The sequence below is a fragment of the Copidosoma floridanum genome, unplaced genomic scaffold (assembly GCF_036245765.1).
Source record: "Copidosoma floridanum isolate Cflo_tuat_1 unplaced genomic scaffold, Cflo_Japanese_pri ptg000029l, whole genome shotgun sequence".
Classification (NCBI taxonomy): Eukaryota; Metazoa; Arthropoda; class Insecta; order Hymenoptera; family Encyrtidae; genus Copidosoma; species Copidosoma floridanum.
The window spans coordinates 6,718,609-6,862,787 of record NW_028321906.1 but is presented as its reverse complement, the minus strand read 5'-3'; the positions used below and the strand labels follow the sequence as shown (position 1 = coordinate 6,862,787).

The 144,179-nt window shown below is 41.3% G+C and overlaps 1 protein-coding gene across 2 annotated transcripts; it reads right to left on the bottom strand.

Annotated features, from left to right (window-relative positions):
- Positions 1-43,638: 43,638 nt before the first annotated feature.
- On the bottom strand, positions 43,639-79,987 carry LOC106645380 (uncharacterized). 2 transcript variants are annotated; one of them, XM_089595976.1, is made up of 6 exons: positions 79,549-79,987; positions 52,530-52,699; positions 47,162-47,365; positions 45,054-45,314; positions 44,830-44,963; positions 43,639-44,763 (listed from the first exon to the last, which is right to left on the bottom strand). In XM_089595976.1, the coding sequence occupies exons 1-6, from the start codon at positions 79,985-79,987 to the stop codon at positions 44,490-44,492; spliced, it is 1,482 nt and encodes a 493-aa protein (XP_089452102.1). In that variant the 3' UTR covers positions 43,639-44,489. The 2 variants fall into 2 exon arrangements, with proteins under 2 accessions (XP_089452102.1, XP_089452101.1); XM_089595975.1 differs by adding an exon at positions 53,876-53,887 and having other exon boundaries at positions 43,639-45,314.
- Positions 79,988-144,179: the final 64,192 nt, after the last annotated feature.

Here is a 144,179-nt window from a genome sequence, read left to right as displayed (position 1 = left end):
GTCGCTCGGACTTATTCCCTCCTAACTCACAGCCCCCATCTATCCCTCTGGAATTCCACGGCCGCGGCATTGTTTGATACCACGCGCGTGTGATGCGCATAATGCCTCTCGGACGGAACGACTCTCTCGCTCGCTCTTATCTCCTTGCGGCTGGAATTAGCCGGCCGGTATTAAATTACACTCGCGGTATCAGCTCCCGCCTCTCCGAGAGAGGAGAATTAACCCGCGAGGATAATTTCATTTGGCAGCGGTGGTGGGCTTTTTTTCGCGCCCGTATCTTTCAGTGAACCTGGTTTCTTTTTTTTTTTTTTTAGGGGAGGGGGCTTCTGTTTCCACGCGGCCGAGGGTTTGTCGTTCGCAGAGTGCCCCAGGCTTCCCAATCATAGGTGGAAGCGGGTGTGTCTCTATTTCCTGTTGTTTTTTTTTCGCTGGAAAATACTTTTAACTAAAAACAGTAATCAATTTTCCAACCGATTTTTTTTCACCGCAGCTATCCGTCCGAGCCATCGAGCCGTAAAACGATGGGCCATAAAAATCACATCCGAATCGTGTACTCGCGTACAATCCCGTAAATTTCGTTCCCCGTTGTTCTTATCAATTTCGACTCGGACAGCCGACAAATTAATGAGCACTTAAATTTTTAATCTCGCCCATAAAGACGACGTTTGCTACGAATTTTCGAGCTCTGCAATAATGGAGCCACACAGGCGCTTTTGGTACGAAAAATACGAAAGGAGAAGAAAAGGCCGTCTGTTTTGAAAATTCCACCGGCAACCACTTCCCTTTCTTCTTTTTTTCCGTCCACGAGAGACCTTATCGCGATAATAGAGCGTGGCGTAACTGCTGCCACTACCACCCCACCGCCACTCATTATTTGGTAAACTCTTCGTTTCATTTTGTACGTCTTTTTTTTACTACCACGATAGCCCACTCGGGAGAATGGCATTTTTTTTTTTTTTTTCAACCTAACTTACGATAAGCTGTCCGTTTCTTGTACTCTTTTATCTACAGTATACAGGCTTGTTTCATAGTAGCCACACTCATCGTTACTTTAATAAGCATATTGATTTTTCACTACGGTTTTTTACTGTCATATTTTAAAACAGATGAGGTTACCATCACTATCATCATAATCATCGACACACTTCTTATTTCCAACAATATCTGACATGCCACCATCAAAGAAAAGTACAAAAAGATACAATCTTCTTTTTTTAAAAAAAAATAGAGGTAAGATAAAAGGTTCCTCTCCAAATTAATCGTTAAATGCGCACACGTACAAGCGAGCGATCGGCGCATTAACCTTAATGAACCCATAAATAACGGACAGGTGTCGAGATTTCGAGACAGTAGAGACGTAGAGAAAAGCTCTCTCGTGTCGAAAGCCAAAAAGGTCAAAGAAGAGGGAGACAGCTATGCCCGAGGCCAAGATCCGAGTAATTCGATTTGACCGCAGAGCTCTTTTTCTCTCCCTTCCGGCTGTCCACGTGAGATTTCTTGCCCTGGAAATCCCCGAGAATTGGTTGACAAATTCGTCCTGCCCTCGTCCCTCTTTGTGATAAAGCTCGGCGTAAAAGCGTCGCTGATGGGCGGAGATCGAAGAACCGGACTTTCAGGGATAGGGGAAGAAGGCCCTCGATGGATAGACCCCACTTCGCGAGGGTGAGATTCTTTTTTTTCACCCTCGAACGTCTCCCCTACGCAGGACAAAGAGACCCTCTTTTTTCTCGGACGCGCGTCCTTTCTCTTTCTCCCGTCCACTTCCGAGTGACTTCATCTTGGAGCTCACGCCTCCCGTGTACGCGCATATTTCACCTTAGAGCCTCCCTCCGGCTGATCACTTTCCGTGTCCCTTCCACTTCTTCCTCGCAATATTATCTCCTTCGGCTTGCTCCTGTGATGCCTTTGTTTTGCCGATGCGAATTATCGGGGCCGTTGTTTCCGCGGGCGCTTTTTAGTGCGATCTATTATTATCACCATCGCCATCATCTTCATGAAGATGCTAAGTGAGAAGGAGAGAGTGCCACGCATCAGAGAGAAATATTTAGATGGATGAGCTTTCGGATATTTTTTTTTTTTTTTTATTCACGATGATTATCTGCGCGGGGGTATGCTCGAGAGGTCGTTCGTATTAATATCGAGCGGGTAATTGCCGAGAGCGTGAAAATGATACTGATCGGAGCTGCGCTTTTGAAATATGGCGCTTGACGCGCGTCGTTCTCACTCCGTCTTTCGATTTTTTTTTTTTTTTTTTTCTTCCTTTTTACTTTATTTTTCTCGCCACTGCGCAGCTCGTAAATTCGGAATAAAGTGCGAACAAAGTGTGTACGTGTACGTGGGAATCATAAGTTACGCCGTAACTGAAATGTCATTTTCCAGCCACGCGCGGAGCCCATGAGTTTATTTTATTCGATAAACGCGTTAAAGTTGATAAATTATTTCTTATCAGTAACGAATGCCGGGGGTGCAAAATATTTTTGCCCTCGTGTTTCGTGCGATAAATCTCGCGGTGCGTTTAATGAGAAATGTTTTTGATGCCACGATTGCGTATGTACGTAATAATGAAGAAAATAATTTTTTCAAGCTGGGCAACAACAAAACAAAAAAAAAAAGAAAACTTTGTTTATGAAAATATAAATATTAGACCTCGAATCAGTCCTTATAGTTGTACAGACGCAGGTAAATTTAACAAAAACCGTCACAAAGATAAATCAACCCCTAAATGAAAAGCTCCTTCAAGTTCTTCCTCAGTTCTCCAAAATAAGAAAAAAAAGAAGGAACAATGATGGTAAAAAAAAAATGAAAAAAAGATCAGAACACGTCTCATCACACATCCTCCACACGTGGCCGACCTGAAACAAAAAGAATCATGGGCCGCGCAGTTTCCATAGCGACACCAAGTGGAAACAAGAAGGGACACGCAGTAACTGTACGACGAAATCCCAGGCACAGCCGAGGGATGAAGCGTATATATATACACACACGCTTGATCGCGCACATCGGCCTATCCAGTAAGTGTGCCGTGCGTAGGTGGTGTGTACACACGTAACGTAGGGAAAAAAGGGGGAGTGAGTAGGGAGAAAGGTACAGAGGGTGTAGGGAAAAAAGAGCAGAGCGAAAAGCCGAGGGAATAAGAGAGATTTGCGGGCGACGCGCCGGTTGGTCGGTTCATTGTTTCGGCGTGGCCCCGATATCGCTCGCCTACACCTCTGTGGCTCCACTCTTTTTTGCTCCCTCTCTCTCTCTCTCTCCCACTTTTGACACGTCTTGATCTCTTGCGCCATTTTCGGGGTTTTCGCTTCCTACACGCGCGTGCGTGCGGAAAATAGGGATTTGGAAGAGGATCCTCGCTTGCAAATACCTTCAGAGTCGTGGTAGTTCTGGTTTTTTTTTTTTTTCCATACATAAAATCGCAGCGCTGAGTTGAATAAGCTGTAAGTTATTGCGGTTGTAGAAGTCAGTTTGGCCCAGCGTATACGGGACATGGTACGATTATCTATTATTTCTTTAAAGAAAGGGCTGAAGCTTATAGATTTTTATTCATGTTTTTGGGGAATAAAGAACTCACAAGTAAACTAGAACTACTTTGCATATTTTGATTACATATTTTCAATTTCAAAAACATACCTATGATGAGCAAACTTAAAGGGTTGAATAGCAAATGTAATAGCACTGATTTACTACTTTGTGAAGATATGAGCAAAACTTTTAACAATAACAACTTCAAGAGTTAATGATTACAAAAGTAACTCTTTGTTCTTGACTTTTGGACCAAAACCTTTTAAGTTGACACCAAAATTCTTGAAATCTTGCCATCATAATCATCCAGTTACTTTGAACTGATAAGGTTATTCTAAACAATGATCATATCAAAAACGCAAGCTATTTTATAGATGAGATGTATATTTACTTTACAAAAATTCTTCCTTTAATAACCAAACCGAATTAAATTTAATTACCTTTTCGACCACTGCCGGAAAACAGAAATACTATTTACTTTCAACTCTTTTTTTTTAATCCAAGCTACTATAGCATTCGGTAAAATAGATCGTACCTTATACCCTGGCAGCAAACTATTTGACTACTGAAAAAACCATACGCACTGGAGCTTGCGTGAACCTTGTCACTAAAAAAAAGCATTACGATCCATCGAATAAGTTGAACACGGCACTTTTTCTTTTTAAAATTTATTAGGGCGTTACCTTTTGCGCTGACAATGATGACGATGAAAACAGAGAAGGAGGGAGAAGGTGTAAGGGAGTTGATGGTGCCAAGTTTTCACATTCGAGCGTATAATATAATAAAAGTTAATTAACGCTCTTTATAATAAAACGGCGATTAATCAGAGCGCCCCTGGACAGCGATTTCCCGAGAAATGTCCCAAACGGGGCATGTAGCGGTTTTCGTTAAATGTTCGGAATACCTTACAGCATTATGAGACCCTAACGATGAATTATTGAGTGCGTGTATACATTAAATATAGTGCGTAGCCGCGGTGGGGATGGCTCGTCCACCCTGTCTCTCGCGCTCTGGTCACCTGAAACGCTGATTTATGAGATGGCTCTCTCGATTTTATTTAATGTCCTGCACCGGCGTTGCCCACTTTTCCTCGTCCGAGAAGTTTCAAAAAAGAAAAAAAAAATGTATGAAAACCGGGAGAGGAAAAAGGGAGAAGCGTCAAAAGATGTTTTTTGACCGTACTTTAATTAAAATGTGATTTATGGGCTCTAATGGGATTCGAAAAAGTTTTTTCCCAATCTTGTAATTTCTCTCAATTCGAGCTGAATCACTTAGGTCATTGTGTTTTCAGAGTAACGTCGGGGTACTCAATCCAAAAGGTCTCTATCGTATTTCAAAGGGATACAAATATGAGAATTTCTTGTGTCCATATGATCTCCATCAAACGATCCTTTACACAACGATTCGTCACCGTAATTCAATGCAGTGGTTTGTTTGTCTCATTTGGCACAACGAAACCTTCTCGATCCATTGTAAGTTAGCTAAAAACCATTGTCTTCTCCACTGATGGTACAATAATTTTTGTGTACAATAAAAGTCTTTCAAAAAGCAAATTACTCCTACTCAGGTTTATTAATAAATAAACTTTAGTTTGCCAACGAATCACCTTCAGCGCAATATTCAATATGAAATCGAATAAGACGGACCAGAAGAAAATGGAAAACAATAAATAAAAGAACAACAAAGCAGCCGATTAAAAAAAAAAAAAAAAAAAAAAAGTTACGAGGGAGCCTAGTACACGCTTGCGTCAGTGACGAAGAAGCAGGTAGATTGTACAGGCCGCGTTCGGGGCAGCGGAAACCTGTAAATCCCCGTTTATTGTGACAATAATTTAATTTAGTCCAAGGGCCCATAAATTCGCCGATTATCGTCAGCGCTTATTAAAATCCCCGCAGCTCACTCGCTCGGTCTCCGTGTCTTTTCCAATCACTCGTAGTATATATATACCCGCTCTCCTGCAGCAAATTCTCCGTCGAGCCTCGGGCGGATTCCTCTTCCGCGCCTGGTGCTCGCATTATATACCTTTTCTCCTCATCTCTCGCTCGCTCCAAAGTACGTGCTTTCTCGTCATCGTTTCTGCATCGTAAAGCATAATTGGTCGTACACGCGGTGCAATGGAGCCTCTGCAGAAACGGCGACAAAAAAACTCACGCCTTAATGTGTTATTACGATGGCAATTATTATTTATTGTCGTTTCGAGGTACCGACTTTTTTTTTATGCTACACGAGCTTGTAAAGTAAAACATATTTTAACGCTGTTCAAAATTCAAATCACAGTCATCGGAGGACTCCCGAAAATTACGGTAGAGCTATTGTTTCGGGGGTGTTCAGATTTAACGATCAAAGTATCATCCAAGATGTTACTGTGGTGCGATAAAATCCGAGAACACTAGAATGTTTGGAAAATAAAAGATACATAACTCGGCGTCGACACGCGCGCACATCTGATAAATCGTTACGTCAGCAGCAAGGATTTCCTTCCAGCTGTCGACAATGAGTAAAATATCCGCGTGAAAAATCAATGATTTTTCTCCCTCTGCCGTCAGCAGTAAATCATTAACAACGCATTTCCTACCAGCACCGATTTATTCCTTTTTCCGCGGCGCTATAACACATACATGTACTCCTAAACACCATAATATGCATCAGCCGCAAAAACGTTTGCGCGCACTGCACTCGTAGGTACTCCCCTCTCCGATGCTAATTTCACGGGGCTCGCAGTCGTATCGCAAGTCAGCGCCGAGGAAAGAGAGACGTCGAGCCGCACCGAAAGGAGAAGAAGAAGGAGAAGAGCGTATACAAGGGAGAAAGAAGGTCCGAGGCGGCTTCACCGACGATGACGAGATGATCGCTTAATTTGGCCAACAGCTGCCGCGTCCCTGCCTCCTCGCTTTGTATCCTTCGGCTCTGCTGTTCTCCCTCCTCTTTCTTCGCTGCCGCTTCAACCTTCCGAGGATTTCGTTTTTATCGTTCCCTTTTTTGCACGAGCAGGTCCGCCACTTTTTTACCCTCGGAAACTTGGTCTGCGTATACGCGCTTTTTGCACACACGCACGCTCACGTACATGGGAAAACCGGCGAGATCTCGTAATGTAATTTCATCTGTTAACTGCGGCATTAATAAGTCATCGCCGCGACGAGAGGAGGGAAGGTTTTTTTTTTGTTCCCCTCGCGGTTTTTGCTCTTTGGATTTGTTGGTAGGTTACGGTGTGAGCCCGCAAATTCCACCTTATTAATGTGTAATGTAGTGGATGGGCGATAAATCAGGGCTTGAAAAATAATGACTATTGATTTGCTACGATGAATCAGGAGCATAAAAAGTATGCACTGACTGATATAATTATCAGTCAGAATATTGTTTCGATCTTTAGAAATAAAAAGTAAGATGAAGGAGCTGTGGTATGATTAGGTGAAAGTGAAGCATGTAATTTTGCTTTTTTCCAAATTTTAAATTTTACTCTAAAGTTTGAATTTTTTGTTTCTTGTTCTTGTGTCCCACCTAAATTAGTACTCTCATATCTACGTAACTTCTCATTGAGCTGTCCTTAAAACTTGTTATTTTTTTTTTTTAAGACTTTCCTTTTTTGATTGTTTTGGCAAATATCTTAACTACTTGCAGTATGATTAGAAATTTTTTCCAATTTCTTTGTATTACTGATTAGCCAACATCTTTCCATTTTTTTTCTGTTTCATTTATATTTATATAACATCTCACCTAATATTTCTTTAGTTTCTATATTTAAGAACTGTAAGTTTTTTTATTCTATATTTTTCTGATTTATTCCATAGGAATATTATTGTCAATTAGCACGCATATACTACTAACTTACATTCCTCTTTCAGTTGATTTATTTCCAACTTTTTTTATATCTTACCCATCTTTTACATTACCTAATCTAAACAATCTGGTTTTAATAGTAACTAACCTATTCCTAAAGCTTTCGTCTCTAGTCATCTGGTTTTCTGTAATTTTGTCTCCTAAACTAAATTTGATTCACACTGTTATTTTATCGTGAAGTTTTTAAGTTCTTAATTCTTAGTAAACTATTTTTTTTTTCCTTCTTCCTGAGTACTCTTACAACCGTATTTTTTACTTCATCCAAATCACTCCACAATATTCATCTTTCCACATCTACAATGTATTTTTTTAACAGCTTTTTCTACCTGTAAACTAAAATCCAAGAGGAACTTTTTCATGTAAGTAACTTTATGTTTCCTACTCACATTGTCTTGTCTTTTTTCTATTTTCCTTTATTATTTTTTTTTTTTTCTTTACCATTCCTGTAATTTTTTTCAACGTTATTGAATACTTTGCCTGCAAAATTTTACTTTATTTTCCATTTCTTCATTATGAATCTAACGTCAACTTTTATACTTTCGTATTTTCCCGAACGAACTTTCATAATACTGATTTATACTTTACTTACACGACAAAGCTCACCAATCACACATCACCTACACCTTTCGAATTAATTATACTGTCTTTTGCTGCTTCTGATATTCACATATTATTCTGTGATCTTACAGTGATCGAAGCACTGAGTATAGCTACATAAATATTAAAACTACCACAAGTTAAACAGATGCCATGGAGAGAAAGGGACTTTTTCTCGCGTATAAGGTAAATTTTATTTTCAATTTTGGAAGCTCTGTCAGTCCCACACAGTAAATAATACCGTTACGCTAATAATATACACGCCAACAACTCGAATATCATTACGAGCTACTAATAAAATTATAATATAATAATAAAAAGCAAAGTAGCTGCTTCCTCCGCGAATTCCGGACTTGAGTCTTTCACAGTACTTTTTGACTAATTGTAAAAACTAGTCGTCTCTATAATTGAGATTCCGCCGAAGATAATATATTATTTTTAATCGAGAGTATCGCCGAGGCTCCGTCTAATTTATTATTCAATTTGTAATCAATAAAAAAAGAGAACAAATCGCGCGCGCGCGCGTGTGAAATAAAATCAACGATTTTAATCGAGAAACCTCTTACATTTGCATATTACTGCGCAACGTGTGATTTAAAAAGTCATTAATCACTTACGGAAGCTCTCTCTTTCCCCCGTAAGCAATGAAGGAAGGAAGAAAAAAAATGAAGAAAACTCGGATAGCGTTAGAAACAGGTGGGGTATTTATAAAAATTCTTAGCACCTGTTTGGAAACTCATAATTTCTCGGCTGTATTTTTTAATGTCTCAATTCGTGAAAAAAAAAAAAAAAAAATTTCTTCCTTCTCCCAAAGTCATACGTATTCAATGCCCCTCCAACAATACACAACCAGTCCCCAAAGAGACAGAGAGCATGAAGCGAAGACTTGACGTAAAAAATAATTTTCGAAAAAAAAACCTGTGCTCGAGCGATCCTCATTGATCCCTAATCACGTCTAATCCTCCCAAAGCGAAACCCCATAAATCCCCGAAATTTACGACTACAAGCGATGCTAGTGGTCTGGGGGGAGCCTCTCGAGGAATTCTATTCTGTTCTCGTTCAAGCTCCACTCGGCGTGGTGTAAGAGGTAAAAAAAAAAAAAAAGGTAAAAAAAATTTAAATGACCGTTTTCTATTAGGTGCCAGAGGCCGTGTAAGCTTCCCGCCATCTCCAAATAAAAAACGAGGACGCGCACGCCTGCAAAACGGATGAAAGGAAAACCGCAAGGGGTCTTACTTTTTTTCTCAAAAAAAAAAAAAAAAAAAAAAAAAAATGACTGACGAGGCGTGAACTGTAAACTGGTCGGATTTATTTGTGACGTGGCTTGATAGGCAGTAATGATAATTCCCCAAATTTAATCATGCCCGCGGATTAGCTGAGTTTTAGCGCTTGGGACATCCCGAGCGAACATCACGCATACACGTATACTTTGGAGCGATACATATACGCCTCCTATAAATAGATCTTAAGGAAGGACATTGCAACAATATTTTAATATACAAGTAGATGTTAATCTGTATGGATTTCATTAGTCCTGTCAAGTTTTATTATCTCGCACGGGGAGAACCTATCATATGCATTCTCTCTTTGGCCGCGTAATCAGTGCCCTCGAAGTTTTAGCGAGTAATGCAAACTTCACTTATTTTCGTGGGAACTTTAAAAGCCTCGTATTCTGGTATACATTCACCAAGATTCCATATAATAATAGAACAAGAGAAACTTTTTATTGATTTGCATTTTGCAAACAGCTTCCTATTACCATTGAAAAGTACTTGAAGGTATATGGTTCATGCCATTTTTCATAAAAACCTCTGAAAATGACCACGGGCAAAGTGCGCGTTAGCATGACGATCATAAACAATAATGCACCGAGGGCGTGAATTAAATTTAGCAAATTTATTGTACAGCTAGTATATGTACGCGAGTAAAACAAAAACATTTTTCAATAAGCTCGATGAAAAAAGCGAACGAAACGAGCGAGCGCGACGTTATGCGCGTTTCGAATCGAGCGACAGGTCGCAAAGAGGAGCAACAAAATCAGCAACCGTGTGCGGAGCGCGAAAAAGACGCCGCGCGCGTATTCGTGTCCCGAAGGCACGGCGCAACTTCAGAATAAAAAAAAAAAAAAATTAAAAAAGAAAAAAAAAAGTAGCATGCGTATACACAGAAAGGGAGCTTTTCCCTCTCGCGTGCACGTGTGCACACCGACGCGCACACCGGCCCACAAACGGAGGGACGAGCCGCGCAGTGGGACGGAGAAATGAGAAAGAGTGTAATAAATTGGTGGCGAGATTATTCCCGACGTGCATTAAGACGTCAAGCAGCGGCCCCGTATGGCGGCGCGGGCGCGCTGCACACGCCTCTGAAAAGTATTGCCCCGACACCTCTTCTTCTGCCGTCTTTCTCTCTCTCTCTCTCTTGCTCCCTGCCGACGACTATACGTATATATACACTCCCTTGGCCTCGCGAGCACTTCACACCTACGTACTCCGTGCCATTTTCACGTGCAAGCCCATTCGCCTACAGACAAATGCACATTTGCCCAGACCAACAGAGCGAAACAGAGCTGTCTCCTGTATACGTGTTTGCTCGTTCGCTCGAAATCCATCTTTCCCCTATTCCCCGTCCCGGTCTTTTGGTCCTTTTTTTTTTTCATTTCGCTCTCGCGTTCCGTACGTCTTCTTCTTCTTCTTTAGCTTCGTACGAGGGGCCACATGCCCGTAACTCAGCCCGAGAAGGGCCAATATCACGTATCGCGTATACCCTCGAAGCTGCAGAAAGAAGGGAGGGGAGCCTCTTTACTGGGGCTCATTTCGCGGGCTCCACAGAGACATGCCAAAGAGAGTGGATATATACGTATGTATGGGTGCGCACGAGGGAAAGAGACTTATGGCCGGCTTAATCAGCCGAGGTGCGAACGCGAGCTAATTTGAATTCGTTAACCACAGGCGAGTCACGGGCCATTTTTTTTTTCCTTTATTTGGACCGAGCAAAACGATGGCGGGGGGAAAAAAGAGGCGAGGATCATCGGCGATTAAGCTGTGTTCTTGACTCTTATTTCCCTGAGACGTCTGTGTATTACCGCCTTGTGATATACATTCTTGTTCTTTATATGTTGTACCCTATACGAGTGCGCATCGCGTTAATTCGTATTGACGAATGAGACGAGGCCAGCCCGTGACGATAATGATGATGACTATTTCACGCGAGGAAAGAGAGAGAAAAAGGTGTATTTTTCTGAACAACGGAGTGAAATAAAAAATAACGCCCGCACAATCACCGCCGACCGTAACAATGCGCCGTACAGCTGAATTGTATGCGCCGCGCGCCGGGAGATGGATTGTGGTGCTCCGAATCGGAGTTTTCTTTTACAGACCCCCTGCAGGTGGCAGCGGCTTTTTTCGTAGGTGTTAAGTAATATATTATACGTTCCGTGAGCCGCAGCTGCGGCTTCGGGGCTCTGCAATGGGACGCTCGTGTTTGCGTGTTCCTAATGTACGTGCACGCAATTCGTTGGACTTTTTATTTTTGAAAAACGGGGGCGTAAACTGGCGAATGGTTCCATCGTGATTTTTTTTAATTTTAGAAATATTACGTGGCGCACGAAATTAAAAAATTGTTCCTTCGGGCAAGTAATAATGGCCATTTTTCTAAATGCTTGTGTTCTTCTGCCTAGGCAGGACGAAAAATGACTCAAAGTGGAAGAAGTGAGTCTTGGAATATCCTTCATTGGCAACTTATTTGTCTGCAAGCTGGCAGTTGCAAGAGTAAAGTTTTTTTAAACTATGATTTATTTTTCCAATGCTTTACAAAGACAAGTACACTTGACCCTATACAGAATCAAACGAGCACACAAAAATGGCAAACGAACGAAAAGAGCACAAAGTGAGCTTTTAGGTGCGACGTTTACAAGGTGTTATTGTACTGTACTCAAACACGCGACCTGCTATTGCTATTCGATGTTTCGATGTTCTAAGGATTTTCAAGGATTTTTTCGTGATGCTTTGCAGTTGCATTGCTTCATTTTACATGACAAGCGACAACATTCTTCGCAATGTTGTGTCAAAGCGAACAGCTCTACTTTTTTGGTGGTTTAACATGTGTTTAATCTTATAAAATTTTCTCTCTCTTTGGACGAATATTTTTTCCGGGTCATATACTTCTCGAACCATGAGAAAGAATTATGTTGAATGGACGTTTTAATTGATGAGTCTTAATAGAGTGTAGAAGAAAAAAAAGTTACATTAAAAAAACAGGTGCGATGAAAAGGAAGACATCAAGAGGAGCATTGGGAAATAAAGATTTAGTGGATAATTTTGTATTCCTCGGTATGATCTTTCCATTTTTTCTTCTTCATTGTAATAATGATGATGGCGATGGCGGGAGAGCGTTACTTTTGATGGGGTATAATCCATCATAGCGGCAATACTGTGATTCCTCACACAATAAAGTAAACATTTTTACGACCACTTCTCACAGCAATATTTCCACTTGTCTGCAGAGTACAAGAGTACTCAATTTTTTAACTTATTATGCTAATGAGAAATTTTCAATACACGTTACGATGCTCAGTAACAGCTGAAATATTTGTGCAAGACCAATCGTATGTTTCACTAATGTACTCTCTAACAAGTTGAGCATAGTTACGGCATTTGTCGTATCATTGTGTAATCGCAAGAAAAGCATTGAGCTAGAGAAGAATGATGAGAAAGGCAGCGCAAACGAAATCGTTCTCGCGTTATTGTGTACAGGCCGTGGCGATCGATTTATCGAAGGATTCCGCGCGACGGGCTGTAAGTGTCCCCCCGTGGAGCTGGTCAATAAAGACGTCTTCGGGAAATAATTTAATACCGTCTCTCGTGCCCCCACCCCCCTTTGTGTAATAAAATCCAATTTCATTTATAACGTGGGTCGGGTGAATGTGAATGTATGCTTTTCCATTAATAATTCGGTTAATTGTGTGTCCTCGGATACTTCAAGCCAAGTACATCGGTACGTGTGATATGTTGTCATGTGGTGAATAATTTTTTGTTACTGCCTTTCGTGGGGTCTTGGCTCTTTGGTCCATAGATAAATAATAAGAAAAAAACATTTCACTAAGAAATATATATAATTGTATACTCATAACTTCGTAATTATAACTTAATGAAAAAGGGTACGAATTTTCTTACTATCATACTAAAAACCATACTGAAATTTGAGAACAGTTAAAAAATGATTGGGCATTGGGTGCAATAAATTTTGTACTTCAGAGAAAATTATACGCAAAAAAAATTATTTCATTGATTAAACAATTTTCTCAATTTTTTATGCATACTACTACGTTATCAACTTAAAGATTCAGTGAGTATTTGAGGCAGTTATTAATCCATGATTATTTATTTCTTATCATCTTTATGAAATTACGTAAATTTGTAATAAAAAATTAAAATTTAGAGGCATTGCTTATAGAACTTGAAAGAGTAATTACAAGTAAAAAAACAACATCACTGAACAAGTAAAAATTGTAAAGAAAAAACTTCATCAATTATCGCAGGCTTCGAACAACAAAGTATCGAGGGTCATAGCTGTAACTCATCGCAATCCGATCATCTTTATGAGTAACAATCGGCACGGAAAACCAAACTCGAAATAAAAACCATTGTCGCGACAACAAAAGCTCGCAATCGCTTCCCAGCGGGTTTCGAGCCTAGACTCCGTGGTAATAAGATGTTTGCTCTTAAACGCGCGAGAACACCTCGCTCGATTTGTATTACGAAAGCTCGTTCGCGAGCACGAGTGTATACACGTATGTGTGTGCACACATGTGCACGAAAGGATCCGTAAAAGTCACCCTGCGGGGCAGCCGATGAAGACGTCTCTGGCTGGCTCGCTCGCGCGAGCACCAACGCTATCTCTGTCAGTTCTCACACCTCGTGAAGGAGGGGAAGCAGAAGAAGAAGCGGCGGCGAGCAGTCAAAGGCCCGCGGGGGGTAAGGCCCCTGGGATCGTGAGGCTAATTGATACGTAAGATTACGTTCTTCTACCTCCCTCTCTCTTTTCTCCTCTATTCGTTCGTTCGCTCGTTCATTCGACATCTCGATCCTTTTCTTGTGTACCACCAGCCTTCTTTTTCTTTTCTCCTTATTCTTCTTTTTATTTAGGAATCTTCATTAACCTGCAGCTTTTGACATACTTTTTTCGCTTTTAAAGTGTCCTGTATTGAAAATATTTGTACGAGGATCATTGGTTTCGCCTCAAAGTGTCCTGGCGTTAACTAGTGTATTTCAAACGTCATAGTAGATTTTTGTGAGTATCAGGTGATACACTTTAATTTGACTCATTTGTGTACGTATACATTTCTCCAACACTTGGCAGTAAATTTTACCAAATCATGAATTCAAAATTAATTTTTGAAATAATCCATTTTATTCTGATAATTCCAAACGATAAATTTATCAAGATGTAGGCATTAGGATTAGGAAAAAAAAGGTGACCACAAGAGACCTTGTTGTATGAAAATGAGTTTCGTCCACCCAACATGGAACAAACATCAAAGAAAGTGTACATTTTAAGAATAAAGCTTTGTAATAATAGGCAAGTGATGAATTAATGTATAAAACTATGGTAAGTTACTTGTATTTTTAAACTCTTTATTTCCTTGAATTTTATTTCATTCAGTTTTTTACGGACTTGCTGCCATTTTACATATTTTACAATTATTTTTTAAATAGGACTACTAATGTGCACATCACATGTATAGTCTTCTACATACCTTACAATACTTACTGTAGTATCAATTTTTAATTATTAATGATAGATTTTATCACATCAGTTAGTTTTCAATTATTTTCACTTATTTGAAAAAAGTATTGATCAGATCATCACCTACCGATGTATCGACAACATGACGTTGTCAAAACTTATGAAATGCTTTTTATCAGAAAAATGTTTTAGTAAAATTAAAATAATGTTATGTAAACTTAAAAATATATTATAAGACGTATGTTTTATTCATGTAAAAGTCAATTAGTTTAATTAGTCAAAACAATTTTATTTAAATACTAATCTTTTGCAACAACTATACGTAAAAATCGTATGAAGTTTTGTATATAACTAGAATAAATTTTTAAGAATGGAAATCAATATATTTTTGAGGTCTATCAAAATGATACAAAAATGATACAAAAAAAAATGAATTATAAAAAAAATTAAACAATTTTTTTTTTAATGAAAATCAATTTTTAAGCTTTAGTGAAAAAAACACGCCATTTTTTATACAGGATACGTATATTTTGAAAAATTTATTAGAGAATGAATTTCAACACATACTTAGCTCAATTCTAGCATAAACATTATCCGAAAAAAGATAAAATCTTTTACTTTAGCGACATTTGAAATATGTTAATATAAGCATTTGGAGAAAAATGTTTAAAAAATAGTGACAATCAAAGTATTTAGAAAGGTTAGGACTTTAAATCGATTAAAAGCTATTTTTGTCCATTTTGACGTGAAAATACTATTTTTATGTAACAGACGAATAGCCTAAATAGATTTAAAGTTCTGTGACACGTTGAAATAAAGATAAAATGAAATGTTGACTTCATATGGGTCAATAATTTGTCATTTTAAAGATCAATATTTTAATTGATGGCAAAATAATATTTTTGCAAACTATCAAAACTTTATGTAAGCTTATCCTACTTGATAAACATATTCATAAAAAATGTAAGAGTTTAGCATCGATATCAAAGCTGATTTAATACAATAATGGGGAATACCAAATTTATATTAAACCATGATGCTGTGGGTTTATCCCAGTTAGTTCTGTTTCTTAGGTGGGAGTCCTTTCAAGCTAATTCAATATTTTCACTTATTGGTTTTCCCAATTAAAATACCGTACTTAACGTTTTATGCAGTTGTCTAAATAGTGCTCGAGGTACTATTCATTGTTTCAATCGATAAAATGTAGACTCTGTCTACAATAAAAAAAAAACGAAATGTAGTCATCTCTTACGTACATCGATAGAATTTACGTCAATCGAGTGTCTAATCATTTTGGCAAACCTATAAAACCAACTTTTTTTTATTAAAAAGGCTCAGTCAAAGAGTCTTACCAAAAAGGTCTAAAATGTTGCAGAATAGTCTATATGCCATCTTGGCACCATCTCTCGTTCTATTTATCAGTATTGGTATGTTTATTTGTCTGTTATATACAATTACAGACAACATATTTAAGATTCAAACAACAAACACTTGGTTACATTCATATACATTCATGACATAACTTATTTTTCACAAATTTCTTGATTCCCTTGTATTGTTATTTGATATTTATACAACTTTTCAACTCCTTTTTTTCTTTACTTACACAGCATAAACGTAGCTTATTGAAATAAAAATCTGATGATGTTATTGGGAAAACACTAATTTTGTTATTGATTTTCAACATTAATCTAATTTTAAAATAATCAATCTCTTTTTATAAGACAAAGTTATAACAAGACTTATTATTTTGAGGTGTAATACTTGCACTGTCTCAACTTTAGTGGTGAATATTAGCTTACTATATTTCAATTGACAAAATCCTTCTAATTAAACTATTTTCGAGTGTTGTCTATTACGTAAACTACTACGATGATTTTATAGACAAATTGATTTGTAATTTTTCAAGTAATTGGTAGGATTTGTTTTTTTGAGATTTTTTTTTTTTGGACGTAGACTTCAAGTCTAAGATGCAAAAAGAATAGTGCAAAAACAAATTTCTGGGGGTATGTTGAACAAGTGTGAACTGTGCACTATTTTTTTTCAAGTGTAAACATTTTGAAACAATTCATTATACCTGTTTTGTATACACATACGTACATACATAAGAAAAATAAAAAAATAAAACTTTTTTTATTATAGTGGCCGGCTTGGAATCAGAAAATATTATTGGCGGTCGGTTAGCAGATATAAGAGACAGCAAATATGTCGTTTCCTTACAAGATATATCATCACACCTTTGTGGTGGCACGCTCATTGCTTCTGATGTAATTTTGACTGCAGCCCATTGCTTTTATGATAAAAAAGGCAAAGTTTACCAAGACAAACCATATTATGTTATCGCAGGGACGACAAACATAAAAGACCACACTTACAGAGAACGAGTGACCAAAATTTATCTTCACAAGCAATTTGGAGTAAAATGGTTCTCTAATAAGGTCTTGAATGACATTGCTGTTGCAAAAGTGAATAAAAAATTATTTATATTAGTTATGCGCAACTTTCCAAGAAAAATAATTAGGGACTATATCATTTCTTGTTTTCAGCTCGAAAAAGGATTTAAAGTGCATAATCATCCATATATTGGTATAGCATCCTTGCCAGAAAAATACGACGAATTCGTAGGCCAAAGTGCAAGAGTGACAGGTTTTGGTTTTGAGGGTTTTTTACTTGGCACAAAAAAAACAGCTATCTGGTCTGGAAATTTAAAAAAAGAATCTGTAAATATAGTCTCTGCAAAAAATTGTGGCACAGAAAAATACCCAAGTTTATTGTGTGGGCAAATGAAACAATCCTCAGAGACATATCAAGGCCTTTGCGATGTACGTATTATAAAAACTGATCATCTAACAGTACATATTAAAATCTCTAAAAAATTTAGATTGAAAGGTGACAACTTTCGAAAACAAAAATTATTTGCTTGGTTAATCATCCAATCGCAAAAAAGATATGCTAATTAATTTTTTCGAATAAATCAGGTCTCTAACTAATGCTTATTTCAAGTGCTTTTGATTGATATTCAAATAGAAATCATAACTTTATCTTGAGCTCAGTTATAATCAACAAATACAACGACGATTTCCACTGAGTTTCGCACTGATTAGCCTATAGCAATCTGAATGTTTAAGAAAACTTTATTGCACGTTTTTTAACTTGTTAACTTAAAAAATATTAATAATATACCGTTTTACAGGGTGATAGTGGTAGTCCTCTTACAATAATGGATAAAGTTATTGGAATTGCAAGTGCCATATTTACGAAAGACTGCAATGAATCACAAGTACCTGCAACATATACCAAGGTGTCCATGTTTTTGGACTTTATTGGAAACGCTATGCACAACATACAAGGCCAGGATATATTAGTAAAATCTACAACTAATGCGGATTTTCATTCGCCTGGGCATCAATTAGCTTTAGGTGATATTCAAAAATATTTTCCAAAATTCGAAGATGCAAAGAAGAAACGTGATCAATTGAAAAAATTGGTAGAGGAATTAGAAAAAGAGCTTAGAAACTTAAAGAAAATGGCTCAGAAAAGCAAAGCTCATAGTGAAATGTACCGAGCTAAATTTGAACAGTACAAAGACAAACATAACGAATATAATGCTCAGTTAAGGAAGGTGGATGAGTACAAAGCCTTATTGGATAAAGCAAAGGCAGACTCTAAGGCATGGGAAAAAAAAGAGAAAGATTACGGAAAAAAGGTATCTATAATTCTGCGACATAACAAATAATGTATTTGTATAGATTTAAAGGTTAAAGTAAAGGACGAATCTGTAACTGAATTGACGTCGTCATTTATGGTGTTAGGATATTTATAAAATATTAAGTAGGCACAATAAATTTTTTGTAATTTTCTTATATAAATGATAAATGGTACAAACACGAGTGTCTTATTTTTTTTTTTAATTATTGAAAGCTAATGAACAACTTGTTATTAGGAATGGATTTTGTATTTCAGTTAATACAGAAAACTCATGTGCTTACTAATATGGAAAAATGAAAACTTTTTCTCACAATACTCTTACGAAAAATACAGCCTTAAAACAATGAATAACTATTATGTCTACTACTCAAGAGATATTTTCTGCTGAGTACCATAACTAGCACCTTTAATGTCTTGTTACTTTATTCTAACTCCAGCTTGTATATCTAACAAAGCTTCAACGCCAGCCTTCACTCAGCAAACATATTTTCTGAGAATCGCTTGTAGAAGTCTTTTTAACTTGTTATGTCCGTCTTCAAGACATCTTTGAAAATAATATTTTTCAAAAGATGTTTTTTACGATGAACGTTAGAAGTCTACAAGACATATGCAGTAAACCTTAAGAAAATGTGTTTGATGAGTAATTTTATACAAATGCAACGATTGCTCCCATATACTAGCTTTCAAATAGTTTTCAGAAAATTGAGAGATGTCGTCATACAATAACTAATAATAGGTGTATTTAAAATTATTTGAAACTGATTATTTCAAGTAAGTCAAAATTCATACGTCCTGTTATTTATGTTTTTCCTCGAACAGGGAAAAAGTTGCCGTAGCTCAACGATAAAAAGTATCGCTAAGAGAAATTAATTATCCTGTGACAAAAAATTACTATATTAATAATTAAGGTTTATTATAGTTAAGATTTGTTGGTCATAAATTTTATTGTTCCTGTCACTTTTTCTCCGTATAGAAGACAAAAACTTTTCAGAAATCAAGGAACAGCGTGGGTCTACAAATAAGTCAAAAAAATAGACACACATACAAAAAAAGAGAAGGAAGAAAAAAAAGTTTAAAAAAATAACAAAACGTATACCCACATACATGTGCGTATGTGAGAGCAAGGCAGAAAGAAAAAAGTGAGAGAGATAGAAGTCGATGGGGGGCTTCTGTGAGGCGTGGCTGGGGGGGAGCGAGTGATTTAGCGTTCAGAGAAAGAGGTACGTATCTCTATTGCCACGAACGCTAAACAACAAACGACTGACTCCTGCTTCGTCTCTTGGCCTGTGGAGCAGCGCGCGATCCAGGGCGGCAGTTTTACAGCCGTTTAGTACTTTACGGCCGTTTTATGAGTGCCGCTCGCCTTCCACAACCGTAGGTTGTACCTATATCAACCAGCAGAGGAAGAGAGAACATCGTGAGGAAGGAATCGTGAGAGCTGACCTCCTCTTTTTAGGCATAGGGTACATAACTCGAGATATTGCTCTCTGAGTGTACGTAAAGGTTCGCGAATTTTCGAGTACTCTGGTGCTAAAATTTTTTTTTAGAATTTGCGGTTTTCCTGAGCTATTGCGTTTTTTTTTTTTTTTTTTTTTTGCAGTTTCCTGAAACAGTGAGAAGTTGCACGATATTGCGTGGATTTGACTTTTTTTTCAACCACTTACCAGGATAATGGTTCACTGGAGTGGGCATTGTATGTTAATAGATATCCTGAATCAAGGGACAATAAGTACACCTCATGCAGTATACGCAGGTAGTTTAATGGCTTGTAGTGAAGTACCATGAATGATTAAATTAAGTTTAAAGCAAAAAATGTTGTATACTTTAAATCAATGAATGTTTAACTGTATTTTTAATAATCATTTCCCATACAAATAATTATATTGAATAAAGTAATATCGAGGTATAACTTTCAAGGAATTTTTAAGGTTAATTTTTATATTTTATAATAATTTTCTAATTGTTATAGTTTCAAAATTTATATCACGGTACTATGAAAATAAAACTCAAAAAAGTTATAAAATTAATACGCTACTTCACATTTTATGTATTTGCGTTATTCGTTATGATTACACAAATATTTCAGTGCTATATTTTGCTTATGGATTTAGTATAGAAAAAAATTCATCAATAATCACCACAATAATTAATTAACACTCTATTATATTAAACTACTTACTGCTGCCTTGATACCTTGAGGCTTGTAAGAAAATTTTCGTGGATAAGGAGGTGGTAATAAATACGTGACATGAACTGTTTTATCTTAAGATATGTTTTATCAATGTAAATGGAAGCCTTATAGAGCTACAATTAATTTCCACAAATAATCAGCAAAAAAATAATGTACAAGAAATGAGCCTGACAGAAAAATTACATGGATAAATTTCAAAGTAATATGTTATGTGGTTAACTGATGCCATTAATTAGTAATTTCATACTAAATATGTATTATATTTATTTATTTAATCCATTCCTTGATGAGGCAATTTTGCGTCGAGATTTTTTATTTAATCATTGACAAGGGAGAATAAGTTTGTTCAACTGGTCTAAAACAGTTTGTACTTAATTCAAAAAACTTACAATCATCTGATCAAAAAAAGGAACTCCTTACGTCAATCAATGTGTCCACAAGCCAGTTAGGTGACATCTCTTATACATGATTCAAAAATCAGAAACAAAATCTTTGGAAAGTCCCACAAGTTCATTAGTAATACAGAAAGAAGAAACACTCGTTTACTTATCACACCTGTCTCTTTAATAGACAGTTTGAATACGAAAGTTGCATGCGTTGAATATAAATTATTTTCAACATGTGTCTTGCAGCTGCGCTAAAAGTGGGTAAATCTACTTTCAATTGAGAAACTCCTCTGCCTTGTACGTTATTTAATTTTCGGATGTGTGCAAGAAGTACATCAGCAGTGAGACCTATTGTTTCTAGGAATTTTGATTATTAGTCCGAATTCTTTTTTAGTGACTCCATGTCTTTTGAACAACAAGCGACTAATTCACAATTTACTACTACTGTTTTTGAGATACTTTGTGAGATAACTGCCAATTGATTACGAAAAACAGGACGCTATGGGAAAATGTCCCATGATTTTTTCCAAAAAAATTCTGAAAACCCATGTTAAATTACTAAATTAATCAAGTTTACGGCTGCCGTTGCTATACTTCAAAATGCTGTTTCGGGACTTTCCAGTTACGAAATTCTTTTCACTAGACTAAACAATAAACATACTTCTAACCGAATTTTGGTTGGGCTAACTAAATTTTTCTCCGTAGTCCAGTAATAATCATTATTGATTACCTTTAGTTACACTTAGTTGGTTTTGTCAATCCGTTCATCTACGTCAATTTTGGGTTGCGTAAATAGCACATTATTTTTAAATATTTTTAGATTAAGTTTCAGAGTGTTGGGAAAAAAAAAGTTTTTTTAACAGTTTTAATTAAAATACAAACGTTGTACAGCAGTAAAAAAATTTTTAAAGTTTCATAACTTGTTGAACTAACTGAAGAACTCAGTTAAATTAGAACATAATTTTTCTTTTGAGTGTAAGTACTGTGTAGTAATTACATCAAAAATAATAATTAAACATTAAACTATTTGTGGAACTATCAAAACTAAATGCTTGTTGTAAAATCAAATTTTCTCTCAAGTTCTGATGTTTTTACTAGAGTTTTACATCATGTCAGTCTCCTACGAAGTTTTATTAAAAAGTTTAGAAAAAACTACTATGAACTGTGTTTAAGCACGTAACAAAAGGTTTGAGTTTAATGTGAAATAAAAGTTACAGCAACCACATATTACGTGATTGGCATTTTAGTTCATAATTATTAGATAATAATTTGATATCTATTAAACTTAGGACATCTATATTTTTTTCAGTGCTGCGAAGAAGCTTACAACACATTTATTTGCACCTCTATCAAGTGTTTGTTTCCACCTAAATTCCAAAAGCATTATTATCTATTCCACGTCGACGCACACTTTTAGAGGAAAAAAAGCAATCGACGCTAAACTGCGCACCACGTACGTAATCGTGGAACTTTTTCAGAATGATGTATGAGCGTGGAATGTACATTCACACAAAGGATATTAATTCAAATTTTAAGAATTTCAATATTAGTTGGCCGTGGAAAAAAAATAAGATAGTAATTATCACCACTTTGGCCATTGTCTACAGACCTCCACAGCACATCTAGCTAGAAAGAAGCCCACGTGTCTGCCAGCTAATCAGGTAGATTATTGCAGCTAACACGTAGTTGTTTTAAGAAAGATCCTGAGTTCATTGTAGCCGAGAGTGCCAAAGAATTTGCTGCTAACTTATACAAGGTAAACTCAAATTGATTTATTCTTAGATAAATGTATAATAAAGCATAAGCTGCGCATATTTTCGTTATTTACGGTTACTTTAACATTTAATGGGCATTACAGGGCACAGCTAGTGAGAGCCCAGGAAATCTTGTAAGCTCGGGCTTGAGCGCACACATGGTTCTGCCGATGGTCGCATATGGTGCTAAAGGATCTACCGCTAAAAGTATGTGCAAATCTCTTTATCTACCTACTGATGATTCCGACGCCCATCGGGGATTCCGGGGTTTCATTGATATGTTGAATGTAAGATGCCAATTACAGCCACTGTAATTTATATATATATATTGTGTTTATGCTTACATTAAGCCTGTGGCTATTGTCGGTTTTAAGAATCTCTGGAGAGCATCGATGTATATGATGCTTGCTTAAAAAATAAGTACATTATGGTACATAAAATAAATTATCCTGGAGATTACTCACGACCCATTCAAAGTTCTCAACTAATCGCTTTTGTTCTATAAAGCTATCAAATACGACTTTCAAATTATGTACAGTTTTTGAGTTTTTGATTAATTTCATGATATTTATTTAAAAGTTTTTCTATCTACCTTTGATTTTTCAGTTTTGTGTGTTTTCTGGTAGTACATTTGATTGAAAATTCTTGTTACTTTTATATGAATTATTTTTCAACCAATAAAATAATTTTGTTCAAAATAAAGTATTCCTAGCTGTACTAAGAACAGTATGATTACAATTCTACAATAATATAAATACTTTATACCTGCCGAAGTTACGAATAATCTAGGAATAATAACATACTGTTTTATATAGGTTGTACCAGGAGTCACTCTAACGGTTGCAAACAAAATTTACACATCCAAAAACCTTGTCATTAAAAAAACATTTAAGGAAATAATCAGCTTCTTTTTTCAATCAGAAATTGAGAATGTAGATTTCGGAAAATGTAATGAAACTTCTGAAGTAATCAACGATTGGTGCTCTGCAAAAACTAATGGAAAAATCTCAGAAATAATAAGATCAGGTTTGTGAGTTTAAAACATGTTTTCTAAATGTTTTAGCCTGATATTTTTTTTAATCTGACTTTTAAAACTCCTTAGATGAACTCAATCACAATTCAAAAACAAGACCATTAGATGTTATGTATTTCCAAGAGGATTTGAAGTACAAACTTGATCCAAAACTAATGAATCACAAGTTATTTTATGTTAACAAAACAGTTACGGTTCAAGTTCCAATGATCCGTACAAGAAATACATTTATGCTCAGTCGACTACACGAAGTTGATGTTACAGTAATATCAGTTCCATGCAAGGTAAAAATACTTATTACTTTCAATATTTAATTTTCTGAACTGAAAAATAGGAGAAATAAAAATTTTTTCATTTTAGAATAAAGACTTGCAAATGGTAGTCATAATGCCTAACGAGATCAATGACCTGGCAAAGAGTAATATAAACAATTTCCAACACCACTTTGAGAATTATTTTTGTTTCAATCGTAAAATTGACCTTTTTTTGCCTAAGTTCAGAGTCAAGTCAAAGCACTTTTTGAAGTATCACTCGATAAAGGTAACGATATTTGATGTCATTAAGTAATAATATTCAATTTAACCGAGGTATACCCACAATACTTATGTTATTACATCACAGTTAGGAATGAGTGATCTGTTTGCGATGAATGCCAATTTTAAGAATATGTGTGATGAAAATCTTTGCATTTCCAACTTTATAGAAATCCATGAAAAATACACCGAAGCAGCAACAGTTCCTGGTAAAATAACTATTATTATAATCAATTTATTTCCCAGCGATCTCAAAAATGCATTATTTTTAAAAATTCATCAGTTTCTTTGTCTAAAATTCTCCCGATAAGTACTCATTTATTATTCATCACTTTTAAATTTTACACGCTTTGCAAAAGTGGGGCCAAAGTTTACCAAAAACTTTTATTAAGTACACTTCGGATTTCTCAGTGTCAAAGGTTGGAAAGTATTTAAAGAAAGCTTTCTGAAATTTGTGTAATTTCTATATCATTCGTAAGTAAAATTCTTATTTCACGATATTGACATTGGAGCATACTTAAATTAAAGTTAAGCAAAAATGAACTTTCTCTTCCAAAAATAAATTTTAGTTAATCTAGATTAAATCATAAAAAACACTCGTGTCTATCACCACTTGGATGGGAACTCATACATTCCACGTGTTACATAAATAATTATTTATTAACAATGACTAACTGCTATTTGCTTATGCAATTATAAAAACTTGTTTTTACATTATTAAAAATCTCCAAAATTTTTAGAATATTATCATTTTTTAGATATTGGTTGGCTCAACGGTTAATAAAAATAAGATTTTTGTTTGTTTCAGAAATTATGTACCTCGACTTAGATTTAAACGCAGCACCTGAATTTATCGTTGACAGACCATTCCTTTTTAAAATAATGTTTAAAAATATAATACTTTTTTCGGGTCATATTTTAAATCCTCTCGATAATATTTCTGAGGTGTAACAAGAACGCAACCGTAACGGAAAACAATATTATCATTTGCTATATAGCATACTAAAAAAATGTTTATTATAATATCAAGAGATTTTTATGGTACTGGTTGGATACTCTAATTTAGAATAAATGTTGTCTAAATACAAGATAAAAAAGGTTTTTTTGTGGCACTTACACAAAATGAGTTTAAAAAATACCCATAAAAATAAACATTGACTAAAGAGTTATTTTTTTAAGTTCTTAATTTTTTCCCCAAAGAATGATTTCAATGAATCAATAATGTAGAATCATCTGTATTAGATACTGAAAAATTATAATAAATAAAGTAAACAATAAAACCAACACTTAATTATTTCAAGAAAAATCCCTACACGATCAACATCATTGAAGATAATACTGAATCCTTAGAGTAACGAATTACATACACACAAGATATGACAGACGTACATCTAAAATATCAATATTTATTGTAAACAACACATTTTGATCTTTTGCATTATAAAATGTGTTCCTAAAACACGTTTTCAGAAAAATTTTATTTTCTTCTTACCGAAACAAACTCTTCTTTGTAGAGACGTAAGTAAAATTTAAGTCAGTGTAGACCTCTTTATCATGTCTAACCATTAAGGTAAGTATTTAGATTACTTTGTATCTGATTAATATTCAATTAATTTAACACGAGTAACTCTTATATGAGTTAAAGATACATCGGATGATTAAGAAGGTGATCTTAAGTGTAATTAATACTATAGCAAAGTTTAATTAATTAATTATTTAATTGTAACTTTTTTTACTGTTTGAAAAAACCTTAATCGTATCAGGATTCCCTCTTCGGAGTGCAATACCAATATTCATAGCATAGAAAGTGGCTTGTACATACTTTAATAACAGTAAGACTTTTAGTAGAATTAATCTCATCCAAATTTGCATTAAATTCATCTAGTTAACTCAACAGATTGTATCAGAAAAAAATATCAATCGTATCCTGGTGTACTTAAGTAATACACTAAACAAAGATCTTTTATCAGATGTACAAGTTATTTCAGGTAATGATTGCATTTGGAAATTTGCTAGATAATAATATTGCATAGAGCCATTGTAACTCAGTGACAAATTTGCAGTGCTTGTAAGATGTAGAGTGACAAACATTATGTGTCGGAAGAAACTTTTGTAGAAAAAACATTACAGCCATCGGAGGCAAGTGAAACATCAAAACAATGTTACGGATGTTCATTCGCTCCACAAAAAAAAGAGGGACAAGACGCGCACCAATGCAATCACATAGTGGATATCTGTTTGGCATCGTTAAAACTTTGCTGATCAAGGAACGAAAAAGCCAACCGACACAAATATGTGCAAGAAGATATTATAAGCACAAGTACAAAATAATGAGCGCGTGTGTACGTGTAGGCTTATGTCTTTTTTTTTTTTTTGCTGCCAGAGTCAAGTTATTATCTCGTTCCATTCGGTATCCGTTTTCAACGTATGTACTCACGTGCATGCACGCATCGTAAGGTGTATTACGTATATATAGGCATGCATGCACGAGTGAGAAACGAAAAAGAAAAAAAAAAAATCCCCAAGCTCACTGCGGAGAGTATCCTCCACGCCTACCCATAACGATATTTTAATTAAAGCCACGCTCGCAGAAGCAAGCAATAGTGCTACAAGGGGCCCGGGTGGGTACTGCTGCTCCCGCTGCTGGGCAGTGGTGATCTGCTCAAGAAATTCAATCTCGCGATAATAAATGATCCTCGGGTCCAACACCTTCTTCTCTCCCCCCCCCCTCTATCTCTTTCTGGCTGACGAGAGCGAGAGGGAGACGGTTTTAAAAGCAGCTTCACACCTCGCGAGGGGAACACGTGTTTCTCGCGTAGCGCTATAAAGATCGCAGCGTGCCCCCACCGAAGGATGAGCTGCCGATGACGCGAGATCTTCTCCTTGCACACTAGCCAATTATTATTGTAGAGCAGTGTCTAGGCTTGTATATCTTTTCGGAGTAGCTTGTTGGCATCGTTTTTTTTTTTTTTTTTCGCGTCCCTTGCTCGGACTTTACTTTTTCTTCTTTTCTTTCTCTTCTTCCCTCACTCTCGTTTTTTTTTTTTTTTTTTTTTTTTTTTTTTTTTTTTTTTTTTCGTTCAGAGGAGAGCAGCCGTCCTTTGATCGTTATGAGCCGGCTACTCCCCTTTGATGAGTATACTGATTTTCCGGCCACGATTTACCTTCGGCTTTCGTGCTCGCTATATAACTGCCTGCCTGCGTGCTTTTTTTTCTTTTATTTAGCTTTTGTGCAGCTCGACAATTATATACGTGTTTTATATTAAACTGAACTTTTTTTTTTTTCTTCAGAGTAAGAGAATTATATTTGCTGAATTGTTAAGGCGTACACGAGTATTACGTTTTTCATCGAAGCTTGTTGTCTACCGTGGGACTGGCGTGCTGTTGGTCCACTTTTATTTTCATCATAATTACATTGTCTTTAAAAGATCCTCAAGGTTTTAAGCATCACTTTCAACTAGAGCTTGTCTTTTGGGGAGTACAATTATTATTTAGGACTGATTGTTTCACGGTATCCTCAGCGACTCAATGTGATTTATAAGACATTCCTTCCAAAATCGAAACCACGAGAAGTTCCAAGGCAGCTGAATAATAACGCTCCAACAATATTTTCGCAGTAGCAGAAATATCAAGCAGCAAAGATGAAATTCAATTTTTCAGCTGACTAAGCTGCTCTGAGTATCCTTATTCTTCTTTCAGTCCTCGCATACCTTCATTCTCTGACAACTCAATTCGTCGTCACTTCATCTTCTTCTCCTTTATTCTCTCTCTTTTAAATTTTCGGGCCTAGCAGAGAAAGGCGGGTGTGTTGAGGATGCGAGGTACCCCGTGTCCCAAGCAGCCACGGAAAATTGAATTAGTGACGAGGTCGCAGTAGACTCGTTGGAGCCGCTTGCATCGTAATTGCTTTTTTCGCTCGTTATTGATGCACTGGAAGGAAGGGAGGGATAAAGGGGTGCTTTTAGGATGGCACGTGAGTCATCGATATAAGAACTCTTTTACCTTGTGGACGAGACGAGAGCCACCGCTTGCCTGCCTGTATTCGTTTTTAAAACGCGAAATTACCTCTCGGGAAGAAAAGATTTCCATCATCAGGTGTGAAAAGGGCTCGAAGCTCAAAGGTACCTAACTTTCGTCTTTTTTTTTTTCAATTTTATTTTTCCACCCGGACCATTAACTTTTTTCGGGTATGTTTACCGGGTTAGTGATCCCCCCGTACGTATTCATGCGTGAATACGAGTGATTCTGGTCTTGAGAATGATTTGGATTTTCTCAGACACTCATCCACAGATTCAGAAAATTAGTTGACTTCTCTTTTGAAAAAGTTTGTACTCTGCAAGAGGAAAAGAGTATTTATTGCTACAGTTGAAATTGGAAATGAAAAATGATTCATTACGCGCGAAAACCACAAGTATATTTATTCGGTGTCACTCGAATTAATAAAGCTAATAGTGCTATAGAAACAATGGAATTTATAATTTGTAAATCACCAGAAATAAATAAGAGATTGGCGTCTTCAGGAATGAAGATTTTTGCTGAGATTTTTACTAGTAAGTGTTATTATTGTATGATAAAATTTTTGACTTATGTAATCGAGGTAATGAGACACATTTATTGTGGTAGTAAATCAATGTTCTGAAGTATATAGACCATTGTCAATCTAGTATTTCGTGACTAGCAATAATGAAAAATGGGGCATCTTAAACTTTCAAACAACAGTTTATCCGTAATAATCAAAATCCAATTCGTTGACGCCTCAATTTATAGCTCTGAAAGGGCCTGAGTGTAAGCTGCGTGTGTGTAAAAAAGAGCTAATCTGCTACCCAATCGTCCATTACCAATGAAACTCGGGCTAATTGTCTAGCAGCGGTAGAGCCGATGACTGACTGAAATCGACGTGAAGGAGAGAGGTCCGAGACCGCTTGGTGCCAGCCAATTACTCCAGCTGAGAATGAGAAGGGGCAAAGCACCGGCAACAAACAACGCAGTCATGACTTGGCACTTATTCTCTATTTATAAATACAGGATTTTTTTTTTTAGGTATATAGTGATCAAGGAAAACTAGCATAAACTCCTTTTTAATGCAGAGAAAGTAATACTCTAGTCTTTGAATTTAAAGTCTACGTTGTTAAAAGTGAATGTTAATGGTTTTTAAATTTTCTAATAACTTTATATGCACTATTTGAATCAGTTACAACTTCTTTAATCATATGAATAATACGAGCCTTTGCCAGAGTTTCTAAATCTTAATTCTGCCTTTAATAATATCTCCTTAATACATTGTGATATTAAGGGTGGCTAGACCATCACCAAAGGTAAAATTTTCTATAGCTGCGCTATAATAATCCGCGTTTCTCTAATTATTTCATATTATATTAATTAGTTTTAAAGATGCCAGTCAATCCAACGAGCCTATACCGACAGAGGTGAGCAAGAGATGGTGGACCATTAAAAAAAAGACAGAAACTGGTTTGGTCAGATTATACACAATGAGACAAATTTCAATTCTTTCTTGGCCTCGACTGAAACTCGAATACCACGTTGAGATAAGTGATAACAAAGAGCTAGATCATTCTACCAGTCTGCATGCGAAAATCCCAGTAATTTTTTCTTAAAAGTTTATCAAGTAGACGATGGCTTCTAACAATGATTCAACATTTCAGCATTCATTGAATGAACCGTACATAAGAAAACCAAGTAAAATTTGTTCGGCTAGACAAGAAAGTCTTTACTTGAAAAATATATATTTAAATAAAACTCCATACATGTGAGAATGACTAACGATTTACAAGTAAGACGATGCAGCAAAGAAAAGAGGATAAACTGAGTATAAGGAAGATGCGTTTATTATTTTCTCGAAGGGGTTGATTAATAAAAAAGAGGCAATGTAAGAAGGGGGGAAGGTAGGCGTGGAGATGGAGGCCTGCGTATATGCACATATGCACGCACATTGTATGGATATTGGCTGATGGCTCTATTACGGAATTAATAACTATAAATCTCCACCAGAGAGAGAGAGCGAGATGCGGTAGCGCGTGGCGCGAGGGCCATCTTTCACGGACCCGTTAATTATAACATGCGTTTACCGCTGCCGGTTATCATACGTGTATGGTCATACTGGTTGTGTGAGAGTCGAGTCGATCGCTCTCGCTCGTCGGACGAGCCGAAATATGCGCACGTCTCTCTGTCGAAAAACTTTTATTCTCGAACGAAAAATAATTAACGCAGAACCCAGAATGAGTAACAGAAAAATCAGAAATTTACTCCAAATAAAAACACTCAGAGAAATAGTGTGTACCCAATCCAGACACTTTTTTCAAAATCAATTTAAAAAGGCAGATGCCCTCGCAGATTTTAGCTTTTATAATAAAGAAAATGCACCTTTTACAATCAAGCACAAACTACCCTATCATATTTTGCATGGTGACCAGGAACAGCAATACGTTAGTCAGTAAGACATCTTGTTACCTAGTTTTTAAGATCCACCTAGTATTAAGTTCTAGAAAGTAAGGCCAAACAAAATCAATGTGTTTTTTACCCAATTTTTCACAAAACCTATATCCATAATAATAATACTGGACCAATACATAATTTATAAAAGACTAAAACCAATTATTAATTTAGAGTAAAAGCGTGAATAGCTGAACCTAAAACTATCACAATAATATATTACAGCATACTAGACTATACTAGTCGAACAATGTATATTCACTGTAAAATGTAAAGAACTAAGTAAAGAGAATTTTAAAAACAAAAACAAAAATACAATGTAGTTGGGTCTTGATAAAGATTTTGACGCTCAAGCGCATTTAATCTTAATCGACCAATTCGGGACCACTACTGGTTCCGGATTTCACCCTATGATGTCTGGACCTAGAGGGGCCTACATCTGGGCCAGCTCATAAGGTGAAATCGCAAATTAAATCAAAATTAATCCCCCCAATTTTTTCACCCCTATTCAACAGGCTTGCTAAAACACAGCCGATTTTCAATGAATAGGTGTAAAAAACCGAAAATATTGTAACTCGAGTACAGTAACTTAGTTTTACTGGCATACACTTTCTTGGTCACTTACAAGCTGTAATCACAACATATCCAAAGTTTCAATCGAATAACTCGTTGCAGTTGTGAACATCAATTCATCAAACAAATAAAAATATTTCAATATGGGTGAGAAACAGAAAAGATAAGTAGTTCCACAGCTCGTTTGCTCGAAAGTAACTCACCGTAACCACACCACAAACCACTTAAGGAAGCCAATAGCCGTAGTTCTATTTCGACACTCCATGCACATAATGCGTGGACAGCCTTTCCCGATTCGTGCAAAGTAAGGCAACGAGGTACCTTTAAATGTAACAACAAAAGGAGCATCGGTGGCAAAAGGAAGAGAGCCAGCGAAAAGCCTCCGCCAACTGCGCTACTGCCGCCCATGTCGATAGAGAATGGCCATTAGAGGCGGGGTAGGTGGTAGCTTTTGCCTCTAGGAAGAGAAAGAGAGACTACTGACTCGCGTGTCCCGAGGACGTTAGCCCAGCTCTTCCTTTTCCCTGTTGGCGTGGAGTTGGGATTTCGAACCACGTATAGTGGATAATTCCATCGACACGCGGTCTGAACTCTCTCTCTCTCTCTCTTTGGCCATGCACCCACTCTGTAATTGGCCTCTCATTAGCCTCAGTGATACTCACTAATATGCTGCGCTCCACCCCCTGCCCTTTCTCCCTCTCTATCTCTTTCTTTCTGTGATCAAAGTATTTATGTTACACGTACACGTGAACGCGTTTGCTTGCACATGCATGCGTTCCGATTATTATTGGCCGGTTATTATCTGCCACGGGACCATTCGATTTAATGGCCGATTGTTTTTGAACGCCAATATCGGCCAAAGCTCCGTCGCTATTAATAGAAATTTATATTACAAAGTGTAGGCAGTAGTCGTAGCAGCAGCTACAAACGATTAAACGCCAAAACTGAAGCGCATACGTGCAGTTAGTCCTCGCCTGCAAGCGTGAATAAGTGACAGTCCATCGGAATCGCTGCAGGCCTCGGATTGTGGGTTGAAAAAACCACTGCAAGTAGCTGAGGATCTATTATTTCATTAGATGAAAATCGGAAAGCGACGATGGAAATTTCCTGATTTAGAGTTCAATTAGTGATGTATTAAATCAAAAGGTAAAACTACGTTTGTGGCGATAGGCAGAGTTTTTCTATATTCAATTGCGGGGTTATTATGATCCACACAATCGTAAAGGAGCTATTGTTAAAAGCAATCGATTCCGCTTACAATTTTCATCGATGGAGAATCTGGGGTGAATATACCTACCATATACTATCGAGACAGGTATTAATTTCCAATAAATAAACAGGCTCAGACCTGTACCATCCCGAGATCACAGTGGTTACGAAAACCGATACAGCTGCTGTTCCCTAGATTTTAAAGATATTCTATACAGTGACACAGTAATTGTATCTCTACCAGCGGTAGTTGGATCATAGTTGTAAATAAGAGCTGAAAGACGCTGTAAAAGCTAACAACTCCATCGTCCGACAGATTTATATGCTCTTTTTTCCACTATTGTTTACAAAATTCTTGCAGGAATAAAACGTGTGCTTTTATCCTCTTCCTTCTTTTCTCTTTACAGCCGATCGGTAGCTATATGACGCTGCACGTTCATAGACCTTTTAGGACTGGTGTCCGGGTAGTGTTTGGCTACTCTAAAAATACACGTAATTGGTCGAATTTCGGAAGACCGGTTTCTTCTTCTTCTCTTAGCTTCTTGGGAAAACGAGTTTCAAAATTTTACAATATGTGTCTCGTTTGGCTCTGCAAACAAGGAATCTAATAATTGATTTACAAATCGTTTTCCCAGCTCGTTTAGCAAGATGTTACGTGCTCTCTAATTAAATGCATGGTAACAACCTCAAAAACAATGTAACCACAGCTGGGTAAACACACTGGCCAAATATTAAATAAAATTCAATCACGAATGACGAAAAAAAAAAAAAAACACCTCCATAATCAAGGACCTCCTTTGCCTCTCAGCATCTTCCCACGCGATAGATCAACCCGACCCGGCTCATCCTTAATAACCGGACTGCTCCGAGTATCCATACATAATTTGCTTTTCAAAGATCGATCAGGAGCCCTCGAAGGAGGAACCGAGGAAGCATATCGGCTTCGAGGCCTCCTCGTTTGACAGCTGCCGTAGCATATAGCTGATGTGTGCATATACCTCGGGCGCAAACCCTTCCCATATCGAAATCATTGCCGGGAGCTCTTAATTGAAAAATACGAGAGCACCAAGTTTTTTTAGGAGGGTAAGAATGGTATCCATGAGATGGTGGAATCGAGCTCCCCACGAGTCACAGAAACATCCGCTGCACAGATATTAGCCGGGGCACCTTGTTATTAGGCCCGTGGCCTATTTTTCGAAAAATTGGTTTTTAATGCGACGGCCCTCTCTCCCTTCTTGTTCCTCTTTCTTGCGTGCTCTTTTGTATACCTATGCCTTCCAGCTTTGTGTGTATTCTGGTATCCTCCACCTCCTCTTCGTCGTCGTCGTCGTCGTCGTCGTCTTTGGAGCCGATCGGTAATAACTATATTAACCCACGGAGCCGAGTGCATTGTGCGCACGCGAGTCGGCGACTCCCCCGTACCGTTTTGTGGGGCCGCTGCATAGTTATTTCGTTCTTGGCTTTTTCTCCTCCCGAGGGTCGGATGGGAGCTCGGATAATGGACGAGTGCGAGCATTCTTTCAATAAATTGTGGAAGAGACTGCGCTCGTAATTATCGATTTTTTTCACGAAAAAGCGAGAAGGAGGCTATCGCTTGGGAGAATAGTGGAAATCACAGCGTGGAATGCAATTCAATATACGTATATCTGAGCCACACGGTGGAAATAATAACACACGCGTGCGAAGGGTAATCACTGGAATAAAGATCGATCCGAGCGTACCGATGTGATCGGCGGACACCGGTAATTTCGGACCACTTCCGAGATTTATTTCGATCGATTTTCTCAACCATTACATCGATCTGCGATGATGAAGTTGTCAGTGTGTCAACGAGATACGATCGCGACTACCAGGCATCCTAATACAGCAATAATCTCGTTAATGGGACCCTATTGCGCAAATCAAATGGCAAAACGCCAATGCCATTAATCACATTCCCAATGAAATGTGTCGCTAGACAGGCAGTATTTCCAATCGTTCCTTTTTAAACTTCCTCGAAATCATCGATTGCTTTCAATTTTTTTTTTAAACCTCCCAGCGATTTCAATAATAATAACAATCGTCGGTTTCTTTTACCAAACGTAAAACTCAGTATCAGACACGTACAGCAGTTTGAGCCGCCATAGGTGCACGTATAAATCACAATCATACCGCACGTCTTTTCTGATGACCCATCCAATACTCCTTCCTCGAAGTAAATAGAGGAAGGGAAGGTATACCCACATATTTTCATGTTCAAGGAATCATATAAGGAGCAACGGCCCACGGGATATACATACTTGCCTATCATTCCGCCGGTATTGCATACTGCCCGTGAAGGTTTGCACGCGCGTGCACATACGCGGGCATAACCTCGCGCACACAAATCGGTTGTTCCAGGAGGGGGGATCGGCGATTTATTATGAGAATTACGAGCGCGGCCGTAGATCCTAAATGTATAAGAGCCAGCCAGTACGGCCGCGGCGTTGGCGCGAGTAACTCGCGGCTCTCTCTTTTTGCCGCGGCAACAGTACACGAGGAGGAGGAGGAGGTAAGCAAGAGGGAGAGGAGAAAGAGGGAAGGCTGGGAGGAGGAGGAGGAAACAACTTAGAGGAGAGCATTACTGTGGGCAGTGCTCGAGGAGGTGCCAGTAAGAGGCGGTACTGCCTCGTAAAACTTAGATTTACTTCTCTTGCGCTCTGGCTGGCCGAGCTGACTGGCTGGCTTGCCGCCATCAAACGTCACTGTTTTATGCAGCAGCTCCGAATCCGTATGCGCGCCCAATATATATATATATATATGTACACACACGCGTATACAATCGGAAAACGTGTAAACATAACTTTGCTCGCTTTCTTAGTTGCGATCGTTGCACTGCATACAAGAGAAAGAGAAGCACACGAAAAGAGACGAGGATGAATATTCCGCGTGTGTTATGTACGTTGAATGTGCGAGATAAAAAGAGGAGGAGGAGGAGGAGATGCTTATCGGGAATATTGCACCAGCGAAGGTGCGAGAAACGCGCGTGCCGGAGAATCGTAGAAACGATAATACCTGCACCGAGCGAGAGAGGCTTAATTATTAGGTCCTCCTCCCTTTTTTTTTTTTTTTCTTTCCTTCGTATGTATACTATACATGTGCTCTGGCATATAATATACGCCTGCCTTTGGGTCGATATGTGCGTCACTATGCTCCTCTTCTTCTTGCCGAACCTCTCTGGGACTCGCTCGTCTGTACTGATTGCTTTTGGCTTAAGTACGTGTTTGATGACGTTTATCTGGCGAAGCCGATCCGGACCAGAGCCGCTCCGGGAGTAATGCCTCGAATTTTATTCAATAAGTTTACGAGATGTGTCGGCTTTGCCCTGTCGCGCTTTAGCGTTTTTTCTGTCCTCTTGTTTTTTTTTTTTTTTTTTTTTTTTTCATCCCCGTTTTGACTGCTGCTGACGACTCGCGGGCAAGGGAGATCGAGTTTATTGCGAATGTGCTTTAATCTCCTGTCCGTATGGTCAAAGCCGTCCAAGGAGCTAACATCGTTGGAAGTGATTTTTTTTCTTTTTTGTACCAGCTCTGGACAATTTGGATTTTTGAAGTCGCTGTTAACGACAGTCTTACCGATCGGGATTCGATCGGCATAGTTCAATCAACTGTTAACCGGAATGACAAAAATGGTCCCAATAAATAAAACCATCCAGCCCCTAAAAGCTCGCTCTTGAACGACTGCAGGGACGCGTTGCGGTGGAATCAAGATACGGACGAATAAATAAGTAAAGAAAAAAGGCGATTCTACTCGTTAAAGTTACCTCCCAGATCGAATATTAGTTGCAACAAGCCCGAGAACTCGGTCGTCTTATCATCATCCATAAAGGCCGCACGAGCGCGTCCATGCACCACCACAGGGAGGGCCCCCTTCCGACCGAACAATAAATAATATCTCCGGGCCCATAACCATAAACATTCAATCGAAAAATTTCTCGGGCACGTTGCGCGTGTGCAGGGCAAAAATTTCACCTCTCCTCGGACATAAAAACAGTCGAAAAACACGCGCATATTAATTTTAAGTGGCCGTTTTTGCCCTCCGCCCTATCCCCCCCCTCCCCTTCGATGTACCTACACGCGCGTGCACAGATTCGATCTTTGGACTTTCGCTTGGGTAATCCCGCTTTCGAAATCTCGGGCTCGCGAGACGCTTCACGTACGTGTATGGGCATTATGCAAAATCAAGTGCGCCAAAAATGTGAAAAATGAAACGGTGGAAGTAAAGGATATCGGTGCAAGAGGAGAGATAAAGCAAACATGGAGCGAGGAGGATAGAAAGGGAGCGACGATGCTGTAAATATATTGCCGGCAGCCATAATAATTTGGCTCTATCTTTGTCCTTTGAAAAAAAAAAAAAAAAAAAAAAAAACAAAGAAACACAACTCCCAGGCACTTTACGCGTACTCACACATGCTCTCGGCACGTACGTACATCGTAGACGATCGTGTACTTGCGCTGCAAGAGAGGCTAGCCCGTTCTCCCCCACTTGCTCTTCTATCGGCAATCTTGGCGCATAAGCGGAATAAAATTTGGTAATAAAATTTGTTCCCGCCGGTTAAGAGAGCCCCAGCCTCCCCTTTCCTCCGGGGCTGCGCTGCCAAAAGCAGCTATTAATTTTTTTATCTGCCATCTTCGCCCCTCCTTCCCTTCTCCCGCCGCCCCTGACTCTCTCGCGCTCCTTTTCGCATCGTGAAGATGATGCGCGAGCCAAGAGCAAAAGAAGGAAGGAACAAAAAAAAAAATAAGAGGAAAGTTTTCAATATCCGAGGAGCCCGTAAAAAGGCGCTCGTCTGTTAGCGCAGCTCGTACGTACACGTGTCGCGTCGCCTTTTCTCATTACGTATGTGCATAAATGGCCAAAGACGGATAGTAGCTTCTCTGGACTCGCTCGTTCCTTTGCAAATACGTGTAGGCCTGTATATGTATTTACCGAGTCGTTTGTAGATGAGAAGAAACAAGAAAGGGAGTCGATCGTTTCCTGGAAAAATACCCTCACTTTGCGCGCGAGATTAATGTTTGCAAAGGGGCTTGTCGTAATACACCCCAGGCTGGTCCCTCTTAATGTCCACTTTATGTCGCCAGCCAATATTGTTGCGCTAGGACTTGTTTTGAATGTTACAGGAGGAAGGGCCATTTTATGCGGTATATCAATTATTGATTTACAATGGGCTAATAGTAGTAGACGATTACTTACGCTTGTTAGTTGACGAATCCACTTATTTTAATAATTGACCAACAACTTGGAGGATTGTTTGTTCATATTGATTGAACGATATTATAATAAAAAGAACAAAAGAACAATGTTATGTTAATGATTGAATAATTTAACTGTTCGGCGATTGTGATTGGAAATAATTAATTTTTTTTTTTAAATCTAATCTTGAATCATGTGCAATGATAATGCAGCTTGTAATAAAAAATTACAAGAAATTATAAAAAAAGGTTATTGGTAACAGGGAATAGTGATGAGCAGTGATAATACATGATAAAAAATAACAAAAAATAGTGAGCCAGCTTGTGAAAAAAATATGTACCATAGAAAGGGTTGTTGAGCTGTGTTGAGCAGTTGTGAGTAAATGTGAGTGACAGTGAGGAATCATAAAAAATGATAAAATCATTAGCAATGACAATTTATGATGAGAAATATTCAGCTATTGTTAGAAGATTTGTAAAGACATAAAGAAGTTTATAAGAATTGTAACAGACCACGCTCTGCTTCAATTATTTGACAAACTATGTTAAAGTATTTTTAGTAAAATTATCAAAAAATAAACAAAAAAGGGATTGGCACGTGCAGCATACGATAACAAAACGATCATAGGCTATGATGAGTAAATTGGTAGTAAACAGAGATGTGATAAGCACTGTGAGTGTCAATAATAACTGGATTTTTGTATAACAAATTCAGTATTTCTCCGGTAAAACTTATGTACAAGTGAGAAGCTACGGTCAGAGTGTAAGTATATACAGGACTTTTATTGAGTTTCTTTCTTTTCTGGCAAATTATTTAGGAAAAATTTTCAGCAGTATTTTGAAGTATTACGAAAGCTTACAGTTTTTTTGCCATTTGATTTTCCATGCCCAAATATAGTGTGAACTAAACCTCCGTGTCAAATTCTAATACGATGACGTAAAACACCACTCATTTGAAAATCCCCAAAAACATAGGTCAAACACGTAGTTGGTATTATCTTTTATCCAAAGTTGTAGGCTACGAAATAAGTTTCTCAAAGCCTCTTACCAGTAAATAAAATAAAATGAGTATAGCGCAGACGTCACGTGCGATTTATCAATATCCCCGATAATCTTCTTAAAGTTTCATCACACCACGTTGGCTCACCAACGCCCATCACGAATTAAACATATAGCGAAATTAAAATCACGACGCTCGCAAATTAAATACGACGTCTGGTTGTCCCTGTTCTTAGTGTCACTTCAAGTAGCCTTTTCCCACGAGCGCAAAATCCGAATCCAAAGAACAAAATCATCGGGACATCTCGCATCGTGACGCCTTTTTTTTTCAACACCCGTTGATGCGTTTTTCGAGAAAAGGCCAACGATTGAATTTCACCTCGTGATTTACAATGGTGAACAATGAGGCATACTCATTCGACCAAGAGTTGCCAAACGAGAAACTTGAGACTTGGATGAAGATGTGGTTAAACAGTATTTATATTAATAACACGCTCTCCCGCGCGCATACCTCTTTTCAAACTGGATCTCGTTTCACGTATACGGTGTGTGTGTACCACCGAGTCGTCGCTCGATCCTTTCCCTTCCTTCGGCGTCTCGCCTCATTAAACATCGGTTTTAAGGTGAACCGTCATTAATCATTTTGGATAAAGAGAAATGTGAAAAGTCGAAGAGCACCGCACCTCGAGTAAAATAATAATAATAAAGAAAGTGTCGTAATCGATGATAATCATTTTGAAATATACGATCAATGCCATTAATTTCACGCCCAAGGACAGACAGCTGTAGAGAAATGGTGGAAAGCATACATATATACTCCGTACTTCTTTGACATTTTAATTTACGAAATTACGATGCTCGTTTTTTAATTATTTACAAAATCCTCGGATATTTTAGCACTGTCTGCTCTGTAGATGAAGTACACCAGTGAATCTCACGGGATAACAAAAACTCAACGAGAAAGTAATTTCAATCTCATTTCCACCAAAGAGTTATATACCCAAAAATTCCGTGCCACCTTTCGTTCGGTTCACCCGAGAAACGTCAAATCTCGCGCCAACGAAGAAAACAAAAAGCGATAGGGAGCCCAATGAATAATACCCACGAAAGATTCGCGCACATTTTCTCAATTATTGATACATCCGCGAGTGACGCGCGAAACAACTCCCGCTCTCCCTTCCCCCGTTCGTGATAATTGCATCCCCTTATCGGAGCTCGGGCGTCTCGGCTCTCCCCGCGCGGACAAAGCGAGAACGACATGCACGTTCTCTTTAATAAGGGACCTTCTTCGCCGGATGATTTACGCCGCGAGCCTCCCGCACACCTATACACATGTACGGGGAGATCGGCTCGAAACCGAAAGCTCTTTCTCGGCGCGTATTGAATACGAGCCTCCGATGGAGATGACGACGGTGATATGGGAATAATAACAACGTATCGGTCCACGGGGGGAAGAATCGAGGGCGGGGGTCGAGCGAAAGCGAGAAAAGAATGGTGCATTAGCGGGTTAACGCGACGCGTGTGGGTGGAGCCGGGGCGAGAAATAAAGAGGGCAAAAGGAAGCTTTGGACGAGGAGGTGCACGACCGATCGATCGGCATCCCTCGATAAGCGCGCGCGCCTAGCGTCCCCTACTCCCGTGTGTGGGAAACAACACGGTGGTGTGAGCCGCGCGCACGTTATATATACATTATTGTTTAAATGCACAGCGAGATCGGACGCATCTCGAGCGTAAATAATTTTCATGCGAGTGGCCGACCTCACGACCCTCCTTGCAACGCGCTCGAGATCGATCTCTGTACGAGAGCGGGGGGGGGTCCCGCTAACTCGATCGGTTATTTGCACCTCAAGGCTCTCCAGAGGATGATACGCGTGAGTGGGGTACTTGAGAGCGTGAGTATGTATTTTTTTTAATATTTATATACTCAAGAGATAAGGGAAACACATCGTTACTCGTGTTGGCTGTGTGTGATTTTTGTGTTTTCTTTCTTATCGGAGTACCTCTCGTATACGTATAGCTGCTGATGGCTTGGTCGTAGAGGGACGATGAGCGCTTCGGATGGTAATTATTATTGCAAGGCAGCGAACGATTTTCTCGGGCTGTGCTCTATGGTAATGGATTTTCGAGGGAGATGCGTTTTGCCGGGGATCGATGGCTCGCGAAACGTTTTCACGGCTCTAATAGATTCCCTATCTTAATCGTTTTCTGGGGTCCAGGGCGAAAAACACAGCCTCGATCAAATTACACCTTAGCTTGATTTTTTAATTTTATTGTTGCTTTCGCGCGCATTATCGGGCCTGCCCATCGTTTTTCGATTCTACGTGCGAGCGCGTGAAAAATTGATTTCTTTTAATTACGCTCTCGGCCCGCTGCTTATCGGTAATTGATATAAAGCGCGGCTCCCACCGTGTGAGCTTGTTTTTCTTCGCTTATTCTTCGACACATTCATCTTTGCTCGTCGCAACGTTCCCTCAGAAAAGCAATAATTTTCCAACGCGAGTCCACGTCAACGATCGGCGCTGCCGATTCCTCGAACGCGCGCCAATCAATAACCCTTTTAATAGCTCTTTACGGAGTACAGATATCCCTCGCGATCGAACGCATCGGGATGCTCATCAGAAGCTATACGTATGTATATTTGCTCGTATAACTTTCTGCGAAATAAAAGAGAGAGAGAGAGGTGACGTTGCAAGTCTGGCTCATTACCCCGTGGCATTATCCGGCCGTTCGAGCGTCCCTTGATTTACAGCTCGACTTCGAGGTAAGCTTTTCCTTCGAGGCGCGCATTATGCACGTCACCTGCTCGCTGTCTGCGCGGGCTTCTCGTTCGCGCGAACCGATGAAACGACCGCCACCTGGCCCCCGCGTGTATTTAATGCACAACGTAAGGCTAAGCGCTTCCGACGTATCAATACGGTCCGGGGATTATCATTATTTTTTTTTTTTTACGCGTGTGTAGTTTGATACGCGGAGGTGAACGATCCCTATATACGTTTATTCAATTCAAAACATTAATTCCCGTGGTAATGGATATACTGGAGGCTGGACGAGGTCGTATTAGACTCCTCCCGATGCCACGTGGTATATATTTTCCCTCGTGGTATCTCAGAAGTGCCGACATACGTGGACCTGGTGTTTCGATGCGCCTGAATAATTGCGGCGCGATAAATCCGCGCGTTTGTTGTCGAGAGACGGGAGAAAGGGTCTGATTACGCGGAATCACATTGACGCAGTTGCCGCAGAGTTGCAAGTATATATTGTTCCCGAAGACAAAGCTTCTCGTCGGATTCAATACCGCCGTTCATCACGTCGGCGAAGTGTTCATTACCCGATACGAGTTCCCTCGGCTGTTCCATCTCGGCGTTGGGGGAAACGTAAAAGACAAGATTCAACAATCAATTTGCAAGTGGAAAACATAATGGACGTGCGATCCGTGTGTATACGCGAGAGTTTGAATTTTCATCAGCCCGCGCTTGGGCCTCGTCGTGAAAAATCGCCGTGTCGCGGCGAACACGAGCACTTGAGCGCCCGGCCCATTATGTCCCCAATAAATTTCGCGTGCATTCCTCCCTCCTCCCCCCCTCCTCATCGAGTCGCTCGTACATGAATAATATCGTCGTGCTCTCGCATACGCTGCAGAGAGAAAGAGGATAATGTTATACCCTGCACACGAAGACGGCGGTGATGATGGTGGTGATGATGACACTCGGCGATGCATCGTACACCGATTGGCTCGTCGTGCGGTGGGAGTAAGTACGTGTACGTGTGTACGTCGGTGCGAAATAATTGAGACTTCGGCCTGCCGTTGCACGGCTGAATAATAATTACGTTACCTGCAATACACACGCGTACACAAGTGTATATATATACATGTGGCGAGAATATACCTACGTGTTTACGTGTCGATGCACGCGTGCTGCACACAATGGGCTTTTGTTATTCATCCCACCCGACCCCCTCCCTTTCTTTATACCTACGATCGAGAGTCAAGAAACTCGTTCTCTGCTGCTTCGTCTTCTTCTCTCTTTTCGTCAGCTACTTTCACTCCCAGCTTCTTTATGTTTCTTCTCATGCGTGCGACGGTGTTTGTTACCATTTAATTGCTGTTAAAGCCATGTAGGTAATGAAAAAATGCAAAATAACAAAGTTTGAAAAAAGACTACGTCTCCTTCTGTGGGAAAGATATTTTTAGCTGAGGAAAGGATTGATAGTGGCGATGTTTTCTTTAAAAAAAATACTTGAATTAGCTCATTTTTGTGATAAACCAGAAGATCGAAAGGATTGGATTTCGTAATAATAAGAATTTCGTTTTTGTAATAGTAAATTTTTCAAAATTTACGATTTCGTTTCATAAAGGCATTGTTTTTTTCCTAATTTTCACATCAACACTTTCTTGTAATGAAAAAAGGTGCAGGCATTGAAAAAAGGACGTTAGCTATGAGGAGTGAGGTAAGTAAATATGTTAAGAAATAATACGATATTTTTTGAGAATAAATTAATATATATATATATTTATATTGAATATACGATAGATACTGTCTCGAATCTCAGTTTTATGGCAACTACGAAATCGGCCGATCGGACTCGATTACAACAGCTTTTTTGTTTGTCGTCACACAGTCCAAAAAGCTTGAACTTTGCTTTTAAATTTTTTTTTCGAATTTTGTCATCATACAACATTCAACTGTAGATTTATTTGTTTTTTCATTAAGAACTCACTTCTACGGCTATGGCATCGTTTCTCTATTTATCCTGTCTCGAATACATATGTACATACACTCAACTCTTGCTTGTTTTTTTTTTTTTTTTTTTTTATATTATCATTATTATTATTGTTATTATTCGTTCTATTGCTTCAAAATGTATGACCGCCGAACACTGGGTATCCGTTTACAAACTACACGTCGATTATTAAATTACGCTTTCGCCTATTTACAATAAATACACTTTTACGCTCTTCTACTTGTCTCTCAATTTCTTTTCAACGTATTGTATTTTGCTTTTTTTTTTTTTTTCTCGGAAAATTCAGTCTGTACAAACCATAAAAATCAATCTACATAATCTCGAAATGAAAAAGGAAATACACCGGTGGCGGAGAGCTGGGCAACGAAAATTTTCTCAAAACGATTCTTTATCGACACCCCATCTTGGAGCCTCCCCTTCCCCGACAACATTCACAGCTCGCGCGAGCGCCCAGCTCCACTCCACGCTCGGCCCGACACGTTTATTGCACAGTTATTATTAAAGAGTTACGAGGAACGAAGAGAGGCAGAGAGAAAACCCACGCCCCGATAAGGAAGATACGGCACTTTTCCTCCTCTCCTTTCTTCGCTCAGTCTAGAAAGAAATCAGCTAGCAGTACACACACTGTGGATATGTTGGAAGCGATATGCGCCGTGCGGAGGGATGACGGGTCTTTCTCACCTCGACCTTACGTTCGTCGAGATTTCATCTGCAGGGGCTACTCCCCGCGCCCAGCAAAACAACGAATACACTCTACTTATTGTATATCCAATTTTCACAACGCACGGCAGAGTTTTCGTTGCTTTTCTCACTTGACCGAACAACGTTGCCTCCCACATTGGCTCGATCGAGACTCAGTCGCGGAGTCCACGGGAGTAACTTCCAAAGACAAATAAAGAGAAAAAAAAGATTAACCAATCGCTGGGCGGGGGTCCTCCACCAGTCAGTCCCATCGGTCTCCGTGTCTTCCTTAGCGGGCCTCTCTCCACCACCTGAGCCAGGACTACGTCAGCGTGGGCGAGGTGGGCAACGAGTTGGCCGACGAAGCCGGCGAGCCGGCCGGCGACTTGAAATCCCTGCCCGCGACTATGCTCACCGGTATCGAGTCCTGATGGCTGTGGTGCAGGTGGTGGTGGTGGTGGTGGTTGGCGTCCGGAGTGCCGCACCTGTTGTTGCCCAGTAGACTGTCGATGGAGAAGGGATTCAGTCGGCGCCTCTCCTCCCTGCCCTTGACCGACAGGTCGATGCTGCTGCTCTGCACGTCGTCCTCGAGGCTTCTCGAGCTGTTCCGCACCGAGGCCACGGACGACGTAGTCGTTGTCGTCATGGCCGTGGTGGTCGACGCGGTGGTCGAGCCGTTGGTGCCCGCGCTGAGACCAACGAGCTCCCTCCGCCGTTCCAGCAGACTGAGGCCCCAGTGGTGGATGCCGGGCTGGTGGTTCAGGTGGAGGCTGGCGTTGGGCCCCGACAGGCCCATCTGGTGGTGATTCGGCAGAAGGGACTTTCTTCGTTGTTGCTGCTGTTCCGACGTCATCGTGGGGTTGTTGTCCGACGAGGAGGAGAGCACGCGGGGGTAAGATTCGCCGTCTATCGAGCCATCGGCCGCCGAGTCGACCCTTTCGCTGCCGCTCTCGCTGCACGAGTCCAGTCCCCCGACCACGTCGATTTCCTCGTTCGCGTCGATGCCCGAGATACTGCTGCCTTCGTTGTTGTTGTTGTTGTTCAGGCTGAAGGTCCCGTTGAGGGTGCTGTTGCCACCCCCACCTCCGGCGGCGGCGCTGCGCGACTCCCATTCCGCTCTGAGTGTCGACAGGTCCACCGTGATGCCCTGAGATGGCACAAGCAAAAGAAGGATTCGGTTTTACATTTATTACGTCATCTGTGGGTTGTTTTTTTTTTTTTTTTTTTTTCCTTTGAATGCTGGTGAGAAAGGTGCTATCTATTGTGATAATCAATGTTACAAGGGTTCTCTGTACTTTCTCACTTTGATGTTATTCATTCCCAAGTACCATGTATGAATATAAAACATCAAAAATATATTTCAAGACGTACTTTATACAGCACATGTAGAAACTTGAGAAAGGGTTAACGAATGATTTTTTTTTTTTCTTAGCTCGTTTTAATAATACAATTGTATTTTCGTGTGTATTATAAAATATTGAAAAATGGTTTATATTCATGAAACCGTTCACATTTTTTAAATTTACAGTGAAAGGGTGACAAAAACTCCTTAAATTTATCCCTAGAATCATTTTTTTACATCTTTGAGAAATGCATTATCATTTTTTTCAACAAAACTGAAATTTTACAGATACTATTGAGAATAAAAGTTAAGAATGTATACGACCTTTATTTTTTAGAAGGTTAATATTAATCTTTAATTGGTTTATTTACAGTTAAAATGTAACCATGTAATCGAAAAACAATTTATATTCGTAACAAGATTTTATATACAGTTATCAACAAATAAGATGAAAATTAGATAACCCAAGAGGATCAACTATCCCCAACACAAAGTTAACACGTACTTTCTCGAATAACTAGTATTTCATAAAAATCGGTAAATGAAGATTTATTATATTGCACACTTAAATTGCACGTTTACTTGATATTTTTTTTTATAAATTAAATTATTTTTGTTTTCTAAATATGTAAAAATTAATTTGCTAGGATTATATTCACACAGGAAAATTTATTGCAAGGGGAAAATTTTAATTGGATGACTGTTTCATCATTAACGAAATTTTCATTTCATCTTTGTTGGAAAAGTACAAAGAACCTTCTTAACCATACGACATACACTTTTTAAAATATGCATTGAAGGCTGTACAAGATTGAAGGTGTTGAACTGATAACCTTCTCTTTTTCGTTACAACAGTTTTGAAACTAGAAATAAAGTCAGCATCAGAACGCGATGTAAGATACATATTTACCAAAAAAGACTATGACCAATGATGATTAATCGTTTTGCAGAACATAAATTATCTAATAGATTCAATCGTTTTATTTCCAGGTTTTGTTTTAAATTCGAATTCATCCCGAGGTACGAATGTTAATTCCATGCGAGAGGGAAACAACTTCCGTACCGAATAGCTCACATCCTTGGCGTTTCATTTAATTTACGTTCGGAAGGATCGCGAAAACCCGCAGTGGGGCCAACGTAAAGGTCCGAGAGCACGCGTCGAAGCATCATCGGCCTCTTGTATATGATACACCGTGTATGATATACGCTAGATTAATGAAGATAACCCGGACTTATTCATAAAAAATAATTATAGTATGCAAATGACCTAATCAGCTGAGCAGCCTCGAAACACCATAAGAATTAATACAACGTCCCAAGCTGCCGTAGACAACGTACACGCATAGCAAAGAAGAAGACGAGGGGGACGGGACGGAATTCGCCATTTATCTACATTTTAATTTCACTTTCGAGCGCAAAATCCAACTTATTAACTCTCGCCCGAGCTCCCCTTCCCCTCCTCTCGTATCTTTTGTTTTTTCTTTTGGCCTATACGTCCAAACCCCAAAAACAATCTTGGCTCTCCCCCGACCTCGTGCTGAATACTTTTGTGTTTCTCGCACCCATACGTGTATGTATATATATACAGGAAGAAGCGTGATCGCAGCGAATGATGTTGGCCCCGAGATTAATTTAGATGGTTATATTCTCACCTTGGCCGCCAATTTCCTCTGCTGCCTCTCGAGCGCCTTCATCAGCTTCTTGTGCCGCCTCTCGCGCTCCTTTCTGCGCAGCTCCTCCGGGGGAATGGGCTCGCCGCTGCAGCTCTGCGGATGGGCGTTGTGCGCCGGCCTGCCCGGGCCCTTTTTCGTGTGCTCCTTCTTCCTCCACTTGGCTCTGCGGTTCTGGAACCACACCTGAAACCACACCGCGCGAGCATACAGACACGCCACTTTTAGTATATATACATTGATATGCTACACCCTTGCAATGGCAGTTTAGCGCGTGTGTCGCTAAATCGAAGGGAACAAGTTGTGTGTTCGGTACCGGACGAGGACGAGTCGTGGTGAAAAAAAAAAGAGATAGGGGAATTTTTAGGCGCGAGCCGGTGCGCGAGGAAAAGGTATAATTGTACGGCTCAACAGATATAGAGGGTCAAAAAATGAAATACGACCAGTTATTGCTTTACATGTACTGCGCTTTTGCGCAACGCGTTTTAAATTTTATTCGAGCTCGTAAAAATGAATTGAATACCGTGTAAAAATCAGCAACACAATGGCTCGGTGTGCACGGGGCCAAGGTAAGTGGATCAAATTTGCACGAGTGTGTGTGAAGAGAGACAGCCCACACTCGGGGCGCAATGTTACTCGACAGATATCGTATACGCACTGAATACGTCGTTAAATATTATTCTCGCTCGAGCTACACGCTGTCGTTAAGAGCACCCGGACGATATGGAGACGCGTTTGGACGGTATACTACAGCCCGCGCCAACCAAAGGGGATAGAGACATTTGGGAGAAGTGTGGGTATATATCCGCTCACACCCAGCGCGTATATATACACAGGAGCTGGAGGAGGGAGGCGGTAAAGTGGCGCTGGGCGCGCACGCGAGCCCGAGTGTATGGTATTATTTCGCGCGAAATCGATATGGGCGAGCCAACCCTTCGTGTGTATGGCTCCGCGGCATATATGGGGAGAGGGTCGGGATTACACAGCTACGGGGAGTTGGAGTCGCGTGTCGCGGGGCTTTTCTTTTTCGCGCGCCCCCTTTTTCTTTCATATACACGGTATACACCCTGCGCGGCTTCCGATGTGATTTGTATATTAAGAGAACTGTTTTTCGGGCGCGTCGGCTTGGTTCTATATTGTTTGGCGCCTTCCAAGGATGTATTTTTATTCGAATCAATTTGTGGCCCGAGACCGCTGTTGGGAGCGAGTTTCGGGTGGCGGAGAAAGGGCTATCTCGGATTGATTTTTCAATTTAGCCCTCGGGGGTTAACGTGCACGTGTGTACACCCTCTTAACTCCCAGGGTGTAACTGTATCGTCGCATCGACAACTCCTACTGCGATGAAATATTTAGAGCCTATAGCATTTGTTTCGAGAGTCAACGAGGTAAATTCAATCTTCAATCAAAAAGTACTGAATGATGGTCTAAACTGTCTTAAAGATGGTAAGTTTGCCAAAAGAAACGGAGAAAATTGGTATATGAAACCTAGTCTCGAGTTCCTGCCGCGAACAACTTACATAATTTTCCTGTTCCGCGTGGTCGTCGCGAAAGTTAACGTCACCGGCGACGACTTTTCTCGGGCTGTACAAGCGCGGAGGGAGCCAACCAAAGTCATAACATCCAGCGCTAATGAGAAAACGCCGTGCTTCTAATTACCCGTCTAATTACTCGTCGCCCCCCTCTCCCTTTTGCCCTCAAAGGCTTTGATTAACTGCCGTCTCGCCGGTTGATACCAGCCGTGTAATTCTCCCCAACACCCCCCCGACCCGCTTCCATACGCAAGCCTTTGCTTCCCATCTCTCCTAAGTGTTTCGCCGATAAATCTCGAGTTGACGTGTCGAGAATGGCCCGGACGATTTTCTTTGGCCTTTTTTTTGTTTTCTTTTGTTCTCGTTGGCACTTGGAGAAAAGAAAAATCATCGGCTGAAAGGAAGACACAGACTTGTTTACTCGAAATAAAACCAAAAGTAGGTGGGAGGGAGTTTTTTTCGCGCGCACCGATTATGTTGCACGATTGATCACGCAAAAACGCCTAGTCACGTCATGTACGCCGTTGTGTGTGTGCGTGTGTGTGTGTGTACGTGTACAAGTGTGGCGTGTGAATACGCGCGTGTGTGCTTGAACATTGCGAGAAACGATTAGGCCTTCGTTATCAATTTTCACTCGGTATAATAAGCGAGTGCGTGTGTAAGAGCGATTTCAAGAATAATGATAACAAAATAAATACGCGAGCACGCCACTGCGTAACAAGTGAAAATCTAGAGATTAGAAATCTGTGTAATGATTTCATTTTACACTCTGTGCACGATTTATTTTTATTATTATTTTTTTTTTCTTTTTCACACAGGTGCTAGAGTGTACGTTAAGGTAGTCGGCAGTCTATATCTGGTGTTTAATGTGGAATTTACGTATTTTTGTTGTCACTATAAGAAATCCTACAGAAATATGTACTAGATAAGAAAAGGTAAAGATTCTGCGACATAATGTAGCCTTGTTTTGATTAAATTAATAACATTGATGAATTCTTGAGTTTTACAGTTTCCAAAAATATACTTAAGAGTTCTGGCATTGGTAAAATTGTAAAAACATTATTGCATCAACACGTTGAAAATACATAAAAGGAAGTATTTTTTGTATCGAAGTACGTTAATTTTGAGGAAAATAAAATACACGCATGTTGTAAGACGTACAAATAAATGAGAAGTTTATAACCGTAGTAATGATTGAATGAGTCCATGAAACGCAGTGAAAAAGGTTTTACGGTTCAACGTGGTCCCTAAACATTGTCGTCGACTACACACATACCCATTACGAAACACCGCCAAGACCACTCATTCCCGAAAAGAAAAAGAAAAGCCTCGCAACGAAACACGATCCACAGCCATGCATCATCATCCTCCTCAAACTCTATTACCCGTGGCACGTCCCTCAGCAGCAACAACAGCTCCAAAGCGACCCGACCGGCCCTCCCGCGCTAGATTTATGTACACATGTCGCCTCTCCCCCTACGGAGAGGAGAAAGGAGACTCGCACGCGGCTCAGCTTCTCCCGCCAAGGGCCGATTCGGTGTACAAGTGAACGCCGGAGAGCAGGAAAGAAAGGAGAGATAAGAGAGCGGCTTCATTATCCGCGCATTAGACCCCTTATCTCGGCCACCGGCGATCCAATCTCGCACCACGGCTCCCTCGAGGACGCACCTCCGCCTCGAGTGCGTGTCAGGGCCGAGTCTTTCCTTCTTCCCCCCTCTCTTAGCGTTGGGAGCTGAAAAGGGTCGGATTTGCGGGGACAAGTGTAAATCGGGCCACCGAAAGGGAAGGGGAGAGGAATCGTCGCGTGTTTGTCCGACACGTGTCGCTTATTGTCGTTCCCAAAGCAAAGCCCACGCACCTAACGCCCAGTCTATACGGAAGATATGCGAACGCGTACACGGCAAGTACATGAAGAAGGAGAAAATCCTCGAGGGCGCGTGTATCGAGCATTAAAATATGCCCCATGCCTGGGGGGTGGGGGTACACGTATTTTGAAGATGATTTGTCGGGAGTTTATGCGGACCTCGGCGATACGTCGGGAGTAATATTGTACATGCGACTGCAGCGTAGAATCCAGTGATTAAAATATTTATCGCACGCGTTTAACCGTGTGAGTGTACACTGGTACGGACGATGGCTTCGACGGGTGTAGTCGCTGCAGCGAATTAGCATAATTAAATTACACCAGTGATTAGCTTCCATTAAAAAGGTTAAGGGCCGAAATATATGACACGGACGGGCCGGACAAAAGTAGTGAGCGAACGGTCGTGTCATTGTTGACCGTTTGCCTTGTTTCTCGGAGCGTGTACTACAGCCGAGAGGGCATAAATATGCCGGACGGAACGGAGCCGCGGAACGTATGTCGCGCCCGAAGGAGAGAGAGAGAGCAGTTTCTGCCATAGTGGGCATGTACGTGTAATGTATATACGCGCGGACCCGACCAGCCGTGAAATTGAGGGCCGTACCCCTTATGTTCCACGCACCGATCGTTCGGACTGTCAACTTTGCTCTCTATAATGTATACGTGTACGCGTGGCTGTTACATTTTAGAGCGGTATCTGCGACTATGCGATGGGGCTACTTCGACCATATGTGCCGTAACATTTGCTCCCCCGAGACGCTCGGGTGGGAAAATCTGTTTTCTTTTCGGAAAACCGAGGTGGTCCTCCGACGTCCGATCCTTTTTTCGGGCCATGGAAACCGTTTGAAGGGAAAAACACTACGCGTGTAACAAACAAAAAAATGTTGCATATATTACACTTATATTCTGGTTAATGAAATTTTACGGTGAAAATTCGATAAATTGGTGATCGGAGCAAGCTCTGGGGCTTGGGACACCCCCGATCGATTGTTCACAACTTTTGATTCCATTTAAGCGGTTAATTTATCATTCACAAATGGCGAAAATAGCGACGAATTTTTTCTATCTCAACACCCCACCCAAGACCCGAATCAATGAAACCAAAAACGCAATTCGAAAAATTACAATAACCGCATGTACCTTATATAATATACACCCTCGTATGTATACACACGCATGATAAATAAAACCATCGCAAACAGATTCCCCGAGACGGCTCAATAAATCAGGGAATCCGAAACATCAAAGCCGGCACTCCGGCACAATATATCCCGGCGCGTAACTCCCACCCACATTTGCACACGCGCGCGCGCGCACGCGATCGCGAGTAGATGGGCCGATAAAAAGCCGATAGGCTGGAAATTTATCGCGCAATAAGCCTAATAAGAAAATTCGCCTCTCTCGCACGCACGTGCCCGCGAGGCGGAGAAGAGTACATGCACGCCAAATCCCCATCGAATCTCCGGCGGATGGACGTTTAAGCGTGACGTATATGTATATGTGCCCGCGCCACGGGGAAGAAGCAGCCCCGCTGTAGCTGCACACAGCCGCCGGCGGGACGATAAGGCGGACGCGTGTGTACGGACGAGACCTCTGGGATGTGGATTCAGCGAGTACGGGGGAGAAGACGCCGACAAATGTTAGCGCGACGTCTGCCACGTCGACCCCCTCGACCGGTGGATTGTGCGAGCCCACCCTCCCCGTGTGACTCTCATCTCCCCGAGTTCTGGTGTCCATCGCGATAGCTTGGCGAGTTGTGTACACAACCTGCGTTGTAACTACACCGTGTTAGTTTGGTTTGCTTTTAAGGACGCGATCGAGATGACCATTTTGAGATATATATATACGAGCTGCTTTTGAAAACGCACGAAAGATCTCAATCATATGGTTATTTCGTGTTTCGTTAACGTTGGGAGTGAGGGATCGGGGTTATACAGAGCAATTTAAGAGCATAGCTTACCGCCACGCGACTCTCCTTGAGCTCGAGCCGCAGAGCCAGGGCCTCCCTCATGAACACGTCCGGGTAGTGGCTCGCGAGAAAGGCCCGCTCCAGCTCCTCCAGCTGCCAGCTATTGAAGTTGGTCCGGCTGCGTCTTCGTTTGCTGCCGCCCTCGTCGCTCTCGCCGTCCCCTGTAACACGCGAAACACACGGCGCCCGGCAACATCACACAGCTGCCTTTAGCATGATTTTTTTTTTTTTTTTTTTTTTTTTTTTTTTTCTTTACTAGATGCAAACTACGCGCCGCTACCTGCGTATACACCTTGTGGTTCGTCGTGAAATCGGTGGGCCCATCGTCTTTCTCTCGAAAGACAGGAACGAAATGTCGAAGGTGTGCAGTGATTTTCGGTGCTGCGCACGCGAATGCATATTTATGAGAAGATATCGGCTCTTCTATAGGGTTTCCGTGTGCGCGGATCGGCGTTTGGCTCTAGTCGATCGATAAGACGAATGGATCGCCGTAAGTTGTGTGCATTGCAAGTGTGTGTGTCCGCGAGCGAGGAATGAGTAAGTGGACGATCGACTGCGCATCTTGTTTTCGCGAAGTAATTTTCTCCTCGAGGAATCTTGTTCTCTCGGGGGATTTGGACTTGTAACTGCGAATTGGCCGAGTGTCCCGGGGCTTACGTGTTTGCGCAGCTGTGTTGCTAAATTGCAAGTTATTATTGGAGTTACGTGATGTATTGTAAAAGTGAGAGTGAGGAGTTTTGTGCCAAGTTTAGTAGGTAGTGTCGAGCCTGGCTAGGGATGAGTTGAAATGACACGATTTTATTGTGAAAGAAAAAGAAATAGATTTCTTGGAATTAGTTAATGCTCAATGTAATGTGCGGTTGGTATTTTTATAAAAACTTTATTTAAATGAATAGTTGGATTGATTAGGCAAAACCTCAGTTACCAACTTTATGGATTAGATATATGCAGAGTGGACATTCCACGGACATCTGAAAGGTTTTAAAACTCGTATGTGTCACACATTGATTACCTATGCCATTTTTAGTCTTGAACATTTTTTGCAAGACGCATATACACAAATAATGTCCGTGCAAAAGACGACACGAAGCTCGAATTTTCAAAGCTCCAAGGCCGAATCACTCGAGCAAAGTATAGGGAGTCATCATTACCTCAAACCACTGTCCCCTCCGTATTATGAATCTGTCTCAATAGCGTAATATCGCGTGTGTGTGCGGACGAAAGCCATTAATCGGGCTTTTGCGGACTTTGCTGTACGAGTAGGTAAATACATGTGCAAAGCTAGGCGGGGTCAGCACGTGAGACGCAAAACGAAAGAAAGAAGATCGCCACGAGACAGCAAGAACCTCCTTATCTCTCGGTGGGATTGGAGCGTCCCTCCCTCCTCCTCCTTCAATGCATATGCGTGTACAACACGTATCAAGCAAAAGAGAATAGAATAGGAGGGAAGGGAGAGCTAGCCCTGAACTTGTCCCTATCGCTGCAGATAAGAGAAGAGAGGGAAGGAGAATAAAAGAGATGTCCCGTGACCGCGGATATTGAATAAACATGAAATTTCATGATTTTACGAGGACGAGAGTCCTTTCGTTGCTACGGCTTCTGCCTATCTCACAGATTGAATCTCTTTTCTATCTCCGCTACTGCCAGTCCCCACGCAGATGTATACATGCAGTTTTGTTTTGCACGAGAGCAGAAATTGTTTCGGACTCTTCCTACTCGTATGTATGCTAATGCGCCGCGGCTGAATTGAATAGCAGAAGAAAGAAAAAAAAGAAACAGGGAGACAGAGATTGGGAATTGTATGATCGGGATGTGCCTTATCTCTTTGGGGGATTTTCACGTGTATTGTATACACCGGGAAAAACAAAATATCGTTTGGATTATGGAGCTTCGATTTCTGTTTTCGGGTGAAAAAACAATTCAATAACGCTTGACGTAACGTCGAGGTAGTAAAAATTACGGTAGATGGCAATTACGATCTTCAGCTGCTTGGGTTCCTAACTAGCCAATCAGTGTTGGTCAATTTACGAGTTGCTTGAATATTCAAATCTTTGCCCTCGCCTGATTGGCCAAAGTTAGACACGCAAGGATGACGCGGCTGTATGAAAAAAAGACTCTATTGAGTGAGAAGAAAGAAACTGGAAGGAGCGGATGGTAAAGGTTTCTTTTCACTAAACCTTTTTCAAGAGGTCGTTGCATCTTCGAAGAATGGACGATTACCTTTTACGTGCATGAGAAGTAAGATGGGGAAACCAAAATAGAAAACAATTGAATTTTTTTCCTCCAATATTATTTTGTTAAAAGTAGAGAGCTGAAGACACACAGTTGTCATTAGAGATTATAATGATAGGGGGTCACTTGAAAAGTCATCTCGAATATGAGTCATTGGTCGTAAATATTTTAAAAGTTGAGGGATGAAAAATTTTTGGCTTAAATTGAAGGGCTATGACTGATATAAATAACGTTTTAATAGATTTTCCTTACTATATTGCTTTATTGTATTGTTTATGTTACAAATAACGTCTTTTATCAAACATGTTTGTTATAATAACGAGACCCACACTTGACTTACTGGATTGTGCCACAAGTTTTAAGCTAGTTCCCAATGCCATGCAGACAACAATTTTTGTTGGTGATTTCCATTCATGCAAATTTAACAAGCGCTGCTACCCTTTCAATTCTACTTTAGTATACGAAAGCTTGAAACTCAAACGTAACTCTTTTCATTTACTTTTCTCGTGAGACTCACATTTTACGCATTGAATCACGCCAGCTGGCACATACTGATGTATATTAATCGTGACGTATAAGTTGTGAGAATTTTTCGCACCACATATAAGAATGCAACAATTACTCGAGATGTTATACACAAAAGCTCCTTCAAATGTGCGAGTACTCAGTTCACTCGAGATACTCAAATTTCTTCATTAAAACGGAGTATTCAATCTCCGGTTGGCATTTGCTAACTACCCAGTCATAATCCAAATTTTCACCGAGAAAATCTCAATTTGCTTCAGCAGCCTGCTTTTCCATGCACATATGTTATATAAACGCACGTATAAAATGTATGATACGCGCGCACGACATGCAATGATTTCGTGTTTCACAGTCGTTCGAATTAAGAGAGTTTTCGTCGTCTCCTGGCACTGCTTTGCATATAAATTATATGTGCTCGCTGCCACATGTTCTACTACCATGTACGCCATACACCGACTGTGCGAGAAAATTAATTTTTCTCTCTTTCTTGGTTGCACTCGATCCACCTTTTTTTTCAAATGACAATGACAATCTAATCAAAAGTGTTCCAATTTTGCACGCATATCTGTGTACAACCATTTTTGGGATGAAAAAGGAGGTAGGTAGCGAGTCTATATATATGTGTTCCCATCTTTGAGATTAGGCGAGAAGACTGGCAGCCTAGTAGATACCGGTCAAAAATTTAAAGTTTTCGCAAATGACAGCAAGTGAAAAACAAACCATACGTATGCACACAGTTGAAATTACGTCGTCGTCTTAATTAAATGCAATTTACATGTATGCCAACGCGCATATTTTTTAACGAGAAACGCTTTGGGTTATGAAAACTCTATTTACGTATACTTCGTGTCGTCTCGAAGCAATGAGAAGTCAAGTAATTGCAATTTTTTTTTACCAAACCTTAACCATTGCATTTAAAGTAATTTTATGTATAGTTTATGCGGTAGTTTTAAATGATTTTCCTATTAACTATTTCTCTACTTTGTTGTCCACTGTGTACCTTACATAAGCAGCAGCATATACGGATCTCATTGAAGGTCCAATTTTTGTGACATTTAACGCAGAAATTTGGCTTAACACGTAATAGGTCATTACAAACCCTCGGATTTATGCAATGTGTAACTGGAGCACGTCGTCATTTATCCTTGTTGGCTCGATCACTCGTAAGGACATCCCGATTCTCTGCTCACATCAACTCAATCAAGGGGTGAGGATTTTCTTATTGATTCAAAAGTTACTGCTCACAAGCACACACGCGTAATCCAATTATACTTTTTTTTTACCTGCGAGGGCAAAAAAAAGGAAAAAACTAGCAAGGATCTGACCGTAGAAAAAAAATGAATCACAAGATGAAAAAGACAGGGTACTAACCGACGTGAGTTAGAAAACATGATAATTATCAGCAATCGATCGATGTATAGATAAATGGACCAGATCTGAGTACCCTAACATCACTGGAATTTACGCGATCAAATTCTCACGTTAGATAAACGGTAATTTTTTGCCATCTTTTGTATATTGTAATTATCATCCGCGAAGAGTTAAGCGAAAATAAAGTCTTAAAGCTTCGTGTAATTTATTTTTTACTCAAACTTGTGACTTGTAGTTTTTTTTTTTTTTTTTTTTGCGAGAGACTACAACGAGCTGTGAAATTTTTTTTCAAAAACTCGTTTGCACGTTAATAATATACAACTCTATATAGATAAACGTGTAATTTGCGTCTAGTTCATTATATTTGCTTATGTGTACATTACACTTACAGTCACTAAAAACAAATTGTGCATATTCTAATGGCGTGTACGCAAACACAACCCGTGAGCTGACGAAACACCAGAGCGACCGATTAATATTCATATTGCGAAAACAATTACTCTGGCTTTTCCAAGCCACGCATTACGATTTTTGCAACGCCATTGGCGTAAATATGATCCTTCAAAATTTTTCCAGAGTTTCCACACGTATATACTTTCAAGCCGTTCTGAAGCAACATCTTTTAATTTATTACACTCGTCAACGTGTCACTTCACCAAACGGTTAAAGCTCCAATCACGATTATTTCGGAAAATTTGGCAACCTCTACCGCCCACTTCACGACTGTTTGATGAAAAGGAGGAAACAAAATAAAGCCCCTTCCCCCCCAAATTACGCACAATTTATTTCTTCCCAACGCGCACGTTACCAACAACAGCAAGACCATACACAGCCCACAAATCAAAACCCACATCAGACACTCATCAACTCCAAGCGTACAGCGTACTATACCAGCACTCACCCCGCGTCGGTAGCAACGATTCGAGGGCATCAGGTGCAAAAACCCAAGCTCGAAATGATTGAGCAAGCAACCGCACGGGTGTGGATTAAAAGTACTTGGGGGTATCGACGTCTCCCTGATAACGCCCAACGGGCTAATAGCGCGAGGTGCACACATACGGGAGGACAGGAGAAAGGGGAATTAAGGGAGTTGGGAGGCTGCAGTGTGTGGCGTGCCGCGGCTCCGGGAGGCGTTTAATAAAGCGCGAGCGAACGGGAGAAAGAGCACTACCGAAATAACATGCAATTAAATTGAAATTGCAGCGTTTGGACCCAAGAGAGAGAGAGAGAGAGAGAAAACATGTGTGTATGCATGCAGGTGGGTATATATATATATATATATGTGTGTGTGTACCCTCTCTCGCACTTGGTATCAAAATGTCCGGGAGGACGGTGGTGGGGCACGCGAGGCGCAAATGATCGCACTCTATTTTTCCCCCTTCGTTCTTTCCTTTTAGCCGCTGCCGTGTGCCCTTCTCTCTCTTCCGGAGCAGCCGCAAAAGCGTCCGAAATTGCTCGCAGTGCTCGCGGGCCCGCTCTCGCAAAATTATACAGATGTCGACGTGACGGCGACGGATTACCCTACTCGCCTCCCTTTCGATTTTTCGCCCCATTTTTTTCGTTTATTATATTACCACACCATGATGTATATGTACGCGCGAGCGAAGACGAATAAGCAATGAGCGAGGATTTGCATGGGCGGTGCGGGACACGAGGATCCGCCAGGTGCTTTGATGATGCGCCTCACGAGCGTGCATTAATGATTGTTTCAGAGAAATCTGGCGGAGAGACGCACGGAATCGTGGAAAACGTTTTTCAGAGCAAGAATCGTAAAAAGGAAAATTCCAGGGATACGGGCACAGGGTGCAATTGCTCGACGCTCGGCTTATTATTTGCCTGCGTAATTTTTTTTCTTTTTCTTTTTCTCCTGACTGTTTTCAACGTAATGAGGAGGTATCAACGTGGAGTTTACATATTATGGTGTACGTGTACCGATTTCAATTCGCCACTGGTCACGTTGATTTCGCGAATCTTATGTGCACGTGTAGCTCCGAACGATCTCTTATAAAGTTGTTACCCGCGAGTCATTTATGATTGCCTGATTGCAATGGCACGGGTGATGAAGCGAGGTTCGGTGAAACAATGAAAGTTTCGTCGGTCGCTCTGTTTTTTTATACGAGTAGAAATTCATTTGCCGATGTGCAATCAAGCCATATTTTAAATTGCGCGTGTGTGCCTCACGGATGGACTATACGAGTGTAATTTTCGTTTTACGACGGAAAAAGCGTAACATCAAAATTGTACAAAGGCAACCCGACAACAACGTAATCAACTAATGAGTCCCGTTTGCCAACAATATATATATATACATCCATGTACAAAGGGGTTAGCATTGGTGAAGAATATACCCCATATCCTGCAACTATGGTCAAGTAGCGAGTCAACGAGTGGGTAATAGCACGGTTGAGCTTTACGAGTTACTGTATACGAAGCTGATTGAGCTTTCGTCCCGCGTACGGAGAATCCATCGGCTACACCGCCGTTATTTTCCATCGGGAGCGTCCATTACTGCCGCTGTGCCTCCAACTTGGCGCCGGCTGCTGTTGGATCATCGCTCGGTGCGCGAGTAGGTATATGCAGCGCGAGATCAATCGTGAGAAACGCGAGCCTCCTCTTTTCACCTCTGAAACCCGACCAGCTACTGACGATACCTCGCGTACAATAATGACAGGCCTCCCTCCCTTTCTCCGAGTGTTGTTTTTTTGCAGTCGAGCTTCATCATCCATCCATCTCAGTGTCCCTGTACGTGAAATTGCACGAGTGCGTCAAAAGAAGTAGGAAAAAAAGGCTAATGGAGGAGTGCGAGTTTTGGAACAAGTTCATTGTCATCGGGCAATCAATTTAGTGGCTCTTCGTTACAGGAGAAGAGTAAAGAGGGTGTGGGAGTCTGTGAGGAGTAAATTGTATCACCATAGTGTGAATGACTTTTTAATGGGATACTTAACGTCCTGATTTTTCCAATTGGTTATCAGAGTTTGATTGATTGATAGCTTTATAGAGAATTGGTGAATATTTGGTTGCTTCCTGGGTGAAAAAAAAACATTAGAAAACGATTAGAGGAAAAAGAAGAAGGATGAGCAATATTTTGGATTCCAAGCATGAGTGGCAATATTTTTTCTATAGGTATCAATTAGATGAATTATTAACGGAAGGAAAGGGATGAATACAATTAAAAGGGGCTACCAAAAAATTGAGAACTGAAAAAAAGGAGCCTGTAAACAAATGTACAAAGGAATTGGGCAATAACGAAAAATCAAGCTAATGAAATTAGTAAATACATGACCAAAAGAAACGAGTGAGGAGCTGCGTCTGGGAAATAATAAGTAGATGGAACGAAGGAAAAAGACCTTGAGAATTACAGTTGCAGAGAGTACAAAGAAGAAATAGACAGTTTAGACTGCAGGTGAACCTACGTAGCTACAAGAGAAATATTCATCCATAAAATGTTATACCTAGCTTTCATCACTTGGAAAACAGTGACTAAACTAAAACTCGAGCTTCCGTAACCATCAACATCAAACGTGCTAAAATGACAATAGTAACACAACAAACACTACGTCTTATTATCTTTCGGTTAATTTAGCTCGTCTGCGACCCAAAGTACCCCTTCCCCACCTTTCCTTACGATCCACCCAAGGTCGCATAAAAGGGGCACACCCAAAAGTTAATCTCTCTCTTTGTCAACGAGCTAACTCAAGAATTCCCCGAGACACATTTTGCGGGATAACGATTATACTGTATGGACTCTGACTCATTTGCCCCTTCTGCCGGCAGACTCGTTAGCACAGACGACTACCTTATTACAAAACAACAGGTAAAACGTCGGTGCCAACAGGACGCTAAGAGAGGACTAAACGACGAAGACAACGACGATGACGGAGCTGTAAGTATCACGGCGACTCTGGAATTTAGAAATTGCGCGCCGGAGGGGGCGTGGCTGCCACGATCCTCCTCCTTCCTACCCCTCCTCCGCGCCGTCTCGCTCGTTTTCGTCATTAAGAGACAGGGCTTTTGGCGATTCCCTCTTTTTTTTTCCCCTCGATTCTCGTTCGATCGACCGATTAAAAGTTTTCGCCGAGAACCACGTCCGTGCAAATTGATTAAGCAGTTCGAGCCAAGAAAAAGGAAGTGCGGCAAAGGGTTGTGCGTAGCGAGCGACGAGAAAAAACGCGGGGCTTGATTGATTAGTTGATTGGAAGCTTAACGGAGCAGCCGTCGGGGCAGAGAGTCAGCTCACGCGTGCACTGACCTAAACGCAGGATACGCCACACGTGTATTTAGACTGTGTTTTTTTTTTTGCACTCGTTGTTAGAGTGTAAGGAAGGCTCCTCTTGACTCTTAGCAGTTCATCGGCTTGTAATCGCATGCAGTCGCGAGAAAATGAGCGAATCCAAGCTGCCATCCGGTCAGCCTCTTCATTAAGTGCCGAAGTACGTGTTACCGTACAATTACGTTTCATTTGTTTTTATAATTTTTCGCAGCCATCGAATGAACACATCTGTACTTACATCGCAATGAAAGACATATAGCGACAAAAAAGAGGGAGGGGACGGAGAGAGTCGACCTTTTCCTCTAAACAAACGAGCGTAATTCATTTTCCACGAAGGGAGAGAGGGAGGGAGGGAAGCGATAAGAATCGGTCTTTAGCATAGCACAAATTAGCAGCAGCGGCGGCGACGGTTTTGCCGAGAGAGCGAGGTTATAATTACTTCATTTCGCGGTGGCCGAGGGTCAATCAATCTTGCTAACGACAGCCATAAAAATAGCGGAAGCTCTGCCAGCGATATTGTGCCCGATCAATCAGGGGCAGTGCACACGTGATATATATATATATATACGTGTAGCTCGCGTTATATTGATTGTTGTGCAACTTTGATCTCGCGCCAGCCGGCCAATCTAGTCCATTCGATTGTTCTATTGCAAAACCTTGAAGCCCTCCCATCACCTCCCAAGATTCTTGTGAGCGTCTCAATTGAGAGACAGACACGTAGCAAGAATGAAACGATTACTCCCAATGAAGAGGAAGAAAAAAAAAAAAAAAAACGATGCAAGGCAAGAAATAAGGAGAGAGAGAGGGAAGAGGAAAGGGAGGCAAAAGGGGGTTGGAAAATAGAGGCGATTATTAAGCTGTAAGGCGTTAACTGGCATAAGGCGTCGGTAGGTGGGGTATCGTTGGGCCGGCTGCTTGCTTGCGTGTCCGGCAATGTATACCCTCGCCACCTCCCTCTCTTTCTCGCATTTGCATCTAGACACCATCAATCCTCCCGACGCTCATTCGTATACGTATATACACTTTCGCACAATCCACAGTGTGCTCCGTTTTCGTACACACAGCCGAAAGAGAACTCGACGAGTCGGAATTAAATATCCTTCTTAATAAGGGAATTCCCCCCTTCCCCTGCCCTCGCAGTCGTCTTATTCGCTCGCTTCGCGGGCTTTCTTCCCTCTTGGTTTTGCTACAGGACTTTCGTTGCTTATCATGTATTATTACTATGTATATGTGTAAAACAGGAGTGAAACATCATGTGGAACGCTGGTAGTGAGGGTAACAGAGAGTCTTGGTTGCGAGTTTTTCGACTTAATCGTTTTTACGGCTTTCCGCGTGCCAAAGTGTGAAATGGAAGATTCGTTACTTATGGATTTGATGTGCAGGGTTTATTTGAATGTTGGAGTAACAATTTCAATTGGTAATATTTCTGTTTCTGGGATCATAGTTTTAATAGACTTCTCTACTATTGAGCGTGAAAAACAAATTACAATGTTATACCGTCAAATGAAACAAGTAAGAATCGTATTGCAACCACTTTAAAATATGGTTGATTTTCGAAATAATTTTTTAATGGCAACGAAAAAACTTGTTAATGCGATTGTAGGTAGTACAATTTTTACTTTGAAACCAATCAACTGATTACTGAAATATTTTTCAAAACTTTACCAGGTGGTTTTATATCGTACTACTTCTGTGTTTCACTCAAACGACGATAGTACAACCAAAAAGCGAATTTTGTCGTTAAGAAAAGCCCACGTTCAAGAAGTTCATCACACGAGGTAGTTTATTAATTTTTTTTTGTTGCATAAAATTTTAATAATTTTTTTTTTTCGTACCGTGCGTCGACACCGCCATGAATCAAACGCACGAGAAATCTGAAAACCGATAGAGACGAGAACAGCAAAAATTTATCATATAATAGCACAGGAAGCGCCGCATCCTACACACGGCACTCGGCAGCATGGCATAAGGCAATTTTCCCTAATTAAAAGCACGCTATACTTCCCTCCTTTAAAATCCATTAAACAATCAAGCATCCGCGAAATACCAGGTATTTCAAAACAATATTCCACCTTCGAGCTCTAATCAAATCGACTAATGACCACGGCACTCGGCAAATCGCAACAACGCACAACCGCATTGCAACGCGGTATGTGTAATAAAAAAACCAAACACACCCGCTATCCACTCGCTTAAATGACTACCGTATAATTGACACGTTCGTTGCAACCAGCACTACGACATTACGGTGTATAATACACTCGAGTCGAAGGAAATAATATAACAACATCTAAAGCGTTACGATTCACTTTCGGAGCTACACAACACCTTTCACACTGCACAAAGACGCCCCTTAACAACACACAAAGCCCATACAGCACGTACCTATAACAGAAGATTGAGTAATTTTCTATTTTCCCGCGGCACACACTTTTTCTCGTGCATATATATGTACACGTAACACACCCCTCTTGTGCCTCCTCCCGTCATTGTGTATCGACGCAGCCCAGCAGCAGCTATACGGGCCAGCCGATAAGGCTACTCGTATACAGCACCGCGAGTGTGGCTCTATACGTACAAGCCCCGCTCCGAGATATGATCTAACAACGTGCTTGGTTAATTATACATTAATACGGCTCGCGTGTACGTATACGCGCCTACCCACGACTGCCAGAGACTTTTTGAGGCTTTCGATCATTATTCCATGGCGTCTCGTGTACATATATACGTGCATAGTGCACCGGAGAGTCGTCGGACAGGGTTGCGTTGGCTGCTTTCATCAGCACCTTGTGTGTACACACGTTGGTGGGTAAAGAAGCGGAGGAGAGTGGCCGACGGTGGATTTTTACATTTTTCGACCGTAAAATTGAGAAGTCGTTAGCGCGAAGGCTCCTTCTTGATCGTTGGCTGAGATATTGGGAACGGGGTAGCTGCAGGGTGGCACATAGTTGGGGTTGTGATGTTGTTAGGAGTTTTGTGTGTCGGGAGTGGTGTACGAGGAAAATCAGGAGGTCGTTGGCAAGATTTTTGGCTTTGGTGTTGTGCACTTGTAGGGGTTGAGCTTTTTGTTTTGATGTTTGAGGGTGTGATTTTTCTTCAATTACGGAGAACAATTCCATTCTATGCTTCTCCGTATTTCAATTAAAAAGTATTGTAGCTTATTTTAGATTCTACAGAATGTCACCTCGATAACGCTAAATTTTCTATTTATAGAAGGAGGTAACGAATAGCCAATACTCATTAAACATAATGTATTGAAACATGTAAATCGGTTATCCTTTTACATCACACAGTAAGGGTCTACCATACACGGATACTCTGCCACATCTTATGAACAACAAACAAAAACACCTTGTTTGCAAAATATACTAATTGCACGCAAGTCGATGAAAAAAAAAAAAAAAAAGGCAAACGAATATCTCCCGCTTACCAGTTTTCAAAACACATCGGTTGCAAGTATTATATCGGTACACGTATAAGCACACAGTGTGAAGAGCAGAAGGCTAATCGGATTTATTGGCTTGTCGGTTAAAGAGGCGAGAAATCCCGTTGATTTACGGGCACAGATCGCATTAGGATTAGCCAGGCGATAGCGCCGGCTTATATTTACCGCGATCGGAAGCTCGGTATCACGCCCTGTAAGGCAGGTATAATGTACAAGGCGAGCGAGTGCGTGCGTATGGGTTACATGCGACGAGAGGAGTCGTTAAATCGTGGGTATACGTATGGGCACGTTGGGGTTGGCGAGGTACATTTTGTTGCTCGAATTGTCTGACGCGTGCGATAATTTAAATTTTCTACTTGCCTTTTGGAATTAAGTCGTTCAGGTGGTACGTGCGAAATTTCGCGAAAAATCCATCGAGTTACGTAGCTGTCAAACCGAGATTATGATACTTAATTAAATTTTGCCGTGCAAGAGGTAAATAAATATATACGATTCTGCAATTTCCAACATTAATCATTTACACGAGGAGCTCGTTGCGGAGTGCTTCAATTAACTATCAAAAAATCATACACGTTGAAATCCAATTCAAAGAGTCCATCGTGTTATTTATAATGTATCAACAAACTTTCGAAATCCTTAAATTATTTTTCAAATAAGAAAAAAAAAAAAAAAAAAAAAACAAACAGCCAAAAATTACAATTAACACTCTCATAATAATAAAATTAGCGGCAAACGTCATAATCGACGAAAGTGCGAGCAGGCAATCGTTATTTTTATCGCCACCGCTGGGTTATTGCTTTCGTCAAACACGCCACCGGGCCCTCCGTAACATATAATTACAGCCCTCGGACCAGCCCGTAAGCAGCAACACAGAACAGTCACCACTCGGTATGGCTGACACGATTGAACGTAATACAGTCATCAAAGGAGCGCAGGTACCTATACGGAGTAATTGTGGCCCAAGTTTTTTCAACCCTTTCAAATGTTCATTCACCGTGGCACCGAGTTTACGTGCCAAAGCCTCGTAATATATATATATACCTATATACTGGCTTTAAAACTATTGCGTGCAACTCTAACTGCATACCGATTGTTCTAAACAACCATGTGCATTCACACTGTGTATTGCAATTACCGATGCCCATCAAAAGAGACTAAGATAATAACCACAAAAAACCATAAATAATACCCTTTTTTTTAGACAAAGGCAAAATACGGGTGGGCAGAGGACTAAAAAGACAAAGTCTCAGAGATGTCATAATAAAAACTTAATTTAAAAAATAGGGATATTCGAGGACTAAAAACAAAATAGCACAAAGAAAAGAGATAAGGCCTGAAAGATTAACCATTATAAATCTGCTTTGTTACGTCTATACGTAACCATTTTTATATATGAGTCTTTGTTTCCATCTTCTTTATGTACTACTTTTCCACCCGTTCACATAAATATGCACCTCCGAATCTCTCTCATAATTATGGATGCAAGTAAACATGACATGTACAAGAAATAAGGAACTAAAAAAGATATATTTACGAAGAAAAATGCTCAAAAATAGCTATAATTCATAAAATTGAGGGAGTTTTGTGCTAAGTAATTATTAGAGATTTTGTTACTGTTTTGAATAAACAAATAAATCAAAATAATTTTTTTTAGCATAGTAGGTGAGAAAGGCTATTACAAATATATCAGGGCAAGGAAGGACTCAAAGAGATGAAAAAAGGAAAGTGGGAAGAGTAAAAATAAATATTTAAATGAATACAAGTGCAAGAAGGCATATACATAAATGTGCAATGTTATTGATGCGTACAGAGCAAAAGATCGGCACCGCGGGATATGCAGATGCATTTTATACAAATGCGGTTTATTTATTTAGGTACAGGCACTCAGGCACAAACTCTGATTTCACTTAGGGTAAGCTTTCGTTCCACATAATATGCGTGCGTAAAATGTATAGGCTCGTTTATATACGTACGTATCGAAGCACTGCACTCCATCTACATTCATACCTTTGGCGTCGGGAGTTTGTTATTAATTGATGTCGAATCGTGGCTCGTTTATTACTTGCCACCTTTTTCCCGGATGCACTGACAATTATTTAATTATCGTCTTTTGCACTTGCTGTTTCATTTATAATGTCGGTTTAACGTGTAAGCCAACGTTATGATGTGTGTGTTTGAAGCATATGAGGTGAGGACATTTTTTTCCATGCTAGATCCAGACTGTGGGATTCAACGCAACTGAAGTAAACGATAATGAGGGAGAAGGAGAAGTGCGATTGATGCATTGCAAAAAACTGATCAGTACAACTGCAACATATAGCCTAGCAAAAAGTCGATTTATTTCTGTTGTACAACTAACTACATTTAACTTATAAATCAACTGTTCTTTTTTCTAATGATTTATATAACAAGTTGTGGTTTCACCAGCATAGAAGAGTTATATTGCTTTTTTATTTTAAATTAATTTCTACCATACAAATAATTTAGTAGTTTAATGCATTAAAAGTATTGATGAAATTCAATAATTGGATACGAAAAAAAATCGAGTATAAACGTAATTTTTGTATGATTAAAATATCAAGACAAAAAATACTGCCATTTGTTATTGCTAAGAAGTGTTGACAAAATTCATCAGTTTTTATTAACACTAAGAAAAAGGAAAAGGGTAAATTGTAGAGTTAAGGTGCATGAAATATCGTGCAGTTTACACAAATGCCTGCAGACGCTAGTCGACGCGTACAACAGCTAATAGCGCAATAAATAACAATTTTCATTATCACGTGGAAAAATTTCACATGCACGTGTGCTAATACAATATTTGCACGCCAATGCTACTGCCACAATAACCCTTTTGTGAATAAATAAATTTGTGATTGTACGCACGAGATAATTAGTAAGCACGAGATGCCCAAGCAAAAACCAATAACCTGATGACCATAGTTGGCTGCCTGAACACTTATGCAGAACTATTTTGTTTTGCATTAAAAGGGTTGAACAATTGTTTCTTTCGGTGTCACGGATTTTTCTGAAACTGGTAATCATCCAATTTTTTTATTTCCTTTTCCAAATAAAGTTTGTATACATCAAAATTCAGCTGAAAAGTATCGTGTACATGTATACGATATTTTGCACTATCTTTGTTTTTTGTTTTTCCAATAAATTTAATGGGTATGGGTGTCAGTTTCCCAATTTTATTTCTATTACGAAACACCTTGATCCAAACAAATTGAGGCACTACAATTACACCAACTGGGATCAAATATATAAACATAATAATAAAAATAGCACGAAGATAGTCGCGGTGCCATTTTGCCCCAACAATACTTGGCAATTTGTCGATTCGCCTTTGAAAATATACACACGATGGATGTGCATGTCATTCGCAATCCATGGAAAACAACGCCATTACACAATTTTGCGTTACTCGCATGATTAATAGATTCACGGCACACCTGTGGTAAACGCTAGAGTAGTATCCTACATTGTGCGCGTATACACGGATTTCTTTCCACGCGCCTTTCTATCACTCCCTCGGGGTGTTTCTCTATTGGTGTTCGTTTTAATTGAAATCGACGAGGTCCGCATTATGAAACATCGAAAGCGTCCACCCATTGCCGAGCTTCATTGAATTAAATAGCACACGCCGGATTTGTTGTAATCGTTTATTATTAGTTTACATTTTTATTTTTTATTTCAGCTCCAGCGCCAAGACGGTACGTAAGACTTGTGTGTGCAGTGCCGTTCGTGTTGGAAGGTTATAAATTATACGTGATGCCTTTTCATGCGGCAATGAATAATTTTAATCGCGCAATGAAATGCTGCTACAGGATTTTTTTCTTTTCTCATGCGTTACACTCGCATATGGTTTCGATAAATTAGCATTTCTTATCGAAAACACGGAATTTTTCAATTACAAATTACGTAATAAAAAGAAGAAAAAAAATCATTTTGGCACCGCCTGAAAAAAAAATCAAAAGTGCAAGAGAGTTGGCCAATGCACCAAATCCCCGGAACATCCATTAATACTTAGCGAAACGTACAAATTATTCTGCGTTATTCCAGCGCGCAACGAATGGATCATCCAAAACGCAACGAGCGAAAACTCAAACGAGCGCGCGGATAACCGCTTGCGCAACATTTTTGAGATTTATTGGACGCCGCGTGGAAAATTTATCGCCTAATTTTTCATTCCCACTGTGGCTCGCTATAGTTCCGCTTGAAAAGAAACAACGAACGAATGCAGCGCAAAAGCGCGGAAGCTCGAAACTCTTTATCGAGGCGCTATGTATATACATATACCTGCGCCAAACTCGGGCGTGCAGAGAGTGAAAAAAAAGAAAGAGTAAGTAATTCGCCGGCGAGTCGGCGAACCCAGGGAACATTAAGCCGCAAAAAAGGATAGCACGGGATGGTACACGCATACAGCTGAGATTTTCTGGCCGGTGCGCCGCGGTGTCTTATCCACGAAAATTACAGAACAATTGTATAGCTGCTCGGCCCGCTATACCTTCTCCCCCTTCCACGGGGAGAAAAACGTAATATATACAGGGAGATAGACAGGGAGGTACGGGTAGGGGATCGTAACGCGATTAGCGGAGGAGGGTTGCGGGAAGAAAGTTGAAAAGTAATATAAGGGAGATGGTTATCGGCTCAAGACAATTAGCCGAGCGTATAAATAGCGCGTATTTATAGTCCGCTCGCACTTACACACCGAGGGAGAAAAGGAGAGCACACGAAAGAGATACAGTCGGTGCCTCTTCTTCTTTTTTGCTCGTCTTTGCTTCTTTCCGCCTTTCAAGCTCACCCCGTACATAATACACGTCTCAGGTGTGTGTGTTTGTGCAACGCGTACACGTGTGCGATACACCTTTGACTCCGCGTCTTCTTCTCTATGCTGCCTCCTCGCGTTCGCTCGCGCCGTAACTCAAACTATTTAATTACAATACCTCCCCTTCCCTCCACCCTCGGCAGACTCCTTTGCTTACCCACTCCCCTTTTTGGTGCCTGCGCGCGCACGTATTACACACACTGGTATAACATATAGCACTACTCGCATTATGCGCATACTTTTGCTCGACTTTTTTTTTTTTTTTCTTCAGTACGGGGGTAAGTGTTGGGGAGAAAGATGAATTTTTGAATAAAGAGTACGTAAATGGTTATTGTTTGTGTTACGATGCTCCAAGGACAAGTTTAGGGATACGTATATAATAATATAGTGCTAGCTGGCGTGGTTCAGTCTTGTCTGCTTTTGTGGATGTTATAAGATTAATAATAGATTTGTTGCAAAACAAATTAACAGTAGGGGCAAGATACGTGAGGAAAAATATGAACCAAGCAGTATTTTACCATCCAAAATACACATGTATTTAGATGCATAAAATTAAATTTAAAATACGAATGATATTACCAATAATACACCATCTTATAAACACTCTGAAGCACTGTCAAAAAAAAAGACACTCGAGTTAAAAACAAGAATAACATAAATTATTGATGACTAAAACTAAACTGTAATTACCGAATGGAGCGAATTATTATTATTACCATTTATAATTATGATAAACACAATGTTAATACAAAATAAATTGTTTTTCCCTCTTCCTTTCTCTTTTTTCTGTCTATACTTTATCTATCATTAAATGATACGATGAAGCGTTTATTTATATTTTATCCACAACGTGTATAAAAATATGGCAGCTGTTTATAACTTTTTATTTTAAAAAATCTATTATCTGTAAAACCAAGGTATATTCTACTGTATCAGTACAAATACAAAAATATTTTAATCCAAACAAACCTTCAGAAATACTTGTGGCACTCAACACTGACCATGTAGTATACTGAGTACAAATAGATTCAAGTCTAATTTTTTTCTTTATTATCTAATTTAGTTTGTCAAGAATCGAAGAGATTTGAAAAAAATATTAAATAAAATATAATTTAATATAAACATATATTATGTTATAAATGAAATGAATGTAATATAAAAACGTTTTTCTAAAAACATAGTGTGTTGCTGAAAATTTTGTATGTATTTTATCACTCACAGCATTCTGGAAATATTTTTGTATGAAAATGATGCATAATACTTTGAAAGATAAAAAAGTTTTTGAAAATTGTCAAAGTGTTTAAACATGTGATCAACAACTTCACATTAACGTTTATTCTTTAACAATGTATCGCAAAATTCATTCACTGGAAAAATTTTTGTTTAGTATTGAATAATACGTAAAAAAAATTTCCAGAAAAAAATAATTTATTGCAATCACAGAAATACAATCAATTTCGAAAAGTTAAAAATCTACGAAATAATCGCCAAAGCCTGAACATGTAAGTTGTGTTTCTACTGCATGTACTTTTTTTTTTCTTTATTCATAGGACGATAAAAATTAACACACCATTTCCAGCAAAGGCGTGCAAACATTTTTTCCAGTCGTAAACCATAATGGCAACGAGAAAGCGTTAATTATCTTGTTGTTGAATTAATTTATAGGTATATTTATTATCATCGATGCTGTGACTCTCGCTAATCAATAAATATGATGAAATGTTAATTCACAAAGTGATTAGATTTTGCGTAACCCTGGCAAGCGCGTGCGTATATTCATAAATTTCTAAGCGATTGCTGGCAATGGAGAATGCGTAATCAATTAATGTAGCTGTACGGATAAATTGCCGGCAATTTTGATTAAGTAAATTTCAATGCTTGCACACAACGAATAATTAATCGGTGGCCGGATTTCAACAAAATTAATTACGCGAGAATTTATTGTGTACCAGAGCAGGTAAATGTGCGTTGACGGGCAAAGGTACTTCAGAGCATACTTTTTACATAGCGAAACATAAAAAAAAATACAACTTTTTGCACTAGACAAGAAGTTGAATAGATTTTGAGATTAAACCAAAAATCATTGCGAGTTATCGGTAGAAATCTCGAAGCGATTTACAATGTAAGCTTCCGTTGTGTCAATCAATCTTGCGCCTTGCAGCCTGCTTTTTTCGTCCCCCCTGTCTCGACTTTTCGTACAGCAAGATAAGAAATTGTTCTCGGGGAAAAAGAGCCGGGGTAGGTATGGTATCAGTACAAAACGAAAAATAAAATCCGAGGCGCGGAAAAGGAAAAAAAATTATCGATGACAAAGCGTCCGTGCTCCTCACAAGGACAGGCTTGCGATGTGGCGTCGAAACGTCACCGGGACAGAGACAGCGATATCGTGAGAAAAGTCTTTGCCCCTGCTGCGTCTCCCGAGATACGTGTGATCTACTTCGTTTCCAATGAAAAATCGACTCCTCAAAGATTTTTCTTCCCCCTCCCCTTCGCTTTTTACTCATTTCACATGCTTTAAATTCGTGTGTACTCTTTTTTTTCGAGAAGTCACATTTTTCAACGTCCATTCTTCTCTCTCCCTCTTGGCTTTTTTTTTGTCTTACTTTTTTTCTGTGTACATTTCAATTGCTCACATATTCTCTCCTTCACACGAGAAGATAACCTTACGACTTTCCAAGTCTTTCTCCGCGGCGATAATGTCATTAAAAAAAGCAGTCAAAAAAATTCACGGAAACTTCTGCACTCGTGTGTATATTTATACGCGCCTCGTAGACAGAAAGACTGATTAAAAATGAGTTCCAAGAAAAGTTTTTTAATCAAATTTTTTTTTCCCACCGGAGCGCAGATAAGTTGCCGAGTTCAGCAGCAGGCTAATTAAATTATTTTGTCCTTCCCGTGGTGTGTATACTCTTTACTCCAATAAATTAATCAGCTGAATTTTCAATCGACAAACTTTCGTAAGTTCCCCTTTTCATTTTTTTTTTTTTTTTTTCTATTCAATACTCGTATTATAAATTTTTGAGTACACGCTCAACACTCGCGTCGCAATTGCAACATTCTTTCCCACCATCTCGAGACCAAAATATTCATTCCAAGTGCGCAAATCGCCCCCTGAGCTAAGTGAAAGCAAAGCAAATACTCGCTCATCGCGTCTGCCTCGAAAAAACGCTGCTTTCGATGAGAAATCGTTATATTCCAAAATTGGCCGGCATCGATTGGCTACCGGTTCACTTTGATGCGAAAAAAATTCGCAGCCTCCGGTGCTGCACGTGTAAGCTCTATAGAAAGTCTTTTAAAATGCATTACACTCCCAGCACGCGTGTGCACAATCGCGGTGGCCCTCGCCCCAAAAAGCGAGAAGTTTTCGCGAGAACCGATTAACGCTCGTTTCAATAACACCGTCGTTATATCTCGCCATTAAATCGCACTTGTTCCCGCAGCGTGTGCACACACTGGTTTCGTGAGCGAAACTCGCGGTGAAAGGTAATAAATATACCGTCCGAAGCGAGTTTTGGCCCCAAAACGTACGAGAAATCATCATATTTTTACAACCTCTATAAAATCCTCGGGTGCAGAGTGTAAAATCGGCTACCGGTCCCCTCCCTTTCCGCAAAATAAGTAACTCGAATGGAAAATTGAAAAAAAAAATACAACGCGTGCAGTGGTAGCGGCAGCCTCTCCACGGCTCGTCACTTTCACAGCGTCGGGGGAAGCAAAACACACGCCCGAGAATTATTACGTACTTGTACACCGATCGACTGGCTAATTTATTAGGCTGAGCTTTCCTTGCAAACCAGTTGCTGCTCCACGTCTCGGGATGAATTAGGTTTTGCCGAGTGGTTACATAAATGTTACGTGTGTTTGGTAAACGACTCATTTTTCAGAAGCTTCGTTAAAATTGATGGTTGGGGTTTCTTTTAAAAAGTCTTGAACGTGAGTAAGTGATTTTACAAATCCTAGATTCTTTAAAAATTCCTTGCTACACCATCAGCTACCCGGTTAGTACATAGAGTTTATAAAATCATCAATAAACACTATACTCGGGAAAAGAAAGATTTTTTTTTTGTGAAAAACCTTAACTATAATTTTTTTATCATGATTTATGTTACTAACATTTGTCAAATCTCATAGTTAGCGATGATAAAACATGTACTACGTATAATTATTCAAAGATATTCAAGGGGGTATTGATTAATTGTGGCACAACTGTTTCCCGTATACATGACTGAAATATTTCAGTGTAAATCGTAAAAACGAGAAAAAAGAGACCAAGTGAATTCCGGTCGTTTGTTTTCACACTCGCGGAGCCCATCGCAATCGATCCCCATTTTCAAAAAGAGGGTAGACAGTAATCCAGAAGTAGCCGCGCGCGCCCGTAATATTGACACGTCCGAATCGAGCAGCAGCCCCGTTGTTAGTACGTCCATCAAGATCGCGCTCGGCGCACATGCGTGTACATACCCATTACGTGGTATAAGTGCAGACGGGTACAAAAAACAAGGCGGCGGCGTGGCAGCGGAGTAAGAGAAACTCGGGCCACTCTCGCGAGCCGGTAATTTTCGACGCAGAGGGTGTTTCCCTTTTCTCTCTCTCTCCCTCTCTCTTCATTCCAGTCAACGATTCAATTTGCCGGCGCGCAGAGGCGAAAGAGAGGAGAAGCGCCAAGATCGCGCCTCGCTATTGACACGCAAACGGTACATTCGTGCACACACGTTCGGGAGAGCGTGTGTACGCCGGTGTATAATGTGCTCTCTCCTACCGGAGAGCGAACGAGAGGAAGGAGGCGGAGGGGCATAAGGAGGATGAAAAACGAGGCTCCTTTGATGCGGACTAATTTATGAAATTGAAAAAACTGGTATTCGGGCGATTATTATTTTCTGGCCGTTCCTTTTTTTTTCCTTCCGCCCTCTTTCTTTTTTTTTTTTTTTTTTTTCGAGGCTGAAAGATGAGTTTGGGGAAGAGACGAGTCTCTCTGCACAGTTTCGCAACTTTCGGAGCGGGCGATTCCGGGCTCTCGGTAATTTTTTTTTTTTTTTTCACCTCGCTTTTTCGAATTCCTTTTGCGATGGGGCAAGCGTTAACGAAGCAATCGACGCGGCTGACAGTACGCTAGCTCGAGAGGGCGATACGAGGGTTCTCCTTTTTTTTCTATTTTTTTTTTTTTTCTATTTTTTTTTTTCAGTGGAGTTTAGCGTTGATAAATTTCGTATCGAAAAACATTGGTAGAGACAACAAGGAGGACGGCGGCTCTCGACTGGAAGCAAGTCTTTATCAGGGAGCAGTGACAAGTGGCTAATGATGGGCCATCAATAAAAGGAAGCTATCTGCGGCTGCGAGTCGTGGCCGGGCAAGGCCCCGAAAATTATCTCTCGGACGGAAAAAGAAAAGGGAGACGCTCGCGATACGCGTCAAATTATCTCTTTGTGTTTCCTCGGCCCTGCTGCTTTTAATTAAAGCGTTTCTTATTTAATTAACAAATCATGGTAAGCGCGTTATCATTCAATGCCTTCGTTTCATATACGAGATCACCATCGATTACGTGCACAGGCGTTACATTGCGTGACATTTCCTTAGCGCAGGAGGGAAACAGAAATGGCAAATAAAGTCACTTGAAGCTATACATTGAAAAAGACAAATAAATGTCGAGGGAGCGACGGGTAGGGGTATTTTGTCCATAAAAATTCTCTTACCGAAAAACAAAAGGCCCGAAAGAAAGCGCGGAGCTATACGTACGCGTACACAGAAGAAGTCGGCCGCGGCGGCAGGGGGGAAAAAACGCAAGGGAGAGTCGCCGGAGGGAAGATGCTCCTCCGCGGAGGGACGGAGGAAAAAGAACGAGAGAAAAAGGAGTTTTGAAAAGGGACTAACGACCGGCAGTTAACGGCGGCTCGGAAATTGCTGGTTGCGCACATCTCTCTCTCTCTCTCTCGCTCTTCTTCCACGCTCTGCTCTCGAGACTCGGCCGGAGCACCGGCCTGCTCGGGAATTATTAAACTGTAGTTTAGTTTAAATTAAGTTATTACCCCGCAGTCGCTGCCTCACTTTTCTTTCTTTCTTCCTCCTTTGCTCCACCCTGTACACCGTCCTCTCTCTCTTCCTTCCCCCTCGTCTTCCTCTCCAGGTGCTCATGTATACCTGCACACGCATCCACACACCAATCCACCTTCTTCCTCGCCTCCCTTGACTTACACACACACGTACGCGTCCTCTCTACGTGTTTGTGTCCTCTTCTCTGATTTTCAGATTCTTGTATACTCGCCTCCTCCTCCTCCTCCTGTTTTTTTTTTGTTTTTCGATACCTCGTCCCTGTACAAATTTAGTTGCTATAGTTGTAGAGCACAACACAGCCACCTTCCCGAGGATACAAGTCGCAGCATTACGGAATCACAGAGCTGTGTAGTTGCGTGTGTGTATGTACGGAGCCTCGGCAAAACCGGCTGCTACGTCCAGTGAGTTTGTGTAAGTCTCCGGCTTTCATCCCCCGGCTAAACTGAGATATTAAAAAGTAATTTTCGTACATGCCCCAACACTCGGCTATTGGTTTATTAAATTGGGTTGCATCATTCTGTTTGGGCACTTCATCATCACGCTTATGCGCAAGAGTTTGGCTTTTTTGCGACAACTCGTATCGCAAGAGGAGCTCTAGGAAAGGTCCCTATGAGCGGAGTGAAAAAATTAATTCACAGAGTACCTCTTCCTTTTTATTTTCACTTTTCAATAACGAAAACGGCCACATCCCGGCCGGCTATGTCCAAAAGAGAAGGGGAAGCATGTTAATCAAGTCGCTTTTAATAATCGAAATTGATGTCTCAATTTGGACATAATCCCCTCCGATAAATTATGCTCCCGGGCAATCGAGCCTCGAATTCAAAAGCTTCTTATATATTTTTCGTGAAACGCGCCATGGGCGTGTATACGCGTGTACAGATATACTGTTTCCGTGATGGCGCACCCATCCGCAGCCTAATCCGAGGAACCAGCCGACTTTTATATACATATACGTATATCCAGTAAAGTCGAAAAGCGCCTGTAGACCTTTTTTTTTCTCTCCATTCGACACAAGCAGGTGTCCACGCTATTGTATAAGCTTTTGGAAAACACGTAGAGCATCGTTTTGCGTTTACTTGGGCTATTATGCGGTGCACTACAGAGAAATCGCGCGAAAACATTGAGACGGGCAATGGGAGAGCGAATTAAGTTGGCTCGCATGTGTCAGCGCGGAGCCTTAACGATCGGCCATTAAAGGCGTTTAACGAGCGCGCCGGTACTGCCTCCCCGCTGCCGTTGGCCGGCGCGACTTTTCGCGCATCTTTCGCGCCGCAAGTGGTATAATACAGTGGCACCCGGTTTCTTCGCCGCCGCGTAAGCACTCGCGCGAGGCCAATTTTATTGAGGCAAATTTAAGCTCTTTAGCGAGCCCCTCGATGAGATCACGGGCAGGGAACGGGGAAAATTTAATCGGAACGAATGATTGATCAAGCGGAGATCCGGAGATATTTTTTTGGATTCCGAAAGATTTCACACCCATTTTCAAAGTTGCGTCATTTTCAACGGCATTGAATCGCCAAACGGAATAATAAACTTTGGATATTAGAGAACCTAAAAAAAAAAAAAAAGAAAAAAAAAATTCCCCGTTTTAATCAAATGACGAAGCAATAGACCGCGTCACCAGCTACGCATTTATAGCTTGCAGAAAGAGAGGCGTTAAACTCCCAAAGCAGAAGAAGCCCCAAAGCAGCTCGGAGGGGTTGGCCAATAAAAATAAATTAATCCCAGTCACCGTTCGGGCCAACTTTTCCCTCTCACCGGCGTAAACGCGATAAAAATCGACAAACAATACAACCACTCCCCAGAACAGAAGACGCAGCCTACGCGGGGGGGTTCCCCGGCAAATGGGATCACGTATAAGCCCCCGAGAAGTACAGAGAAGGAAAAAAAAAAGGAAAAGTCGAGAGAGAGAGGATCTTTCTTTTCCTCCCCTCGACGAGCAGCACATTTTACTGCTCGTACGTATACGTGTATGTGTAACATCACGGGGATTTTCGGCGTCCGACGGCTCGTGCGCGTAAGCGGTCCCACGGGATCCTAGGCAACGATCTTATGATTGACCGCGTTACGAAAGTCCCCGCAGGCCACTTTCTCTATTTTACTTTTCGTGCCGGCCTCTTGGCTCATTGTTGTTGCTGTACACGCGTTATTGTCGCGTACGAAGAATGGGGCCTCGAGAACCATGTATACGTACGCGCGTACAATGAAGCGGGGGAGAAAAAAAAAAAAAAACGCCGGCCGTCACACCTCCGCGGGACGGCGACTCGTGGGTTACGTAACATTCCTTCGGACCCTATCTCTCTCTCTCTCTCTCTCTCTTGGTCCCCGTCCTTTTTTTTGTCGGGTGTTTATAGCCGGGATCGATGTTTTGTCACGGTTAGCTTTTTTTCGTGGTGTTAGATATTATGTGATAAAGAGGTTTTTTTTTAATTGATGATGCCGCGTGTCAAAGGGTTCAGATTCGCGTATCGCAATTGATGGTGTATTGTTACCGGTATTGTTGGTTCTCTTTTTTTTTTCCAACAAAAGACCTTCAGATTGATGATTTTACCAACAAGTAGTGAAAGTTGTATTGCTTCCCCAAAAAAAAAAAAATTTGACTACTACATGTTTAAGTGGGCATTGATCAACTTAGTTACAAATTACCATTTGATTATGTCATTCTGGGCACGTATAGGGTAATTTTTTTTTTTTTTTTTTTTTTTCTAAAATTTGATGTTTGTAACTGTAAATGTATACTTGGTTATTAAAAATATTTCATTTTTTAGTGTACGTTATCGGCTTAAACCGACTCTCGATAAAAAAAATCCAATTGTTCACTGCTAGTGAGCAAAAATATTGAATTCAGTTACAGAAATATTAGATCAAAGAAAGTAAAATATCCATCGAAATAACGGAGCATTCTGATCAATATTTTACACAATACACGGTCAACTGAAACTGTTTTTCTGTGTACACCAAGTTAAATGGCCATTGCTGCAGAAATTACAGGCCCCCGTTCTGTACCCAAGTTGCGATTCCGACTCAATCACAACGTATCACGCTCTCTTTCCCACCACCTTTTGTTTTTGTAGACCATAAAAAAGGCTCTTTATTCATGGACAAATGGTCTCTCTTACACCAAGAATAATGGACCATTATTTACGCTCATCATCACGTGATGGCCGAAAACTAAAGTCCCATTCGAAGGAATTAAAGGTGCGTATGAATTATTGATCATAATTTCGGTCGTGTCGTTTCAATCTCAGCACAGCTAGTTGTACGAAGAGGATAATGCTATTCAGACAAAACAAGAATCTCATTGCCTTCGCGTGATCATATTCAATAGATGAGTTTTGATACATAAATAACGTCACACAGAAATACGTGTTTATTCGCGGTATTTTTATAAATCAATGGAATAACATGGACATAAAACGATAATTCCCGACTAAGGCTCCACAAGAGCAAGACAAACCAATTTTAAAGACAACATTGTATTAGTCTTGAAAAATATTGAAAAAATGAATCTTGCCTTGGTATTTAGTCAGAGTATCTGAGATTACTTTGGATAGTATAACTGCTGAATTTGAATTCAGTTTGTATATTTTAATAAAACGCTTACTTGGTTTGTTTACGTTATATAGTAGCTATGTACTTACGCACAAAATAAAAAAAAAATTCTCGTATATACTAAAACACTATTAATCTGGCTTTATGCTGATTCTTATTCTAGTATTATCGTGCATATTATGGTTTAATTTTTATTAAAATGATGAACCGTTTTGCTCTTGGAAGGAAGAATCACAAAATTACCATCAAACTTCAAAGTTTCCGTAGAGCATTTATTTTTTCAATTAGCACTGATTGTGACAAACACAAAAGAACTATGAAAGATTTGGTTTCCTTAAATTTGTGGACAAAGAGTTGTATTGATATTGTCTTGATAATTTAACTGGTATTTGGTATTGAATAATGTCATGAAATTCAAGACAATACAAGTGAATAACAAAATTACTTTAGACCTTTGTAAAGCCCTAGACCCTCGACACATTTTTTTTCTCACCCTTTATTACAAGTACCTAAGACAATGAAGATTAATACAAACTGAGTGTATAAATATACAGTTCAAAGTAGTACTCGACTATACATTACCGACATTGTCAATATTATGAACGAGTCCCACTATATTTGAATGGCATTAAGCGTGCAAATGAGGCTTCACGATAGGCCGTGTTTCACGACGAACCACCAACGTAGTAATGAAAAAAAAGACTAATAATAATAAAGATAAAAACCGTAACTGGCTTACCTTTCTTGTCGTCGTCGTCATCGTTGTGATCGGCCATGGAGTGATGCAGATGATGGGCCCCCGGGTGATGAGGGCCAATCCCAGGCACGAGCGGATGGCTGGCCAGGGCCGGATGCGCATGGTGCGGATGGTGATGGCTGAGGTAACGCACGGCCACGGCTTGCGCGGCCTGGGCCTGTATCGACTGCTGCACCTGACTCTGTACTTGTCCCAGGACCGGGTGGTGCCAGCCCGGCAGGTGGAACGGGAACACGGGTGCCGTCCTCTGGAAGAGCCTCGTGGGCCCGAGCAGGGAGCCGGCGGTCGTGGCGACGCCCGAAGCACCTCCACTCGAGCTAGCCACTGCCGCGGCCGCGGCGGCAGCTGCGGCAGCCACCGCGGCACTGCCACCACCAGGAGGCGGCGGGAACGACAAGCCACCCCCTGGCTCTAGCACCATGTTGGGTATCAGCTTCGCGTCGTTGTAGGCGCCGTCGTGGTCGGCGGCCGACGGCGTAGCGCGGGCCCCCGGACGACGACGACGACGTGGAGTAGCGGGTGATGATGGTCACGGTGGTGACGCGATCACCGGCTCTCTATCTAAGGGATATGTCTCGGTGTGGGGGTGTGGCCTCGAGGGGCACTGATCTACGTCACCATGGGCATCATTTTGGGTTCAAGTGAAACCCGGCTGAAATTATTGTCACGTTAGCGTTACGTAACGACACAGCACTCTGTCGACGCGATTGTTTATTCACACCCACGTGTCAGTCGGATTGACTGTTCAAAAAGTGTCCTATCCTTCGTGGACATTGTTCCGAGCTAACGAGGCCCGAGAAACTGGGATGAGATTGAAAAAAATCCTTTTTCAAAAGGTTGCTACCAGTGGCTCTGGTTGCAGCTATCCGTCGGCCAGCAACACCAATATAACCTCAAACTCGGCTGAACTCATTGGCAATGTCAGTATTAGAACCGATGGATTTTACACAAATCAGTGCACGGACAATGATCAACCAATGGTGGACGGCATTGACAGCTGTCGGGGCGTTGACAGTTGCCCTGCCATCGTTCTGTCACTCGACCCATCGCTTGCCACTCTGTTGAATCCTGGCTTATGACTGGAAAACTACGCACCATCGGCTCCCCGACTCGTTTCAGTAGATCTGGAACTCTTTTGGTCAGCCATCACTCGTCAAAACGTCCCCTCGGGAGTCACCCCTCCGTGACCCAACGACCCCTCCATCCCGTTGCACTAATCAAGCAATAACGCAACGATTCGCAGTATTTCACGTTTCATCGCTGGTCAAGCCAAGCCAACGCCCGCACGGTCGCTCTTCCAGTACCAGGACACGAAAGATAATAGAAGCAATTGAAGCCTCCTGTCAGATTCTAGCGCATGTTGTGTACTGTATTAGGGGCAGCGGCGGCAACTGTAACACGAGGGGCACGAGGCGACGGCACGGCACTATCTGGCCGAAGCCACACTGAGCTTGATACCGAGGCGGCAGTGGTGGCGATCCATCCCCCGTGGGCGCAGTACAAGCCTCAAGCCGCTAGCTCGCTAGCTTCGTCCTCGTCTTACCAACGCGGTCAAAGCAGGAATGGGGCGCCATTGGGCAAGTCGGTGCCGCCGGCTCACCAGCGAATGGGACCAAAGCCACGCCCACAATGTGGATACCTTTTTTCGATCCCCCCACCCCTTAAATCTGCTGATCACGTGTGCTCTCTCACGCTGCGGAATTGAATCAGCGAGATAGCGGGTGGTGGTGGTGGTGGGACGTAGTGATGGAGCGGTGGGGGGAGACAGGCAGAGGCAGCTCGAATCAATTGCCCCATGCTCTCTTTCTCCTCTCTCGCTCCCGCAAGATGGCTCCTCCCCACCCGCGGGTACTACACTAAACTCTGGTGTGTATCTAACACCAGCCACAACCCACAACCCACTAGTATACAGAAACCAGTGCGAGGAGGCCTCTCTGCTGACACAGCCACCTTCTCCTTCTCCCACCTCTTTTATTTTTCTTTGTCTTCCTGATCCCGAGACCATACGAACTGTGTATACTTACAAGTAATGATAAGACCTATAGCGATAGGCCTCTCTCCTGTGCGACAGATTGTCAACCACGTATGAGAGGGAAAATGTGGGATCGATTTTTTATTTTTCTTCTTGATCAATTTAATCTAGTAGGTGTTGGGTTTTGCTATATTTTAAAACAAAAAGTACAAAAGTATAATGATAATAGTACGATTCTTACAAAGTACGGTTTTTCAATAATCATTTGTTGCGTTGTTAAAGGGGTGCATGTTTTATTTGAAATGTTTTTTTTTTTCAGAGGGCATCCGGAGGAACCGATGGACTGGAGAACGCAATGTACAACCAAAGTGGAGTGGAGCTCTGGCGAGATTCCAGGTCAAGTGGACTTTATTGGCAACCCGATAGAGCAAGGCTTTTCAATGTACTAAAAATAGTGCCGACCCAGCTCTCCCTCCGGCTTTCCACAGGGTACTGCTGCTGATGCGACCAGTGGATGGCCGTGCTTGCCGATAGGATGATTTGGGGGAAGAATTGATTTCAAGATCATCGCGTCGTGCCGTATTTAATTTGGCTCACCGCTGCTGATAAATTTCAGTGGCTTTCTATATAGATTGGTTTTCCGTGGGGTAACTGAGAATTTCATTTTACGTTTTGCTCGTTTCGGAATATTTAGCAGCGATGGCGACAAAGATATCGAGCTCGACGTGCTTCGACGAATGAAGTCATTAGATGCCGAAATCAGGAACAATTTATGTTTCGTTTATACTTTATTCGTTACCATAACAATCGTATTCTTCATCTTATATTCATTTGAATTAAAAGCACTGCAAATGCATTTAATAATACGTAGATACAACAACGCGTATCATACAAGGACGACTATTCTCGAAACTGGATTAATTAAATTTTTATTCATTACCAAGAGCTCGGCCAAGATACAGTCGGTGTATCGCGAGTCGGATCTTTTTGTTCGGCAAATGCACTTCCTCCCCGGGCATCTCGGGCAACGTTCTCTGGGTTTTAATAAAAAGCCAGTAGCAGCGGAAGAGAGGCCAAGGGGTGTCCCTCTCTTCGAGGCGTTAAGTAATTATACGTCCATTCTCTGTGCTCCAAGGAAATTAGCCGCGCGCTCTTTCGCCGGCTCTCCAGGGACTCTCCGGCTCCGATGTGCTGTAAGGGAGCTGGAGAGTACCGGAGGATGCGGCACAAGGGAAGGAAGGAAGAAAGGGAAAGACACTCGCCTCGGGGCTTCCTGCGTGCGAGCTAGGAAAAATTAGAAAATTAAAATTAGTCTACGGTCCCTCTAGAGTCGTCCGGAAGGTGGGCCAGTGCTGGCTTGTACGACGCGATCAGCGGCTTTGGTAATTGACTCGTTATTGTTTCTTTGTTCCCTCTATACTTTTTTGTTTCAAGATTAATTGTGTAGAGGGTGCTTGGAAATAATTTAGCCTACCAACAAGTTTGTCTATTTTATATTTAAGAGTTCGAGAAAACTTGGTTTGGCATCATTCATATCGGAGATAATTTGATTACTTGAATATCATGAATGAGTGATTCTTTGGTGATTGTGTTTGCTACTTAGATATATTGATTTTGTAAACTTTTATATCATTTTTCAACATGGTTTGACATTCACTTATTTTTATTTTTTATTTTTTCCAAGAATAGACTAGCATTCAACCTGCTGCATATTATTCCTAACTGATAGTCACGCCACTTAAGTCTCCAGTAATTATTAATAACTCGTATATCGTCATTCTCAATCTCATTACCCATTTCACCATGAGATGTTTACCAGGCCATTTTGAAATTCAAATCCACAACAATTCCAATGAACAGTATTTCTACCTCCACATATTCGATCATCGTTTATAATTCTCGATGCACTATTAATAATCATATCATCAACACTACGTCCAAATCTCTATGGATTTACGGACTCAAATTTCTGACAACCTGAGAAATACAAAACAAAAAAAGAAAATTAAATTGACCATTATTTAGAACTATTATTTTTACCAATCGAAAAAAAATTTCCATGATATTTTTGAGGGATAAGACATTAAAATTATCACGAAAATATCCTTGTTTAGCTTGACCTACCATTATTCATAATAACCTCTCATTACTTTGAATTCTCTATCACAACCTGTCACTGTTAATCTTAATACATCCTCATGCGTCTTTGATGCTGTTAACCAATCCTTACTTACCATTGCTTTTCTTTATTCCTCATCAGATTTTCCATTCCCATATGTGTCTGTTTATCATCCTCTATACTTTCATTCGTCTTTACTATTCTTCACTTACCATAAGGTTCTTTATCCCTACCTACATCACTATTCATTTTCATTTATCTTTACAAATCTTTAATAATCTTTACTAATTTTTACTTATCATTACTTGTCTTTACTTTGAATTTCAATAATGTTATGGGAAACTTTAAACCTAATACTAATTGTCACCCCAATTTTAAAGTAAAAATTCACGCGTCAAAGGTGACAGTATCACTCTAAATGAGGAAATGTCAACATGAAAGTAGTGAAATCTATTTTACTCAGAGGGAAAATTAACTTCTAAAATGTGGAGCGATAGATAACTCTTATTACTTATAAAGTTTTTTTTTCAACCCAACAAGTCACCAACGAAAAAAAATCTTTATCCCACGCTCGGACGACGAAAAAAAGAAAGAAAAAGAAAGTACGAAGACATTATAATCTCATTCACCGAGATTATTTGCTATTCTGCGGCAGACGCACTTCCCGTGGCCACAGCCATCCCATAGTATTCATGTAACACAGCAGTAGCTGCCAGCAGCACGAAGCCGTGTATCGTTGTTTAAGTCGCGAGGCATTAAAGCCCCTCTCTCTCTCTCTCACGCGGGCATTATTTGATGTATGGCCGACGCGTGCCCTGCTTTTTCTTCTTTTCCCTCCACTCCCTCTCACGTCGCCGTCGTCATACAACAGTAGACGACGACGACTCCGTCGTATCTCCCGTCCTTCCCTCTAAACGTAAGATATCGCGGTCGATCAATTTTTCACAAACCCGCGCAGACTCTCTCTTCTTCTTACCTGCCCATGCACCTCTTTTTCGCTTCCTTTTTCTTCCGTCACGAGACTCATGAGCGAGTCTCGAAAAACTCGCGCGCGCTTGTAATCTTCCTCGCGCCGCGCAAATAACCGGGCGCGCGTCGCTGAAGTTTCTTCCTTTTTTTTTTTTTTTTTTTTTTTTTTTCTTTCCATACATTTTTCCCTCTCATTCCCGAGAGCAGCGCACGTCTCAATCGCGCGTGAAAAAGCGCGTTTCTGATTCGGACGGATGCGCTTTTGAGGGCTCCCCCTCGCGATACCGAAGGAGGTTTCCGCGCATGCGAGAGGGCGGCTCTCGGCTGCCTTGTAATTTTTGCGGGCTTTAAAAGAGTGGTAAGCGCGCGCGCCCCCTCCGATCCAAGTTATTTGAAAAATCCGTCCCATTTATTAGGTGCAGCCGTGTGTACGGTCTCGACACGCGAGTCCCTCGATAATGTATACGCTTTTGTGCGCACACCGTGAGGGATCGGCGAAAACGAATTTCTTACGGGGAGAGCCTGGGAGATGTGGGGAGTGGGTGATTAGGCCGATGATGGAGATTCGTGTAATTCCGACGTTTGAATTAATCTAGGGAGACCCGATAGTGTGTTATTTTGATCATAAATACATTTATGTATACCTATTTCGATCGTGTAGAATTACGCGCGGAACCAAAAGAACAAGGGGAGGATTTGATTTTTTGTCATCAAGATTTTACATAATATTCATACGACTATTAAAGTAATGAGATATATGTGTACAATCAAGTGTTTATCACTGGGGAAAATTAACTTTTAAAAAGTCGTAAAAATTGTGTTTAATGAGGGGTATCTGCACTAATCACACGTTGTATACTTTACTGTTATTTGAATTCGATGTAGCTGGTAAAGAAATGTTTTCTTTCAAATGTGTTTGTCACTGAAAAGTGAAAGGGTACAGATAAAATACTACCATAGAAGTAATCACTGCCTCTACTCCGAACTATCTCCGAGATAAAATATCTGATCATAAATTATTTTCCGACGCATTTGAGCGGCTTTCCATTCGGTAACGTATGGAAATAAATAATACGGTGTTAAAACTTGTAATTCATACGAATTTGAGTAATCATAACATAGTCATTTGTATAATTTAATGAGAGAAAAAAAATACGGCTAAAACCAAAGTTGTATATCTTTATTTTATCGATTTATTTCGACACATAATAATATAAAAAACTTTTTTTTCTATACGCAAACAAAAAAAAGTTTCAAATAAGCAAATAAAAAAAAAAGGTAAAATGCTCGTGGTTTGTGACATAAACATGACTTGTAAGGAGAATACGTAAAATCACTACTAATCAAGTAACAACTTTCATTCACAGTGGCAAAAGAAAAGTGTACAACTGACAACACAGCAAGAACATCAGCTTGATAAATATATACTGTGCATTCGAGCAGGCGTAGAACTGATTGAGGCACAAAAGTTGTTTTGTTGTAGAAAACAAACAAAAATATACTTATAAATAACAATAAGTAAAGTTCCCTTACGCCCAAAAACTTGTCTCCTCATCAAGTACAAGAGTTTGCTCAGCAGAGCAATTATTCGACCTCTCACTTCGGAATTGAATCCCAGGCGTGCGCGGAAGCGCTTCTCCTGAAGAGGGTGAGGAAAGAAGGTCGCCCATGGCAACAAGCTGCTGCTGCGCAGAGCAACTCCTTGGACTCTGCGGAGCGACGTTGCCGAGGTAACTCGACTCTGGGCACCCCTCTCCGCTCGACAGACCCTTATTACACGAGAAATTCGAAAAACAAGAGAGAGAGGGTCAATGGGGGATGGAAGAAAGAAGCTGTTTCTGTTTTCGGGGGAATTAGGAAGGTGTTGTGGGCAAGGAGATGGAGCCGTGAAAAATCGAGGGGCGAATCTTTAATTTCTTGAGGGAGTGAGAACTACAGGAGGGGCTGTGACTGATTCTCTCATTTTCTTCATTCCGATTGGGGTAATTATTGGCCGATCCCGTGCTGACAAATGACTTCAATTCGATTAACGTAATTAATCGGGCTCTGTTCCAAAAGCATTTTCGAGAATAATGTAAATACACTCTTTCATAGAAATTTTGGCCCATTAGTAAATCACTGAAAGGATAGAAACGTAAAAAAATAATTAAAAAATGTGCGCTAACGAACAAGTCGTCGAGTCAATGCGACTCCTTAACAAGAATTAGCGACGGTCCGCAGGCAAAACCGGAGTCGGAGGGTGGGTGGGGTACACGTACAGAGAGGATTCGCGAAGACAAAGTGTCTCTAAAGACGAGGGCGAAGAGCAGAGGGGGACGCGCGGGAGCCTAGGTAACAGTTAGCGCGGGCTAGGTGAGGAGAGGACCCAGTTAATTACTAAAGCGTTTTAATCTCCGGCAAACTTTCAGACGCTCCCTTGCCCCGCGAAAACACGAGGCAAAGTGTGCGAGACTACCTACGAGCACGATAAACTGACGCGGTTGTGGTGGTGGAGGAGGACTAACGGCCGGGTCAGGGTGTAAATTAGGAGGTCGCCTTCGCAACTTGCTCTCCTCGACAGCGTGTCTCTTCGTGCTGTACACGGTTGCTTGCTGGGCGCTCGGGCTTCTCTCCTGGGGAGGGAAATTATTTTTCCAGGGGTATTAAGGAAAGTTCCGGCGCAAGGAGATGAAGCTAGTCAAGCTAGCTGAGATTCCGGGCTCGTGGATTAAATTTGGAGCTGCAGCTACTGAGTGCGTGCATAATAGGTGTGGATGTACTTTGGAGGGAGGCTGGTTTTACGGTTGCTGGGAGTGAAAAATTGTGCTAGAGGAAGGAGAAAAAATCTGTATTTGTACTACTTGCCATGATCTTTTTTTTCCTTTTGTTTATCAAATGGCAGGCAGTAAGAGAATTGATCATTAAGAAATTAAGTACGAGAAGTGGGATACGATAAAATCTATTTTACTGTATAACTCTATAAAAAACACTTCAGATTTTTTACTAGAACAATAGTTAATATTGTTAGTATCTACTTACTTTAGCCTTAATAGACGTACAAAAGGTTTTAGTTAATGTTTGAATATCTTGATACGAACCACACTTACGTTATACACAATATTGAAATTAAATCAAATTAAATTAAATTTTTAATCCACTTTTTACCATAACGAAAAATTTTTGACCCAAAAAAATCCTTAATGCAATTCCTACAAATTATGTACTTAATACTTCACGTAGTTTGTCAACATACATTATTATATTATATTACGCAATAATACACTATTTTCTTACGTTTTATTATATTGTATTTCACTTTCTCGTATTGCATTAATTTATATTACATTTAATGTAATATTTTTATTTACCTTACCTTTATCATAAAACATTTTATCCTCTAAACCCTTTTTGCACGAGTGAACATGGTTTACCTTGCTTATCCTTATTTCAGAGGTTTTGTCTGTGCGAGATTAATTTATTTGGTAGTGTTTATACAGAAATAATTTGACAATGAGCGTAATACCAATACGTCCAGTCTGCAAATAAAAAACGAAGTCAGTAGATGTAACAATTTAATGAAATCTAGACACTTTATTTAAATCTATCTTTATCCAATGTCGATCTTAAGTACACATCAGCTTTAAAGTTATAACAAAGAACAAGTGCACAATGGATTCCGCTATTTTCAAAAGTGTTGCTGAGACCCCCAACACTAGCGTTTATCTTTATATTTTTTTTTTTTTTTTTTTTTTTTTTTTTTTTTTTTTTCCTTTAAGGTCGAGTAAACTGTTTTCTCTTGATCGCAACAATCAGCTTATGCAACAACATGCCCAACGATTAGTCTGTTTGATATAATATAATGTTGATATTGAGCTTACTCCAACTGGAATGACATAAACTCGATATACCCAGTTACAGTACTGGCGAGTAAATAACATCTGCTGATGTTATCGGACTTTTATTACAATTCAATGATTGATTCAGTGAGTTGATGCAATCATTGAGTACTTAAGATAAGTAGTGCAAAGTTCCAAGTAAGGTAAAACGCCCAATACTTGGACAAAACTGAAATTCAGACCGATACTTGGACAGTGGAAAATCAGTCATTGTAGCAAATAAAAAAGAGATATTTTAAAAAACGTAATAGATTAATATTGCTATGATTATTATTGATGATATACTTGAATTTTTAAAAAAATTTCAGCAACATTTAATACATGCGAATGATTCTAAATTTCACCGTAGGCGCCATAAGACTGCGATAATTTTTCTCCGTTTTCTATGATTTTGATAATAGGTAATGCTCGTTAAAATTAATCCAATGCATTTGTATAAATGCTGTATGGTATTATTTTACAACTTTTACATTAATTAACAATATTTCTAATGTAATCGTGGACAAAAAAAATTTTTATAATGTAAAATTAGCTGTCCAAGTACACCTCACGATTTCGTAGTAGTTGGACAGACGTGGAGCTCTTGTCCAACTTCAGGTCATAGGCACAAAAACGTCGTAGCCAGTACATGGACATACAATCAAAGTTGTTTACCTTTTAACGTAGTTAATCTTTTATGCGAATTTTTTAAACAAAAGTGTATAAAAAGTGAAGTACTTTGTAGAAAAAAAACACTTTACTAATCAGTTTTGTTGTTAAGGGGTGCACCGCTTTAAGAAAATTGTTTTTTCAACATTTTTAAAAGTTAACCTCCAATTCACTGTAAATACAGATGAAGTATGGGTTCTGAAAAGAGGAAAAATGTTTTTAAAAAAATATAAAATAATGAAAAAGAACAAAAGTGGAGGTCATACAACAAAAACAAAAAAGAAAAGTAAGAAAAATTATAGTCTTATTAAAAATAAATCTTAAATAACAAAATTAAAAAAAAAACAGTAAAATTGGTTTTACACTATCTCACTGATAGAATAATTGAAAAAACTGAGTACCGAGGTGAGAGCTTAATTGAGTTGGATAATTCGTTTGCTATTGAAGAGATGCAGTTCCTTCTAAAGAAAATTCAAATCAAGAAGGAGAAGTGCGATTCCTCACAATTGAAAATGTTGAAAATCAAAATGCACCCTGAGGGATTTATCTTGCATTTAATAAATTATTTTTGGAAAAAAGATTAATAATTTTACTTACGAATTTTACGTAATAAATTTGTTATTATTTATCCCCTTCGTTAACATTTTTTCGTTATAAGGTATTTATCTAAATACATACTTTAGTTTTAATAAGTACTTGTGCCTTATCGTAATTTATACAACTGTAAAATCGTTTAAGTTAGTATTGTCCAAGTACTGCTTTCCAACTTGTCCAAGTACTGCAGCATTGTCCAACTTTTGGTTTTCAAGGTTGTCCAACTACTACGACAGTCGAGAATGATTGTCCAACTACTCCGATAAGTTGACATGTTTTAAAATGTACGATAACTATTATTTAAGAGCTATTTTAAAACATTTTTTGTGTGTTATATAATCCTAAGGCATCCTAATTACAAGTAATTATTTAAAAAATATGGAAGTATTGCACATTAACTTCGGAATATGAGCGTTAAAATTAGTTTCGAAAAATCTGTCCAAGTATTGGGCGTTTTACCTTATATGTATAGTTAAGATTTTTCCAAAGAACAACTAGACCGGTTTGCATAAAAGTACGTGACAAAGAACAAACCGAAGAAAAAGAGAAAAAAAAAAAAAAAAGAGTATAGATAAAGAGGACGGACTGAAAAATTCAATGCGAAAACTGATATCGATTACTGAATATTCATTAGGTCTTATTTTTACTCGACGTCTCGAAGAAGAGGCAAAAAGAGCTGGGCGCATTCGTTTCCACGACGCCGCCCACTATACTATACACGCACACCAGCACACTAATTCACAACGAGAGGAGAAAGAAGAGGGACCCTCGGCCCGACGTGCCCTTAAAAATTTTATTACATTCTGCGCGGAGGAAGAAAGAGAAAAAGAGACCCACTCGGCCATGAGCGCGCCTTCCAGAGCCAATTGAAGCGCGACGGCGATTTGTCGCCTCGCGGCGAGTGGGGGTGGCTGCGGGCGGACACGGGAAAAGGAAGAGCCGACGATCGAGCTTGCGATATAAAAGAGCACGGGGGGAGGGGGGAAGGGGGAGCGGAGAGGTCGGTATTCGGAGCACGCGATCTTGGCTGCCAGTGGTATGTCATTCGGGCTGTCGCTAATCAGAACTAACCGCCGACGCGTGCTCAGCGTTCGGAAGAGGATTTGCCAACACGCGAGAAATAAAGAAAGAAAAAAAAAAGGAAGCGGAGCAAAAAGTAGAGGAGCCGGAGAGTTGGGGGAGAGCAAGAAAGTGTAAAGAAGAAGGGGCAGAGATCAAGTGGAGTTGAGAGTGTACACGCGGTCATCTTTAAGTTATTTGCGATCCTTCCCCTATTTTTTTTATATCCCTCTTTCTTGTGGGGGTACGTTTATTCCCGATGAAAATTATACCACTGTCAATTCTTAAAAGTTTGATGAAAATGTTGTGTTTGTTACTTGAATTTCCGGTTTATGTTGGTTACGTGGTCTAAGATGGTTAAAAAATGATTAAATATATTGATAAAATTAATTACGTTTTGGCATACATAAATTCATTAAAGGTTATTTATTGAAAATAGACACTACTAGATGAACATAGACGTAGAATAGGTTTTCTGGAGACAGATATGCAGTGATGAATGTTTAGAGACAGACAAAAAGAGACAAGAGTACCTGAGATGAAAAGTTACAATTCTATAAATATATGATCAGAGAGACCATGATCATTGCATACAGATCCAAGACTGTAAAGTTACAAATAAGTACATTTAAAGAAAGACTAAAAAAAAGGGAAACAGTGATTAAGAGACAGCGACAAAAACTTTGATCTTTGTGTCTTGGTTGCAAAAACATAATAAAATACAGAGACATGTAAACAAATACACGAAATAATGCATACAATAGAGATAAAGAGATTTAGGATACTTAAAAATTAGATGTACATGCATAATAAAGACAAAAGAGATGAAGACCCCGAGACAAATAAAAATGATATTATGAAAGAGGAGCACAAAAAGACAAAATTTCAAGTTATCGATGCTCAATAGTTTATGATGGTCCAATGTGATAAATAACCTGGAAACAGACTAGATAAAGAGATAAGGAGAAGGAAATATACATGAAAAAATAAAATATAAATATAAAAAATATGAACGCATAAGAATGTATGTGCACTTATATCTCTTTTATCTTAATAAACGAGAATTAATCTTTGTATTGTTTTTTTTTTTACTGTTTTCTTGCTACTTAACAGCTATTGAACTCTAGATTTATTTCTCTTTTCCAATGTCTATGGAAATAATCATCACTCGCGCAATCCCTGTAACAGCAACGCACTTCGATAAAAACAAACCCTTTACGCATCAAAAAAGTCCACAGATCACCTCCACTGTCACCCACAAAGCCTTCATTTCATCTACCGCATACACGATCGCCATTGTTTTCTACTGAGGTAGCTGGCAGGCATATACATCCCGACACCTTGGAGAGCAAAAAAAGTCTCCCGACCGTGGGCTCTCCCACCCCCCACAGGAGGGAGGGCCGATTTGACTTGCAAAGCGCGCACGTCGGGAAGCGGACTCATTCCACGAGAATTAAAGAAGCCGTCGCCACTGCTATGTGCTTCTGTTCCGTTGTCCCGTCCCCGTATAACGCTGGGGAGCTCGGGGGGGGGGGCTTTCTTTCTCTGCCGGGGGAGTGCCGCTGAATTGTGATAAGGAAATTACGAGACCTCGAACGGAAAGGCAGGGGCTGAGGGATGTCGAGCCGTTCCTGCGAGTATATACTCTTGTGGAGATGGGAGTTTCAGATATTTTTCTTTTTTTTTGTTTCCAATTTTAATTATGAACTGTAAAATGCACGAGATTTTGGCGTGTACGGTGCAAAGCTGTTATGCGAATGCACGTCATTATTTACTCTCGTAAAAGTTCACTTGTTCAATTACACTCGAGTGAGACTCTTTTTCTTCGAGGTGATAAATTGAGATGTTGATACTCATAACGATGATGATAATAATAATGCAAAAGCGAAGCGCGTTAACGAAAGGAAGTGGGTATTATTACATCGAGTGCGCGTGTTGTATGTATTAATACGATTTGAGAGAAAGGAAAAATTAAGAAGAAGAAAAAAAGAGAAACATTAATAGCAAGTTAAATCCCACGCCGGGCCATTGGCACGCTTTGTTATTTAATTACGCAGCATCAATAATTTCCAATGTGTAATCATGCAAATGCGCAGCTCTCATTGGAGACCAAGAGAAAAAGAGAGAGAGATGAAGTCACAACCCGAAGGAGATGAAGAAAAAAAAAAGGAGAAAAATTGCTGTATATATATATTCCTCTAATGAAATCATCATCACCTTATCCGACAGCACTGTAATTTCTAGTCGCATAATTCTCGCGTACATCGGCGCGAGCGTAATTGAAGACCAGCCGGTCGGGCCGCCCGTAGACAAAAAGTGTCAAGCAGATTGTGAAAAATATCATTTAAATCGAGTGGCTCTTTATTATTTGACAGCATAAAGGGCTGGACGTACACTCTAGCCGCGAGTATACAAGATACACGAGAGAGGATCATCGCCGCTGGGAAAGACGCTTGGCCGTGTGAGGGAGACCGGCCGGTTTATCGGACCGAGCGATCGGCAGCCCGGACAACAGATTGCCGGATATCGCACACGCGTATACCGTATATGTACGCGGATAAAGACACTGAGAGAACGTCAGAAATGAAAGATAGCGTTGGAACGGCGCGTATACTTCCTTGTAACAAGTATCACATATATATTTTGTACGGGACACGATAATTCGAGAAAATACGTGTATTTGTCAAACGCGAAATGAGATGTTCTATTGACGAGGGAAAATTACAATGAATTTTTGCATTTAGCAGGCAACATGGATCGATGGAGTGACCAGTGACGGACTTTCTTTTTTTTATATTTTTTGTAATGGAAAAAAGCAACTACATTTTACATAAAAGAGAGGTGTATTCGCGTCGTTGTTTCCCATGACGCGGTGAGAACACCCCAAAGGACGCAGAGGGGGTGGAAAACAACGGCAGCCGGAGAGGCGGCTCGCTCGGTGCTCTCCAGTGCGGAACGACAAAGACGACGACGGAGAAGAAAAGGAGAGGAAGAAGAAAGAAGAGGAGGAGATGCCGCGGTGTATATACGCGCTCACGGGCAGGCGGGCAGAATGAAAAAAAAAAAAAAAAGGCGGGAACAAGAGAGAAAAAGATACGCGGCTACGTCGTCCCCGTTTGATTTATGAGTTAATAGTTAACCGGCCGTAAATAATGCTAATCACACTCTTATTATACGTTCCGGCGCGCGAGAGCAAGGGGCCGCCGCCGCCGAGGACTGCCGGGGCCTGTGGTGGAGGATTACGTACTCCGCGCGAGAGGGGCAGCCTGTGTTTTGTCCGCGCGCCTCGCGCGAGATCTAAAAGACTTCATTCTGGCCCCTCTTTCTCGCGCTGGGGTGGGTGTGTGTGCTGCCCTCCCCTTCGCGTGTGAGATCTATTTGTCTGTATCGGTCTCGCTCTGCTGGGAATTTTTTTTTTTTTTTTTTCCCTCATCCCGATCGTCTTAGGCTTGTGGCACTGTTTTTGCACAAAGTTATTAAATTTTTCTGTGTGGACGGACTGTGGGAATTTTTTGTTTGTAAAAAAGTCGGAGGCTGAGGTGTGAAAAATCTATACCTCGCCGTGTGTTAAACATTTCCTTCGACACTGTAGGTTTTTAGTTTGTTATTCATGAAATATTTATTGTGAAAGATGAAAAACTCGTCTTTGCTCGTTACAAAACGTAGAATACATCAACCACACGCATCACCGTTTCAGATAACATTGTTCAATCCCAAGAGGGTAAAAAAAAGGGGGATCCCGTAAAAACGCCCTTCCTGTAGAATGAGCTCGAGATGACTGGCATCATTGGCAACAATTACCGTAACAACTTAAGTAAACAATTGCTACAGTTATCGCCGCAGCTGTGCAGCGACGACTCACATCCCGTAACAATCATCCTCCCATTTCCGCGAAGGAAAAAAAAGTTTTGTCGCTACCCTCGATATGATTTATCTCCGTGCAAAATTCAGCATTTCAAAATTATACACAGTCCCACAGTAATCTCCTCCCGTTGCAACCTCCTCTCTATAAGCACACCGGGAAAGCAGCTGCAGAGAGAGAGAGAGAGAGAGTCTCCTCTGTACACGGCCGACGATTTCGCGAATCACAAGAGATAGCCGGGGAAAAGTGCCTGCTCGTAACTACCTGCCGATCGTGTCCTGTGAATTATCAGGCGCCTATTTTTACCCGATAATCTCCCCTTCCCCGCTTTGTGCCGCATCTCTTCATCCTGCAGCGCGTTAACATACACGAGCCTGCTCTGCCTTACATATATACATATACGTACAAAAGACACGCGCAACAACCGCGAGCATACACGCGATTACCCCGGCCCCACTACGTATGCACACTCGAGCGCGAGAAGCTTTTTTTTCGTTATCCCTCCTCCTCCTCCTCGTCCTTATTCTTCGTCGTCGTTGTCGTATTCTTTTTCTCCCAGCCGCCGCGTAAAATCGCCATCCTAGAATAATAGGCTTGGCCGCGGCGGTGCTCCCCGGCGAGTGCATTGCCCCATTATGACGTGTGCGCCTCTTTTCCACATGCACGAGCGAGAAGTGTACTTATGGTCTCTTTGTACTTTACTCGGCTTTGGCTCTGATAAGGCCAATGAATATGTAGGATAATTTTTTTTTTTTTTTTTTTTTTCAGAAAGAAAATATTAGAGCTCAATTTCAAATTTTATTTCAGCTCTGGGTTTCCATGGACGGTTTCGCCATTGCGCCTCGATTTGTTCGAGAAAATGCCCGAGACTGGCTGTACCCCACCACCAATACAACCAATCGTGCCGAATCGCACCTCAACCCGAGACTCCCTCGCGGGCCTTTTCTTTTCTTGTTTCGAGTCTCTATCGAATCCGATACACTTTGTACTGCTGCCGGTGCTTATGGTGGGGGTGATGGAAGAAAAAAAAGAAAAGAAAAGGAGGGAGGAGCGCATTGAATGCAAAAAAGCCCGAGTTGCTGACGCGGGAGGTTTCTGTAAGTGGGAGCTCTTTGCTATCTTTTCGATTTTCGTTTCACGGGAATCTCTTCAACTTTTTTTTTTCTATTCTTTTTTTGGTCGTATCGAATCAGGAGCACTGAATGCCTTTAGCATTTTACAGGTGAGTTTGGAAGTTATTGCATTTTTAGGGGTGTGTAGTTTTTATTCGTTGGTGATATATTAATTGATTATATTTATGACTGAGAGATTGTACAAGGTTCAATGTCTTTCTTTTGCAATGATCACACAAAAGATTTCTAAGTCTGTGGCAGCAAACAAGTTATAAATTGCCATTTGTTTATGATTAACTTGAAAAAATTGCTCTAAAGATGGGTTTTTCTCAAAAAACGTTTACAGACTCTGTCGGAAAATATTGATTTCCAGCTGATGCTATACATGATCTAATCGCTTTTTCTTTCGAAACGGAATACCTTATGACAAAATTTGTATTTTGGTGTGACAGAAATATTGTAAACAATAATTTGTTCAACAGTATCTTAAAAATATTGAAATGACTGGGAGGTCACACAAATCATTAATATTACGCCTTTTTTATCGTAATTCATTGCCTCTATCCTTACAGAGCAAAATCTCTAAAAACAATCACATAAGCTAGTATGGACCAAGCTATCGGATGTTGCTACGACGCAACTTTTTGTAACGTCAAATCTTACAAGGCATGCTTTTAATTCCTAAAAATCCTTTAATATCAACCTGTACCTGTTATTAATATTTTTTACTTCAAACATAGAAAGAATTACTATCTGAATACCAATCAATGGGTTAAAAAATACATAAATATTGTATCTATCTTTCTATTCTCACGATACAAGGACCTGCAAGGCCTTCACATCAGTATAATTTAGCTTTATCTATACTTGCAGCTCTCAATAGTTGGTGTAAATTTTCCTCATCAATCAACACCACCCAGACTGATCGATCAATTATACTGTACCTATTGTCGTTTCCCTACCACTTATAATCACAACTTCCTTCCTTCCCACAGGATGTGGATACGAAACGCGCAACAGCGAAGCCTAAAACCGGAAAACGCTTGATAAATCCGCGCCGAATAATAACGAACAATAGAGCGTTGCGCCAAACACGACCGGATAATGAGAATAATCGTTTCAATTATATCCTCCCGGCTGAGGTAAAAAATCAAACGCTGGCTTTCCACACCACTCACTTGCACTTACCGTTCGTTCGATCGATCGGAATATTTGTACAGCGAGAGAGGACGATAAAGTGTGCCCATTCTTGCTGTATATTTTTTTTTTTTTTAATAATCATACGCCCTCGGGTAAATGAGCTGTTCGCGATTGCTGTTTTTTTCCATCCACTCCAGATTGAAATGAAAAACAAGTAATAGCCGACTGTTACTTTCGTATGAGGCTGCCGTGTTAAAACAATCCAACTTTTTGCTCGTGATTGTGTTACGTTGCTTCACCGCTGCCTTTTGCTATACACGGGCGAATAAAAATTTTCTTTTGCTTTATTTGTTTACGAACCCTATGTTTTCACAATATTGCCGATACCCACACTTACGTAAGCTGGGAATTACCACAGATCTCGACCATCATTTACTTTCAGCGTGTATTAAATGAACGAGTTATGGGGGAGGCAATTTTTTTTTTTTCCATTCCCAAGAAATTTCACGTTCTCGTGAGGCAAAAGTCGGTGAAAAAACTTTCTTTCGCAGCACAATGGAGAAAAAAATATACCGGGCGTCAAAGTGCACGTAATTTCGAGAGTTCGTTAAAATAATTCCAACCTCTCCGAGCCGAGGCCGCACGAACACGCCGTTGAGGCACTTTTATCATCGGCATCGTGATTTTTAAATGCAAAACATTTCGCGATATCGTTCGCCTTTACCAGCGTCAAAGTGCAGATCATTATTTTTGATATCAAGGAGACGCCCACGTTATCGACCCACTGATGATTCAAGGGTCGCTTTGATGTAGCGTTTATACGAGTCACCATTTGCAAGTGTATGAATCAAACGCTGTGCCGAGGTATCCAATCTGAGACGAAATGTTTTTTTCGCAATAGTGTGCGGAAAATGGGTGTTTTCCGCACTGGTATTAGTGTGGAAAATTGATTTTCCCACATAGTGAGCGGCAAAGGTTTTTCCGCACAGTGTGCGGAAAAGGTGTGTGGAAAAGGTTTTCATGCTACGCACTCGTGTGCTCAACTGGTACTCGTTCCCGTCAACTCCGGCACTCGTGTAAGTCAATCACTACTCGTGCGGGAAATCGTCTTTTCCGCACTTGTTACGTAAATAACTATTGCAATCGCTTCCTTGAATGTCCTTGATTTAAACCAACGGTGCGTAGCACTGACATTACTTTTGATATGACGAAAATTTCAGCAATTGTTCAACAATCAATCATCCAATCAAAGTAATAAAAGAAAAATCTTTTGCGATTTCCATTGATGAGTAAAGACATCGTTACTTTATTGAATGAGTAGATTGATTTTCGCCATGTGAACTCCCATGGTTGATCATAATTTCTTATTTTCCATTCTCATGAGTACGAGAGACGAAAAAAAAAGAGAGAAAAAGAGAGCCGAGAGAGAGAGAGAGAGAGAGCGTAAAAAGCATTCCTGCTCGTAATACAGCTCGCTGCCACGTCTTTATAAAGCGCGCGAGCACGACGACACGGATGGAGTAAAAACTCGTTTCTCTCCTCGAACGACAACGACGACGACTTAGAGTCTTTGCGGGAGAATCCGCTGGAGGCAAAGAAGAGGAGGAAGAAAAAGAGGATGGTATAGTGTATAGGTAGGTACAGAGAGAGAGAGAGAGAGAGAGCAAGCGAAGCTCACGAGCGAGCGATATTGATATAAAGAGGGGGCAGGGCCCGAGCGAGAGGTTGCTTTGTAATCAGGCTCCTATTACCATCCAAGGTGGTCAATCTTTTCTCCTTATAGGAAGATGATCGTTTCGTAGAGCTTGTATACCTGTTTCCTCCTCCTCCACTGCCATCCTTGTTTTTTTTCAACGCGCCCGTGGACCCCTCTCTCTTGCACGTATGTGCCACTTACAACGGTCAGCAGAGAACAGCTGTCTTTTGAGTGATAAAAATCGCGCGCTGCCCACATAGTGTCATACACTTCCAAGGGCTAGGCAAACAAGTTGTCGTGCGTTATCACCACCGTTGTTGCGTGAACGTCCGCGTACCTTGTTTCCGCGTAAGTGTCGCTGTTGCGTACAGCGGTTTTCACGCGTGCTTCTTTCGTTTTCATTCTCATGTTGGGACTGTCTTGTGGTTTGCAAGGTGCCAATTTGCCACGGTGTTATTTATTTTCCCTTCGGAGTTTTATTGAACATTTTTTGGAACTTTACAAGACTTTTTTTTTAGGACTTGTTAGAGTCTTTCAAAGACTTAAAACTCATCACATATCTCTATTGACAGATAACTCTTGACGTTCGAATGACTTTAATCATTGGATTACTTCAAATGACTTAAAAGTCCTAATATGACCTCAAAACAATTTTAACTTTTTTCATGACTTTGGATGGCTTCGAAAGACCCTTTTGACACTGATGTTGACCAGAAACTGCTGATGATCCAAGGTTTTTGTAAGGTGCCTGAAAATTATACTAGATTCAAAGAAAAGTTCCAAATATCCTAGTCACTTTGGTCAAAACACATGCCAATTTCAACAGCTACTAGTCATTTTTATGGTCCAAAAACACCAACAAACAGACGAACGAAAGATCGGTTGGAAAAAAAAAAAAAAAAAAAAAAAGTAAAGAAGGTAAAACGAGGCGACAAAGAGCTGTCTCGTACCTGTATTCCCGTGCACACTTCTTTAGATGTCGTGTCGATGTGAAGCTATACACAGGTATCCACGAGAGTCAGGGTATGGGGCATACACAAGCTTGCTTGTGCACCTTGCGATCTTCATCCTCTTCCCTGCCTCTCGCTCCCTCCCTCCCGAGAATCTAGTTATACACGCCAATGGGCCCGATGGATGAAGTCATCCAACAATAATGGCTCCATTAGCGTTGCAGCGTACCGCCTCGGCTCTTGGGACCCTTCCCTTTCCCCTGTCTTCTTCTTCTCCTTCTTCCTTACGGCAGGGCACGTTGCACCGCACGAGGAAGAAGAAGGACCAAGGTACACGTACCCTGTGGAGAAGAAAGAGCGTCGCCTCGTTTTCGCGCAGACCCGAGAGAGAGAGAGAGAGAGAGAGAAATAGCTGTATACTTACCGGGGCCGATTGTTTATGTTGGCCTGATAGCCACTTATGTATGTACATACGTCCCTCGTATCCTCGTCTCCTTGCGTATTATACCTATACGTGTATTATAAGGTGGTGGTACATACACACGTTGTAAGTAAGGGCGCGTGCAGTGCTTGGCGTCGTCGTCGTTGTAGGGTAATGGCGAGCACGTTACGGGTAAAATGTATACTTATCCGCGCGTTAACTCTCCCGTCCTCCTTATACATATTCTTCGCACTGTGAGCCGTACACCCCTTTTTTCCCCTCCGTGTTCGTACACGTATCCGTGTATATACGCACGAGCATGGGTACAAGCTGACTCTTTGTCTCTCCCGTACACGTACGGCTCTTTTTATTCGCGGAGCCCGACAATCGACCCCCCCCCCCTTCTCCGATACCCTCGCTCATTATTTTCTCTCACTGCATCCATTATCGTCATTTTTCAAACCGCACTCTGCTACCCCCACACCACGTGGCGCGGCCAAATTGACCGTGTCTTTAAAATTTTCGGCAATATCCGATATTCCGCGCCATTTCGGCCCCAAATTCTTGTTATTGCGATTATTATTTCGCGCACACACGTATACCAGCACAGGCGTAATAGAATGATGCCTTCGGTAGAGCCCCCTACCCCCTGCCTGTGCTTTTGGAAATTTCATTTTGTGGGCGCGTGGTAATCAGGAAACGATTACCTCCGAGCACACCGACATCATGGAATGGGAAACACTTTGTCTTTATTGACCTGGTGCAAATGGTTTGGTAGTTTTATCCCGAGAGCTTTTTTTTTTCTTTTTTTTTTTTTTTTTGCGGGCCCCAAAAATTACACTGCCAAATGGAAACTCATCTAGCTTGATAGGATAATGCGGGCTTGCGTCGCGGGATATATTGATTGAGCAATTTTGGTTTTTGGGCTATGATTGAAAGTGAACGATCTTGAATCCGTCGAGAGTTTCGTGGGCGAGGGAGCTACCGAATGTGTTTGATGAAGAGTTGGTGTTTTTTTTTATCGATTGTATTATTATTATAAATTATTCTGGTTCGATGTGAAATTGATCAATAAATTAAAAAAAAAAAAATGAGATAATATTTACCAAAAGCAGACCCCACAAACTTCATGGTAAACTCTTGGTGTATCCATATGGGACTATTCGTCTCTTTGCTAGAAGCGCAGTTTATATAACGCGCGAATTTATTTCCAAAAAATCATTGAAAGCAGCATACCATATAGATCAACGATAATTTATTATTCGGTACGTTGGAGAACAGAAGCACACGGGTCAGTTCGTAGCTGGCCTTGCGGCGAAGCTTTGAGCTCCGTTGGAATTGTCCCTTGAGCAAAGCCGACTGTCCGATAAAGTATTTTTATGGATAATGATTGTTGATGTTATGACCGACATTTGCCGGGGCCGCGAGAAAATTGAATGGAAAGCGATTGTTTGACTATCTGAAGTGTTTTATAGCGATGCGTTCCGATTTGCGAGCCTTTGCATCTTTGCCGGCGTCGTTATGAATGAGCAGATTGATTTGCGCAGTCTATATTTACAACGATGTTTTGCTGTTGGTAGCGACACATTGAGGAAAGCTTAGTGACGCACAAACAGACTAAATGGATTGAATGGAGATAATTTAAAATTGGAGTGATCATGAGTCATGCAACGGGAAGGAAAAAATGTATCGATTAGAAGCAAATTTCATCGTGATGGAGTACAAAACACCTTTGATGTAGTTTTTTTTAAGGTGCTAACGATGCAAACGATATAAATTGAAAAAGTATACATATATGTATATACAAACAATTAGAAATGCAATGAAATTGTACACATTATAAGTATCGATTGTTTAATGAGTTAAAAATATGTGTAGAGAATAAAATACTGCTTATGTAACCTAATTACATTTACAAATAACTCACATTAAAAACTCAATGATAAATAGAATTATGACATTCCACATGATGTTTTTAATGCCATACAAACATTGATTCGTGTTTATAGAGGACTCTATGGTATCTGATAGACTCCTCACTTTATTACTTTTAAGTATTAATTTTGTGTTTTTACCGAACCACTATGAGAGTAACCATTTGTAGTAGGTAAAACAATTATCCGACTATACGTACAAATAACTAAACTTATAAATAAATATATCTCCTTTGATCAAACATCTCCAACAAAATAAAATACAAGAACCAAACTCACAACGCCACGAATCTCAGGCTGGTAACCGTATCGAAATCCAACGTACAAATGTACTATCATAAAAAAAAAAAAAAAACAATTTGTCTCATTTGCCCAGCGATTCGTCGCGCATTGCACACTCTCCCACGGGGCAATCGACGAGACAAAACCAACAGCAGCACAACCCCCCGGTCGTTGTCTATATATCCAGCATGGCGTGGATATAAAAAAAAAGACCACACGTACACACGTGCGTGGGGGTACGAGCTTCAACGCCAAACGGCGACGTCTCAATATCAACATATCAACATGAGAAAGGTGCGATAAGGCAGGTTCCCAAATCGTTTAGCGATTATAAAAAGGGAGAAAAATAGACTCCACGACGAATCGCCCCAGATTACGCACGCCTCGTTTCCGCGCCATGGGAACCACCATCACCCTCACCCCCGCCTATCCTTCCTCTAACAACCCGTGAAAATTGTTTCTCTAAAGGCCGCCGATTGGCCACGGGCATTAGCTAATACGGTAGCCCGGGTCCATTGCTTGACTTTTTTTTTGTTACGTATAGTACATGCCGCGTGTGGGTTCGACTAAATCATGCTTGCCATGGAATTGACGGAGGAGCACGAGGCTGCTCGGATCGGAAATTTCACGCTCCATCGGTGATAAAATATACCGGTCCATCTTCCCACTGCCGCTGCAAGCGTGATTTTCTAATTGGCTGGTATTATTTATCGCCGCCCGCCTTGTCGATTTCACTGGACTCTCTTTGAATATTTATTCACCCATAAGTATACGCGTACTCGAGTAAAATAAACATCGGTGCATGCAAAGTGTCGCTCTTCAAGGAAACTATACTAAACTGGACAAGTTCGGACAGAGTCCCTCGTCTAATTTTTTATTGACTTGATCTCTTCTTATTTTCGCACGCCCCAAATATATACGTATCCTAAACAGAATACGCATACAGGAGACAGGGGAGGGGGTTCCAGCTCGAAAGATTACCACGTTGACTCCGAGGTCAGGCTGAGTGGGGGGGGGGAAGGGAAGAACAAATCTAATTCACTGGGCTCGAGTGTATGCGCATGAAGATCGAGCAACTGCCTATATAGCTGTATATTTTTGTCGCGCTTGGTGGTGTAGCGATGAGCCCAGTGGTAATCCGATAGGTGCTTAGCTTTAAATCCCATAATCGATAGTTTGCTCAACCCGACGGCTGCCGGCACGAGGCGCCGTGTGCCACCAAGACTCCATTAGCTCTCTCTCTCTCCCTCCCTGTGTTCTGGACCACGTAAGGGGGTTGTGTACCATGTGTATACCTGTATCAGTATAGTGGGACAAAGGGTGCACGGCTGCAGCTCAGAGAAGTGCTAGCTCGAGGCGTTTGTTCTAAGGTAAGGCCAAACACTATACACTTGTGACACTTTTTGTTTCTCTTGTAGTTGAAAATCCTTTCTTAAGTTAAATGTGGGTTCTTGTTAGGTTTCGTTGGAGTTTGTACAAGTGACGTATCGATATTTCTTCCTAAAGTAATGGACGAGTATGAAATGTTGAATAATAATAGAGCTTGAGTGTATATAAGCAAGCAAGAAAAAAAAAAAAAAAAAAAAAAATTCCAATTCGATTGCAAAAGAATACGTATCATATTAGACGAGCAAGCCCACAAGCACACACACAGCCACGTGATGGTGGCGGGGCTTTACGCAAACATGACACGCGTATCTCCGCACCATGTTAATACGAGAATGCGACGCGAGAGAAGATCGTAGCTGGATACGCAAACACACGTACACTGTACACACAGTAGCTGTTGCGGGGATTTATACGTATATAGTCACACGGGGGGGGGGGGAGTAAAAGAGGCGACACGCTAAAGTGGCAATTTGACACGCCTCGAGACGTATGTGTACGTACAGGGGGGGAGGAAATCTTTTCTGGTGCTGCTTCTCAGCGAGGGGTGCATACATATTACATTCGCATCAGCAGAAGCGGAGCAGCGGTGGCAGGAAAAATCAAGGTTTTGCGCTTGACTTTCTCTCTCTCTCTCTCTCTCGGCAACCAAGGGGATAAGTACAGTGAATTTTGCTCGCCGACGAGATACAAGAATCTCGAGTCGGTCTTATCGCTCTGGTTTGGCGCGAGTTACTATTGCTGATGTTAATTTTAATTAGCTTCGTCGATGCAGGCTTGGCTGATGTGCCTATTTTTTTCAACAACCACGTTGAGAAAAACTATTTGGGCGAGTACCATGTTGATTTGTGCTCCAGAAGAGACAAAATTACACTTTTGCACAACGCGAATGATAAAAGTTTATTTTCACGTCTACAACGTCAGCGTTTATTGTATGAATTGAAATTATCATTGAAACAACGGTTATCGTTTCCCCGTAACGCGCGTTCATTGATAGCTCGTTTCATTGAAAGTCCAGCTACACCCGTGCATTTAGCAGCCGAGGCTCGTATCACATAATTAATAACATGCCCGTCACTGCTGAGAACCACGCGGATCAAACTTTGTTGCGAAGGCGTATCATCTCGTGCGCCGGGAGCGTCTTCAATTTCGCGGAACGCCGCGGCTATCGCAGCGAAGCCTCGATTCGCCCGAGTCGCGGTTCAGGCTCGGGAGGAAGAATTTTCAAAAATGCGCATCGGGGCGATATTGGCGGGGGGAAAAAAACACGTGCAAACAGCGGCCGAGGTCGACCCGACTTCCTCCGAGATAAGCGCGTCCGATCGGCCGTCGGTGTTGGCGGAATATTAATTACCTCGCGCTATTGTTTATCTTCGCTAGGGTTAACGAGCACACTTCCAAGCCAAGCCGAGAGACTGACCGAGATTTCGACTCGGCGCCGACACTACCGCGCCACCGGAAGTCTCGCGTCATAGGCAGAAATTGAAAGAGTAGAGCAGGGAGATAGATACTACATGACGCTGTTTGTATACGCGTCGTTGCAACATTAAGGACGAGCGAGAGAAGTTTTATCGTATAACTGCGTTGCACGCGTTGCTCAATCGACCGAGTCTTCATTGACAAATCTGGCGTGATTGCTGCTCTATGAGGTTGCAAGAGTCAATGGATTCTACGTCCGTGCGCAGCGATTAATCAATGGAAATTATTGTTCGACTACGAATCTATACGCGTACACTTACCGTCTAAGGCGTAAGCAGACGAATCTCATCTACGAATCTGTTGAGAGAGGAATGATTACTCGTATCTAAATTGTATATGCATACAATGACGATATCTAATTATAATATGGTTATGTCTTACAATATAATCGAAATTTAGCCAGCAAACTCCTTACATATACTACAAAAGTTTGGGTAATAGTTTTCGAGGTCTTCTGCTTGTGGAAATAATTTCCTTGCCAAAATAACGTCAAATTCTTTGTTTTTTTTCCGGTATTTGGAGCCAATAGAATATGAAGCCTTATTTTTAAACACATTCCCTTCCCCTTTTGCAAATCACCCCACAAACCAGTGCTCTTTTTCATGAAATTATGGATACAAAAATTCAAAATAAAAATGATTCCGACTGAGACAATGATACAGTTCAAAGGTAGATAGAAAAAAAGGAATGGGACAAAGACATGTAGTGCAAAGGCAATAAATTTTTTATGTTATAGTAACAGAAACTTGAAGACAGACACGGCAAAGCATATAGGTAGGGATAAAGAAAAAACTAAATATGTATACACTGAAACTAAGTTGCAAAAATATCAAATAAAAGTAACACATATAGTTACAGATTCAGAAAAATAAAATAATAATAATATGTGAACAGACATACAAGACAGACGGAGAAATACTTTTACAAAGAGACTTCAAAGTGCTAACCATAAGCCAGAGAATATGACACGAAACAACTGTAACACAAATAAATAAGGGATGAGGCCAGCAAACATTGACCCTCAAATGTGAACTACTACAAAAGGTATATAATAAGAGCAGCAGTGCTTTTATTAACTACAGGGAAAAATAAATTAAAATTTTTCTGTACAGTGTATCCTTTATTTTAATAACCAGAACATATTTATATACATTCTTGCAGTCTAAATAAATAATTATCATGTACAAGCTGAATGTATTTACTGGCATAATATCATTATAGAGTATTGTGAGTTTCGCAAATTAATACAGTTATAGACGTAAAGAGTTGTAGATCGTAGTTATATACATGTGAAAACATGTACAATAATTGTAAAAAATTGCAATGTTTACTTAAAAAATTCTCTTAAGTGAAAATTTGGAAAACCATAACCATTACGTTTGTTAACCTTAATCGATACCCAAGTATCAGATAAACAAAATTAATTCTATCTTGATTGGCCGAATCAATACTTAAAATAAAAAAAAATAAAAAAGTTCCAAAACAGCTCTATTAAACTAATTTTACAAGAGTCATAAACACAAATTAAAAAACTACAAAGTTACAGTCCGTATTATTTACTCTGAAAGTTCACAAATCGAATCCGGCAGATGCCCAGTTAAAAAAAAAGAAAGAAAGAAAGCCCGAGGGGAGAGAAAAAAAAAGTTTCTCCGAGGGTACGTACAGAGACAAATACACAGACACAGACGCACCGCGGTCGCCTCGATTACACTTTTCGACTTAGCGGAGAGGAAAACGTGAATTACCTTGGCCGCGGACGATCGAGTTTCCACTTTGCTACGAAAGAGATATGTACACGTCCCCAACACCCGGCAGCTAGGTACCCCGAAAAAAGCCTCAGGGGTGCTGTAGACGCACGTGTTTTTTTTTTTTTTTTTTTTGCAACGTAGGGAGATTTTCTCTCTCCTCGTTTGGGCGTACATACACGCGTGCACAGTAAAAAAGAGGGAAAAAAAGCGTCACATGAGACACTTACACGCCTTGCTTTTATCCTCCACTTGCCTAAAGAACAAGCTCGGGCGTAAGTGTTCTTTTTTATACCACTTAGTTTTTTACGCCTGTACAAATTAATCGTACCAGGTTCAGAAGAGAAGCACCGTCTAATCTATGTAATCTTTTATTGCCAACAGCGCCTATTTTTCCGCCACGCGAACAGATTCATTAAATCTGCAAAATTATTTTAAACACTTCGTGGCTCTCGACGCGTTTGATAATTAGCGGTCTGTCAGTGGTGCCGGTGTAAAAAAAAAATAATAATAAAGATACCACGAGATGGCTTTGAAAATATATAATATTCCACGTCCCTGGCAGTGCTCGGTTTTTGCGAGACACACAGCAAGGAGAAGTAATTTTTTCGTACTGTGGACAAACTTAATATTATTGCATACAAGCCAAACGATAGCCGCGTGTTCGTGCGTGCACTCACGCACGCCTGTGCGCATAATTAACAATAAATAAATCATCATTAATTACCAGGTGATCCGCGGCGGCGAGTGATTTAGGGCCCATAAGGCTGCGAAACGGGCATAATGAAAATCTTATTAACTCGCGCTGGGGAATCTCGCGCCGAAGAGGGGGGAGGAAATAAAAAGAGCCACCCGTCGGAAGTGAGAAAAATTCCCATTGTAACGCGCACCGGAGTCCGAGCGGCGCATATACTCACACCGACGCGCTTGCGCGTCTTACAAGAAACTACACAACGACCGCGTTAACAGAGAAAAAGGGAGGAAGAGACTCTCTTCTGGCCCTTGCCGGTGTAATTAACTCGTCCGTCTCTTCAGCTGTGCTATTTCTCTTCTTCTCTCCTCTTTTTTTTTTCCTCCTCCTCCTCCTCCACTTGCTCGTTTTTCTTTCCTCCGGTTAATGCATTAATAAGACGAGGAGAGCATCGTAACGAATATATTAGAGCCAGCGCGTCCGATAGCTCGCGCAGACACGTTTTACGTCTCCGTGTATATGCGCGCAAGGCTAATTACCACGGACGAGCTCGTGTGTGCGTTATACAGGTATGGGCATCACATATTGTTACGCGCGGAGCGATTTTCCGTTAATTTTATCGCAAGCTCGTATCGTACCCCCACCTGCTAATTAAATAAATAAATTCATGGGGCAGAGCTTGATTATGCGCCGCTGCTGCTAAAGTTGCTGTACCTAGTCGATGATGATGGTGATGATGATGTACGAGGAAGCGAGAGTAAATATAGCTTGATCTTACACTAGGGTTTTAGGTTGTACCTAAGCTTTTTCAAACTTTTTCCCCGAGACGCACGCAACAGATAACGCGAGGAATTACTCGTTACGTCAAACTTCATGTTGTACACGAGACGCAGGCTTGAAAATATAATTTAATATCGTTATTTAATATTCCGATTCTTGCCATACTTGTACGCATGTGTATGCGCATTGCAAAATTTATTCAATAAAAGTGGATGTTTTATGTAAATGGCACCAGTACTCGGTGAGTTATTGCACCGTGATGTTCTGTTTGGATGATGATAATTTTGCACGGACAATCCACCCGTACAGAGATTCTTTACTCGCTCGACTCTTCCTCGAGTAAGTAATCAGTTGCCAACAGCGACGTCAACCGTATCCCAGCTGCACGTGATGCACCTCTAAAGAATCGAAATGAAGGTAATTACTTGGTAATTTTCGCGAACGAGCCGTTATTATTATTTTTATCGCGCAAAAAGTGCTCCGTTTACCCCCTTACTACGTGGTGGGAGTGAAAAAACGTGTATACGCTCACCGAACGAAAAAAAAAAAAAAAAAAAAAAAAAAAAAAAAAAAAAACATGGACAGGCTTGCACGCCAGAGTGTGTACGTGCAATATGAATGCGTACAGGTACATGATTTCGTGACGTGCGGCGGACCATAAATTTTTTGGGCTCGAGGGCGCTGGTACCGAGAGCTGCTTTTCTTTTTGACGTCGCAATAACTCTTTATTATCAGGGAATGTTTTATCGGCGACGCGTGAAATGGCCAATGCTCAAAAGCGACGAAACTCTCGTAAATTCCCTCCACCCCGTATTGCACGTCTTTCCTTTTCCATGAACTTCCGTGGGCGCACGTGTACATAAATATATACACTTGCATGTATGAGCTCTCGAGTTTGAGATACACAGACAATTTAATTCAGTTGTAACGACACAAAATAATAAAGACACTCTCGAGTTATTTTAGGTTAATATTGAACGGGCAATGAAAAAATTGTCAAGTACATTTCGAAATTCGCCGAAAATTCAATGTAAACCACTACACGTGGCCAAAATGCCATGTCAAGTATCTCTCTGATAGTCTCGAGCAGTGTTTAATAATCTCTGGTCTTCTCTAGTGGTATGTTTTGGAAAATTTATACTATCATTATATTGAGATTTGCTGTAAAATACTGAGCAACAATAAACTTTATAAAAAAATTGACGAGAATTAATTGGTAAAAAAAAATTCCGACATTTTAATCAAGAAACAATAAAATGGTCTATTTGATGCGAGCAAGAGATAAACTTCAATTTCGAGAGCCAATTTTATCAGCAGCGTAGCAATCGCAACGGATTCGGCAGTGGCCAACAGCGGGAAAACTCAATTTATCAGTGTTTGCCTGAGCTTTGAAATAACCCGTGATTTGCCCGCGAAACTGAATCTCCGTTATAATTAAAGCTCGATCGCAATTCACGCGTCCGTGTGTGCTTTTAATTCCGAGAATTAATTTCCCCCAATTCGATTCTGGTGGTTCAAACAGTATAATTTAACTACATTTGATTAGCATTTTCGATATCAGCTCATGACTGTACCCTATACGTGCGAGCGACATTTATACTTGCGCGTATTAATTACGATATTTACGTACAAACATTTAGATTAAAATTTTGTGTATCACTAAAATATGTGCTTTAGCAAATAGTACATCCTCATCACTCTAAAAAGTGTTTGACGCAAAAGCGTTGTATTTTGTTTCTCTTCTCATCAAATACGAATAAGTGTCTACTTCCTCTGAAACCGCAACACTCGGCGTTGCCCGGCGATGAAAAAATACCCACTCTGCGCTCACTTTTAGAGAGAACAAACGAGCGAGCAGAGCTGTGATTTAAAATGACGTGAGCGACAAGCAGCTCCGCTCGTGTGTACTAGTGCACACAGATACACACCAACTCGTATTTTGCCTCAGCACACAATCTGCTCCCGAGGGTGCAGTGTTTCACGCGGGGGTAACACTCAGAGGCCGGCTGTACACGTGCTGGGGGAACGATTAAAAAAAAAAAAAAAAAAAAAAAAAAAGAGCGAAGGTCAAACCGCCGCCGGCTGCGGACGCACAACGTACCACCACGCGTTTCTGGTATACATAGATCGAACTGGCTGGTTCGCGGAAATTTATCTGCCTCTGGGTAATAACGACAGATCCCTAATTTCGATGCCCGCTCGCGGACTGTACGTGCATTACATTCATTGATTCAGTTTTTTTTTTTTTTTTTTTGCTCACCTCGTTTGTTCTTGTGGTTTACGAGGATTGTACGGATGAACGGGAGGGTGGGCTGTGTCCTGGGGTGGCGTTTATGGGTGTAGGAGAGCCAAGGGTAGAGATCGCGTGTAGCGTCAAAGTGCGAAATCTGTTGCGTATATGTCTAAGCAAGACAGAGAAAGAGAGAGGAGAACGGTATCGAATAAAAAAAAAAAAAAAAAAAAAGATACACCGGTGAAATTTATTTTACGGTTCACGAGAGAGTACATTGAGACACGGAGAGCTAAAGTGATTATTAGCTGCTGGTGTTATTTTATTTTTTTTTTTTCGCCCCACCCAATTTAAAGTTAAATATGACCTCCCAAAGCTTTTTAACGCGCTTTATACGTGAAATAATACTTTATTTTACAGGGATGATGCACGACAAAGAAAGAATACGACCAATAATCCTACTGACCCAAAATTATCTTTCGTTTAAATGAATAAACGAAACTTATACCGATAAATGAATTAATATTAATCACATAAGCGTCTTTATCATCATCATGATAATCGTGTGGTAAATGCGACAGTTCATCATAAATGGCCTTTTAAGCGCAGCTCACGCCTATACGTGCAACCTTCACGGACACACCCACGCGCGTGCACCTCGAGCCGTCGATCATTCCTTTTGTCGAAATGTTTGCTCGAGCCAACTCCCAAATAATATGTATATACCCACCCAACACAGAGACACATGCATGTCCGGCAGCACGTGACCATCGACGATGATGACACGGCGTATTTACACAGCATCCTCGTCGAGATTTTTCTCTGTGTATGTATATGTGTGTACATGTACGTCATGATGTAGCAGGCGAATTAAGGACTCTCCCTGTTGGGTCCGGCAGTTGTTTAGGAAGATGATGGATGCTTGGCACGCGCCTCCGGTGCACGCGCCTCTGTGTACCCGTTCAAGGCGAGGATAAGTGAGACTCGCGGGAGGATTTTGATGGGCTCTTCCAAAACTTTTCAGCGGAATCTGTTCGGTCCCCGGTATAGAATAGCGATGCAAGTATGATTGGGAGGGAATTTTCGAGGATTTAAGGAGTCGCAAGGGGTTGGGTGGCTCTATGTATAATTAGCTGGGATACAGGTTGCGATTTTTACATGAATAGTACGTTATTGTTTGATCAGTATAGCTTAGTGAGATGCAATGTACAAAATAATCCGATGTGTATACATTATTTTATTTCGGTTGACACTGCATTATTGTAAGGGTATTAGATTATCGAGTAGAACAGGTAGATGTAATAAAAAATCTGAAACACTTGGAGTTTTTTTAGAAAGTTATTTTGTACAAACGGTCAAGCGAGCAACGATAACATTTATTGTTATTTATTAGGATACCTCTCGACTGCGGAACATCAGAGGTGTGTCAAGAAGAGTAAAAAAACCACAGGTACTTCTGCCTATTTCACATAGAAATGTATTATTTGATTTTGTTTGTCAACCTACCGGGACTAGAAAGAGTCACTCGATTAATCATGTACGTGTTCCCAAGTGAGCGCGAGTACGACACCGTCCTATCAAACAATTCATATATCACGTGGGCGACGCGGCGCACTAATACGGGAAATGAATTTTCTTCGACCTGATATGCATCAGCATACTCGCTGGCTCTCTGTCCTTCGTTCCGCCGTAATCGAAAGTCGATGCTCCGTAAAGCAGCGCGTGCGCGAGAGAGAAATTTCACTGTAACTTTGCTAATCATCCATTGTCGGTTGTGTGTAGGTGGTGGGTTGTGTTGGAAGAAAAATCACCCAAGGAGCGAATAAGAAGTGGAGCTCGTCATCCATCATTCGTGATTGAAAGACATTGAATGAGGGGTTATTTCTTTTAAGGGATACTCCCGATGCGATAAGAAAGCAAAAAAAAAAAAAGAGCACCGGAGATGGCCTCGTAGATTTGTCATCCATCCTGATGTGACCTGTGGTGCTGGTACTCATTGATGGACTTTTTGCGCACAACGAAACGCCGAGAATCGAGATCGAAGATTGGTATTACTATATAGTTTGGATTAAATAATTTTGTGGGGTACAACGATGCATGTGTGCATTAAGCCTGATTTAGTGTAATATATACACTCCTGCAAGTCAGTACACATTTTCGTTTATTTTATATTTTTAAATCACATTACTGGACCTCAACGAAGCAAAAATGTAGATACTGTATAGTACTTTGTAGGAAAGTTACTTAAGGTTAACTGTTTGCATAAGTTATTTTAACTATGGTAGGTTTGGTAGGCTTTTTAAGTGGATGTAGAAGTATTGAAAGCTTTACTTGGAAGGTTTAAAAGTTGTCTTATATTTTTTCAAGCTACTTACGATGATATCAACTTTTCGTCATTTTTTAATTTGATAAGTTACTTTTACTGTTGACACAAGCCTCTCTTTTAATTCCTTGACCAAAAAAAACTTGGTATATATCGATAAATTGAAGCAATGACTTTCAATTTTTAATCTTACATTTTAGTATTTGATCGTTCGAAATGTCAGACAATTCTTTTTCAATTCCATGTAAAATATCGCGTAAGCTTTTGGTGGTGTGGAAAGAAGTTTATACATAGTGCTTAGAAAATCAAGATTAAAAACAGCATCCCTTATAGACCGATAAAAGATCGAAAATATAACAAAAATACAATAAACTTTCATGCTGCACCAAAATGCATGTATTCCAGCTCCATGACGCGCAAAAATAACCTGTATGATGTAGATCACCTTTTTGAAAAAAAATTTTCTTATAAAAACACATACCTACTCAAATATATGTGCACCTCCTTGTGCAACTTTCCCCTCCACTGTATTGACAATTTTTTCTCTCCCACAAAAGAAACCATTCATCGAACATAGCTATTTTATTGCTAGAGTAAAACTTACAGGGCTGTACTCTATTATTATACATACATGTGCATCAGTCACCCCTTGATGTTCCTATATAGTATAAAGGGAGGGTGGATATGACAGTGTTGGCTTGTACTGTGTTGCTTCTGTCATTTTTCGGAGCCATACTTAAACTGTACGTGAATGTCTATGTATAGAGTGAGCATCAAGTCTGTATGCTTATAAGAGGTGCATTCTGGGGTGGTGTGTGACGGGTGCAAATGGTAAACGATTTTTTAGAGATGAAGAGATACTTGTTGTTTGAGACCGATGAGCTGGAAAATGACTATGGATAGGGGAAAAAAAATGGAAAGATAAGGTGCTGTGTTCTTTGACGTTTGTTTCTTTGACTGTTACTTTGCCGAGTAAATTAATTTCTAAGAATATTAATGCAGGTCACTTCTAGAAAACAACTATTTGCTCGTAAACAAATGCAAGTTAACATTTTGCTATACGTTTATCTGCCGTAAGTTTATACGGTGCAAGTAAAAAGCAAAAATTTCTGTTCAAACGTAATTTAATGGTAAACAATCCGTCCACCGCAAATCAAATCGACCCAAGTTGATAACAGACAAATAAGCCCATATGTATGTCACGCACGTGCGACGCGTACTCGCACGGCAAAAGTAGATGGGGCGCGTAAAAGGAAAAACGAGATCACCCCACGGTATATAGTCACGGGGGGGAAAGAGAGAGAGAAAAGGGGAGTGTCGTGGCTCCGAAAAGCAGGGCCGCATCCACTTTCCCTCGCTCTGTCTGGAATTGTATTCGGATTACAAGCATTATCGCCCCGGAATAAACTTGACTTTTATGATTGTCGAATTGCCGGGGGCTCGGATCACTTTCGTCTCTCTCTGTCTGTACGCGCGTTAGTGAGCTTTTCTCTCCTCTGACCGTCCGCTCTTTGCTTCTTGTACTTTGACAATTGTCGCGTGGAAAAACATTACCCTCTACCTCTTTCATCATATGCAATCAAACAAATTTATACATATACATATTTCTTCACTGGTAAAACTTAACGTTTGGACCACGAAGGAAAAAAAAAGTACCCCTTGCTAATCAGCCGCGAGATTTCATCCCCATCTCCTTTTCGCATCTCGCGGCACATGACGCGTACAAACAGCAGAGAGCCGGCCCCGCAGATGAAGATATTTCCAGGAGGGAGAAGCAAATAAAGAACAAATAAATTAATACGCTCCTCCCTCCCTCCCTCTCTCGTGGTGTATATATATATGCGAAGCGAAAGGCGAGCGTTCGTGTATGCGATAGTTCCCCGCATCCTCCGTCTTGTTATACCCTGTGCGGCGTATCGAAGAGAGGCCCTATTGTGCGATGGAATTTGTAATTTAGATCGTCACGTCGTTGCTCCGCATGGCACACAGTTTATTTTTCCTTCGATTTTTTTTTTTTTTTTCTTTTTTTTTTTAACAATTACAAACACGTCGTAGATCAAAAGGCACGTATAGCTCCAAACGAGATGTGTACGCAAGGCCGATCAATTTTCATCAAAACGCGTATACGTAACAGCATCATTATCAATTCTTTGCGGCGTCGCTTGAGCTTTTTGCGCCATCTGTAACCATGAAAAATGTAAGTCGGGTGTACGAGTAACCGGCACTTGATAATCTTGTTTTCCGAGAAAGCTCTTCGGTGCACGTCAATTTCACGCTCCTGCCGCGACTCAACAAGAGCACCGCGAAAAATCCTGGGATCGGCGCCGCTGTGATGCTCGATGTAAAATAACGCTCTGGTACTCGGAAATCTCGCGACAGTCGAATCTCATTTACCACGCGTGCCCACGTGACGCGTCGTTTCAAACGTACACCGTATAATATATCAGATTGCAAATATTCTGCGGCTTGTCTATTAGCTCTTGGATACGCGTGTGTGTTTGATTCGGTCGTGCGTAGTTTTCTTTGACGCCCAAGTTGCATATTTTTTTTTTTTTTTTTTACATTTTTGTGCACGGAGCATGATGTAATAAGCGGATGGTCTTGTTTGTTAATTTGTGTTTTTCATTGCACTGCACGAGTGTTCGTATAGCACGTATTAAGTACAGAGCCTTGAAATATGTGGGAATTTTTTAGTGCTTCAAAGTAATTATTATTCAGATTAGAGATCCGAGTTACTTTTCTCCTCTGCTGTGATGCTATGATGACCTTTTTTTTGACGATCCGATTCCTTTTACGTGTCGTATTGTATAAGTGTAGTCATGATTTGTACTTTGTGATATTTGATTGTAATTAAAGACATTTGTGCAAAGGATGTTGGCGTTTTCGTTCGAGTGAAGCTTCATACGTATTAATACCGAAGAATTTTTCACGTTTTCCAATAAGTTCAATAAGTTTATCGTGAAGCGAGCCAAGGAAAATAGCGAGTGAACAGTGGAAAATCAGCTCTCCACGTGTATAGGTAACAGAAAACTTTCGATCGCACTTTTCTCTCTAGTCATACACGGCTCCCAGGAGCGGTTAAACGAAACAAAACCAAACCAATCAGATTCATAGTATTTGATACCCAAAGTATCAATTTGGTCGACTCACTAAGAGTGTTTGTAAAAAAAAATGGGGTATTTTCTTGCGTTTGCCGTCAACAAAAAAAAGTCAAAAAAAGAAAATAGAGAAAACACGCCGCCGCTGCCACAGCCGTCGACATTGCGGTCGTTATTATATTGTCGTAAATAGACGTAACCGCGACCGCAAATAACGAAGACACAAGCTCGCGGAGAGTAGCGGAGGGGGAGGACGAAACGGAAGACTTATCGTCCGAGGAAAACACTCGGGTCCTGTAATATACAACGTACCAACATAGCAGTGGAAAAGGGACACGCACAACTGCAGCAGAGAGAGTCCAAACGCGAAGGACCGAGGGGAAGGGAATTTTGCGGTTTCTCGCGAAATTTATGATGATTAAACGTTTGCCGGCCAGCGGCCACTCGCTCGTACATGCGATGACTTCATTGGCCCCTCTCTCTCTCTGTGTTTTCTCTCTCGGGTTTTGTGCCAGTGCTATACTTACGTAAATACTGTTGGCGATTGTGTTGCAGCAAGTTGTGTAGCAACCAAACGAATTGGATTACAATTCTGTTTTTATCAAAATGTACCATGTGCCAGAATTGTTGTCAGTATTTGTCAATTTTAATTGAAATTGAGATTTGTAAGTGTACTTTCGGACAGTAAACTTCTTTTCTTAATTTAATGAATCCATTGCAACTACCCCGACAAAGAACCAAATAATTCAGCCCTTCTACTTTTTTTATTGAACGAAAAGAGCAGTAAATCCCAATAGAGGATGATAAATCCCAGCGGGGCACTAAAAAAAACCGGTCAACTCGAGAATAATCCACTTAATTTTATAAAAATGAAGTATATGTGGGTAGATTACACAGCGAAGCGGAGAAAAAAGAAAAAAATCGAAATTCGAGTCACGAAAAACGATCACGGTAGCGGTACAGTATAGCAAACAACATTAACGAAAAAATACACAACGAAGGGAGCACAACGCGATTTCCATTAGTTCGCAGCCATTCAGCAGTGAACGTATACACACACGGACCCGCGCACCCACGGAAAGCTGTAATAGGTCCAGCGTAGCTCGGCCGGCTATAATTGGTAAAATTAATTGGAAGAGACGACGGCCTGCGGGGAAAACAGCAAAGGGCGAGCCGAAAATCGGGCGAAGATTCCCAACCAGCCGCCGCTATCAGTTACGCTATTATCCGCAGCTAAGGGGGAGAGAAAGCCGGCCCGAGGAGCTTTTCCTCCCACACTGTGTAACCTTCCACCCCCCCCCTTGCGACTCCTCTCTCGCTGGTTTCCACCCACGTAGACCCAAGCTGTCTGGGACGAGCCACGTACGATTTCTCTTTTCCCCGCTTTTACTCGACGACGGAAGGGAAGCTCATACTTACTTACTCACGAGACGTGCGGGACTTTCGGAGTGCCCTTTACACGGTGCTCCATTAACTTTTGAGAAAAATCATGTTCCTTCTCAACCTATTCTTACGATCAACCAAAGTGATAATTTGCGTGATTTTACATCATTTTCGTGAGAAAAATTACGACACGCCGATCCGAATTTGATTCAAAACATTTTTCACCCATTAAGGCCGAACGAAAGTTCCGGGGTGTTAAATATTACGGAAAAGGCGCCATTCAAAGGTAAGCAAACATTTCCGCGGACATCATCCACGAGGGATTGTAGGGTCGGTAGTAGCTAGTTCCGCTCCCTTGGTTGAAAGAGGCAGTACGAGGGTATAGGGGGAGGAGGAGGAGGAGGAGGAGGGAATTTCTTCGACACACCCGTTACGAGGACGTCTCCTCGTCTCGTGGCGGGTATATATACATATACATGTACGTATACGTGTAGTTGTATACGTTAGCGTGGAAGGGGCGAGGGGTAGAGCGAAGGGTAATTAATTTCCATGGCAACCGTACGAGCAGCGGGGCATCGAACGCTGGTGGTGCCACCCCCGCCACGACCGACGCTTTAACTGAAATATGGCGCGCGCAGTGCCGGAATCCAGCCGGGGCTCCGCTCGTTCGATGCACGAGGGCCCTTTTGCGAGACGAGCTCCTTTTGTTCCGCCCCGCGGCTCTCTCTCTCTCTCTCTCCTTTATTTTCCTTTCTCTAGCTCTCGCGAGCGCGATGGCTTTATCTATTTAATTACATGGAGGTCTCCTCCTCCTCCTCCCCCTCTTCATCCGTATTCCGCGGTCTTTTCGGATATCGAGAGAGTTGGAGTTGAGACGAGAGGAGCTGGCTTTTAAGTGATTATCGCTAGACATTAACTGATATAAAGTAAAGACAAATCTGCATTTAGCTTTGATAAAAAAATAAATAAATAAAAAAAAAAACCGTGTATCTAATTTTTGCCTCTCTAATAATGTAGCAGGTGTAATCACTGTAGTCGAGATATCATCTTTCCCCTGAGGTGCGATGTTAATTAATTGCACGGCAGATTAGATAACAAAACTCAGAGTCGCAAAGTCATGATTGCGCCGTGTATGTAATGAGGATTTGAAAATCGAGTCAGATCGAAGCGGGACGCATCACTTTTTTTTTCGTTGTAATTACTGTTTAAAGAAACGAACATCTCGTCTACAGTGCGACAAGATACACTCACAGGTAGGAACTTGCGATTCGCATATTTCGTTGGGGAGGAAATAATTTTAAAGCCGTTTGAAGGATTCTTATCCTTGATATATTTGATGTTACAAGCCAAAAGTCAGAAAAAAAAAATCGAGTTTTACAAGTATTTAGCACTAATAATATTGGAAAAATAATAAAAAGATTTGTCAGATTCTTAAATTACTAGTAACATGATTTTCGAAGATTACAAAAAGCTCTTCAACTGATCGAAAAACTTTGAAAGATGTTTCAAATCATCTAATGATTTTCGATGACTAAAAATTACGGACGTTTTTAGAAGACCAATGTTGACTTTCATAAATCAAGTAAAGGGTGTTTTTTAAATGTATTGAATAAAATGAGACACTTGGTGTACAATCTATTTAAAATCTATTAGTACCCTATAAAGACATCCAAGTTATTATAAGTTCTGAAGTAATTGGCAATCTAGATTATTTTTTGGACGTTGACGTGTATACGGCCTCTTGGTCCCAAACGAAGACTCGTAGCAAACTCCCTGGATGACTTAATATCGTTCAAACAACATGATGATTTTAAAATACTTTCCAAGTCATTTTCCACAAACTCCCAGAAGTTATTAGTCTCTCGTATCCTGTAACCAATACTTTTTCAACAAATGTTACACCCGAAGGCGTCAATCTCAAGTAACGCACTCACCCACGCGAAACAATAAAAAGCGAGAACACAGAACTCCTCCCAAATTGCATCTTCAGCCATGTTTACATGTATTTACGAGCCGAACGCGTTTGCGTATATAGCAACTTACTGCACCATCGCTGAATGTAAGTGTGAGCCAGAGCTTTCTACCTCTCCGCCTTGCCACTCTCTTCTCCCTTCGTCTCACATCTCAGAAGAGCCGAAATAACATATATCTACGTGTCTGCAACCTTTGTGTAAGTGTAGGTATCAGTTTTTACATGTACACAAAAGACAAAGTGAGTACAATACCGTACTCGTACGCAGATACGGAAAAAGAGAGGTAAGACGCACGTGCGTGTCATGCACAGGACGACGTCGAAAGCGGGACGTCCGTACCGCGGTACCCAGAAAGAAGAAATAACAAGGATGCTGCCTGCCCCCTCTGCCCCTTCGCCGTCATTCCAGAGCGTAAGAGGCCTGTAATGAAGACCTCAAGGCGCCGCGCCTCGGCGATAATTACAGGGAGCCAATCTTACAGCCTTCTAAAGGCTTAAATGTTAAACGTTACGGGGCTCTTTCTCCTCCAGTTTTTTTTTTTGCTTCTTTTTTTCCCCCCTTGCAACAGCAGCGTAGCGTTTTGACTACCGTATGCAGCATTCGTGTGCACGCGGCTCCAAAAGCCCCATTCCTCTCGAGGGGCAGCGAGGAGAGGGTAGGTAGGTAGATCTACTTGTTTCGCATGAACGTGAAATAGAATTACCAGCGCTTCGACTATTCTCGCGGTTTACGAGGTAGATTTTTATTTCCAGGAGTTGTTGTCCAAGGATACGTTTGTTTGGCAGACTGTTGTTACATTCTGGGGTTGGGATATTGATAAAATGGTACAAGGGTATTTCAACCATGGGGCTAAACCTCTATACCGTCATTTGTAGTAATATAAAGCTATAATAACATTTAAAACATTTAAATATAGTACATGTGAAAGACTACATATTAATCTGGATGTGTTGAAGTCTGAATTGTTCTAATTGTGATCATTGAGGTGATAGCATCAAGCCCATGGCAGAACGTTTTAGGCTGTTTAGTTGGTTTTTCGAGTTTTTCCTCTTTTAACCTTTTGGCATGTTGGGCTGCTGGCAGATGGACCCGCAAGCCTGCCAATTACCTGTAACCAGCAGCTAGATCTGCACGAATTGTAGATAGTGATTCGAGGGAGTTTGGCTTGTTTATGTTTTTGAGGATCACAGGGGTTATCCATAGATTGTAAACGTACATGAGCTAGAGTGTCAGGTCATTCGTACTTACTGGGCAAATGCAGCTGCAATCAACACGAGCAGTCACAGCTATCGATATGAACAACTGAAAGCTGTTTTATGAAAAATGAATGATAAGAACAGTCTAGGACTAGAAATCGCAAGATTATGGGTTTGTTAATCATTTTTACAGGATAAATCAATGTTACCCTTTAAAATTGAGTACTTCATCCATCGTTTGCTTGGTCAAACATCAAGGTGTTGTTGTGAAATAAGCTAGTAAGATAATTGGAAGGAGCATATGAATCTCGTTGATATATGCTACAAAACTAACAATGCTCAATCAACAACGAAAACAATATTGTTGAATTTGCAAATGAAATAAAATAAACAATGTGCAATACGTATCGATGACTGCATGTATAAATAGCTCAGACGTGCTAATACATGCGTCCTGAATTATGCCCTACCATTATTAATATTATTCTGTGCACTTACCGGTATATTTTCGCAGTAGGCTCTGAGAGTATATACTAAAGTGCACCTTTCATGCAAATCATCGCCGTATTGTAATTATCATAAATTACGAACCGGAATACTCCTGAAACAAAAATATACGGGGAATGAAATTCATCGTAAATACAGTCAATTTCTATTGGTAAAAGTTAAAAGAAATATTCTCTTTATTATTCTTTATAAAATTCAAGTAGCAGAAATATTTTTAGACTCTTGTAAGTAATAATGTTTTCCATGGACTAAATAACCCCTTTATAATAGCAATAACGCAAGTTGAGCCTTTTTCTTTTCAAACAAATCCTAGTAACAGCCGTGAAAAAGCTAAAGGGAAACGCAGGGCGTGTGTTTCGGTTTTTCTTCGTGGGACTAAGGGAAAAAAGTAAGAGCGTTCGCAAGCACGAAAAAAACAGAAAAGGAGAAAAGTGGGCGTAAGGCACGTACATGCGTATAATAGCGAAGAGAACAAAGGCGGTGCGCCACTGTTGCGAAATTAAAATAAATGGCAGCAAGGAAAAATACCGCGTTTTACGGCCGCGTAGCAGCTGCGTATTACTTGTTCTCGGACACTTTGCGATCATCGTCCCGCGAGTGTCCGAGATTCGAGTCTCGGCGCGGCTTTTGTTACTCTGTTACTGTGCTTCAACGACATGGGAAAAACTGGAACCATAATTCTTTGCAAAGTCTTGTTTCTTTTCTTCATTTTTGTACTATAAGTATACTTTCGAGACATGAAGAGAAGCAATCGTAGGTTATAAAAAATTTTACACTGTCGATAATTTTCAATACTTGTATCAAAAGTCAGATGATGCATACTCTATTGAATTTGAGATATCTTGTCTAAAATTCCCTAATTATACTCTTAACAACCCCATAAATAATTATAGGAAGACCAGAAAATTTCATGGGTACGAATTTTTTTTAAGCTCAGTTGTCGAACTACTTATGGGATGGTCAGTGATTTGTGGTACAACAATTTTTCACCATACCCTATACCTACCTCCTCTCTTTGTTTGTGACAGTATTCACCTGTACGAAAAAAACAAGTTATATGGTAGTAGTTTTGTGATGACTGATAAACAACGGGATCATATGGGTACGCTCTTTTCTCTAGAGTGGAGTGGACGACAATGAAGAAAAAAAATCTATATCCATAAATCGATCCATATTCAGTATCCACGTAAGGTCACTACAGCAAAAGCTCCTTTGAGGAAGTACAAGCTGCAGTAATAGCTCATCATTTTGCAAGGACTGAGACACAATAGGCACAACTCCGTAACATCAGAGTTACGACACGTGAAAACGCGTTAAAAAAAGGATGAGCTCCAACGCGTGGATCAGAATTTCCTCGAATGAATAATCAATAGATCAACATAATCAATACTTTGTATGCCCGGAGAGAGGAATACGGTGCCTGCGATTGCGAAACACAACCAAAAATCATTCACGAGCAAAAAACGTGACATCCAAGGATTTCGAAACGCGTGTGCCATCTTCATCGCCGAATACTTTCACTCACCTGCAAAGAATCAGAGACAAACCGAGCAGTGCTACGGTATTTGCCTATACGAACCTTCCCTCCCAGCCGATCATCCCTCGAGACTCTACGCGCGACCTGATTTAGCAGCGCATAAAACTCGCGCTCTAAAAGCACCCGTAAAACGCGCGAATAACACCCCCCTCCACCCGACCCATCAATTGTTGCACACACGAGTGCCCGTACTCCGCGTGTCAACGGGGACACGCGATACTCAAGAAGGAAAAAAAGCCCTGGGAGGAGGAGAAGAAAAAAAAAAGGTAAAACAAAACTTGATTACTTCTCGGTGGGGGGAGGGGAGAAAGAGAAACATGGATGGGAGGGGGGAAAAAAGGAGCTGAAATTCCGAGCCACGGAGGGGGAGTCTCCGGGTGCGTGCGAGCGGCGGGCCAATTTAAAGTTACAAATTCGCCCATAAAAGTCGACGCGAGAGGCCTGGAACGGGGAGAAGGATCGTACACTGCGAAGGGTGAAGGAAACACGGAGCTTCGCGGGAGCCGTGCCAGGCCGTCTTGCTCTCGAAGATGGGGAGGGATCGATCGGCTCATTGATTCGCTCGCACCATAATACTCTAATGCCCGTTTAATTAGACAGTCTGATTCTGCGCTGGGGTACCTGCCCATTACAGGTAACTATCGCTTCGTTTGCTCGAATTTATAGCTTGTCTCGTTTCAGGTTCGTTTTGCCGCATCTTTGTAAATGTTATTGAAAAAAAAAAAAAAAGTAAAAATCGATCAACGATCTACAGAGATATTGAAAGTTCTGTAATGTTGTTCCATATAAGGAAAAAGCTCCTCGTCGATCAAAAAAAAAAAAAAAAAAAAAAAAAAAAACTGAGAGAGAGGGAGGGTAAAAAACAGAGAGGGAGACGCTCGCACAGACGGAGCTCGTGGAGCCCGCGTTTGCGGCAATCGCGCTCGTATTTTACGATTAGAGGCTGGCATTCACTTATAAGCCATACCATAACACTTGTCCGCGGGCATTATGAGCCTCCCTCTTTCCGCTTCTGTGTGCTTGCCGATGCTACACTGGTTTTCTCTCGGTGTGTAGTATATACATATATGTATATATATATATATATATATATATATGTATATATCAACCCTCGAAAAGCAGGATGGAGAGCCGCGCGGTATACAGAGTCCGGGGGGGTAGGGGCTCGCAGGATTTATTGTCACCTTGGGGTCTACTGATTCACGTCTCGTAACTGCCGAGAGGAAGAGGATGAAGGGCCGGGGCGGTAGGTATAGGGAGGGATCGAGCGAGCCCCCGGCCTTTGCTCTTTCCCTTACAGCTATATACCTACGGCAACAACGTGAAAAGTCACGCTGATATCCACCCTCTTTTCTATACACCACTGCACCGTATGACGATGATAATAATAACACGAGCTCTATCCGCGCCACATGTTCGTTTATGCGAGCGCATCATCCCATCTACGCGCTTGTATTTATGCATGTATCGATGCGACTTCGAATACATTATCATTACACCATTTGCCGATGTTGGTGTTGTTGTTGTTGTTGTTGTTGTTGTTATTGTCGCCACAAGGGCGCGAGCGGGGATAAGTTACGCGAGCTGAATAATTTTATACCCGTGGTCGAGGAGATATCTGGCAATTATTATTTCACGATCCCACTGTGGCCCCAATCGTTATATTACTTGTCCTCGATTCTTCCTCGGTGCTTTTCCGAACAAGTGGCACTGCGGCCGAGCGCATAAACCACGATGTCATATGCTCGCGACGATGCAAATGCGGCTCGAAGGAGACAAGGTGCGTAACGTTGCATTGATTTGGGAATGATGTCTATATTACGCTGGTTTACGGTGGAAATAATTTACATGCAGATGTGCAGCGTCGAGCCTCAATGTACACACACGGGATCTCTGGGCTCCGTTGGCGAGAGACAGGTTGCCCAGCGATTGGGGAAAGTTATCGTTCTTTTTATCGCCGTTTTGCTGGTTCACGAGTATTCGAGATCATCGCATTAGGCACGATAATGTTGTACACGTACATGAATATAAATTCGTGCTCCGCATGGACCAACGCAATTTGGTGCAGCGGCTCTCGGTACGGTGGTTATCGTTGGTGCCCGGGCACGTGAAAAAATAAAAGCACCAAAGCACAGTTGTGCGGAAAATGGAAACCTCTCTTGGCGAGTGTATATGTACGCGAAACTGAAAAAAAAGGCACCAGTGGAGATGGATACGCGCTGAAATAGCTTTGCAAGCTCGGCAAATTGAAGCTGAAAGAGGGGAGCGCGAATCCGCGTGTAATTCGTCGGCTTTTCATACATACGTATACCTGGGGGTGTGGGAGTCCGGTGTGCCATCCAGCTTCTCTCCCTCTTGTTCGCCATCCATCCGGGGCTCCCGGTTTCCCTTTGAGCTGCTCCACATCCCCGTGCGATGGGGGTGGCTCGGCGGAGAAGAGGCAAACGGAGGTGTACGGAAAAGAGGGGAATTGCGAGCCGAGAAAGGCGCACGCAGCCATCTATCGTTCAATTTGTTGGCGGGCTTAGCAAATCAGCTCCATCGAGCTTAAGCCCGACGCTGCGCGGTACAACCATCATGCCAACGGCCCCCTCCCCCAAATAGCAGCCCTCGCGTCTTATCGCCGCGCTCTCGGGTTCTTTTCTCTTTTCCTCTCAAAAAGTGGATTGTTTCGAGTGGGAATTCATGTTGTTGCGGTGTTTTTGAAACGGTGAGCTTATTTATCAGGGGCTGGGATTTGCAGGAAAAATTGTTTTATTGCGTTATTTACGTGGATCACTGTTGGTAACTCGGGAGTTACATAGATGTACATGATCAATTCTTACGTTACAAGGAGTAGTAAGTAAACTTAAAAGGAGCAATTTGTAGGCGATGACAAGAAAAACTCATGCTAATCAATAAAAAGCAATGATCGAAATAAAAACATGTCAATTTTTTAATACGATGATAAAACACGATGATAAACAATATGATCAAGAGACAATCAACAATAAATTTAACTACAACTGTGTCATGAGGAATTGTAAGCTTATAACAAGCATGATGAGCAATAGTAAATTAAGCAATAGTAAGCAATGGTAAATTTAATTTGAGCAATAATAACGGTAACGAAAAATGTAGATTGACAAGGATTATTACAACAATATTTTAAGCGGTGATAAACTTAATATAAACAATGATAATCATAGCATAAGCTCTAGATTATCAAGCATTCATGATGATAAACTTGATGTCAGTCAGATAACTAATTGTATTATTTTTTATTAGCAATACTGAGTTATATTAAATTTAACATTAGAAAGGATAATGATGTAGGAGGTGTATATTTTATCAAAGATTATCAAGTATTAGCAATAATAATCAATGATAAACTTGGTATATAAGCAAAGCTTAGTGGTGATAACGTTTCTACATTAGCAGGAATTAGCGTTTACTTGTTATGATAGGCAGTAATAAGGGATGATCAAGTTGTGACAAGTGGTAGTAAACGAACTTGTTATAAGCAATAATATGAAAAAAAGGTATGCAAGAATAAGTGATGAAAAACAGGAGATGAATAACCAGAGGTAAATTTATGGTATCAGCGATACTCGATGATAAGAAGATTCTCTATACCTATATTACAGTGGTGATGGCAAATGCTGAATCCTGATAAGCGCTGAGCTTTATGTGAGTAATTCAATGTTTACTCCTCACTATTGGCTTGAAGTATTAGTGAAAAGTGTTTCAGAAGATGGACTTTGGAACAAAAAGAGGAGAAAAGGCATGAAAAAAAAGGAAAAGCTAATGCGCACGATTACTCAAACTGATTAGCCATGACGTCGTAACGTGTCGTAGTAAATTTACATGTACGAGCAAAGCAATTAGCAACGGAATTAATTAGTCCATTATCTCGCGGTGACGAACGAAGCAAGCCTTGTCCTCCTCCGCTTTCTCTGTCGGTCCCCCGAACCCATACCATAACGAAGCGACGCCTTGACAGCGACGCCCGCAGCGACGTACGTTCGCTCTCGAGAGTCGGCCGAGATTAAAGCGTATAGCTACTCGGAGACGAAAGCGACAGGCTTCTCTTTTTTATTTGTCCTCTCTCGCCCTCGCTTTTTTTGAAACGTTTTTTTTTTTTTTTTTTGTTTACCTCGTCTCTGGACGAAAAATATTGATAAGGGAGACGGGGCTCGTCCTTCATCAAGGACGATGAGTTTTTTATTGGGCTAATCGACTTTTTCGCTCGTGGGCGAACCGTAATGCACGGATCTAAGACTATAGTGGAGGGATGGCTCTTTCGTTCAATAGCAGAGTACTGTAAAAACAAAAAAAAATTCCATTGAAAATAAACTATGGTATAGAGCAATACAATGGAATTTTGTGTCGCTGTAATTATGTGAACAGAAAATGGAAAATAAAAGTATGCATGTAACTTTGATAAATCACATCGGCAGCTGTCCACGAATCCATTTAAAACCCGCAAATTCTACCAAGCCCAGAAAAAAAAAAAAAAAAAAAAAAAAAAAAAAAAAGATCCATGATGCGTGAAAACAGATAATCCGTAAATCGCACTAAAAACGCTGTTGCGTGAAGCTCATGATTTTACGTAGCTCAACTTTACGTACACAACCACGCGTTTTCTTTTCTACATATGGCGAGCGTATAAGGAGTTGCGTACGCCACGAGGGAGAAAAGAGATCGCTCCGTATGTAACGCGTACGCAGGGGCCGAGACTATTATGACACCCTGGGGATGTAGGCCGCGGGCTACTGAAAGTCGAATCGATTTCGACCGGCCAATATTGCCCGGATGGAGTGTGGGTAATTCTCTACTTTTTTTTTTTTTTTTTTTTTTCCTCGTATATGCTTGCACGTATCTATATCAGCTATTTTCGGAGGCTGGTTTTGGGAGAACATTCAATCATACAAGTGCATGAAATAATTGGACGATGCACCTTCGAGTCAAACGCAAACTGAATAATAATCATCGTAAAAATAATCCGAGACGTACGTTTTCTTGAACAATACAAAGAACAAGACAGAAGAAAGTGAGGTAAGACAAAAAAGAAAGCATTACACACGTAGGTATAATAGAGGGTTACGGAAAACACCCCAAGAAAAAAAAAATGTAGTAGACCTTTAGCGCTTGTGTGGTAACACATCCCTCGGGAACTTGGGCTAGCAGGAAACCACAGTCGGCACATAACACGTAAACCGTACGCTCTTTTGTTGACGTGGATAAGTGTCCACGTGAAAACGACCGACTCGGTAATCTCTGGTAATTTATTTTATGAACAAGAGACGCGTAAGTCTCCTGAAAAATGGTATATGAAAACAGTGTAAAATCGTCATACCGCGGAGGAGTAGACGAATCTCTTGAAAGCCGTACTTCAAAAACTGCAAAACCATTAAACAGCCAATGAATATTCCATCGAAAATTTCGATGGAATTTTACGATTTTGCGCCGCAATCGTCGCCAAGCGGCCATCACATAAAATTCCGTGGCCAATATCTCAATGCTCGAAACCACGTCCGGCGATATATAACAGCGCCACGGATTCCCACGGGCGTATTCAGCGAATTTGAATATACATCATACGAGCCCGACATACGTATAGGCAAGATCGGGGAACATTTTTCGCGAAGGGGGGTTTTTTTTTGTTTTGTTTTTAATTGAAGAGACTCTCATACGTGCTTTTTCTCGTTTATATACAAACGAGACGACACGGACGAGGAGCCCCGGTAACGAAGTCATCCTGCGAAGCATCGACTTTCAATCTGGTTTTTTCGATTTTTCCGGTCCCTCGCGGGACGGCGCGGCGCAGCAAACGCGAGATTGAGCGGCGCAGTTTAATTGCGAAGCGCCGGGAAAAATCCATCGCGATTTGGTCATTTTTTGGGAAAGAGTGTGCGTATACCTGCTAGCTCGGCTCGTCGGTGCAATCAAATGGGGTAAAGCATGATCGCAGCAGCTATATACAAGGGAACCAATTTAAAAGGCTAATTCGTATAGGTCACCAGGGATGAAGGATCGGGATTAAGCTCGGGTGTCTTTTTTTTCCTTTTATTTTCGCGCTCGGTCGCCCTTGCTGTAGCTTGTTCGCGTCACTCTGCCGCTGTCACGCGCGTACCTTCTCTTCTAAGCTCGTGTGCTGTTTTACGCCCTCGTACTCCCACTCGACGGAACACAAACATTGATCTCTTGGTCGAAATGGAATCAAGCATGACACTGCATATACCATCTGCGGTATAAGGTGGGCATTCGAGGATCTCGACAAAGAGTCCGTAGGAGCAAACAGAGAAACTAAAAAGGCAAAGTGTCCGATGCAACTTCGGGGATCCCTCCTATATGCTTGACTTTCCCATTTCCTCGGGCATGGTTGTTGTAATGATCGACACGCGCCACCGTGGAGGATATCCCCCCCGAAGCGCACTTTTCGACAATGTCTGGTCCCACTCGGGAGGAAGCCATCGTATCCGGCGGATGTCGAGCCTTAATGTGTTTGAACGGCTCGTCGATGATGGGAATACTGGGCAGTTGATGTAGGAGAGTCCGCGAGCGGTGCGAGTGTGACTCTTTTTTCTGGGTGATACGTTTCGAGAGGTGTCGAATAGGTCAATTTACTTTTAGATTGGACTCCTCGTGTCCATTGTGCGTTAGCTTTTACTGTCCTTTATTACCTACAATTGTGTAACTACTGCGTGCATTTTGTACACGTATACAATTTTCCCACTACTTCTTTTTGCGCCACAAGGTGAATTCACAAAATAATAATCATCAAAACTTATTGTCATCATTTTTAATTATAAAAGTACGTCTCAACACGCAAAACACCTATAGAACAAGTTCATTGGCAAAACATCCTTATTTTAATCCCACTAGGTAATTATAACTATGCATCCTTTTTTATCCACTTTTGATCTCCTCTTCGTTCAAATATTCCATAGTCACCTACCTCCTGTTCCAGATCTATATATGATTTTTCATTAAAATGTCTTGATGGCCATGATATACTAGCAACACATTGAATACACGCAGTCCCAGAAGTGGTATGTGCTCAATCTCTCGAGCTCCGCTGCTTCTGTCTTATTGGCCAGCTCATATACATGTATACACGTGCGCTTCATCTCCCACGAGTGCGATAAAGACGCCATTACAATGTGTGCAGAGCACAGGGTACAGCCGTCAGCCCCCTTTAGTCTTACTAGCTAGACATTGTCACGAAGTTCATTTTAGTGAAAGGGTTGTAGTAAGCTCGTGGGCTACGTAAGCGGCTACGGAATAATTGGCTTATTTTGAAAGAGTGATGACGAAAATGCCCAGGAAAGCATACGTGTTCAAGGTAATTGACGAAAAATTGGAACGAAAAAAGGAAAGAAAAAAAATGCAGACATTGTCGGAATACCAAGGGGATCTTAATACATCTGAACTGCTGTACTCTGCGTAGAAGACACGAGATGCTGGGGAACTCGATAGTGAGCTCTTGACTTTATCTCAGAACTTATCATATACAAATAAACAAGGAAAAACAAAAAATATCAAACAATAAGGTAATGTGAGTCTAACAGGGACGATATAGGTAACCAGATCTAACGATTTGAGCTTTTGCACCTCTCACATGCATAATGAAATGAGAAATAATGCTCCGATTACCAATATACCATCATGAGTAAGATTTTCGATAATCAATAGCATATAATTTATTATCTCAATGGGAGGAGATAAGAAAATTTCTCACAACAAACAATCTCCGCGCTGCGCCGTAAAACTGCGGCCACACCCTCCACCAAAACCACGTCCTCTTGATTCACACCGGGCGACCTGACTCCAAGCCAAACGGCCCAAGCCGAGCCCCGTCGTTCCCATCGTTTTTCTCTTTCCTCTAATCCCGAAATTACAATATTAAAGCGCCAGGCCAGCCGAAGACCGTCTTCGCGTAAAACAAAAAAATCGGAGAGGGCCAGGAAGGGAAACCACCACCCGCCCCGCGATTAGCTTATCGGGCGAGCACGCGATAATCCCGCGTTTTAGTCCCTCAAAGTGGGTTCGTGGAGGAGAATGAGCGAGAGACACGAGCCATACTCCGTGGCGGTAATCTCGAGCTCGACCCCCCCTACGTACGTGTCCGATCACCGACTCTCTCCATCCAAGTGTCTATGCTGGTGCGTACATGTAGTCAGTATGGTAGGGTGCCGGGGGTGGGGGTGATATTGCCGTGTATACGCGTACAACAACAACAGCATGTACACGTCGAAGGAGGTTGCGCAACGAGGCCGGATTATCATTATCGCGCGCGGAAATCCTTATGTATATCTCAATGACGCATCGCTTCGCACGATGCTTAGCTGGCTTTAATGGACTGCTCTTCGCGTCGCGGACTAGTATAGGTAATGCGCACCGTGCGCAGGGGTGGCCCGCCTAATCCTCTACTTTGTCCTGCTCCGTGTACACGTGCAACCCATCAGGCTTGGCAGCAAAGTGACCTGCATATATATATGTACACATATCCAATACAATTTCGCGCTGGTAATCGGCCATGTTTTATTGCGTGTGGGAAGGCACGGGGGTGCTCTTTATGCCCCCATTGTTGGATTGCGTGGAAATTTTCGTGTACGCCGGTGGGCTTTTTGGTTTACGGTGTTGGAAGATTAAGGGATGAAGATTGCTATCTCGCGGTTGGTCCCCTTTTTTTTCTAGTGGAACTAATACGACTCAAATTATATTGATATTTCAGTGGGAAACATTTTCTACCTTGGAATAAATTTTGTACAAAGTTGCCGCTGTTGTAATTATACCAAAGTACATATTATAAATTAATAGGTCACAGCAGAGCTTTACAAATATAATTTACTGATACACTCTTCTTACGATTGTTTTGTGCGTGTCATAAAAACAATTTTTATCTGGTAAAACAAAGAAGAAGAAGAAGAAAAAACAAAAAAGATTCGGGGCGAAAAAGGTATAAAACTCATTTGGAGATATATATCTTTATCGGGCGGAAACGAAGGAAATGATGATTCTCGTAAAAGGAGCATAAAAAAAGAGGAGGCGGAAAAACCAGCAACAACACGAGTAGTTAAACCCCTGACCCAACAAACTACAAGATAAAAGAGGATGTGGTCTAGTTGCTGTGTGTACCATATACGTGGACGTTGGGGAGGAAAAGGCGAACAAAAAAAAATATAGAAAGAAAAGCCAGGGGAAAAGAAAAAAAGTCGAAGCTAGTCTCGAGGCAGTGCAGTAGCCGCTCGGTGGCGACCTCGGCTTAATTAATGAGATTTTAAAAATGTGATGGCGATTTCAATGTAACGAGGCTAACTTGAGCTCGGAGGGTAATTCTATTAAGCAGCGACGTACAGTAGCGTCGTAAAGGGTTGAAAGAGAGCACAGAAGAGAAAGATAAAGAGAGTGAGCGCAAGTGCGGTACGCGAGAGAAGGCGGCCTGTACAGCCCCCCGGGGCACCCTCACGCTAACTGGCTCCTCGACTCTCCGGACCCGTTTACGATTCCACCTTAATTTATGTATCATCCGAGAGTTAAGTAATTTCTCCTGCCGAATTACTTGGCCGCCACCGCTGTCGAGCCGAAAGACGCAAACCTCGAGAGTCGCAACTACTTTTGCTCCCTCCCCCACAGTGTTGGCTGGTGTTTTTCTCCACGCGAGTATTGCTCTACCGTCTACCTCACCACGCATACATGCGGGCTCGTTAACGCAATCGTTGGTTTTCCAAAGTTGAGTCCTACGCTGAGCGTAGGCTGGCCCGGAAATCACGTGGGGATTGTTACGTGCACTGCTGATTGTTGATTGATGGGCGACGTCGAAAAGGGGACGCTAAAAAAGTGTGGGTTTCGCCATTGTCGAAGATTTTCCTTTCCTGGGGGAAAGAAGTTGCACATTGTTTATTTCATTAATTAAAAATCGCAATACCGATTTGCCAAAACCATTCGTGTGGGGTATTATTTCACTTGCAAACTTTAAAAGTCATACCATTTTTCGCGGAGCTCGGCCGAGGGTGACTAGTTAAAAGGCAAAGAAAGTCCAGACAGCGCAAACTCCAAGGGTCGACTCGCGAGTTTAAATCTGTTTCGTAGCACAGTAGGTATATAAGTCTGCGGAGGAAAGGCGAGGGCAGTGCCTTACAGCGACTCCCTCTTGGGCCATTTCGAGCGCGAATGGGCTCTCCGCTGTACGAGTCTAATGTATCTCTTTCTCGGCGCCGAATGCACAACCCCCCCGCCAAATAGCTTCGACCTTCTGACTCACTTGTTACCATTAAATTTATGCAAAAATCGCTTGCTCCCGTATTTTATTATTTTAGTAGCTCGTTGCGTCAAACAAAAAAAAAAAAAAAAAACAAAAAAAAAAAAAAAGAGAGATGCTCTTCTCAGTTGTTATACGTGACTCACGTAATTTTCATTTCCTCGCGGATACTTTTGACAATCAGTGTTGAGTAATAAAATTCATCACGAAGCGTCCGTATGTAATTAAATACGAAATTTCTCGCCATCGGTAACCACCATTTAATACAAACGCTGGGCCCCAGTGCCGTTGACCGTTCGGCCATTCGCGGGCGTTAATTATCTCATTAACGAGCCCCAAAACCTTATACAGCGACCACAATGTCCAGAGCTTCCGAGAACCTTCAACGACGACCCTTCGTTTAATAAAAGTCGTTTCCATCATCTTCCTTCATACACGTGCAGACGTATATTACATAGGTATACGTATAGGGCCCGAGTCAGTGGAGCGAGAAAAAGGAATCGAAATTTCGCAGGGACGGACATGTGGCTAACGTAGCGAGAATATCTCCCTCTCTTACAAAAGGTGGAGGGTATACGGGGTCAAAGGGTCCACTCTCTATTTGGCTCCTTTCCTCTTTCCATTCGTAATTGCTCTCGTCTCGTGGGCCGAGCGGCTGCGTACCGTGCCCACTGCAGAGGCCCGAGCAAATTGCCAGGTAATATATTAGCCAGCGATATATCCGGGCAGGACACATCTCGTGTACGCGTTGTGGACCAGATGCCTCGTGTATATACGCTCGTCGTCGAGGGGGGAGAGAGAAGGCGTGTTTCGATGTAGCGTCGCATGTGTACATGTACACGCTCATTTGTGATTGTGACCTGATATTTCATGAATTATGCATTGCGAGCACTATGCCCTTTTATAATCGATGTATGTCGTTACTTTTTGTTGGGGGATTGGTTTTGTAGTGCTCGGGAATTGTCTGATGGTTATTGTATTTTGCTGAAAATCAATTGGGCCCTTCGTTCTATTACTCTGCAGGTCCCAACGAATGGCCAATTTTGCCAGAACCTATATAGCTTACAAAGTGAATCTTTAAAATTGTACTAAAATCCAAACAAAAAAAAACGCCATTGTAATTCATGGGTTCCGTGAAAATTCAGTGCGGGTAACCAGCAGCCGTGGGCTCATGCAAAAATGATGAATCGCTCGGCGAATCGTACCGCGACGGGGCAATAAATACTCCGTGCTCCTCGATTATTTAGAGCAGTGGCCGTCACATTATAAAAAGCCGAGCCCATAGTGTGCGAACGGAGGAACATCGATCTACTTTTCGGCTGGCGCCCTCCAGAAGAAGAGCCCGCACATGGGACCTCATGAATAAAGACACCCCGTACATACGAGTAGGAGCCAGAAAAGGTGTCGATTCCTTTTTTGCTCTAAAAATTCTCGAAAACCAGAGCTTTTTGTCTCGCCGCGAAGACCAGCTGCTCACGCGCGCAGCGGAGAAAGAGACGGATGGCGAGCACCAGGTGTATATATATATATATTCGTATCGGATGAGCCGTGTGGTGTGAATTTACGGGAGATTCGAGAAAGAGAGATCCCCGGGGATGAGAGGCCCAATTACGCGCATAAATCACGCGGCTTTATCTCGCGCGAATCGTCCGAGCAGCGGCTCTGGAATTTCCAGCCAAGAGAGAGAGGGAGCGATTATCGCATAATGGCCGGCTCTCTCTTGCGATGACGATAAGTATACGGGCCGGAGCGCCGTAAAGACTTCATCCGAGCATGCCCGTCGAGGTGGAATGTATATATATATATATTTTTTTTTGTCGCTCCGCAGCAAGTGTGCGCAGGAGGAACGATCGGCTCGGGGGTTGTAGCCGATTATTAATTAAGCGAGGTCTCAATTTTATCGAGCCAGGGGCTCAGTGATTTTTTGGTTTTCAGGCGCTCGGCCAATATTCATTTCGATGACTCTGTATTTGTAGTAATATATAACGATGCCATGTAACTTCGTAGTCTCGTTTCATCATTTGTAAGAAAAATACTCGTGGAGGTGGAAAATCATTTCGCGATTTAAATGTACGGCGGGATGATGTGGGCGTGTGTACCCCCACCACACTCGGAAATCCAATGTAGAACGTAATATCATTCAATACTCGTCGGTGAAAAAAAAAAAAAACGAAAAAAAAAAAACAACCCATACGTCCTGCGGCATCAGGAAATTTTCAAAATTTATCATTCGAGATAAGAGGGGGAAAAATGCTAAAAGCCACGCACGAATCGATCGGAAAAACAACGAAAGCCCGCAATTCCCAAACGAGTAGTTTGTCGATGTGATATCCAAAGATTCTAGAGCAGGGACTTTCGAAAACGCCGAAATGATTCAACATACGTCACGAGAAAAAAAAAGCCCAACGAGCAAACGAAAGAGAGAGAAAGAGAGAGACGAGCCTACGGCACGCATGCAACACACGCGCACGGATCGGGGGAGTGATTTATGCGACAATGCGGTATTTATCATAATCGAATCAGGGTGGATACGTGGGATGTCAGGCCTCGGGGAGCGAACAATACGGACTACTCTCTCTCTTTCTACATGTGTATAAAATACACACACTTTCTCTCTCTCTCTCTTCCTTGTTTTTTAATCTTCTCTCGGTCTCCTCTTTTCCATCAGAGTCCCGCTCTCCTTCCCTCCACGACCCGTTCCGCTCCCTCCGCGCGTTACTCAATCGCCGCGGCAGCCACTGGGGTGCCGTTACTTTGCCAGCCAGAGCCCCGGAAAATTGTTTAAAACGAAATTTACGAAAACTCGAGGCTTACCTTATACTTTACGCGTACAAGCACGGTTCAGGAATTTTGTGTACCATCGCACGCGCTTGTGCCCCTCTACTTGTATCTTGAAACAAACAAGTATCTCCCACTATATTACTCTTTCGATATTTCATCCTGAAAACTCGTGCAATTTTCTTTCATCGGAAAACCCTATAAAGTGGTACGTGTCAGCACTGGAAATTAATTTGTACGAGTTATAGCGTATATATATATACCCATTTGCCGACAATTGCCGACACACCCCTGAAAGTACCTACGCGTTGAAAAATAAAACCTCTCATTTCCCACAGGCCCAAAAAAATCAAACGGCCGTGTACCCACGCGTAACGATAACTCACGTGAAAACGAGGCGCCACCACCTCCATGCTCGAAGGTACCCGCACGCTTCCCGTCGATAATCACAACAACTCCCTGTACACATCCCAGACGCAGAGCGAAAATCAAATCGCTGGCCCGCACTCCGGCTTGGCTGCGCTTATTAATCGATCGTTGTAATCATACGCATGTGTGCCCTCGTGTGTATACATACATAGGGATATATATAAACGGCCGCGGAAGGGTGTCGCAATTACGGGCGCGCGCTCACAGGTGCAGCGCAATTTCGAGCGGCGAGAACGGATGTTGGGCCCCGTTGGGAGGATCAACGCCTTCTCCCTTTCTCTCTCGCTTCTCGATTTCCGGCGATTCATGCGGGGATGATGGATACAAATGCCCCGTTCGATGCAACGAATTTTGCTCGAACCACTTGCGCGCAGGCTTATTAGGATCGGCACCTGTTGGGTATACCCGTATTGGGGATAAATTGCGACAAAGTATTGTTCGTACAAGTTGAATTCATTGTGCCTGGATGAATCACCACGAACGTACGTGAAGAAGAAAAAAACGAGTCACGCAAACAAAAGTATTTTTATTTGTACTATTTCAACGAGCATTTGCTGCTCTTTGGTATTTGTAAAAATAAAATAATGATATTATATATCATATAATTTTAACAGAGATATTGGAAAATTTGGATTCAGCAACGAAACTTCTTTTGGAAACACCCACCTTTGTTAAACTAAAAAAATATTATAGATCTGAGCTGCGTACGATTTTCTAAAAACTAGTGTTCTAACTAATCTGGACCATATTAGTTGTTTCAATCTACTATCCGTGAAAAAAAAAAAAAAAGAATTTGAAATAAATAAAAAAAATGATCCACATGAAGCACACATCGCCATAAATCGCGCAGCAACGGCACGTCAAAGCCAGCCATAAATCCGTGGAAATCAAAACGCGTCGGTTGATCGGATACCCTGCCGGCGAGTTCAAATTAAAACTGACGGCACGCTCGCATCGGCAGCCGAAAATCGGCGGCCCAAAGCCCGAAAAGTCCATAATTGTGAGTTATATTCTCGGCAACCCCGAGCACGTATATGTGTACCCGTGCGCGGGGGTGGCGGCGATAGCTGTGCGCCCAGTCTCTTCCGGTACTGTTTGTTTACCCAGCCGATAGGGATTTATTCCTGGGAAACTTTTCCGCCTGGCATGCATGCCCACGCCGAAATTTTAACATTGCCTGGGGCAGCTGCTGTCATCGATCTCGGCTGATTTTCGATGGTCTAATGAAGAAATGCAGCGCTACAGTAGCGCGGAGTAGTGGCTGGTGGTACGTCGAAAATGACGATAGTGAATTATTAGAGGGGAAGGGGGGGATCGATGGTCGGAAAAATTGTCACTGATGTGGGGATTTACGATGCTGGTGTTGCGTTACGCCGCAGCTGATCTCCATTTGTCACTCGATCGTATTAATTATCGCTCCGACGTTTTTCATTGTTCGCGTATACAATAATATTTCTGAAGAATCATCCATGCATGTTTATTACTGGCATTGAGTCCACCTGTTGTATTAACAAGGATAATTCTAATTGAACATGTGAACAATAGTAGCTCAGTAAGGAGGAATAATACTTTCCGCTGGAGATTGCAGGCATTTCGATACCTGTCCTTGTTGTACCGAAATTACAGTAAGGCTAACTAATTGACGCCAAATGGTGAACAGATATTGTGTTTGCGTCAAGACATTAGTAGGCACCACTTTTTTTTTGGAAGAGCTGAAATTCCTTAAAAATCTCTAAAGAAGCGTCGACATCGAGTTTAGCGATAACAATGGACGTTTGACTCGTGGACAATAAAAATTTATAGGCATTACCATCGTCGGCCTTTTAAATTATTATGACACTTGAACGAAATCCATACATATGTGCCGGTAATCCAGAGCGGTGAATGGGTACCAGTGTCGTTACAGCAACCACGAAGCCCACTCGGTTACAAATGTGTCTCGGAAACGCCCAGCCGGAGGGGTCACAGCCGCGTTGTAACTCAACCGAGCCCTTGCTCGACTCGCGTACATGTGTACATTCACGGGGAGACGCTTTAAACGCTCGACTTTCGGAAAAGTAGCGTGAAACGAAGCAGAAGTTAATGCACAACGGCTAGGTACCCACTAATACCGAGTACTTGTGCGCACAGGCCACTCAAAACTTTCGAATTTCACGCTCGATTGTATGTTACAACTGCGGTGGCGGTGGAGCGCCGTGGTGGGCCATTTCGGCGCGTTGTGACATTTGGCGCATTAAAATAATAATGCCCCTTATCTCTGGCGTCTCGAATTCTCTTATTAATGCCCGATCGCCACGGATCGTCAAGCCTAAAGGGGGAGGGAGATGTGGGCCCTTATGTTGCCCGGTAAAATCGAGCAGGAAAATAATAATCAGATTTCTCCGATGATGGGACGAGATGCAGGTTTGGCTGTTGTGGAAGGAGCGTCCTCATGTTTTGGCTGTCAACATCCTTTTTTTATGGTCCACGTGGATTGTTTTGATACGGGCTCGAGATATAGCGTGCATAATGCGTTCATGAATGATTTATCGGTCGTACTTGTAGTCTGAATAATTTTCGTGTCCGTTTGGCTCCTGCAAAGAGTCGGTGCTAGAATTTTTATAAGAATAATCGACTTTTGCGATTATAAATAGAGACGCTATTGTGGATGGAAGTGCTTGGATCATTTAATACGCGGAAAAGAGAAAATAAACGATCCAAGCGGAACCGCAGGTATCTCTTGTGAATTTGTAAATTCAACACTATGAAGTCTTAACTATAATGATCCAAACCGCAGTGCTTTTCAATTCAGATCATCAAAGTTAATGAAAAGCCATTTCATGAAGTGCCCAGTTGTGGATTCATGAATTCCTGCGAAGCAAGAAAATCCATTCAAGCGACGATAACGGCCCTAACAATTTTGTACATGTGCTACGTCAGCTTAGAATTTCAATGACTGTAATTACAACGTGCACAGATCGACACAGACGGCCGAGTAGAGTGAGAAAATCCGATTGTGTTGTTGATGTTATCAGGACAGGTCGATCGGCAAAACGGCTTCCTTATCTTTCCTCGCGTGGCCATCAAAGCGAGCCGATCTGTCGCTGCTCATTCTGAATCATTTGAGGGTGTCGCATCATCGGAGACTCGTAAATAGACGAGAGAATAAAAGAGTGAGGGTCCGTGCGAGTGTGCGTTTCGGGTAAATGCGGTGCATACGTCCGCAAGGATCGGTCGCAGCGACAGGCCAGATGGTCCAGTGTCGTTTCTCTCTTGCTCTTTTCTACCTCGACCCTCCTTCCCCCTCCCCTTTTTTATGTTTTTCCTTCGTGTATTATTTAGATGTACCATCATTTACGGAAAATTTTCGTTTTTTCCCCGTGTCATTTGTAGGGAGCTATGAAGAATCTCTTTTTTTTTTTTTTTTTTAATATTATATCATTTGGTGTGAGGTTGAATACTAATTCAGTCCTTTGCAGGAAAAATCAGAAAAATCATTGTAACGAGGTTGAAAAGTATAATTTATTTCCCGATTATTACACAATAATTTTTTTATTCCTTTTATTTATTTGACTTGTAATTCACCAGTATCTGCTTCACTCCGCGTAATACTTCGGAATGAATCTTAGTACTTCCTTTCAATCTTCAATATCTTCCTTTCAAGCTTCATCATTACGATAAAAATTCTCATCAACAAAGTCTAGCATTGTGGTGAAAGTAATTTTGCCAATGGAAATTTCATTGCTCATTTTCTTTTGGGGGCTCTTGAACTATAAGAAATATTTTCCAAGTCTCCTCTCTATGCAAAGGGTGTACGCGAAAATTGTGAATCTGTTATTTTTTGTGTGTATCAACAATAGTCTAAATAATAATTTACTGAAAAAAATCGACTTATGCTTTCATGCATCCTTTCATGATACATTGTAATTAATATAAATTTTTAAGGACTCGCTCAATAAAGCCAATGGCTTTGATATCAGATAAGTGGAAAGAGCTTGATAACGTTACGAAAATTGTATATTTTCAAGATTCACGTTACAAGAGTTTTGGATTTCAAAATTTTGCAATAAAGATTTCGAAAGCTTGGGTTTTGAATAATTAAACGCTTGCACAGGAGTGTAGTGTCAGTACAAGCCTGCATTTGAGACTTATAAAATTGAAAAGCTCCAATTGCAAAAATTATAAACTGTGAGGTGTGAAGGCTTGGATGTTTCGTAATTCCTTCAATCTTGCGGCCTGATGGACAATGCAGACAAACACTTTTATGATCGATAACCCTTAATACAACTAAGCCACAATGATGATCTGACGCCCAAAATCAAAAAACCACCAAAGTTCGCTCTCAATTGAGAGTCAAGCGTCACCCGCAATAATCTACTAGCCAATAAATTAACAATAAGCCAACATTCATCCTCGGCTCTGACGCGCGTACAAGCTCTCTCTCTCCCTCCCGTGACATATATCTTCCTCTATCTCCGCGTTTAATTTCTCCATCTCCCTCGCACTCGACTTTTAGAAACAAACGCCAATGCGAGCGAGGGAGAGAGGGATGGAAAGTCCACAAGAACACACATAGAGCGAGCGTAGCAACGACAGGTTGCAGCGGCAGTGGTGGCGGCACCGGCAGCATTTCGTGGTTCATTTGCGGTACCCAAGGGTGCCATCTATTATCGGAGGGTGGTGCGCGCGTACGTGTATGTTTGTACGCCCGTTCAGCCCCGACTCTCGTCCACTAATACACGCGCGTAGGCGAAATCGCTGCTCTGCAGGGCTCACCCCTCGTCGATGCGTGCGCAGGAGTTAGCTCTCGAGACTTGCTGCTGTGGGGGGTTGTTTACACGCTACGTGGCACCAGCGGTGGCTCGACTCTCGATTTAATTCGGTGATTATTTTTTAACGACTCGAATTCCAGGGGCCTCTCTCTCTCGCTTTTGTGTACGTGTCCTACACCCACCCACCCCCTTCGGCCTCTGTCTGGATAAATCACGGGTGCGTTTTTTTTTCGCCCTGATGGCTCCCGACCTGGAAAATGAATTTCTCCGCTGGTGTGTTTAAAAGGGCCACGTTGATCGGCTGTCCCTTTGATTTTTCATTGTCGTGGTGTTTTTTTTTTTTTTTTTTTTTTTTAATATTTATTACAGTTCGTTGTCTGAAAATGACAACGAGGTAACTCCATTATGAACTAAAATGAGATAGCTTGACTCCGTGATGAAGAGATGGCCAAATTGGAATTCGGAGGTAAAAAGGGGTTACTGGACGTTTTATAATTTTTTGCTCTAGAGAAATATATCGAAAATGGATTTATGATATAGCATAATTATTGAAAGACTTTTGGATAATGCGTTGATAATCTCTTAATTTCACTTATACCATTACTGCGCTCAAATGAATTTCACCGCAATCACGATGGAACACAAGTTGGATCAGGCCTGCAATAATAACAACCTGTCACCGTTACTTGATCGCATTTGCAACACGCGATACATAAAAAAAAAAAGTTTGAGAAGAAAGGAAAAAAGTGCACTGGTCCGTTGTTCAGCCTACGTTCACATGACTAAAACCATCGCAATCAAAAACTCTTATACGCAAAACCAGTTTTGAAAGCAAAAAGTAAAAGAAAAGTAAGAAGTGAGAAAAATAAGTAACCGTAGCTTACTCGCATGTGCGAGGGAGTAATTAAATTTAACTAAATCAGGCCAATTAGTCCTCCAAGGTAGCCGGAGGGATGAAAAAAGGGCTCGCATCTCTCCTCTCGGTGTAGGCGCGTTGTCCTGACACGTAGGCTTTTGCGCCGCACTCTCTTTTTTTTCTCTCTGCTCAGTGGACGCGCGAGATTTCACACTCGCACCTCCATCAGTGCGAAGAAACAGGCGTGGAACGCCGCGAGAGACGTGGGAGCTGGGGGCCATTTCATTAATCTCAACCTCGGAGAGTTCCCTCGTCTTTCCCTCTCAATTTATTCCTGCATCTCGTTACGGTCGCGCGTGGTGCCCCGACGCACAGCTCCAGCCGGCAGATATTTTTCGGTGTTGTTGTTCGTCTCGCGAGGGGTTTCAAGATCAAAGGGACGCACAAGGGCGACTAACGCGGACTCCTGCCTTGGGCTCCCGCGAACCTTCATCGATAAGGGCGTCTTTAATTATCGGGCGTGGGATGATGTACGCGCGCGAGGACGGCTCCGTAATGTAGAGCACCGAAATTGAATTTATGGGCGACATAAGCAATCATAGAGTACGAGCATCGATTCTTTCTCGGAGGAAAAACAACAAAAACAACCCTCGTGCTTATTCACTTGTTAATACAAAAATCGGTCAGAGTTGCGAGCGAAATCGAATCGACAGGATAAATGAAGTGGTGGGTTTGACAAACAAAATATAGACAAAAAGCACCGGCTATAGGAAAAAGATCACCGGAGCGAGAGAGAGCTCCTGAAAAATTCATCGTTTTGCTGGAAAGGCAACGAAGCCGAACGAACGGAGCTGCATAAGCACCGGCCGGTCTATTAATTCCTCGGGAGATCCTGACCTCCCCGGGGGAACCGGTGCTGTAACATCCCTACACCAACCACAAACCTCACCCCCGTCAGCTACGATCCATCAAACAAAAAAAAAAAATCACATGTGCGCGCGATGGGCTGACGATTGCGCAAACAGAAAACCACTGGGCTACACCAGCATAGCTTCGTACCACGCGAGGAAAAAGAGCCCTGCGCGGTACCTATACAAGAGAGAGACAGATCGGGGACGACGATCGGAAAGGCGCTATCGCGGTCATCAATCTTGGGAGCGCTGCACGGCATCTCTGCCACTTCTCCCCAGAGAAGGGGGGGGGTATGGTCGCGCGGATGGGGTTGACGCACCAGATCGTCGCTACCGTGGCCCGCATGTGCACGAGTGTATATATGTACACGCGTGTATTGGTAAAGAGCACTGCGAAAGGACGAGGGCGTGCTTTTTGTCTCGCCCGCTGGCGCTTTATTACGTGTCACTTCAGCCCTTTTCTCTCGTTCTGTGCGTTGTTACTCCACAAGGCCTTTTTTTGTTAACACGATGGATGTATTCAAGCTAATCTGATCTCCTTTTTCGCGTCATTTGCGGTCGCAAGATTGTTCAATGCACTTTTTTTTTTTTTTTTTTTTTTTTTTGGTGACTGGTGTATTACAGGTGCGACAAGTGGGATTGGTTTGACTTAACAAACGTGACACCGACTGCTTTAACTGTAAGATTCGGTGTTTCATTGAAAACTGTTTTGATTGATTCTTTACTTTTATTAGCGTCAACGTCTATTCACAATACAATGACGTTATTGTACGGCGGACAACCCACCACCCAGTTATCCGCAATTATCTCGTAAAAGCGATTACAACCGGGAGCAACGTGTTGTGCTGTTATACCCTGAATGGACCCCTTTGCTCTTTTGCCCGCAAAGCAAAGAAAGAAATAGTTGTACGGCACACGACACGTGACACGTCATCACACACACATGAGAGAGAGAGAGAGAGAAAAATCTCATTGTACAGCCCGACGACGTGCAAACTCGTCCGTACACGTGCGTTAACACGAGCACCCTATTTTCGCCCTCTCCGGGCTTTCGAGGGGTGCTTCGTCCTTAGAGATCGCGTCAAAGGCTCTCTCGTCAAAACGCTCGCCTTTTCATCGACTCCCCTCTCTCACTTGACTGCCATCGGTATATAAGTACTTCTGCTGTGCGGCGTATAAGTATATACCAATACAAGTATGGGTAAGCACCGGTTTCCATTTCCGGTGCTTTCCCTCTTTTCTCTCTGTTATTTATCTTGCTCTTGCTATCTTCTCCCGTAGCTCTCGTCTTCCTTTCGGCTGAAGTGAGCGTTGAAGTGCACATCAGCGCTATACTTTTTATTGCCATGGTCGGCGAACTCAAATTTCGTTGATGAGCCGCGCCGATGGGTGTTTCTTTTTTTTGTTTTACTCTCGGGATGCTCGGAAGTGAAATTTCTTTTCCTCGTCTTTTTTTAACCTTTAATTTAATTTCTGGGGGAACGGTTTTTTTTTTCCGTCCAAGGGACGGGCGAGATGCTATCAACTCTCTTATTGACTCCGGGCGTGCTTCGGGTAAGTGTTTTAATGCATATTTAAACGTGCTGGAGTACAAGAGGTCGGCCTGAGGGGGTACGAAAAGCAAAAACGTTTTCGTGTACCATCGAAATGAATTGATATCGCCGTATTATTATCAAAAACA

Coding starts and splice junctions, on each gene's coding strand:
- LOC106645380 (XM_089595975.1), bottom strand. CDS start 79,987: ATGGTGCTAGAGCCAGGGGGTGGCTTGTCGTTCCCGCCGCCTCCTGGT. Junction 47,366..52,529: donor TCAAGGAGAGTCGCGTGGCG/GTAAGCTATGCT, acceptor GTGTGGTTTCAG/GTGTGGTTCCAGAACCGCAG. Junction 45,315..47,161: donor AGAGGAAATTGGCGGCCAAG/GTGAGAATATAA, acceptor GTGCCATCTCAG/GGCATCACGGTGGACCTGTC.